This window comes from Dysidea avara, chromosome 2 (genome assembly GCF_963678975.1).
Source record: "Dysidea avara chromosome 2, odDysAvar1.4, whole genome shotgun sequence".
NCBI classification, from domain to species: Eukaryota; Metazoa; Porifera; class Demospongiae; order Dictyoceratida; family Dysideidae; genus Dysidea; species Dysidea avara.
In genome coordinates, this window is record NC_089273.1 from 4539207 (window position 1) to 4678106 (window position 138900).

Here is a 138900-nt window from a genome sequence, read left to right on the forward strand (position 1 = left end):
AGAGTTAGTCACTATGGGATGTCATAGGACTACTAAGGGTGTTACAGAAATACCTCTTGACACCACACACCGAGTGCCATATCACACAGAGTGCCACATGGCACTTAAGTACACTCTTTGCGTATTACCACAACACCTCTACGACATCCCTTGGTGTTACTAGGACACACTAAATCACCCCAGGCTGTTATGGGGTAACGTATGAGCACTCACCGGGTATTATATGAACAGTCAGGGTGTTGTGGTAGCGCTATAGACCTATAGTGCTATTGTGGCACCCCCGCATTGCACTTTAGGGTGTCACCGTCTTTACAGTACACAGTATTCTATTACAATGGTGATCCTAAAATTCCAGTAGCTATACATTAAGAGCAATGCTACTATAATACCAACATGTTGCAGGCATGCATGCATAGCAAAAATGATATTTGCATAAATATTAGGATTTCAACGTGTAAAAAGTTTTGTTATTGTTTCTTTAACAGTTTGAATGTGTATCACATACATCAGATGACACAAGTTGATCAGTAAAAATAGCATAACAGCTACAGCGGTCATGACAGATGGTGCTGTTACTAACGTTTTGTACTTGTTGCATTCTTCCCTGTGACCTCCAGCTGAGCAGTATATGTATTTGGCCATTTTAGCAAATACTTCATCTCTGGTTGTTAAATGTACCAGACTTGCAGTAAAATACAATAGCAAGGTAACCATGTAATAGCAGAACAATAAACCCAATTTAACTTCACCAACTGAGTAGCTGCAGCCCAAGCAGAACACATTGGACACTGTGATATTGCTTGACTTCAGGTGATGTTTCTAAAGAGACAAACATCAACATTATTAACATTAATATACAAAACAATAATATCACTGCATCATCAACAATGCGCTTAGTAGTTTACAAGTAGGCCATTGTGCTTTGTTTACATTTGAATTAATTTTACTGAAACTACAATTGTTATAAACAGTTCAAGAAAATGGCACTAGGAGCATGATGGTGGTATAATGTTATCTGACTGTTGATTTAGATAAGTTGAATTGGATATTGTTGTAAAGCATCATTTTGAATACACACATCTATATACACTTAATCTATATAAATTATATGCATACAGATGCTTTGATATGGCCAATTCTTTTACTGTTCTGGGAGAAATGAAATGCAAGATTCTTGCAAGACTGCAAGTGACTTGCAAGAAACTTGCAAGACTGCAAGTGACTTGTAAGACACTTGCAAGAAAAGGGACATTTTCCATACAAGAATCTTGCTTGCAAACTTGCAATCTGGCACATTATTTCTCCCTTGGTGGTGATATACAGTACTGTAAACGTGCTGATTCTACTACTTCCTACTGTATGTACCATGTAGTACTTTTTTCCAATTGGAAACTATCTCAATCTTTGTGGGTTGGCTGCTATCTGCCAAAAAAAACCTCTAAATTTTCAGCTTATAAAAAATGGCATTAAATTATTGAAAAATCCCCCCTTGAAACTTTGGATGGTGGCAATCCACGAATTATTTCCCCCTCAAAAAACCTATCATACATTGTGGCACCTGATCATGATTTAGCTACAATTACTTCCACATCAAAATTTTGTGCTTAATACATATTTACACTTACTTTTCGAAGAATCCACAATGAAGCGAAAAGAAATACAAGACCAATAGAAAATACAATGAGTCTTGGTAATATACCTCCATAAAACACAATAGAAGCAGATACAGCTGCACAGTACCATCCATTATAATAATACTGTGGCTTTGTTGTACTTATGGTGAGTACTGGATATAGTAATCCAAACAACATCACGATTGTCACTTCAATAAGATGAATCTTATTTCTGAATGATGATGAGTCTAGCCATAGTTTGATTTTAAATGGAAAAGCCAAACTGAGGAATAAGTGAAGAAGATGAAAACACCAGAATCCCACAAAACAGGAATACAAAAGTTGTACCATGAACCCTGCATTGCATAAATGTATCAACAATTATGTATAATGCTACTAATTCACAATGCAGTACATAGCATAATATTATTATGTGCATGTATGTGTGTGTATACTGTAGTGTAGTGTGTGTGTATGTACATATGCATGCATTTATCCGTTGTGCATGTGTGTATATGAAATGTGACTGGGCCTGTAAAAATAGAGTATGTGGGAACATGATTTTTGCCTACCTTTTCAGACTTTCATCACTCGAAACATTTTGTACCATTATGCAATGGCAATGCAAATTTCAGCTCTTAGTAAGCATGTAACTGGCTTTATGATACAAGGTACAGAATGCGAATAATCTGTTGCAATACTGAATTATTTGCATTGCGAATTCTAGAATGCAAATATTCTGTTGCAATACTTGTAGAATTATGGGGAGTAGTTTGTGCCCACATGCCCTGTTTTTGCAGGTCTGGTCACAAATACGCATGTGGTATAGAACACAGCCATTTTAAATTTGAATTGTGTAACTAGCTCTAAAAAACAAAAAACAAAAAAACCATCTTATAGTCTACTGAATCATTTAAATTTATGTTCTATACCACATGTGTATTTGGTACACACAATTTTGATACGTAGAATACATAGTACACAACACAAGTGCATGCAGTGCTGAATAGGGTGTGGTATACAGGTGGGAGAATAAACGCAGTGAACAGAATTTAGTTTATAATAAAACAAAACTGTCAGTGTATACAGTTTTTACATACCTTGTATTTGACAAGAGTAGGTCGGCTCTTTGGTACTTTCTAGAAATTTATGATCTGAGCACATTAACATTTTTTCTGCCACAAGTGGAATCATGTTAAGAAACACTATAAAGATAATAGTACAGAATTGTAATAATAGAAGTGCAATAGGAACTTGTGCAGTGGACCCCTAATTACCAAACCCTCGCTAAACCTACCCTCATTAGAAATTAAAAGTAATTTGAGCAGTGGAAATTCTAGACCTGACCTATGGGGGATGGGGGGGGAGGAGGGGGGTTAAATAGAGCACAGCATGACTATTGTTGTATGGCTGTAACATAAAATAGAATTTCAGGGGGTCTGGGGGTGCAACCCGCAGGAGCTGCAGGATTTTTGCAATTTGAATGCTTGAAAACAGCCTAAAATTTATGCTAAAAAAAGAAAAATACTAAAACATAACAATGCCAATCTACAGTAGCATAACTAAACCCAGGCCTACCTGGGCCCAGGCCCGGGTGTCAGCAATCAAGTCACGCCCACAGAATTAGCAACAGAGTAGTAGAAAAAGACTATTTCATCGAATAATCAATCGAGACCTTGACAACAGCACATATTTTTGGCTGAAAAACAGCTATATTACCTTTTGTTATTGTGAAATCTGCCAGGTTATCGGCATAAGCACCTCTAGAAATAATTATCATTTCGATGATTTGACTACTTTAATAGTTTTGTTTGTGAATATGAATTCAACTTATTGTACTGGGCCCTGGTGTCGGTGCAAGTCTAGTTACGCCACTGCCTATCTATACTGCAACTTTTCCCCGAGATGTTTCAAAACTTATTTGTCAGTTGGGGGGACATGCCCCCCCCCTCCCTGGAATAGTTTATGATTTTGAGTGTGATGTATATTCTAGTAAATTATATTAGCAGAATTTGTTTAATTAATAAATGTACGGGCTACAATTATTTGAGCAAAAACATTTTTGCCATTACCTGCATGATAGCATTTGAGTTTGGATATAACCAAGGGTCAAGTTTTGTGCAGAATTTAGCAGAGGTGGCACCAGCAAGAAATTTAGACCATGCACTATTGTCAGCTGACAAAGACTTCGTTCACAATATAGCACATAGAGGTATCAGGGGCGGATCCCGGGGGGATTCAAAGGGTTCCATTAACCCCCCTTTTGAAAGAGCCTCTCTTACTTGAGATACTCTAATAGAACAGTCAAATCGAGATACTAATAGAGTGTAGCAAGCTATGTATCTAGTTATAAAGAAGGAAATATAGTTGGTGAGGGCATCTAAGGTGAGGGGCAGCTATTGTCAGCAGGTGATGACCGTTTTTATTTATTTTTTTGGTCTTCAAGTTTCAGCTAGGCTGAAGTTCCAATTTCAAAGTGGAACCCCCCTTTATAAAAGTCTGGATCCGCCCCTGGTAGTGCATGTATTATTGTATTTGCTCCTATGCAACCTTACGCTGTAAGTCTAAGAAATAGTCAGATTTCAGACCACAGGGGTCTAAGTAAGTTAGTAACCTGACGGTCCTGTGTCATGAAGTGAATGCACTACTACAAGGCCTGAGGGAGTTTCCACAACAAAATATGGTTACTTTCTGCCCAGCCATTATCAAGCTACGGAAGTGTGAAAGCGGCATTTTCTTGATTCCTGTAAAATACATACTTGTCTGTTGTGGGCCTGCACTGGCTGTACTTGGCCACACAACACATTACAATGTGTCTTGATTTGCATTCTAAGTAATAGGGCCTGAGGGTCTCGTGGTCTGAAGTCTAACTTATTTAGACCATTTACAGGGGCGGATCCAGGAGCTGGGAAGGGGAGGGGAACAAGCAGAGTAAGTTGTAGAGAGCCATGCATGCAGATACTCTAGTTGAATGCTACATTTTTGAAGCAGCAAATAATCACCTCTTAGTAGTATCTCATGGTTGATTTTTGCCACTTAAGGCCTTTTCAGATGGTTGCGAAGTCTTAAAAGCTGTTTTAAAGGCTCTGAATGTCTTAAACAACAGCAACACGATAATTATTTTAGAGGCGCTTAGTACAGACGAAGGTGCTGGGTGCAATTTTGCAATTAGTTTGACTTTCATTCGCTTTGGTTTTAGGTAAATTTGTAGTAAAATGTGCATATTTTCATGAGTTGATAAACTGATCTTGGCCTGGCATAAAGTTTAGTAGCTAGCTATTTTAATCAGAAACGTGGCTGGCTCCTCCACAAGGTGTGTGTGTGTGTGTGTGTGTGTGTGTGTGGGGGGGGGGGGGGGGGGGGTACAGAGAAATGTAGCATTAATTAGTAGAAACAAGCCATCACTCCACCCTTAACAACACTTATCCATTTAAAATTAATCTTCAGGTGGTGATGCATTGCCAGTACTACCAATGCAAAAAAGGGTACTGGTCTAAGTAAGTTATAGACACCTTCAAAATCCACCACGAAAAAGGTCTAAGCCATAGTTTATCACTACTTATAAACATAAACTGGTTAAGTTTGTTTGTGACTTCTGATACATGTACACCCAATTATACATAACTTACAGTATACTTCCCAAATGACTGTGTTGTACACTATGTATATCTGTGGAAACTTTAATCTGGAAAAGAATATACCACACTAAATAGCTATAGTATATATACTATTGTATCAGTAATAACAATGATAAATACTGTATGAAGAGTTCTTGTTCTCTATCTAAAAACTAAACAGTTCTAAAGCAGTTTGTATGCTAGAAGCAACTTAACTGTTATAATAAAAAAGCAACAGAAATCAAATTGTTGATGTCTATAATATGTGTAGCTAATATGGGCCAATATCTATTGTTTACAATCATAGAGCAAAAATAGACATTACCGTACTACACCTTTCATGAAAACATGCATCATAGTTCCTTACTGTTATTGAACATACAAGAAATCATCATAATAATTATGTGACCGGATCTGCAATAAGGGGTCTTATAGCCTTTCTAAATTTCCAAGTTTGATGAGTCATAACTCATCATGTGTTTAACCTATTGTCTTAAAATTACATCCAGGAATAGTGCTATGTTAGGAACGTAAGGTGATCAACTTTCAGGATGGTACCATACCCACAAATCAAGTTATGGATTGACAAATACATGCAATTTGTACTAGTAATAGCATGGGTAGCAGTGAAATTTGGGATAAATATCACGAGTGTTGTATTGGAAATGGGGATAAATTTCACGAGGCGAAGCCGAGTAAAATTTACCATTTCCAATACAACAAGAGTGGTATTTATCCCAAATTTCACTGCTACCCATGCTATTCCCAGTTAATACCATACTCGCTGCATATGCGCATGCTGTGCATTAGCTTTGCTATGTACGCAATTTGTCACTATGTACTAAACATGCGTCGACACTAATTGGCGCTACATTGTTAACATAAATTCTAGCCAATGAAATTGCAATTACAACTTTTTCACTGCTGTCAGTGAAATACGGGATAAATTTCACTGTTACTATTGAGACTTTTGTACGGGCAGTGAAACAGGTACAGTATGGTATTAGAAAGGTTATAAGACCCCTTTTCACAGATCTGACCACAAAAGGGTAGCTACTCGGCATACTCATTAGTTCTTTTTAAGAGTCATGATGCATTGGGCCATATTACATTTAGTAACATGAAAAATGCTGTGCTGTGGTGCCTTCATTTGAATCAGTCATTAGAACTGAGAGAGTGACTAAGGGAATTCGTGTGCATATGCGGTGACTGAAGTTCACAGAACAAGGCTTCCACACACATCCAATTTTCTGACTTTAACCAACTGTACCTTAACTATTCAGTAAGCTATTGACTTTAAGGTTACGGGATAGTGAGTGACTGTTGACTCAATTTTTATGACATAATTAAGGTGGGCTTGGTGTTGTGTTGTGAATCAGCTGGTAACAGGCTTAAATTGTTGGGAGAATGATAGCGTGCTGACTGGACAGTTACAAGGTACAAGAAAACACACGTGACTGTACAAGATAACAGAGAAACAACACACTTAGCAACTGGCGCACCTGTAAGCACATGCGTGGTTTTCCTCAATAATGGTGATATTTCTTGAACCAAAAACCTGGACTGTCAAACAAGTTGTTAACATTTTGTATAAACAAACTACTAGTTCGGCTGTTTGTCTAGGTCCTGACGGAGCCATTTCTAAGAAATAATGTTTCTAGTGCTTGTGATATGAATTTACAAATTAATTTTGTGACCACATTGTCTTGTTTTAGACCACTTTGTTGCAATACACAGTATTTCAGCAACTAGACACATTATTCATAAATCCTCTTGTCAGTCCCTCACAAGCGTTCTTCAAAACTTAGAATTGTTAGTAAGTTCTCATGGTTCTTCATTGGTCTGATTTTTAAATAATTTTCACTATTTGGTATGGGAACAACTCATGTTTCCATAACAACATTTGAATTCCATGTCAATTAATAAGAATTTAAATATTAATTTTAGTAACATGAGATTAAGAAAAATCAAACCCTAAATCATGAAAAAATAATATATACTGTAGTGCACATGTGGGTCTACAGTATCCCACAACCTTAAACTTTCACACAATTCTTCCATAGCAAATACCTGATCAAAATTTGAAACTAATACCATACTGGTACATCTAGTGCATAAAAGTGGATGTGTGTGGAAGCCTTGTTTAGTCAAATGTGATATACATACAGGTACTTGTCCAGGGTACAGTTGAAGAACAGCTTTAGCCAATGTTGTGTCCCTGTTAAATAACAAAACAAGTGTTTGCCATAATATAGCTTGTTTGAAGCAAGTCTGCAAGTGTAGATCTATTAAACTTACAATTTATTCCTTCTGTAGTAGCAAATAATTAGAGTAATTATTCCACCAATCAACCCAATGAAACCAGCTGCAACTGCCAGATAGAGGGAAAAATTACTGGAAGAATCTTGTGTTAACAGTGAATATTCACCACACACTGGTAAGCATGTTGAGTTACAAAAATGATCAAAATTAGCCGGACAAGGTTGATTTGGAGCCTTCTTTAATGTTATATTCGTATCTTTATCATAACTAATACAATCTGGAACAGATATGTTATAAAAATTCTCTATTAATCTCCATTCAGATGAGCAGTTGTTATCACGAACTTTTTCACACTCCTCAGTTAGGCTTACTGAAGAACTATCACCATTACACAATAGAAGTGTTGCATTGCAGAAAAATGATAGTGTGCTGTCTGTGACACATTGTGAATTAGTTTTTAAACCTAAGCCATAAACAGAATGTAAACCTATTATGGCTGTGGTATTAAATTCACAGTCAGCATCAGTGAAGTTGCAGAATTTCATCATATCATCATATACAAGGCTTAGTTCTATCTGTGATTTATTGTCATTAACCTGCACAGTAGTAAATAATGGATACACATTACATGCATAGAAATTATGTGTGTATATGCTTGTGTGTGATGCGTATTTGTGTGTGTGCGTGTGTGTGTGTGTGTGTGTGTGTGTGCAGGGGCAGATCCAGGGGGGGTTCCAAGGGTTCCATGGAAGCAACCAAAGTTCCTATCACTATCATTGTATTTACTCTGTATTGGGCATTACTAAAAGACAACAGTGGGCTGAACATATCGCTTTGGAGACTGTCGGTATATATACTTAGAATGTAGAGAGATGATAAAACTGTTACCATCTAATTGTATGATGCATTGTCTAGAATGGCTTGGTCATTGGATGTCTGAAAATAGAATTCTTAAGAACAACTTATTTGGGTGGCCTCATCAAATTTTTGGGCCGATATGTTGTAAAGACAAACAACATGCTGACATCATTGTGAACATCTGGTGTGATGAAGCACGGTGGAGAGAGAAGCCTGGAATGAGGGTGTTGCAGACCAACATAGCTGTTTCAAATAACAATCGACAATTGCCATCAATAGTTATTGATTTTGTGCGTGAGAGTAAGAAATGGCTTAGAAAAAATATCTTGCCATGGCTACAGGGTACATCACTAAAGGAAGTGAAGTCTACAGATAAGTTAACTTAGTGGTGTGTACTATATGTGGCAAAAACCTGACTTGTTCGCACAAGCATGCGTATTGAGAAAAACGAAATTTAAAAATAATTCGTAAAATTACGCATGCTACAATGAAAAATACGCAAGTTTTTATTGGGCCAGTATTCGAAGACGAAAGACTCAAATCAATTAAAACTATATATCATCTTATTCGCCTACTCATGGAGAGTTCGGAAATCATTGTTTCGTTTTTGTAGCTTCAACGGTATGCGTGTCACGTGCGTTTGTTTACGATTCGGTAAACGTAAACAAGATCGTCATCGTTTCTTCTACCAAACCGCTTTCGTATCCATATGCGCAAGTGTATACAGGACTAACACCGTACCTTGGCTGATGTACTGATCCATGGTGAACATTTTAAGCCACGTTGCAACGCTGTAGACTAATCCAAACAGAAGTTATGACTGCGAATGTAAGCGCCTGTAGTTAGCGATTCCGGGAGAATTTTAAAATTGATGGAAACAATTTCTACTTAGCACAGGCTTGTGCAGCGCTCCCCAAAGATCTTACAAACACTTAGTTTTTAAAAATCAATCAATGGATGATGGAGTTATAAGCAATTTTATCCTTTAAAAATGGTAAAATTTTCTCCGCTTCTTTCCATTGAAAAAGTCCCCAAAAATGGCACAATTGAACAAAATTAATGTTTATAACTCACGTTAGCAAAAACATTTTCAGCTTCTGTTTCCTGATATAAATATCTCAGTACATGGCAACCATCATTATAAGACCCTCTCAGTAAAGGTCACCTCTGTAGAAGGCCACCTAACAGCTGCGTGAACTTAGCATATTACAAATGGCATAACAACTTCCACTTGGTCTGAATGCAAACACTCTGTACTAGTCACCTTCACCCAAAATACAATGTGCATGCAAAACAAGGATTTTTACTGTTCATTTATAGCTGCTTATACAGTTGGTTTTACTGTTACTTTTTAGCTTCTTGATAGCTGAACCAGCCAACTTGGTTATTTATGTTGCAAATTTGCTGACTTTTTCCATACTAATAATGAAAACTACATGGACAAAAATGTTGCACTTGGTGTAACTAACATGTGCTGGGTCGTTTCTTGCAAAGACAACATTACATTGTGGTAAATATATTGAAAAACAATCTTAGAATTGGCATAAAACACCACATAAACACATTTATAGCAGGAAACTAACAGCACCATCGTTTTCCTCGTCCCCAGAAACCCTAGAAATGATCTAATTGTTTGATCAAACACTCGTACGGCAGCGAATCGATTGCGCCATCTTCCCAATGGAGAATTCACGGAGAAAATTTTATGCAAAATTTACGGAATTCCGGAATCGCTACTGTAGTTTATTTTCAGTATAGTCGCTGTACAAATCTTACTCTTCCTACTGGCTAGTGCTATAATTCCAAAACTACACATCACAGAAGGCTGAATGAAACTTTGGTGATCCATTTCTTGGACACTGCTAATAATGCTGAGTGAATAGAAAAAAAATTTTTTTTCTTGCAAACAAGTCGGGTTTTTGCTGAGACGGTCACATATGGTAGTCAGAGAAAAGGCTGTACGGTTATTATAGTTAGTGAGAACCAATCATGTGTAATATTATAAGCATGGTAATATTATAATGTGAATGATACAAAGATTTAAAAGTTGTGATATTAAAGATCACAGCCAGAAGCATTCTGCAGCAATGTTAAAACCAACATAGTTGGATTACCAATTATTTTATTACAGCATTCTTGGGCCAATCTTGGTTGCTACGTACAATTAAATTTCATATCCTGGTTTGATTCAACAGCTGCTATAGTACTCATGCAGCTGTAAATTTATATTGTATGCTTACAGAACAAGTATCAAAATTCAAACGTTGAAATGCATCAACTTCAATGGATTGTATCCCTGCATGAGGTGGGTTCATGGTGTACAATACAACTGGAACAACAGAAAGCACTCCAATGATACAAATGGTGATAATCAGTGTGGCTATTAATTGGCATTTCAATGCTTTAGCAATGCGTTCTGTTGTGAAAACTTCAACTGGAATACTTGTTAGAGAAGGTCCAACTGTTTTATCATTTGCTTCATCGCTTTCACAGGCCTCTTTCCTGAGTGGTTTTGTATTTCTTGATGCTTGCAAATACTGTGCATCAGCTTTCTGGTTCCGGGTGTAGGTTGAAATAACAGTGGTATGATTGTTATCATCATGATCTTGTCCAGCTGGACTTTCTGATACAATATTAATATCACTATTCAAGTCTGATAACTCAGTAACAGATATGCCACTGTCATTTGTTCCACTCATAATGCACCAATTGTTAAATCAGCTTTATCTAAGTATGTATATAATAATATTTATTATCTATGTAACTGCAATATGCATAAAAATATTTACAGACCTCCTTTGATCAGCCCCCTATCCCCTCATAGCAACTACTTCCTCTTTAACTGTACTGCAGTGCGGTGTGTATGAGCATGTGGGCACACACCCACATATTGTAGTATTGAGTAGCTATTGGTGGACTTAGAATTACACACTGGGTTGTGCCACAGCATCAGTGTGGCGAACCAAAATTGAACTGTATACATATATTGGAAAATCACCCATATCAGCATAATATGGTTGATTCACAGAGAAAATAAAATTTACTTTAGAGTACTTATGGTGCTTACTCTCATTATTCCCTCCCATCATTGATAGTAAGTCCCTACAAAAAGGGGTGGTAGGGTGGACAGTGACACCAGCAAGGATACTATTAAATGGACTGCAAGGGTAATAAAAGCACCAAGCCCCAAAGGATGTCATTGTCAGTGATGCTTTATAGTCAGAAATCTCACAAAGCAGAACATAGGGTATAAATGGACAGGGATGAAAAAACAGCCTGGCAAGGGCAGTCATCTCAATAGAAAAATGTAACTAAGGACCCTGGTACCCTGATCATCTGTCCAGACTGCTTGAACCCTCTCCAGCATGTATTTTCCTTCACAGAGCTTTAGAAATATCTCATTGTCTACAGGTAGCATGGTTTGGCACAGGCTGTAAGAAAATCAATTGCCAACTCAGTGAATTGAAGGTGTGTAAATAGTCTGCTTTATAGTTTAGCAACTGATGCTGGTGTTGCTGTACCCTGAGTTTAGTTTTTAAATTACTTCATGCTAGCCCAGTCTTTACCTTAGTTCACTACATAGCACATGTTCACCACATATCACATGTTTACTCTATGTATGTATATTTATTCAGGTTTACTTTCATTAACCATACACTTACCCATGATCACTTTTAGTTTTCTTTATGTGCACACAATGTTTATGATATTTATTCCATTTTTACTGTGTGTTTACTCTTAGCTAAATACCTTATGTACACTCCCTATTACCTGACTATCTTAGTTTAATTTAGCCAAACCTTTGTTTACCACCATGTCTGCAACAGTTTATTTCTATGTGTACAACCTTATATCTATGTTTACTGATGTTTACCACATCTTAGTTTACTTTACGTATATGCTAGAGCATAGCCGCGAGTGCTATATGAATAATAAAGTACGAGGCGCGCGGCCGAGATGCTAATAAAGTACGAGGCGAAGCCGAGTGCTTTATTAGCATCGAGGCCAAGCGCCGAGTACTTTATTTTTCATATAGCACGAGGCAAGGCTATGCTTTAAATGATTTATGGAACTTTCTAGTCGTGTAGCTTCACCATACACTAGGACTCGTAATTAACAAGCGTTGCACGAACTATTAGCAGCCTGAACGTACACAAACTAGTTTAACAAAGTAACTCACGCATATTTCACCATAGTTTGGCATAGTAGACGTTCATTGCGTCTTTTGGCAGGTTTTGCTCGCAACCCACAATCGATTCTATGGTGAGTCACATGGTGAAGTATTTCCGTGATATCTCCAGGAGTTGTCCGTTTACATTAACAAACGTAACAGCAATGTTACCTTCTCTCACCCATCATCGAAGCATTTAGGTATGTCTATAAAAGTAATCCAGTGGTAGAACTCGTATTGGCTGGGGTGATTGATCACTCAGTGCGGCGAGGCTATCAGCCTTCACCGGCTTGGGTGATTAGTCGTACTGGCGTGAGCCCCGTAGGCTATTAGCCTACACTAAGGCACGTGGGCAACTGTGCTTTATTGCCCACAAAGAGTGCTTTATTGCACCGCAAAGAGTGCTTTATTGTGAATAAAGCACTCTTTGTGGTCGATGAAACAGTTGGCCGGCTGAGAGTGTACTTTATGAAATTTAAAGTACACTTTTCCCTTTGATCTCGCCCACGCAAAGTTCTATAATGATATTTTATATGTGACCAGGCCTGCAAAAACAGGGAATGTGGGAACAAACTACACTCCGTGACTCTACAGGTCCTATCTCAGTGCTGGAATAGAATATTTGTATTCTAGAACTTGCATCATAAAGCCAATTAAATGTTTACTAAGAGCTAAAAAATGCATAGCCATAGCATAATAGTACAAAATGTTATGAGTGGTGAAAGTTTGAAAAAGTAGGCAAAAAATTGTGTGCCCACATGCCCTATTTTCGCAGGCCCAGTCACATATACCAATGTATCTGCCACCATGCAAAGTAATCTACTTGATTAATGCTAGGTTTACTTTATTAAGCAAATTACCGTAAAGTTTTCTTAAATGCATGTCCCATATCTTGCCACTTATGTAGAAATATTACGTGTACAGTTAATCCTCTTTAATGACATGGAATAAGCAACCTGACCTCATCATGAACTCAAAAGGGGCCTTTCACGTACATCCTATTCTATGAAATTAAAGCAACAGCTCTACCAGCATACAATACAATAATAATTATTAGTTATTATTGATGTTGAATTTTTATACAAATGAATAAAGCATTGATGAGAAATTCAAATTGGTGAAGTGTTTAATCCTTATCTAGCAATAAAGCTCAAATAAAAAGAAATAGCTATTATACAGCTGGAATGTGATATGCTCTCACAGCTTGCAACATCTATATGTGTGAAAGGTAAAATCAAATGTACAGGAAGCAAGTTGCTCTGTGATAAATGTACAAGACGTAGGTTAGTGGTATAATGTCAACAATTCGTATGATGTCCTTTCTTAAACATAGCTATATACAAGCAAGTAGCTAGTTCATTGAACAAGTAGTCCATTATAACAAAAATAGCTAGCTATATTATATGATCAATAGGCTTGAGCCTATTATGCCAGCATGATTTTTGGCACAATAGGCACACAAAAGCATCCAATGATCAAGCTTAATTCGGAGACGTTTTTCAATAAAACTACTTATTCAATCTATTGAACATTCAAACCTCTATCGATGGTAATTTTTTTTAAAAATACAACAAAAGTTTTGAAACCAAGGTAAAGTCCGCTACAATGCAGTGCTCATTCAAGTTTGATTAGCAAATGTTGTAAAGTAGAAAGTATTCTGATTGAAATTTTGTGATATACTATATAACTAACTAACAGTTGTGTAGCTTTGTCTTAAGTAGTGATTTCCAACCAACCAATTTTTCACATACAGTATATTTTTGCTACTTAAATTACACATCTTCAATAAATGTTTCACATAGTGCCATTCCAAATAATGGTAGTCAGTGTTTCGTATTTTGTAATGCACTTTACTGGATTAAAATCCATGTGGTATTTATTGAGATATGTCAAATCAAAGTTTGAGAAATAAAAACTCCTATAGGGAGCCCATACAAATAATTGCGTATGTAATTCTAATTGGAAGAATACGGCACCGGTGATAGCCAAAGTTTCCAAGTGTTTCTGCGTGAATTTGTGGCTGATGAGGATGAAAAAAGTGGTCCTGGGAAAACCGTATACGCTGAATTCGGATCTGCCGTGTGTTTTTTGATTGGAGGACGACTGAAGTTGGATTACGATGGAAATATGGCGCGTTAAAAGGTAAATCGCCATCTAGCACTGTTCAGAATTGAGCATTACAATCACCTGGGACTTCAAGGCATCCCTCTGCATCGATGCTAGTATAGTTTGAAGGTGAGCAGTTTGTTGTCTTGCATGGAATTGAAATATAAGGTTCAAGGTTAAGCATAATCTTTTCAAAAGTGGAGACTGGCATGTGATACCAGCCTTACATGGCTTCACACTTATCTGTTGCTATATTCTGGTGTATTTACTGCTGTTTTGATCCATTTTATAGCAGCTTCAGTAATTGTAATTTGGTCCGGAACTATTTATAGTTTCTCTTTATAGTATAGTGATGTCATTGTGTTATATAATAATTATCATCCTTAGTGCTTACAATGTGACAAATAAAGCTGAACAGTGTCCAAACAAATCTATCTTAAAAATAATATTGGTCTTACATTTTGTTATCTGATTGTCATGTTTCCAAAGTATTTTTTTAAAATTAATTGTGACTTGTGATGCCAGTACTTACCATGTTATATAATATTGCTGATTTTCTAGTCACCTATCCCTAAAAATACATTGGGTACCTGTGTATACTTAATATTACACAATATACACAGTTTTATTTGTGAATCACTTGTTTTATTCGTGTAATATTCTGAGTGGTCAGTCTACAAAGAAGTGGTCACTCTTGAGGGGTTTTACCTAACTCATATGCTGTTCTCCATGAAATAGATATGTGGTGAAAAGCTCATGTTATTAATAGTTTCCTATCTAGATTTATGACACTTTGAACATTGTGTTTGGTGCCATGCGATATACATAAAAAGCATTGAAACTACTGTATACAAAAATCATCACACTGTCCGAATGTTCATCGGATTGAGGTACAGAGCTAAAATTTTCACCATCGTGTTCGCCATTAACTGGGGAATCAATTGTTGGGTAAGTTTTTCCTTTACTTGCCCTTCTAAACTGCATATAAAGAGCGAAATTTATGAAGAAAAATCAATCGCGTACAATCTCTTAGACATGACGTAAACAAACGCTCATAACTTACGTATCCTTAGGTCTACTGCAACGAAACAAAGATTTTCCAACTCCTCTTGCGCAGGTGAATACGATGATATCCACGTTGTTATTGTTAGTCCCTTCCTTCACTAAGAAAGAGGGGTTAAAAAATTACGGATATTTTTTTTAATAATATGCAAGTATTTCACCTAATGTATTCAATGCTTTATACTGTAGATTTAGGCTTGTGCGATTATGTCCCTTTTTCACAGATCTGGTCACATGTCTTTTGATAGGAATCACCGATTGAGGTAGGGTTTGTACTAAAATGACCCTGAAAAATAGCACAATATTTGTCATACTAATGCAATGCATGGAATGTTAATTATTTAATTTAGTTGGAAATCTCTATCTAAGTTAAGCCTAATAATCCTGCAACATCACCAATATGGTGATGCAGGGTGAACACAGAAGGAAGAGCTTACTAGCGACTAGCCTAGCAATGAAATACCAACAAGTGGTAAAAAGATGAAACTACAGGGTGTAGCTAACACGTCGAAAGAGAAAGAGGGAAACGGCTGCTTTGCTCTCTTCATAACCCGGCGTTTCCACATTCAGGCTTACTTCAATTTGTGATGTAGCTATCGAACTTCTGATCTTAGTCGTCCGCCAACACTGCCCACTAGACCGCCTCGGTCGAGAATCACGGATAACTTCTTGTAGCTAAAAGCGAGTAGGTTTTGCACTACGTAAACAAGTCTTGAACACGTGAGCTTTCCAACCCAGCCTCGTGACAAGGGTCAACTGGCTTTTCTTGAACATTCAGAACTAATTGTGAAGATAGGTAGCTGTTACAAACTCACTTAGGTGGTTTGGCACTAGGTTAAGTGCGGAGTTCATACTAGTGAAGAATATTGGATGCTGTGACCTTTAGTATTAAACAAAATAAAATCGCCACAAACACGTTTCTATTAAAGACGTTTCTACTAAAGACGTTTCTACTAAAGACGTTTCTATTAAAGACGTTTCTATTAAAATCGCCACAAACACGTTTCTATTAAACAAAAATTGATGACAGCAGAGCTCTCAACTCTCACTCATTCTGCGTGAGTCTCACGCATTGAAGCAAAATCTCACTCTCTCACTCACAACACCTCTAAACTCACGCATTAATCTCTCTGACTCACAGTATGAATCTCGAACCAAAACAGCCGTTTCTTAGCATCACGTGATCACTCGTAAGGGTCTTGCATGCTTGTATGCATGAGAGTGATTATATTCACATATGTTAGGGTTGTTCAACCACTAACCATCAACAGAAACCATGTAAACAGAAAGTTTCCCATTGCTCATTGGACACACCATAATATAGCTAGCTAACTATATATTAATTAACTGACTTCACATTATTTTTAACATGCAATTATTAGCTATACTTAGTCATTTTCATGCTGTATAGCTATTGTAGGTATTTTGGTCATTATTTGTTATAATCCAAACAGAGCCTTGTTATAAATCAGAATGTAACAGGGCACACAGCAGCAAACAATAAATTATATAATAGCTACGTATACATTATGCAATATAATCCCTTTCTGTATGTGATTAAAGTCTGTATGATTTTTGTCCAAAATCATGAATTTTGATCAAAATTGCATCTGAGAATGTCTTGAGTTGCAAACTTTTCTCATACTCCAGACCCCCTAGAGGCAAAATCCTTTGTATTTAGGAGTATGATTGACACACTGCAGGTGAGTCTCCTATCCTCTACATAATCTCACTCATTTTCATACCAATCTCACTCATTTTCACTTATGTTCTCACTCAAAGTGATTTCCACCAGTTGAGAGCTCTGTGACAGTGTATTGCTGCAATTACCTCTCACTTTGGGTTAAAAGATGATATTACGCTGAGATAACAGCGCCTTCACTTCCCTTCACGTAAACTGTTCTTAATCGCAGAGATAGTGGCGACCTCTGATATCTTTAGTACACAACGTCTTCGTGTTCGCTGATACAGTGGCAACCTCGGATATCTTTAGTATACAACCTCTCCGTGTTCGCTGAGATAGTGGCGACCTCGAATATCTTTAGTACACAACGTCTTCGTGTTCGCTGATACAGTGGCAACCTCGGATATCTTTACTATACAACCTCTCCTAGTTCGCTAAGATAGTGGCGACCTCGAATATCTTTAGTACACAACATCTTCGTGTTCGCTGAGATAGTGGCGACCTCGGATATCTTTATTATATAGTAATCAAATGCACTGAAATCGCTGGGATCACTGCCACTGCTTTCTCCCGCCCACACAAAATGTACAGAATGGTGTACTTTTATTTTTTACTATACAGGACTGTACAGATCAATAAACAAAATTTAAGAGCTTAAATGATTAAATTACAGAACTGAAGGTCTACCAGTGTCTTGCACTGGTAGCCATAATTAATACTTACAAATTACAATAAGCTATATAACTACAAATAATAATTACAAGGGGTAGCTATAAAGAGTATAACTTAAAGAATAAAATAGTTTGTAGGAGCTGGAACGTTTAAACATTTGGAACAGGGGCAACAGAAATAAAAAGTACATAGATTATTACTGTCAAAATTGCTAACAAAATGATTCCAAAAATAATTCTCAAGTTGAGTTTGAATTTGATAGTCTGGAGGTTTGGGATAGTTCAATTAATGGTAAGCTGTTCCACAATCTGGGTATACGGTACAAGTATAGGAATTCATTACTTATAGTATACATATAGCTAAAATAATGGTAGGCATGATATATACTGCTTATCCCAAAGGGATGGAGCAATGCATTGATAGTTCATCAATGATTATTATGATGACAATTTTGTACAGCTTAATCAATAAACTAATATTCATATGGTTCTACATGGGGTACTTAGAGGTAATAAGTCACTCTCCAGAGTTCCTATACAGAAATTGACAAGGAGGAAACATCTTGACTGCCTGGCAGACTCTTGTAAGCATTCGAACATTAATCGGATGGCACAGGTTCGAGGCTGCCCAGTGTAAAGCCTTAATAAATAAATAAACAAGATCCTCGTGAGAATTTTTGAACATGCGTGTGGCAAATCTCCCTTTTTACTGTATCATAACTGTTTGCTTGTTACAAAGCTAAGTCACAAGACTTATGTATTGAGTACAAGATCAGTACCAACCACATACTAATCTCTTCCCCCAATATTGTGGGGTTATATATCTCATGACCAAATATATAAGTAGAGTGGCTAATTGAGCAAATCGTTCACTTTTTCAATAAAAGCAACAAACTTGGTACAACATTTGCTTAATTCATACTATTCATATTAGATATGGTGCCTTTAAAATTACCAATCATATCATGCTCAAAGAACCTGAAAAGTAAAGTTAGTAGAAAATGTATTGGGGAAGCCATAAAGAGCTCTGAGCTGGCTCAATGGTACATATACCAAGAGTTCTATTATGAACTCTTGCATATACTGAAACTTAGCATTTGAATAGACAAGTGAGGGATGGTAATATCCAAATCTGATCAAGGGAGGTGTCCAACCAGGTCACTAGCTTGCCATGTTAAGATGTACGGAGGGTCATGGCATATGAAGCCATAGATGTACAATACATTATTTCTATTTGGTCGTACCTGTACTTTTAATGCTGAAATATTTGCTCCATTTGAAGTGTTTAAAAACAGGTAATTTTAACACATTTTGAAAATTTTTCTGATTACACCTGAAAATTTGAGATACATTCAATAAATTAAAATGAAGGTTCTTAATGCACTTGTGTGATTTCCTTACCAGCTAGAAGTGCACTTATAATCTACTTTAAAAGTTTCAAAACATGCCCTAATTAGGCAATGATTTTGACATGGCACCGTAGGCAATGATTTTGACATGGCACCGTATCTAAAATGATTTAGTATACCTTACTCAACTTCCACAGAAAATTTAGTGCTTTTATCACAAAGTGAACAATTTCATCAAAATTTGTTACTTAGCCGCTCTACTATATAGGCTTGCATGGAATATGAATTCAGAAGTATAGAAAGTCCATACTGACTTTGCATGGAACATGAATTCATAAGTATAGAAAGTCCATACTGACTGTTTATAGCCACATAGTATACAGAGAAATATAATTTTATATTATTGATATGAATCAAGTTTCCATGCCACTACAATAATTATTACAATTTATAATAATTAATCAACTGCAAAAGCTACAATGAAAATAATCAAACCACACAGTTATTATAAGTTACATGAAACAAAAGTTCTACAATGTTTTATAATTGTTAACAATAATGTACATAATAATAGTAATATCACTCTACAGTGTCATAAAATCAATAACAAGTTTAGATGCCGTGGTGTATTTCTGTAATGATGTAATAGTACTATATTAGTTAAGTATAATAACAATAATTATTACAGCAATCATGAATAAATTATAATTGACGCAAATCTAGACAAGTAGTCGATTACCTAAAACCAGAAAAGTGTTACAGTATTTTTACTTCTGCCTTTTCAATGGATTTTTTAAAGACTTTATAATTTCATTGTCTTCAGGACCACAGTCATCAAATGATATTAGATAGCCCTGTTTATTGTATCTTATAACCGTTCCTTTGTACCATGTTGTGGCACTGTTATCAGGATCATTATAGAACTCCACACTAACATGCGTACCTATAGCCTTCTTTCCTGTTGGGATTTCTTTAGTCTACCTGGACTTTGATTATAATGCAGACCTCTTTTCAGGGGGCTTTAGGGGTCTTCGGGTTCTTCTTCTTGCCTTTACATGGTAAGTAATTGTGATATTGGCTGCTATGGCAACTTCTAAAATAGCTTGCCTTCGATCTTCAAGATATACATGTTCCACTAAAGGCTTTAAAGAAACTAATTTCTGGTTTTCTGGTACACTTTGTCGATTAATAGATTCCACTGGATTGGTGGTTCCTGGTAGATCTTCCCATCCTTCAGCTGAAAGTGAGCTGTATGCTTTACTCAACTTCTGCAAAACTTGAGGTCTTTTCCACCAATCCACCCAGGTTTCTGTTTCTTTCCATCTGCTGGTATCCACTTGAGTGAAATCTGTGGCCCTAAGGTCTGGTGGTAATTGATCTGTAAATTGTTCAGATGACTGCAAACCACATAGCACATCAAAAGCTTCATCTACCCTTTGCTTGGACGGCTCATCTGGGATTCTCCTGGCAATTGACATGAAAATGTGATAGCTAGGTGATGTTGTAGATGGATTTACTAACTTGGAAACACGCATAGCAGACCTCAAAAAATGTACTGCACACCCTCGCAAAACATTTGAAAGTTCTTGTCCAAAGCTAGTAACTAATGCATTTGATTCTGCATCATCAAAATCAACTAGTATCTCTTTGTGAGCAGTTTTGATGTATTCGCTATGATAGAGTTTCACATTTTCAACTAATTTAGACAACACTGTACCAATAGATTCAGCATCTTGACGGTTCAATAATCCTCGTCCACAAGCAATGTACTTTGAAGTAATGGTGTTAAAACAGACGACATTAAGTAGATATGGAAAATGGTGGCACCCAGTGTGGTCAACGTCTACGAAAAGAACTTCTGCCTGTGACCAGTGCTTTGCCTGAAATGGTGACTGAAACAATGCAAATTGTCTGTCTCTGCCAAAGCAGTATGCATCATTTCCATCGATTTGGTATTTTCCTACCAGTTTATCTACGGTTTCACTCTGTTGGCAGTGGTTGCTCTTATCAATACGCTCTTTAATGTTAGGAAAAGAGGCAATGATCTTAAATGGATTAATCCTCTCATTATCAATTTTATCCACCTCTTGCCTGGCTTTCTTTACATGCACTGTAACCCGTTCTATGTTTATAGCAGCTAAAGAACTTTCAATTGGTCTATATTCCATACCTACTCCATTCTGAATCTCCTTAGGAGTGATACGCATGTTCCTTTGTGCTGCATTGGCAATGTCACGTAACACATTTGGAGCTATCTTCCATTCGGGCGGAGAACTATGATTGTGCCTGTTTGCTCAGCACTCAGTACTATAAACCATCTCCTACCATCTTCCAAAGGATTGGGAGGGTACACATATGCAATATAACAGTTACAGGGACCTGTAGATAAAAGGGCAGCATTTTTATGCTCAGTGCGTCGATTTACCCGTTGTTTTGTTGACACCGTATATTTGCACCCCTCTCCAGCACAGACCTTTACGCCTGAACAATAAGATCGGTTGGCCATCAGCTCTGTTTCAACCCCATCTATATTAACTTGAATTGGTTTAATACCAGCTTGCGAACGTGAGAACTGTATCACATTTAATAGATAATGGGGCTTCCTAGTTGCTTCAGGAAGTGAAAAACAATCATGAAAGAAAAAACACATGTCATCATTTACTTCCGGCCCTAATCCAAGAAACTTGATTTTGTCAATAGTTCCTTCTATCGAGCAACCTTCCAATGCAGCAATTATTCTCGGTTTCAACTGCTTACCCCAGTTCTGATGACACTTGCTATATTTCTTGCTTTCAACCACTTCCAACATTACATCAACAATATTTGACTGCGGATCAACTGACATTACAGAAGTCGGATTATTGAGGAATACTTCCCCGGTCAATGCAAGTGAATATTTTCGATGCACTTCATGACGATTTTCATAAGGGTGAAAATCAAATGTTACATTAACGTAACCCAAATGAACAGCAACATAATATGACTTTATGCCATGACGGTTTTGACATTCTAGCATCATTAATGTAAAGACCACTACCCCAACAAGTATCATTATCACTATCAAGCAAGTCAGATAAACTATCAAAACTTCTCACATATGTTTCATTGCACTGCAACAAAACTGAGATCAGCAGGGTCTTGGTGACTCTTGGCAAACTGGCAGCATGTAACTGTTGCATTGTATTAAATAATGTTGATAGAAAAGGCTGTATGTCGATGCTCCAATGACAGATGTGATCAATTTGTGCACATACTGTGCACAATGAGCTGTTTGAAACAAAACATGTTGGCGGATCGGTATCACCAGCACCTCCATACAATGCAGCCAAGGATCTTGAAAGACATTTTTCATGGTATACAGAGTAAACAAATTTCCATGCTGTAACGTAGGTTTCTATGACCTCTGATTTTTTTGTTTATAATGTGCATTTCCTTCATTTGACTTTTCTAATGCCGATTTTAGCCACACTCCTAATCTCTTATCATCTTGCACTTCATTAAACAGTAATAACCCTAAAGCTGTGCTGTTTGGCTTCCTTCCTGCCCTACCCAATTCTTGCAGTAAGACCCCTAGATTACGGGGACAGCCAATCCTTATTACCTGAGTAATGTTGGGGTTGTCCACACCCAGTCCATAAGCTTCAGTGGCTACAAGAACTGAATAATTTCCCTGCAAAATTTTTTTTCTCAATTTCTTCGCGTACAGGAACTTTCATCTGCCCAGTATATTTGCCTACATTAACATCACCTCTTTTAATAACATCTGTGACATCTTCTACATCTTTAACAAAGTCCAAATATAGCACTGTGGATTGGTCTTTCATCAGAGGTAGGACTTTTGAAACAGTTTCTCCCCACATAGATTGACTGCTGGACAGAGTAGACTGATACTCATCATCTTCATCACAATCTTCATCATCACAATTAATACTATTGCTGATGTCTGCAAATGGTCGATGTCTTCGCCGTCGATATCGTTGAAGTAATATCTGCAAATTGCTCCGGCTTACACTGTTGATCAAAACTACGCATTTATCACTTCGCAGAAATTCCTGCTTTAATTCACTGATCTGTTTATCAGTCAAAGTAGCAGACATTGCGACAATAGGGCAAGAAAGCTCTTTTAGCTGTTTCATGCTATCAAATGTAGACCGGTAATCAGGCATGCGGTCAAAAACCTTGTGGGCTTCGTCAATAGTCACCATACAAAACATTTCACTATTATCTACGAATATGTGAAACATTCCACTGGTACCTGAATATGTACAAGAAGAAGGAGTTCCAAAAAGGTATTCAGGAGTACAAAAAACTATCTTAGGCAAATCTGTACGTTCTTTAAACAGACGTCGATAATTGGCTGTTTTTTTAGGAATGCCTGCTGCATTACCCAAAGCAATGGCATCAATTCCTTTGCGTTGTAACATTTCAACTTGGTTTATGATTATAGCTACTATTGGCTCAATAACAAGGCTGACCTTGCCATGTGACAGTAATGCAGGCAATGTAAAACAAACTGACTTTCCCGATCCAGTTGGCTGTACTACTATGACATCATTACCCCTGTTTATAGCAGCCAAGCATTGTGTTTGGAATTCCTTTAATTCTCTGATGTTGAGCTGTGACTTTTGTTATGATGGTGTATATATTGCGCATGCGTAGAGGCTTGAGATTAGAAAGTAATAATAAGAGTTTGTGTTGGTTCGCGTGCTGGAACTTGATCCGTTGTCTCGCCATCGATCCTGTCTTGTAACAAGTGGGGGCTTGTCCGGGAGAGAAAACCAACGACATTGTGATCTTTTGTCGTCGCAGCGGAGAAGTCACTGCGGACCTAAGCTCAAAATCCTTGGTACCGGGTCAAAGGTACCGAAACAGGTGTGACTTTTGTTGTTGAGCCGCTTTGTTTTTGTTTTCTCTTTGTGCTAGGCTAGTTGGTCGTCGCCTGGCATTGTAGACAGTGATCTTAGTGTATGGCATGGTCGCCATATGGTGAGCTACAATTGGAATCGTTTTGTGGATTTTATTTGGTGGTGATTATTATTGTTATTGGACTCTCGTTTCGTGGATTATTGTTTTGTGGACTATCGTTGCGAGTTGTAGATATGTCGTTCAGTGTTGAAACCTTCGTACCTGCTCCTAAGTTAAGTGAATTGGCCGCGCGGAAGAGGTCAGAACTAGTAGCGCTGGCAAACCATTTTAAACTAGAAGTAAGTACTTCGATGAGGAAGGGAGATGTGAAGAAGCTTGTGAGTAATTATTTAATGGATGAGAATATTGTGTCAGATGATGAAGAGGCTATTGAGGAAAGTAACCTTATTGAAATGAAACGGTTAGAGTTACAAGAAAAGGAAAGGGAGCGTGAGGCACAATTCAGAATAAAAGAGCTTGAGATTAAGGAACGTAAGATTGCTGTACAATTGAAGGCAAAGGAATTGGAACTGGCTACAGTTACTGCTAAAACACCTACCAGTGTCTCGGAGAAGTTTGATGTGACAAGGCATATAAGATTTGTTCCTCCTTTTCAGGAGACAGAACCAGACAGGTATTTTCTGCACTTCGAGAAGGTGGCAACAAGTTTGGAGTGGCCCAGAGAAGTCTGGACTTTGTTACTTCAAAGTACCCTAGTTGGGAAAACCCGAGAAGTTTATTCAGCTTTATCTGTCGATCAAAGCTCTGTGTACAACACGATAAAGTCAACCATCCTGAAGGCCTATGAACTGGTGCCGGAGGCATATCGCCAAAAGTTCCGTTGCACCAAGAAAGGGTCGACACAGACATATTTAGAATTCGTCAGAGAGAAACAAATCCTGTTTGATAGGTGGTGTGCCTCAAATGAAGTAAATGGTGACTTTGAGAAACTGAGACATCTCATCCTATTAGAAGATTTTAAAGACTGCCTTCCTATTGAGATAAAGACTTACCTAGATGAGCAGAAAGTGGATAACCTTCATCAAGCGGCAACCAGAGCTGATGACTATGCACTGACTCACAGAAACAGCTTTAACAGGCCAGATGCCCGTTCAGATCCTGTAAATAAAACTTCAGGCACAGGAAAGCGTGACCACAGAAGTGGAACAGGTCCACAGAATCCTTATGATCGGGAAACACCCAGGTTGCCACTGGGCCTGACCTGCTATTACTGTAAGCGCAGAGGACATGTCAAAGCTGAGTGCCCAGCCCTTGAAAGGAAGGATGGTAAAACTCGTAGTAATTCTGTTGTTGCACCCCATAAGTTAGAAGATAGTAGTGTTGAAGCGGAGTCAATGAAGGTCCCAGTTGAATATGAGCCTTTTGTGCCACGGGGAACGATATCCCTTATTGGCTCAGTGGGAGAGAATCCAGTAACAATTTTACGTGATACGGGAGCATCACAATCTCTGGTACTAGCAGATACTTTGCCATTTTCGAATGAGTCAGCTACTGGAACTAGTGTGTTGCTGCAAGGTGTGGAACTAGGTACAATGAAGGTACCATTGCACAAGGTGTTTTTGAGATGTAACCTACTCAGTGGTCCTGTGATAATTGGAGTTAGGCCCTCCTTACCTGTGAGAGGAATCACAGTCCTGTTGGGAAATGATCTAGCTGGAGGAAGTGTAGTGGAGAACGCTCAAGTTTCAGAGGTGCCTCAGATGAGCTGTAATGATGAAGGAACAGGAAAACAGAATTCAGAGTTATTTCCTGCCTGTGCAGTTACACGGGCTATGGCGCGAGCTAGATCATCTTCCCGGGTCTCAGTTGAACAGGATGAACACCAACAATCTACACCAAATTTGAATATGGACAGTCAACAACTGGATTTAGCTGACACATTTTTGAAGCACTCACCTATTGTCTCACCCAGTAATTTGGCAGAGCAGCAGGTAGATGAGTTAGATTTTAACCATGCTTTGTCCCGACAGAATCTAATTAAAGAGCAGGAGAGTGACCCTGAGATGCAGTCACTTAGTCAGTATGCTGTTAGTGAGAAGGAAGCTGCTGTAATACCAAGTTGCTATTACTGGAAAGAGGGAGTGCTTATGAGGAAGTGGCGGTCACCAGACGTCCCTGCTGGTGATGAATGGAAAGTTCTGCATCAGATTGTTCTCCCGGGGAAGTATCGTGGCTCTGTATTGAGTCTGGCACATGAGACTCCTATGGCTGGCCATTTAGGTATCAAGAAGACCTATTGTAAAGTGTTGAATCATTACTATTGGCCTGGAGCTCACAGAGATGTGAAGAGCTTCATTCGTTCATGCCATATTTGCCAGATGGTGGGAAAGCCCAATCAGAAGCCACCAGTGGCTCCTCTGAAGCCCATTCCAGTGTTAGGTGAGCCATTTTCGCATGTTATTATTGATTGTGTGGGGCCACTTCCCAAATGTAAGAGTGGAAACCAATATATCCTAACCATAATGTGTGCGGCTATCCGTTATCCGGAGGCCATTCCGCTCCGAAGTATCCGGACACCACAGATAGTGAAGGCTTTGATCAAATTTTTTACTCTGGTGGGGCTTCCTCAGTCAGTTCAGTCCGACCAGGGTTCAAATTTCATGTCTGGGATATTTCAAGAGGTCATGTTTCAACTGGGTATCAAGCAAGTGAAGTCAACTGCATACCACCCCCAGTCACAGGGTGCATTGGAGAGATTCCATCAGACATTAAAGAACATGTTGAGGGCTTACTGCCTGCAGGAGAAGAGAGAGTGGGATGAAGGCATTCCACTCCTACTGTTTGCTGTACGTGAGTCTGTACAGGAGTCATTGGGATTCAGCCCTTTTGAGTTAGTGTTCGGTCATACCCCACGTGGCCCATTGAAACTCCTCAAGGAGATATGGTTAGCTGAAGACTCATCAGATAATCTTCTCATACATGTATCAGATGTACGGGAAAGATTAACGAGGGCTAATGACCTGGCACGGCAGAAACTTAAGGAGAGTCAGTGTAAGATGAAGACATGGTTCGACAGAAAGGCTAGAACACGGACATTTCGTCCTGGAGACCAGGTATTAGTGTTGCTCCCCATTCATGGTAGCCCCCTCCAAGCCCGGTACTGTGGACCTTATACAGTGGAGAATAGGACAAGTGAAGTTGATTATGTAATTAGCACCCCAGACAGACGGAAGCTGAAGCGACTTTGTCATATCAACATGTTAAAACCTTACCATGGCAAGGATGGTCCCACTTCTTGCAGAACTGTAACTAATTAATATAGCCACTGTAAGTAGTCACATTCCTAATAATGGAATTGATCCTAGTCCTGTGGAGAAGGGTATGAAACTGCACAACTCAGACATCCTTGCCAAGATAAGTGACAAGTTGAACCATCTCCCAGAGAACGAGAGTGCTGTAATCAAGCAGCTTGTTGAGGAATTCTCTGATCTATTTCCTGATGTTCCAGGGAGGACAACGGCTACCTGTCATAACGTAGATGTTGGTGATACTCGCCCTATCAAACAGCACCCTTACCGAGTGAACCCTGCTAAGTTGACTGCTTTAAGACACGAAGTGGAATACATGTTACGTAATGGCATCATTGAGGAGAGTCAGAGCCAGTGGAGCTCCCCCTGTGTCCTGGTTCCCAAACCAGATGGTACATTTAGATTTTGTACTGATTTTAGACGAGTTAATGCTGTGACCAGATCTGATTCTTTCCCGATACCTAGAGTAGACGATTGTATCGACCAAATCGGACATTCTCAGTACATTAGCAAATTTGATTTGTTAAAAGGCTACTGGCAAGTGCCATTAACTGAACAGGCAAAGGAAGTATCAGCATTTGTGACACCAGACGGGCTATACCAATATACTGTAATGCCCTTTGGGATGAAAAACGCTCCAGCTACTTACCAGAGGATGATAAATAAGGTGACTTCAGGTCTGAATGGTTGTGGTGCGTACATAGATGATCTAGTAATATACAGTGACAATTGGGAACAGCACCTTGTTCAGCTCCGTGATCTTTTGTTCAGACTACGTGATGCAGAGTTGATGGTAAACCTAGTGAAAAGTGAATTCTGTCATGCTCATGTAGTGTTCCTAGGCTATGTAGTTGGTCAAGGTCAGGTCGCTCCGGTGACAGCTAAGGTTGAAGCCATTCAGAGGTACCCAGTACCTAAAGATAAACGTGACCTCATGAGATTCCTGGGAATGGCAGGGTACTATCGGAAATTTTGTCACAACTTTGCCACAATTGCTTCTCCGCTCACTGCACTTCTTCAGAAGAAACAGAAATTTGTCTGGACATCAGCTTGTCAGAGTGCATTTGAACGAATTAAGTCAGTGTTGTTATTGGCACCAGTACTTGTTGCACCCAATTTCAGTGCACCATTTAAGTTGTTTGTGGATGCCTGTGACATTGGAGTGGGCGGTGTCCTTCTACAAGAGGACCTACAAGGGATCGATCACCCTGTCTGTTATTTTTCCAAAAAGTTTGATGCTCACCAATGTAACTATTCTACATGTGAGAAAGAGACTTTGGCTTTACTGCTTTCTCTTCAGCATTTTGACATTTATCTACGTCCCACAGTTGCTCCAGTCCAAGTTTTCACGGATCACAATCCATTAGTGTTCATCAATAAGATGAGGAACAGCAATCAGAGATTGCTTCGGTGGAGCTTAGCCCTTCAAGAATATGACTTGGAAATATGTCATGTAAAAGGACGTGATAATGTGCTGGCAGACGCTCTGTCTAGAGCTATGTGAAGTTTGAACGATTGTTTTTTTTTCTCTTCCCTTAGTTGATTTTACTTTTTGGCATATTGTTGTTATGGATTATGTCATTTTGGAACTGTATGCATACTTGGTTTTTTTTTTGTTTTGTTGCTTATATACACCCATGTACTTGTGTCATGTTGTACTTACCACCCACCTCGCTTTTGTAGTGTACCTTCTCTTTGTAGGGGGGATTTTGTGGGGGTGTGTGTGTTATGATGGTGTATATATTGTGCATGCGTAGAGGCTTGAGATTAGAAAGTAATAATAAGAGTTTGTGTTGGTTCGCGTGCTGGACCTTGATCCGTTGTCTCGCCATCTATCTTGTCTTGTAACACTTTGTAGTGGCTATATCACCAAGCAGCCATGGTTCAGATGACAATGCATGTGGTATGTCAGTTTCATGTGAAAGTGATCCATGAGGTACATCAGTGTTCTCTACAAGTGATATTGATCCATGTGGTACATCTGAGTGGTCTGGAAGTGATGCATGTGCTACATCAATGCTGTGTGAAACCTCATAGCCACCTGAAGCTACAGATATACTGGAAACTGGGACTTCTTTTAAAGGAGATGTTTCTATGGCTAGAAAGCTGTTGGCTTCTGTGTCATCATTATTTACTTCTGTGGAATTTGATTCATCTTCATTGCTGTATAAATAATGTTCCAATTCTTTATATACATTAAAAGCTGAGGGACGTAGCAAGTGATCATGCAGCCAACATTTTTCAATTATACTAACTATATGCTCTGGAGTTGTGTCTGGAATAACAGGGCGATACCCATGCCTAACTCGTTCAATAAGATCAAATGAAACATTCTTCCATGGGTCTATACCTAAGATGACCTCATAGGCTAAAAGTCCTAAAGAGTACACATCACTTGATGCTGTAGGCTGTGAGTAAATGCCATCATCACTAAACAACTCTGGGGCCATGTACGCAGGTGTCATCAGTTGCTTTATTGATACTGATTTAGAAGATGACGGAGTGGCAATTTTATTTCCTAAATATGCATAATCCGTAACCTTAAAGCAGAACTGTTCGTTCTCCTCACCACATACTAGCACATTGAGGGGTTTGATGTCCCCATGTACCACACCCTTGTCATGTAAATATTGAATTCCATCTGCAACATCTGCAATTGCAGTAATTCGTAAATCCAATGGTAACAAGCTACCAAAATGCAGCTGCAAGTCAGCCAAGGTTCTAACAGTAATACCATCAACAACCTTTTCACAATACTCCATTATTATGTATCCTTCTTTTGGACAGATTCCTAAGACTTTCACAACATTTCTATGTGACAGCTCAAAAAGACCTTCATAAGCAGCTATCACACTGGATGCAAACCTTGAAGAATAGAATTTCAATTGCTTAACAGCAACCATCTTTTCTCCCAAAAAAGCCCTTGTACACTCTACTTGAACCACCATCTCCCACTTCATCTGATGTTTTGACAATTTGTCCATTTAAATTAAACCTACTCACCCAATTGCTATCAACTGATCTTGGCAATTGTGGCACAGCAAAACTTTGTTTCCTACGTTTCTTTCTCACTGGCTCGTCTGAAAGTTCCACTATTATAAAAGATACAAGTACCAATATTGTACCACTGATGATCAATGCTTACTTTCCGCGAAACTATTAGCCAACACGTGCTCGATTTCCCTGCAGTTCAGTGTGATGCACCCTGGAGTAAGGCACTAAATGTTTCGCTAGCTACACAAAAAAAGATTCACGTAACTATGGTAGACTACCACTGAAAACCAATCTCCTACTTACTTTTCCACAAAACTAATTCAACATGTGTTACCACGTGTTGAATTTTTCCACGATTGTGATGCACGTGATGTTTTAGTACATGGAAACAGGCGCTTGAAAGCACACCAATGACATGCGTAAAGTTGAAACCTCGATTTTATATAGAGTATAATGCATATAAGGCCACTCCAAATAAATTTTCTGTTTTCCGTCCTGAACTCAAGCATATTTGCATGCCGGCGGGCGGGCGGTCCCATTTCCAAAAAAAACAAAGCAAAAAAAAAGGTCCACTCTCATTATTTCATTATAAAATTGGCACAACCATAAAAAGCTGCATAAATGCTTGTTCCTTCCTTTTAAGTTGCAAAAATAACACAAAAGTAAAGATTGTATCGACCTGATATATATAGTGTATCGACCTGATATATATAGCATTGCTGGAACATGAGCTGACACCATTTCAAGATGGCTTTACTGAGTCTGTAAGTATTCAAGAACAACCACAAAATAATGAAAGAATACGGAATAATAGAATATTTAGAGCTGACAGTAACCAAATGTGGGCTGTTGACGGAAAACAGATTTGGAGTGGCCTAATTAATCGTGATCTGATTTTAAACTGTATTACTTAGTGTAGCTATAGGTCTACTAGGTGGGATTTTTTTATTCTTTATATTTTGTAATACATGCTAGTGAGCCTTTAGGTTTTCTCGCTATGTTTTTACCTTGCCATGCCCACAGTATGTTTTCTGCATGGCTCACTTTGTGGTTGCACGTTTTCCGAGGTTTCACATGTTTATTTGCTTGTGCACATTTCAGTTCTTCAACACAAATAATTTTGATGATGGTTCTCTCTCTTGCATATAGCAATTTTTTTTGTATTTCACACTTTGCCTTGCCCACACCAGTGTTTATTTAACACTTCTCTGTGGTCACATGAGACCGAGGACACATTCATGCTTTTATTGCAGATATATACATTCTCTCATTGTTCAATGATGGTATCAATTATTTACAAATTATATATAAAAGTTATACCGGAATTTCTGTGTAAATCTATCAAACCGGCTGAGTCATTGCATGTAGCTATATTCTGGGAATGCCATTCTACTAGGAACCTGTGAGAAGGCTTGTGAATACAGAGAGTCATGCAGAAACATGTTACAGTAGCTGAAATGTGAAGAATACAGAAAAACTCCCAGACCCAGTGGTGTCCCCACAACATGTAGTCTAGTATGTATCTAAGGTAAGGTGGAATCTATTTGCTGAGGGAAATTAATGAATGTCAGTATGATTCACAGGTACATCATGTAAGTGTTGTAGATGGTATTGGTATACCCACAGGTGTTACAAGTGACAGCTGCAGATCTATATTAGGCCAAAGGGGTAGCTATACTCCTGCATGCATGGGTATGCAAATCAGATTCTTTAAAATTTTGCAACTTTAAAGTAGCTATGATCTTCTAGTTTCAATATATCATTGGCCAACCAAGAGAGTTCAGCAAAATAGTAACACTATAATAGTCTAGTGTTGTCCTGATCATATACTTACTATACACAACCTAGCAGCTCTAGATCTTCTCTGGAACATTTTTGAAGAGTCCATATCGTGGAGGCTTATTCTATTATAGGACACATGTAGCACTGATGTCTTAAAGCAATGTTCTTTGATATGACATGAGCAGGGTCACAAATATGATTCAAGATTGCTAGAGCTGCATAAGCTTTTGATTTAATGTGTCCTTTCTGAGTTACAGTAGTTATAGTTAGAATTGCTATTATAGGGTTAACACCTCATAAACTCAATTGTGATAATTGGTTTATGCTTTCCCTGATACATGTTGGTTATCATAAACAATTTTGGCTAAGGATAAATAATTATTAATGCTTGCCGAGAATGCATGAAGAGCCTTACTGCATAATGATATTGACCTATAATTGCTAGAGCTAAAATGAATATTCTAAATGCCTCTGTTGTAAAAAAAACAAATACTGATTCGAATATTCTAAATATGTTTTATTCACAGACACTTGCGATTATGTTTTTGTAGGAAATGAAACTGTACTTCATTTGTGCTGATCTATTGGTACAACTACTATAAGTCCCATATATTTCATCAAAGTTTTAGTCTATTAGCTATGTTGATAAGAATTATTCAAAAGAGCTATTGCTTTAGGGTATAGCTACATCAGACATACTTTTAGGGTATAGTATGTCTTTTAGGGTACAGTATGTCTGTCAGACATACTTTTAGGGTAAAGTATGTCTATAGAATATTGAATCTGCTTACATAGTATCGAATATTTGATTTAGAATTTAGAATGAATAACGAGCTATTTGAATGGTTTGTTTTAGCCCTAATAACTATTATAGGTAATGATCTATCACCTTTTCTGAGCAGCTTTCCAGTCAGAGTCTGTAACATGGACTGGTACATGAAGCTTTGAGCAATTTTGATTAGCGGTTTCTTTTAGTATGGACCAAACTGGAGTTACGTTATACATCATAATTCTCTGATGATAATGACAAAGCAAATGTTTCCTCTATTTTCACTGTTGAAGATACTTCACATTTACCAGTATCATGCAGTGAAGATGAAGTTCCTAGGATGTAACCAATCAAGTTGCAAGATTTCTCTCAGGTTTCAAACCTGCATTATATATTGCTACATATTAACTCTTAATTCATATACCATGTAGGCCACAAATGCTTAAATTTACCAAAATTAATTTAAGGAGGTTCTTAAGACACTTCTAAATTTCTTCTTGCACCATTTCTTCTTTATCTACCTATCCATTATCATAATAACTGTAGTTTTTTTATTTGAGGGCCATTTAATCTCAGCGTTTATCCAAGGTTGACGTCTGTCTGATACTTTAGCTGAACTTGTAAAAGACACTTTCTACTGATAACCTTAAATTCTGATCTGACCATCTATCATTATTGTATTTGTTTTAGAAACCTATACTCTGAAAGGTAGTTATATAGCCACAATTATTATGTTAAGGAAGAATACCAGTTTAGCAGAACAATCAGCTGAAAATCCCTAACCACTACAAAACCTATACCCAGATGAATTGGAATTTTTGGGGACTGAACTAGCTACCGACAATTTTCTGTCAATTGGAATTTTTGATTAAATTTTACTTGTCAGAATTTAATTTCTAAATAGTGTCTTTAAACTTTCGTCACGGCATCCCATATTTATAGCACGGGACTTCAAGGCCAGAATGGCTGTGTCTTACTTAGAACTCACTGAATCTTGTCATTTATAATTTATATGTACATATAGTTATGCTATAATGTTTTTGTACTTCTCATTTCACTCTAGTTTCATTTTAAGAGCCAGTCTTTGGTCATATGTGACTAAGGTTTTCTGTGTGTATACTTAGTGTATTACATCCTCTCATTTCATTCACTGTATATTTTCAATAATGATGGTTGCAAACAAGAAAATATAAGTATACAACAAATGATTAGATGTATTGGGTATACTGAGGGTTAAGTGATAATTATACAGTAATTACACATAGTTAAATAAATCGCAATTATAAAAATGATTGTTAATTAAAGGGGTATAGTACTTCAAACTGTTGCGGCATTGGAGATATGCTTCAAAAATTCCACTAAAATATAGTTGCACTTCATTAAATGTCAGCCAAGTGACTGACCATTTTATAAAGTGATCATTTTGAAGAGCCATAGTCATCACTATACTTCTTTATTAATTTTATTTATTTATTAATTTTATTTATTTATTTATATGTTTATTTATTTATTCATTAAGATTTGCAGCATAAGTTCTGAAGGTCTGTAGACTCCTTCAAGTTTTTACAGAAACTATATGTTTGAAAAGGTACATGAGATTATCATTAGTGTCACTGGCAAACATATGCATGAATACAGGACTTGAAACAATTGATGGTATATAATACCAGTGACAAATTAAACATTGTGAAGAGCATGCACAGGACCTAACACTGATCTCGTACATGGTACACTACTTGTTACTGGGATGTATGACCTATATACAACTTAATAATTGTTCTTGTGTAGTAATTGGGTAGTACAAGATCTTTAAGTAAAAATTCACGAGCAGAGATCTAGACCAGCTAGTGGATAATGTCACATGCACTCTCAATATGCATGTGATCATTAACAATAAATCCCCTAAGCTTGTAAACATTATACATACCTAGAAGTTAAATTAATTGGTCAATAGTTTGACTCTGAAACAAGATTCCATGCACTGTTGTGAATGGGTGGTACTTGGGAAGACTTTCAGTCTACAACTCTATACAACTATTAAACAACTTATTGAATATATATATTAGACGGCAATGAATTCATCAGGCCCAGAATATTTACTTCCTGTGGATACTGCAGTTTTTTAAAGTGTATGTCCCAATGGTTACAGTGTGCTCAGATTCTGAAATGTTCATTCTTTAATTTAATTTGCAATGATTACTTTTTACCATTGAAGATATACTACCATCATTCCTACAGTTCATCCAACAGGCTCTCCCCTTGCTGTTGATTCTATTGACATGACTCTAGAAATTATTTTCAGTAAAGTGATAAATACTGAAGTCACCAAAATGTCCCAATACAGACACCACATGCAATGATGATAATAGAGTGGATATTTTGGTGGCCAGGGGACACTTTAGATTTTACAGTGGTTGCTACCTTAGGAATATATAGGCATGAAAGTCCGCATGATACATATGTAGCTTCTTAGTACTCATACTTATAGCATTTTACATCTGGGGGCCTGGCAGTAGCACGCCTGCAGCAGAGAAATGATTCAAACAATATTAGTAATGAGCTGGCTGCAGGTTCGGCAAGGGTGACCAAAGCTAGTCATGGACTTTTCTCCTTTCTCCACCTTTTCAAACATACTTTATATAACAACTTTAAATAGGTTGTAGGATCGGGTGTCCTACAGACCTTCAACACTTATAGCTGTGAAGCCTTAGCTAATAGATAAAATAAATTAAAATTAGAAACTCAGTAAGCTTTAAGAATAAGAAAGAATGTTCATTATACATGGCTGCTCCTTACCACACCTAGAAATTTAAATAAGCCCCTAAGCATGTTGTTGCCATGGTTGCAAGTGCCTGCTTAGTCCACCAAGTGATAGCCTTTTTGTAAATAGTATTAATTTTGTACAAAGGGGAGGGTGTACCTGGCTCTAGACAAACTACAGAACTGTGGCATATTAGTAACCTAGATTTATTTCAGTCATAGCAATCATACTACACCTGCAAATATAACTTGTTAACTGAAAGCAATAAATTCTTGACAACTCGGAGAAAGCAATTTCTGTTTTAATTTCTATTTCACCCATGATGTGTACATTTTGTGTGGGCGGGAGAAAGGAGTGGCAGTAATCCCAGCGATTTCAATGCATTTGATTAGTATATAATAAAGATATCAGAGGTCGCCACTATCTCAGCAAAGACGGAGACGTTGTATACTAAAGATATCCGAGGTCGCCACTATCTCAGCGAAGACGTTGTGTACTAAAGATATCAGAGGTCGCCACTATCTCAGCGAGCATGGAGACGTTGTGTACTAAAGATATTCGAGGTCGCCACTATCTCAGCGAACACGGAGACGTTGTGTACTAAAGACTGCCTAATAGCCATAATCTTGGCTATCAGACAGTGTTTATATCAAAGGTATACCGTGCTGCTGAAGTCTCCGCGTTTGTGGTGAATTTGATTCAAAGGTTTTTTCAAGTCGCCGTAATCTTAGCTATTAGACAGTCTTCATATCAAAGGTATACCTCAGGATTGGTTGTCAGCTAACATGCACCCCTGTCTTCAAGAAGGGAAATCGAAGTTCTCCTGCAAATTATAGACCAATCTCACTAACATCAGTCCTTTGTAAAGTAATGGAACATGTTATTTTTCACCATATAATGTCCTTTTTTACATCACTAAACACTTTAAATCCTCTACAACATGGATTCAGGCCCAACCACTCCTGCCAAACACAACTAGTTGATTTTATAGATGAGATCCAACGATCTATGAATAGCCAGCAACAGACTGATTTATTGTTTATAGACTTTCTAAGGCTTTTGACACAGTTCCTCACAAAAGACTGTTAAACAAATTAAAATTCTATGGTATACGAGGGCCTCTTCTTCAATGGATCTCTTCCTGGCTAACCAAACGATATCAAAGGGTAATTGTTGATGGAGAATCATCTAGCGCAACAACTGTTAAGTCTGGGGTACCACAGGGTACTGTACTAGGCCCCCTTATGTTTCTTGTATATATTAATGACATAAATGAAAACATTACATCTTCAGTTCGATTGTTTGCTGATGACTGTGTTATTTACAAGACTGTTACAACACCGCAAGATTCAAAGCAGTTACAGGAAGACTTACATAAAATATGTGAATGGACTCACAAATGGCAAATGAAAATAAATGTTGAGAAATGTGCTGTGCTGAGGTGTACTCGTTCCCTGAACCCCATACAATATACGTATACCTTATCAGGTCATAATGTCGATATAAAGAAGTGCCATACATACTTAGGTGTAGTGATTGATAACACTATGTCATGGTCATCACATATACAAACAGTAAGTAACAGAGCAACCAAAGTGCTAAATTTTATTAAACGAAACCTAAACAACTGCCCATCTGATACTAAAAGAACAGCATATTTAACATTGGTTCGACCAATTATGGAATATGCCGCCCCAGTTTGGGATCCGTATTATAACACTGACATTTATAAGTCAGAAAAGGTGCAAAGAAGAGCTGCTTGATGGATTTTATCAGATTACTCCAGAAATAGTGTTACGTCATTATTGTCCTCTCTTAGTATACCTACATTACAACAACGCCGTCAGTCATCAAGATTAACACTATTCTATAAAATAATTAATAATACACTACCGATCTCCATCCCCTCACATTATCAAAGAACTCAATTTTGTACCAGGCAACATCACCCCAATCATTTCATTCTGCCACAAGCAACCCTCAACACCTATAAATATAGTTATTATCCTAGAACTGTTTAAGACTGGAATGAGTTGCCAATTAATATAATAGAATCAAGAAACTTGGATGAATTTATTTACGTACTTAACCTTCACTACTGTAATTAATTATCAAATTGCATGTATGTATGTATGTATTTGATTGTACCATTTGGGGTTTTCACCCCCTGGGCAAACCAGCTGAGCTGACTGCCCAGTACCTAATCTTAAATCTTAAATCTATGCCGTGCGGCTAAAGTCTCCGCGTTTGTGGTGCGTTTTATTCAAAGGTTCATAATCTCAGCTATTACACAGCCTTTATGTCAAACGTCTTTGAAGTTGCTGATATCACAGACGCTACCGTCGCCTTTAATACAAGTATTTTTACCTCCAATATTTATATATTATATAATATATACCCGGTTAAGTGTGGGCGTTATAGGCTCATGATATCGTAAACCCGCCATATTCTCAGTGATCATAGTGAAACGATACCCGGTGATTATTCTAAAGCTGTTGGAGGGCCCGTGGTGGGCTTTCCCTCTAAATTCTCAAACTCACCAAAGCTTGTTAAGAAGCCCTCAGTTTCTCATATCAAAAATATCCATTGGGATTGCGAAATTTAGCTATTGATATTAACGAAATTCCGCCGCCCCCATTGCAAATGACACAGCGTTAAGCGCAAAACCCAGGACTAGGAAATACAATTTGCGTTTATAAAGACCTATATACTGAACTTATACAATCAAGAACCCAACTATTATATATACGTACAAACGAAGTCACTCACGCGGATGCTATTCGAAGTGTATGAACTCGCGGCTAGTTCATCTCAACACTAAAAAGGCTAAGCCAGCCACTCTTGGTCCAATTCCTTCGAAATATCAAAGAATTATTCACATATACGGTATTCCAGACCTAGAATTAGTTTAGGGTTAATTCCCATGGTCTTGGCAACCGGTGAATCCCAGGACAATACATTCCCCTTACATTACGCATTTGGCGAAAAGATAGCTAATAAGCGGCAGAATTTGTTTAAGAAATCAGTAGCAGATCTACGGAATGCTTCAAAGGAATCCAAATTAACACAACTGAGTCAGGTGAACTATTCCACAATCTGACAGTAGCTGGGAAGAAACTGAATTTGTGTATATCAATTCTTGAAAAAGGTGTTTGATATCTTCTATTGTGCCCTCTAGTAACAGTGTCGATGAGAGATATCTCATAGGGTAGTTCTAGTGCGACAGAACCTTGCAATATCTTATAAAACATCATCAGTCTACTTACTTGTCTTCTAACCTCCAAGCTACACCATTTAAGCTCATTCAGGATACTGGTAACACTACTTGAAAAATCATAATCAGACACCACAAATCTGGCAGCACGTCGCTGAACACTTTCAAGCTTCTCAATGTTAGTCTTAGTATATGGTGCCCAAACTATTGATGCATATTCTAGTATTGGTCTCAAATACAAGAAATAGGCTTGGCTTCGTATTTGAGAATAACAATGATATAGATTACGCTTAAGAAGCGCCAATACACTATTAGCTTTCTGCAAATAGTGGTAATATGTTTGTTAAAGTTCATCTTAGAGTCCAATATCACACCAAGGTATTTTGCGTGACTAACCATTCTTAGTTGATTATTGTACAGGAAATAGCTTGTGGGTTTTGGATTACTTAAAGTAACTTGTAATACTTCACATTTATCTGTGTTAAATGTCATCATCCATTTATTAGCCCACTCTTCAATTCGTAACAAATCCTCCTGTAAGAAACGACTATCATCTGTAGTATGTATTGGTCTATAGAGCAGACAATCATCAGCAAACAAGCCACAAGAAGATGATACACAATCAGGTAAGTCATTAATGTAAACTAAGAATAATAAGGGTCCGAGGACGGTGCCCTGGGGCACTCCACTAATAACATCGATGGGTGATGATTGAGAACCATTACAAGTAACATATTGAGTGCGGCTGCTCAAAAAGGATGAAGTCCATTCTAAGATCTCATGACGTATTCCATAATGCTGCAACTTATGTAGGAGATAACGATGTAACACCTTATCAAATGCCTTAGATAGGTCAAGTAAGATGGCATCAGTTTGAATTTTCTGGTTAAGGTTTGACACTAAGTCATGAACTGTGTGTAACAATTGTAGCTCAGTAGAGTGTTTGGCACAAAAACCGTATTGACACTTTGAGAGTATATTCAGACTATTCAGATGTTCCATAATATTAGTGTGTACTATTCGTTCCAGAGTTTTGCAACACACAGATGTTAATGAAACTGGCCTATAGTTTGTCGGGTTACTACGATTGCCCTTCTTAAATATAGGGGTCACAGAGGCTATTTTCCAGTCGTGTGGAATCCCTCCTTGTTTCAATGATGAATTAAACAGCAATGTTAAACTAGGAGATAATTCAAATGCCATCTCTTTCAATAACTTGGGAGGGATACCATCTGGACCTGTAGCCTTGAAAGGATCGACTTGTGTCAATAGGGTATATACTTCTTCAATAGATGTTTCAAGTAATGGAAGATCAGGGTATGGGCTAGGATCCAGGTGTGGAGCTGGTGAATCATTATCATGAGTAAACACTGAGGCAAAATGTTTATTTAATACTTCTGCTTTATCCAAATTATCAGTATATGTAACCCCTTCGTTCTGTAACATAGGTACACCACAATTATCTTTACGGAGAGATTTAATGTAACGGAAAAAATTCTTCTTTGTTCCACTTCTAAATGGGTTAAACAGTGATCGAGTCATGTAAGAATTACGTGCATTTCTGCATTCTCTCTGCATCTCCTTTTTAAATGATTTATAATGTAGCCAGTCTGATGGTGAATTACTTACTTTAGCTCTTTTGTAGCACTTTTTCTTCCGTCTACCAAGTTGCTTAATATGGCGATTAACCCAAGGTTGTCTGTTACTATTCGTCACCATTTTTGATGGGACGTACTTATCTAGCAGGTTTAAGAGCATAGATTTAATATGAAACCATAAGTGTTCAAATGGAGTATCAATACAAAAATGATCGGTGAACCATGCAGTGAACCTTGTCATCTCAATACTCATCTCTTGGAAATCGACCCTGTTCCATAAATAACGCTTACGCTCACTTCCTTTGTAGTAAACTACCTGTGTCATAAAAGAGGTCAAGACAGCTTCATGGTCACTAATGCCAGGTATAACTTTACAATAGTTAATAAGAGATGGTCTATTAGTGAAAACGATATCAAGAATGTTTTCATTTCTAGTGGGAGTACTCACTAGTTGGGTAAAATAACAGTCATCTACCATTTTGAGAGTTTGTTGATTAATATCCAATGGGTATCTGTGCGAAACGATAGAATGACTGGTCCACTCTATGTCTGGTACATTAAAGTCACCAGCACAGAAAATAAACGAGTTGGGTCGTGATGCTGTAATGTCACAAATACTTTTACATAGATTTTGCTGATATTCAACATCTCTGCTAGGGGGTCTATATGCACCAATTATAATAAGTTCCTGACCATGAGACAGCTGCAAACTGACAGCACACACTTCACAAGGTGTACCAATATCAACAGGTTTGCTGGATAAGGTAGTGCTAATACCAATCAGCACTCCACCATACCCATTTTTACAATCTTTTCGGTACAGTTTATAGCTCTTGGGCATAATTTCATTATCAAGGATTGATGAATTGAGCCAGGTCTCGCAACCAATCACAATGTCAGGGGTGTGATCATCTAGCGTCTCCCAAAAACTTTCTTTTTTACTCAAAATACTTTGTAAATTAATCAGCAAAAGATTCAAGGAATTGTTAGAGTTTAAGTTACTTTGATGGTCAGAATCCACTAGGTCAGACAAGTCAAGGTCACTGCTATCTTCTAAAGAAGTATTACTAAGTTCACTATACAATGTATCAGGATTACTAAACTGAGTATCCGAGTCACTAATAATAGTGTCATCATCTGAAAGTAGACAATTATCAGTTTGATTAAAAAAGTTGCTAACAAAAATTTGGCTTAAATTAGGGTTATCAAAAATATCCTCTCTAATTTGACCTCTGTCAGGTACACTCCTCATTAAGATCAAGCATGATTGGGGTTACTGATTGCTGTAGAACTGGTTGTAACATTGGCTGAGTTCCGTGTTTTGGGTTACGAGCTCTTCTAAGCACAATTTCACCATTAAATATTATTAAATATTTCTCACCCCTTTCTCTCCTTTGCTTTAGCTCTTGTACTAGTTTCTTGTGCTTCTCACGCTGAAATTTGGTCATGTCAGTAGAGACATAGATATTCGTATACTGGGAGTGACGTCGGAGGTAGTAGGAGTGGGAAACTATAAATTCTTTGTGAGATAAATTATCCAAAACAATAAGTAGTGGTCTAGCCTTTTCTTCAGCAGACTTGCCCAATTGCAGGATCTTAGTAACTTTTATGCCAATATCAAAGACAGTTTTGCAAAGGTCTACAAACCATTTCTCATCCTGTGATGGACTTGTTTCGGGTAAGCTAACTTGCCAAGCTAGGCCGCAGGCCTTTGAAGGTGCCCATATCTAGATTGCTTCCAAAAATTATCCAAGCACAGCTTGAAGGTTGCAACTGTTGGTGCTGAAATGATAAAGTCAGGTAAGGAGTTCCATAGATTGACTATTCTATTTGTAAAATAGTTCTGCCTAACAAGTAATCTTGATCTTTCTTTAAAAAGCTTAAGAGAGTGGCCCCTGGTGGTAGCAGTATTTAAAGTAAAAAATGTAGATGGGTCCAAGTCATAATGTCGTTTAAGTATCTTATATGTTTCAATCATATCACCCCTTTGACGTCTGCAATACAGAGAATGCGAGTAATAAACAGGCGTTTTTTGTGGGTGCCACCACGTAATGTTGCTGCTTTTTCGAAAGTACACGAAAATCACTGTTTTAATGCCATTTTATGCATTTTTGGGAGTGTCCTTTAGAATTGTAATGTATTGGCGAAGTGTTGAATATATAGTTTAAGTGGGAAGCGCAGGGGTGGATCTAGGATTTATAAAGGGGGGGGCTAGCTCAAGGTACTATAATCTCTTGGGTGGAGGGGGGAAGCATACCTCCCAGCAAAGCATGCAGAAACTAGGGTGGGGGCATGTCCCCCAGGAAACTTTTGAAAAATAGCTGCTAAAATACTGCAATTTGGAGACATTTGACATTTCCACGTAAAATTCATATTTCTGCCTTTAGATATTTTATATACTGCCTTTAGATTATAGGTATGGTTCTCTGAAGGATTTTGTTAATAGCAAAAAAATAGCACATGGTGCACCCTGCACAAAAATAGGTGCATGTTAGAGTATAATAATGTTGAAAGTGGAAAATTTTGAAATTGAATGATACAAGATTGAATCTGAGAGCATTTTCAATGGAAATTGTGTACCTGAATTAAGTATTGCCTTACATTTTAACTACACAAGTAGATGAATCAAGCCTTTTAAAAGACTGATGCACTTCATTGTGTGTATAGGTGAAGGCAGATGTGGAAAAATTCTGTAACAGAACCAACTATGTGACTGGATTTTGCAAAAAGAGGTATTCCACGTACATCTACAGAATACAGAAGAACATAATTAAGTGCCCAAGTAACACATTAACCTAAAAACTTCTCCATCTACTAAACTATGTTGGTGCTCACTACTGACCAAAGTTCAAGTCAATAGCCTTTTCCAATCTGTAGTTATGAGTTGTCACAGTTGGTAAATTGGACGTGTGTGAAAGACCCCTTTCATAAATCCGGTCACCTATATGTTTCCAGTGATTGCTCCATTAGAATAGTTAGGTGACTGCTTTATTAGAGTATCTTGAACTTGTACACCTCCAATGCTCAATTATTTGGGTCCATGTTACATAAACATTAGCATAAATCCACTGATTATACTTTGTAAAGATGTTTATAGGGTGGGTTTATGAGTATTTGTATATTAGTGATCATATAATTATTCTAAGAAAAAATTTCATTGTAATCCTCAGCATATTGATTAAGTAAAGCATAAAAGTGAAGGGGGGCTTCAGCCTCCAAACCCTCCCCCCCATGGATCCACTCCTGGAGCACCCTGAAAATTTAGCACCCCACCCAAAATTCTGCCTTATAAATCATCCTAGAGACATTTTATGCGACGAATATCACCTTTACAGAATAGTACTAGTCCATATCAAGACACATGGTAGTATGTAAGGCAGCTCAAGAAGCCAATGCGCCATACTGTGAGTGTATTGACAGGTAGAAAGAAAACACGATTTTCACACCTACTGTACAGTATGTAGCTCTGTGCGCCCTTTTCAGATTGGAACCAAATTTGCTTCAGAAGTGCCAGCTAGGTAAGGGCCACATTTGAAAAAAATCGCTCCAGAAATTTCTGAGATACGAGCGACCAAAATTTCATTTTAATTTCTTTATTTTCTTCTTCATTTCGCACACTTCACAACATCCACCATAAAACACCAATGCATGCTCTAATCGGGTTGAAATTTGGCTCATTTACAGGGCTCAAAACAGTGGATCTCAGTACAATGTTTGGTAGGAATCTGATGAACATTCACAGAGTTATCACCGATTATTCGCATAAAATAAAGTCTAATTTCACTCATAACCACAGGATAAACCCCTGTAAGGAATGGGCTGAAAATGGCTATTGCATTATACCACTATCCGCTACTTGTACCACCTCCTTCATGTACTACACAGTTGAATGTATTCTTCATTGCTGCTACTTTATCATTGTCCCCCGTGTCTATAGTTGTAAACTTCATACCATTGTTGTATGAGAATGGATCATTTGTGCTTCCATCTAAACCTGATATGATTAATGGATACTGTTCAGTGGTTGGTCCTACTCTAAAGTTACTGTATGATAGATAACACTTTATTCCATTAGTAAAAGTATAGTCAATACATGGCTCCCACGACCATCCTCAATTGTAAAGGCAATGAATGGCACGAAGGCCATACCAAAATTCTCAAGTCAGGCTACCAAATCCATCTTCATAATCTACCACATCTCCGTCAAAGTAAACATCCTCCTCCAGCAGTAATAGTGTCACAATAACCTTTCTGAACTGCTAGACTATTCCTACAAAAATGTCTTGGTAGTGTAAACATTATGTTTGTAAAAAACATCTCCTAACCTTGAATACCGGTATCCCAGGTAACAGCAGTTCTCAATTATGCTGCTATCCTCAACAACGCACCCATCTACAGCTGGTGGTTGATTGTTGTGTGCTGCTGCAGCTGGTACTCCTAATAATGGCAGTAAAGTAAGGCCACAATTTTCCATTTTAACAGCTTATCAACAACAGCATTTGTTTGATGAATTTGAAAACTCATAAATTTATTAAATTTTACAAAGCACAGTGACATTGACAATATGACAATACCATATAGTTAGATAGATAAAGTGTGATGTATAAAATTTAGTTATGAATTTCATACAATCATGCCTCAATAGTTATTCACTATTTTTGTGTAGTCTTTTCAAAGCATGTAAATTTCTAAACTACTACTATAATTATGGTGTACATGTAACTAGATAACTGATTGCTTGTTAACAGTTTGCAAATACATTGAAATTCTGCTCTTGTTTTATTATACGCACTTTATATAAATTGATTTAAATGAGATAAAAATAAAGTGACTTTTATTTCATTCATTTAGTTATTATTGACTGGTGCAAAGCTCTTATGATGAACTGTTATGCTGTAAATCTTTAGTTGAAGCATAGTCTACTTACTACCTTTATGTACCTGCACAAGTAGGATTAAATTGACATGTTTTGAGTAAGTAAAAATGCTCAAACACCAGAAAAGCACCCAATCAATTTCAGCATTATAACAGTTGTATGATTTTGTGTCTATAGACTACGAGAGCAGGGAAATACCCAGGTTTTCCTGGTGGCGATTCTAAATTCATTGCAGTAAGGTTATTATTATAGGTAATACAGAAAATTAATTTTTATACATTTGGTCAGGTTAAGAGTGACAATTATGACTGAAAGGAATTTTGCTACTAATATATGTTTAGCACATGTAATTTCAAATTAAGGGAGTTTACCTGAATATTACACACATTAGTTGGAAACAAGTGTAGAAATCAAATTTAACCATAAAACTTTAGATTTTCAAACTCTTTAATTTTAAGACATTCTGTAGCTAATCTTGCAAATAATCGTACAATTTTGGTCACTCTAGCTGCTTTAAGAAAACATCAATAATTACTGGGTATCCAATACATTAAATAAAAAAGCACCATTTCTGACTACATTTATATTCTGACACAGTGATCCTATTCTTTGAACTGATTTAAAATCACAGCTGACTATTGATAGTATACAGTCAGGGCAGAAGGAAGAGATTCATTATTATTATTTCAATCAACTCTGTGTACTGTATTGAAGAATGAGACACAAAATAGTGCATACAAAATTATGTGCTGGCTGGTTGTATTACATCTCACATAAAACATTTGAAAACAATTACACTATATCAGGCTTTACATTTGTCATATTTTGCATACTATTATAATTTATATTCCTTCAATACACTGATTGTATTTGCATGATCCTATGTATTTTACTCAATCTGTATACAGCTGCCTCTTTGCATATCATTTATTATGGATGTAGCAACATTAATTCATAAAATATTAATACCATAATCATGATGTTAACTTGCTATTTTAATGATTATAATTCTTCACAGAGAGAGAGATAAAAACACTAATGTTATTATGTGCACCGGCTGCAGCGGTATAATTATTATGTCAACATGTACAGTGAACTGTATGCACATGTCTTACAGTAATGCAGTTGCAATAATGCTATTGTAACACCTATAATAATATTCTGTGTTACTATGTTAACAAGTACATGGTGAGCTAGCTAATCACACACATAATTATTGCAAGACATCAATTACCACAATTATTGGGCCTGGCTTTCATTTCAATAAATGGTAGAAGGTGGGCTTCCCCATTGACGTACATAGTATTGCTTTTGTTGTACTCGTTGTTGAGACGTACACTGCATGGTGCAATAATTGTACCACCAACCATCAGAAATTTCAGCCTGGTCAATTACACAGTTTTTATCACTCCAATTATCATTGTCCCTATCCTTTGTTGAAAACTTCATCTGATTCAGAGGGTGATCTTTAAATGGATCAGCAGTAACTCCATCAAATCCTGATATGGTTATATGGATAGTGTTTAGTGGCTGATCCTACTCTAAAGTTACTGTATGCTAGATAACCTTTTGTTCCATTAGTAAATGTGTAGTCAATACGTAGCTCCCACTGTCCTTGATTGGTAACAGAATGCATTACACGCAATCCAAACCAAAATTCCCCTACCAAATCCATCTTCATAATCTATCGAGTCTCTGTTAAAGTCAACGCTTCCATCTTTTCTTCTCTGAATGACAGTCCATCCTCCTCCTCCAATGGTAGTATCGCAGTATACTCTAGTGTTGGACAGTTTACTCTTCCAAAGTTACCAATAATGTAGACTCATGGATGCTTCACATTGAAATGAGTACTGTATTATTGTAGCTAAGACTACAGCAGCTTTTAATAGGTCCACCATTAGTATGACACTCTCCATCAACCAGTACTATTCCTATAGCACTAACCACTAATATTGAAATAGTGATAGTATTGATCATTGTAGACTGATCAACTACAGCTAGCTCACTGTTAGTAGGTGATAATATATATATATAGAAATAGTACTTTTATACTACTGTGTATTTCCTTCAAAAATAACTTACTATATAAATAACATTGTCCTGCTTTGAATGCTTGTGTTCTACTAAAGAACCTAAACATGGTAATTACAATAAATTTGCAATCTTATTATCATAATGGTGCTATAATAAATGTACATAATTATTGCTGACCAAATTCTACACTTCATACCAAACAAAAATATTTGTGACTCGCTTACCAAACCAGTTACTCACACAACCATATTATTAGTTTACTGTTTTGAGGTGCAGGATGTGGTTGTGTAGTTACTACAATAACACTTCACCAACAAGAACAATGAAGTGGAGTATGTGTATTACTGAACAGTTACTATTTATGGCAATTATACATACTATGCCCTTTAGGTACATCTCTACACACAACTGAAAGTGATAAATATTAATCTATTTTTTTATAAAGTAGCAAACTTATTCCATGACTCCCTACCTAATGGTTTTTACTAACTATCAGTATTTAATATTGTGCTTAATTTAACAAAATTATTCACTATAGCTGTATGTCTTATTGCAATGTTACAATAAATCTATAATTGAATCCAACTACCAAAATAGGTCAAATGGTAACAGTTCTTTAGCCTAGTTTTTATTTCTCTAAATGGTAATGAGTAACTGTGTCCATAAAAGCATCCTGCACTCATTAATTGAGAGATATGTAAGAGCAAGCGTTATATCACCATCTGCTACTTCTACCACCTGTAACGGACCACCTCCTTCATGTATTACACAGTTGAATGTATTCTTCATTGCTGCTACTTTATCATTGTCCCTGTCTCTATAGTTGTAAACTTCATATCATTGTTGCATGAGAATGGATCATTTGTCCTTCCATCTACTCTTGATAAGGTTAATGGATACTGTTCAATGGCTGGTCCTACTCTAAAGTTTCTATATGACAGATAACCTTTTGTTCCATTACAAAAAGTATAGTCAATACTTTGCTACCACTGCCATCCTTGATTGGTAAGGCAATAAATGGCATGAATACTGTAGCAAAATTCTCCAGTCAGGCTACTAAATCCATCTTTGTAATCTACTCAGTCTCTGTTAAAGCCATCTTGGTTTCTTTGAGTAACCAGCCATCCTCCTCCAGCAGTAAAATTGTCATAATACCCTTTTTGAATTGCTAGACAATTTCCACAAAAGTTCCTAATAGTGTAGACATCAGGTTTATAATAGACTTCTCCAAACCTTGAATACCGGTATCCCAGGTTACAGCAGTTCACAGTTATGCTGCTATCCTCTACAATACACCCATCGACAGCTGATGGTTGATTATTGTGTGGTAATAATTCACATTGTATTGAAGTACAGTCTGAATAATAATAATATCAAAAATGCTCTCAAATTCAAACCTGCAATAGGTAGTCTAATTAAAAATATTCTTTCTGAAGATATTCAACTAGATTTTTAGATCCTTCATTCATCCAGCTAAACCAACCGAAGTTATTCAAATAAATATAACTTGTTTACTAGAATTCCATTCGTGTCTTCTTCGTGGAATAAAACACTGTTTTATCCTAAACCTTGTTGACCCCTCAGCCCCCCAAACAGTATCTCCTATATCTATCTATTAGAAAGTACAATTGTATACTGCTGAAGGAGACAATTTCCTATGTTGCAGAGTCATCATAATCTTGTTGATCAATTAGTAAAATAATGTACAGTCAGTATGTAGTTACCAAAGGTAAGGTAATTGAGCTGTTTGAAACTCTGCAATACATTTATTGTTTATATGCTTCTATAGTGTTTCATGAACCATAGAAAAAACAATCAAAATAGCTTATCATTTTGCCTATCTGTGGCTTTTATGGCGGTTAATTGTAGATTTAGAACATAACTTATTAAACAATCTTTTTGAGTAGCTGTCCTACTTTACTACAGCACTACATACAAATGTCACAAACAGGTTTAGCTGGAAATTAAACAATACATGAAGTTTGCAAGTGCATTGCAACCATTATCATATTAATAATGATTATTGTGATGTTGAGTACAAGACATGTACACAAATAAATTTAGTCACAAAACTATAGCTTATAGTTAGATAAGTCAAATCATAGTGGAGTATTATTATGTTAAAATTGACAGTCTTTTGGTGTGATCTTTAATTCTATCACAGGAAGAGGATGCCAGTGACCATTTAGATATATTGTGTGACTGTTATTATATTTGTGGTTTGGGTTAATGTAGGAGCACCTCTCATACCACCATCCACTGGCATCAATGAAAGGAGTACAATCCTATACAAAATTCTCCTGTGCGATCAGTAGAATCAACTGGTAGTTTATCAAAACCCCTTTTATACTCAGTCCAGTTTCTGTTAAATTCAACACTTCCATCTATTCTTCTCTGAACAACTAGCATCAGTGACAGTATCAGTATCAAAATATATATACTTTAGTAATAGACTTTGATTGATTGTTACCACAGAAATTCTTCATTTTGTATTGTTTAGGGTTGTTAGTAAATGTGACACTGAATACAGAAGGTCTAAATCCAGCAGTTCTCAATGGGGACATCATTGCTAGTATCTTGAGCCACAATACCAACTAGTTTTACTAGTGGCAGCATGAAAGTTTCAGGAGTAGTCATTGTAGACCTATCAACACTGATCTAACCATAGCTATGGATGATTATAGCACATCATAACTGTGTTTTATACAACTTGATATTTCCTTAACTGGTCATCTTATTGTCCCTGTAACAAGATCTTACTCAGGTTTCTTCAAATGAACCCAAATATAGCAATTGAAAAAGAAATGAAGTCCTATAAATAATGCACAATAATTATTACTGATCATTGTACTTCTACTAGACAACCACATTCTCCACTTCATACCAAACATGGAGATTTTTTTTCGTAGTGTATTAAAAGTGTTATTGTTGCTGGGATAAGATGTGGTTGTGTAGTTAATGTAATAACAGTTCACTGCTGGTGACAATAACACTTCTGTCACCACTGATGACAATAAACTGTAGTATGCATATTCCGTGTGTATAACAGTGACTACAATGCCTTTTAGGGTACAGTAATGTTACAGAAAAAGAAAAGCTTAGTGATCAAACCAAAACATGGCTACAATAAATGAAATTTTCTAGTTATCTATGGTCATTATGAATGATATACAATTAATACTGAGTTTTACAACCTATAGTAGTAGAGATAAAATGGAGATCATTAACTGAAATGCAAATGTAATTCCTGTATAAAAAGAATGGCTAAAGTAAGGATTAAATTTGTGCTTCAGGTATTCATGATCCACCTAGCCTGTCAAGATCATTAATGTAATCCCTGCTACATATCTTAATTTTCCCTTTACTGGTTTGTTAATTAAATAATATTAATGAACTTCCATCCTAAACCTGGCCAACTACATGCCAACATTCCAGCTAGTATTGTATGTGTGATAGCAAATATTGCTCCTCAACATTGTTTAACAATTGAATGCTACCATTATTTTAATGGCTTTCAGGCAACACTTTAAGCCAATGCTTAAACTTTTCAAATAATTAATTTTGGTTTGCATTTCAACCTAACTCACATCACAGTTATAGCTAAAGCTCACAATATCCACTAATATTTAGCCATAAGTAGTAAAGAATTGATTTTAAAATAATTTGGTATAGCATAATTATTCAGGTCTTTTTAAAGATGAAGGAAATGGATGTTGACACAATGAAGAAGTAACAATGCAGAGATAATGAAGACAAGTTTCAATGGCAACTCAAAAGCTCATTTTCATTCTAACTTTGAACCATTTTAATAAAATCATTTGGAAGTTAAGTGTTCTATTAGAATATTGCAAACATCAGCTGTTAAACCCTTACTCCTACAAATGGCGTGAAATTCAATGTGCTAATTGATTTTTTTTAATTTTGTCTATTCTTTACATGTAACTGCACTTGTAGCTGTATTACCTTCCGTAGTGGTTTGAGTTGGGGCAGTACTTCAGCACCCAAATCCGCCTCCCCCCACCTAATTAAGCTGCCCTAGGGATTTGATATCCCAAGCTTGCCTCCCCTGTTGCTATAACTATGTAATGTTTGTTAAAATTGAAGTGCATAGTTTGTCACCTGTAACATAAAGCTGGGGCACATTTTAATAACGTGCATTCAATTGTGTAATGTGTAACCAAGCTATGTGGCTTTTGCTAGTTGCTATGTAACATCCATTTTATTGATATTGGTATCAAGATGTATACTTGGATGTACTTTTCTAGATAAGTGTGTAGTAGCTTCAAATAAGGTAAATTAAATATGTTGCTGGTGATAACTAGAGTTACATTACACAACAATAGAGTTATGTGTTGCTATGGTTACCAATAAGTACACACAACTACTACACTAATAGTGCTTCTTTCAAGTTTAGCTATATTGTTGCCATGGTGTTAAGTACTTTGTGATGAGGAATTTGGAGGGGGAACACAGAAGGCAGAGTCTGTAAATGTCTTTTAATTAAAATGTGAAGGAAACGACTCTACAATTTAACCATTTGTTCGTGGAATACTCAATCTTTGACTGAAAATTACAACTGCTTCCATGGTCGACAGTTCCGTTGTCAGGGGTGATTAGACATGACATTGTCGCTATTGTGGTCTGTGTGGAGACAACAGTCTTTTGTCTTTATCCAAACTTTATCAAGGTACTACAATTAATGGACATCCTTTGGAAATGAAGGACTTGCAACATCACTGTGACTCACTAGGCCACTGATTAAAAACCTGAACAGAAATCAAATGACAGATTGCACCAGAGTACCAGTCATGTTAGCCAGTAACAAACTGTTACTGCCTGCTAGGCACTGCAAGGAGGCACCACCACACACACACACACACACACACACACACACACACACACACACACACACACACACACACACACACACACACACACACACACACACACACACACACACACATACACATGCACACACCAAGATTTGTGTGCAAGCATGGAACAAGTGATGGCGGTGGATTGTGTGCTCTCCTTTCAGCTAGAGTGTCTTCTGATAGTCCACCACAAATAGCCAAAATTTCTCCTTTACTATTTCCTTCACCATGATTATGTTGTGGATCCTTTGAAAGAATCCCAACAAAGTCTACCACATCTGTAACATGAAATTGTCTGAATAACTATACACACTTGACATGAACTGGTAGACAATTCTCATGAACAAAATCTGTTCTATTTTGCACGTTAAATGAGGCACAAGGTAACTATAACTGCAGATCTCAATGTATAAGTAACATGACTCACACACTTGTAGCTTTAATGAGTATTTCTCACTTTCCCGAAACAGCATGATTGTGTGAAAAAATTATTAATAATAAGAATACTACAGTTTTTTTCCATGCACAGCAATCATTAACTAAATAAATGTACGTATGTAGAGATCATAATATTTAGTACACATATTTTCAGTACTTGTAGTACAGTAACTGAGTAGAACTGCATACACTTAACATTGTTATTGTATGGTTGTACACTTTTGAGATAAACAGAATAGAACCACAACTGATGTGTTAAAATTCAAAGTGCATCAATTACTTTATGGCTTTAAACTATAAAATTAATTTTCTAAGATTGCTCTTTAATTGTCTTAAGAATACCATGAAGAGAGAAAACTGAAAAGAGCAGAACCATGACAACCAGCACTACTATACTTGTGTTCTTCAAAGTGTTTTGTGTTTACTTCAATTTGTTATTGAACACAGCTCAGTTGGAGTATCATAGTTTAGTAAACAGCTGAGAGGTGTTGCCTATTACTTTAAGTAAACATCAATGTGTTGAACAATAGCTACTATATTAATCAAGCAAGCATTTGTACAAGTGATGTGTAATTTAATCCTGGAGACATAGTTCAAAGAGAACTTATGACTAACTGCATGTGTATGAATTAAAGACCATAGACTATTTAAAACTAAGTTCATTGTCACTTGAGGCAGTTGTTACTTTATTGTGTGTGTTGTACAGTGCTTGTACTCATGACAGTCATGGTCAGAATTATATGTTTTGTTCTATTGCTCATTAGTGTTGAGGCTCAGAGTATGGAGAAAAGCAGCTCTGCTATTAAGAATTGCTGTGATCTGGGATTTAGACCATCTGCATTTAGTGAAGACATTGCTTATAATTCTGGACAGTATCAAATGAAGAATTTCTGTTCAAATGATTTGTCAACTATTACTAAAGTTTATTGTGATACAGAAACCGATGGAGGAGGATGGCTAGTTATCCAGAGAAGAATTGATGGAAGTGTTGACTTTAACAGAGACTGGACTGAATATGAAGAGGGATTTGGTACACTACCAGTTGATGATAAAGATACCACAAGAGAGTTTTGGATAGGACTGTATCCACTTCATTGTCTTACGGGTAATGGTAGACGATGGGAGTTACGCATTGATTACATATTGACCAATGGAACAAGAGGTCATTTATCATATAGTCTCTTCAAGGTGGGATCGGCTGATGAACAATATCCATTAACCATATTAGGATATGAAGGGAGCACTACCGATCCTTTTGCTGGTGATTATTCCCTAACCACAATGCCATTTACCACCAAGGACAGGGACAATGATAAATCAAGAAGGAATTGTGCAGCTACTAGCCAACATGGCCGTACTGCTGGTGGCTGGTGGTACAAGAGTTGTTCTTACATACACCTCAACCATCAGTACAATAATAAGCATAACATTTTTCTTAATGGACGATGGTATGCTCTGCCGCATGTTGAAATGAAAATACGACCCCTCAATTGTGTCATCTGATCTAAGACTTTAAGTTACTAAGTTACAAATTCAACTGAACTGAATATTGATAGTACCTGAAAAACATTTACTTTCTTTTTGTTATACATTAACTTTAAAAACACATTTTCAAGGTACATTAATGCATAGCATTTGTATAGCTGCTTATGTACAGATAATAGGTAGATGTGCTTAGCTATCTGTACACTGATACACAGCCTGAGCATGTTGTAATAATGTACATTATCCTGAATACAATTATAATGTGTTAATACATACACTGAAGCTTGCATGCAGATACACTATATGTGAGAGTGTAGCTGTTAGTATACATACTGTATGTTTATAGTATGGTATAGGCAACAAGAAAACTAAAAGATTTGGTACACAACATCAAGTGCATTAATTTAAAGCTTAAGACACTAACTAACTAACAACTTGTCTAATATAGTATACCATATAATATTCATAATAACACTAACATGTGAAGTGTACATGCACTGCATATCAGTTACACAGATAGTAGTACAAGAGTATTATTACCTGTAAGGGTCTGTAAGAAAGCTAAACCATGAAAGTAAAGAATCTTGAAACTGAAACTATACAAAATGAAGAAAGAAGCCTAGTGGTCACTTAACTGTTTTCTAATTTTTTGTGTAGCTACATATAATCATTCATGTTCACATATAGTCACACATGTGGGAGTTAACTTATGTATTGATAAATTACTTGGTTAATGAGTGAACACATTTTTGACGTCATCATGATTCCCTGGTAGAATATATACTATGACATGTTCATATGATCATATGGATTATTAGCAGTGTTGAATCCTATGAGCTGTCCAAAGTTAAGAAATACATTCCCTGTGTAATTACTGTAATATTCATATATTCTATTTGGAAGTATGAATGACACTATACCGTATTGTGAGATTACCACCACAGTAAGACTGTCTATAAACTGCCTGTAACAGTACACACATGCACTACATTGATACATGCATTCACGCAAACACACACACACATCGACTCTCTGTGTGTCTCTCTCTATCTCTCTTACCCATTCACTCACCCATGCATTATGCACACATGCACACTTAGTTGATAGATTGCTTATGATTGGTTGCATTTTAACAGAGAAACTGTCATAATGATTCCCTGATATAATACATACTATGTACAACACATCTACTAGTATTCATTTGTGATTATTAACCATATGTAATCCCATGAGCTGTCCACAATAAAGAAAATTCTCTGTATCATCCTTATCATGAGTTAATGAACATGCTGTGTACACAGAATAGAACGGCACGTGCATACACATGCACATACATACCTGTACTCTACTTTAACACATATGAAAACCACTGTAACACACATACCGTAAATGTTATTACAAGATAATACAATAATATTGCAGCATAACATTTTATATTCTACAATTATTTATTTAAGTATGCTGAAGGTCCACTAGAATGAATTAGGCATGTAAGCAATCCAGGTTTCATGTATTGTTTGTATAATATGCTTAAGGAATATATGTGCATCTGCTTGTAAGTGTGCATGTAGTTGCAACCTCATTATGACATACATGAAAATTGATGTATAGTTATAGAACATTGCATATCAAGACACACGATAGTGTGTCGTTCGGGCCCAAGAAGCCGGCACGCCACACCTGAGTATATTGACAGGAAGAAAGAAAACGTCATTTTCACACCTTTGTATCTCGGTGATCCCTTATCTGATTAGAACCAAATTTGCTATAGAGTTGTCCGACAGCCAGGGGAGTCTACATTCCAAATTTAAAGGAAGTCGCTCCAGCTATTTCCGAGATACGAGCTGCCAAAGTTTCGATTTTTTTTTCTTGGTTTTTTTTTCTTCGTGTTTTCGCACACTTGCAAAATTTGCTATAAAACGCAAACGCGTTCTCCGATCGCCTTGAAATTTGGCACACAGAAAGGGAGTCCAAAGGCGAATCCTAGTATCAAATTTGGTGCAAATACGATGACTGGTTCAGGAATTATGACCGATTATTCGCGTAAAACAAGATAGATTTGTTGTCATGCCTACAGGGTAAACCGCTTCATAGAATGAGTTGAAAATTGCTATGTAGATGGAGTAACCATCGTAGGAGTGCCTTTTGGTGGTTTGAAAGGAATCGAGATACAAACCACGGAGAAATGATACAAAACCCAACCTGTGTCACAATTACGCGAACGATTTTTATGAATAAAAGAGTATTAGTTTTTACGCCTACTAGGCAAACCGCTTAGAGCAATGAGCTGAAAATCGGTGTATAGCTGGAATAATCTTCCTAGAAAGTCCTTGCAGTAGTATAGAAGAATTGGATTACAAACCACTGAGTTATGATTCGAAAACCAACTCCGTGTAGCAAATGCGAGAGCGAGATATTCTAATAGAACAGTCACCCTAATAGAGCATTCAGCTAATTTATTTACTTCATTATAGAATTCTATTACATTGCAAGTTATTCTGTAGGGAGTTCAGCTGCAAACAGTTAATCTTATAGACAGTTCAGCAAGAAGCAAGTCACCCTGTGGAGAGTTAAGCTACAAATATATCACTGTAGAGATTCAGAACATTACAAGTCACACTGAAGAGAGTTCAGCTATAAACAAGTCATACACCCTGTAGAGAGTTCCCCTACAATTAAGTCACTCTCTAGAGATTTCAGCTACACACCACTGCTTGAAGGTTCTTAGTTTACTAATTTGTTAAGCTGCTTTACTGTAGTTGTATCCATTTATACTGATAGTAAAATGTCAGTAACTTTAAGTATATGGAACATAATTGTTTTACTAAATTTTAAACTCTCAGTAAACATCAGTGAATGCAGGTTTACTGAAAAGCTACTAAAATTCCTAACAATTAACTGTTCCATATACTGTTGATATACCACTCTAGTAAACTAAGAAACTTCAAGCAGTGACACAAGTCACTGTGGAGAGAGTTCAGCTACAAACAAATTACCCTGTAGAGAGATCAGCTACAAACATAACACTTTGCAGAGAGTTCAGCTTCAAACAAATCAACCTTTAGAGCAATCAGCAACAAACAAATCAACGTGTAGAGAGATCAGCTACAAACAAATCAACCTGCAGAGAGATCAGCTACAAACAAATCAGCTTGTAGAGAGACCAGTTACACACAAATCAACCTGTAGAGAGATAAGCTAGAAACAAATCACCCTGTAGAGAGTTCAGCTACAAAAATCACCCTGTAGAGACATCAGCTAGAAACTAGACACAATGTAAGGAGTTCAGCTACAAGTAAATCACCTTGTAGAGAGTTCAGCTAAAACAAATCAACCTGCAGAGAGATCAGCTACAAACAAATCACCTTATAGAGAGTTCAGCTACAAACAAATTACCCTGTAGAGAGATCGGCTACAAACACATCAACCTGCAGAGAGATCAGCTACACACAAATCAACTTGTACTGTGTTTGTAGCCGATCTTTCTACAGGGTAATTTGTTTGTAGCTGAACTCTCTATAAGGTGATTTGTTTGTAGCTAATCTCTCTGCAGGTTGATGTGCTTGTAGCTGATCTCTCCTGTAGAGAGATAAGCTACAAACAAATCAACCTGTAGAGAGTTCAGCTACAAACAAATCACCTTATATAGAGTTCAGCTACAAAAAATCACTCAGTAGAGACATCAGCTAGAAACTAGGCACAATGTAAGGAGTTCAGCTAAAACAAATTAGCTGACCTCTCTTCAGGGTGATTTGTTTGTAGCTGAACTCTCTACAGGTTGATTTGTTTGTAGCTGATCTCTCTACAGGGTGATTTGTTTGTAGCTGGATCAGCTAGAAACTAGACACAATGTAAGAAGTTCAACTACAAGCAAATCACTCTGTAGAGTGATCAGCTATATAGAAACAAATCACCCTGAAGATGAGGTCAGCTACAAACAAATCACCCTGTAGAGAGATCAGCTACAAACAAATCGCCCTGAAGAGAGGTCAGCTACAAAGAAATCAACCTGTAGAGAGATAAGCTAGAAACAAATCACCCTGTAGATACATCAGCTAGAAACTAGTCACAATGTAAGGAGTTCAGCTACAAGCAAATCACCCTGTAGAGAGTTCAGCTAAAACAAATCAACCTGCAGAGAGATCAGCTACAAACAAATCACCTTATAGAGAGTTCGGCTACTAACAAATTATCCTGTAGAGAGATCAGCTACAAACAAATCACCCTGAAGAGAGGTCAGCTACAAACAAATTATCCTGTAGAGAGATTGTCTACAAACAAATCACCCTGTAGAGAGTTCAGCTACAAACAAATCAACGTGTAGAAAGATCAGCTACAAACAAATTACCTTATAGAGAGTTCAGCTACAAACAAATTACCCTGTAGAGAGATCGGCTACAAACAAATCTCCCTGTAGAGAGTTCAGCTACAAACAAAACAAATCAACCAGTAGAGAGATCAGCTACAAACAAATCACCTTATAAAGAGTTCAGTTACAAAAAATCACCCCGTAGAGACATCAGCTAGAAATTAGACACAATGTAAGGAGTTCAGCTAAAACAAATCAACCTGCAGAGAGATCAGCTACAAACAAATCAACTTATAGAGAGTTCAGCTACAAACAAATCACCCTGTAGAGAGATCAGCAACAAACAAATCACCCTGAAGAGAGGTCAGCTACAAACAAATCAACCTGTAGAGAGATAAGCTAGAAAAAAATCATTCTGTAGAGAGTTCAGCTACAAAAAATCACCCTGTAGAGACATCAGCTAGAAGCTAGTCACAATGTAAGGAGTTCAGCAAAAAGCAAATCACCCTGTAGAGAGTTCAGCTAAAACAAATCAACCTGCAGAGAGATCAGCTACAAACAAATCACCTTATAGAGAGTTCAGCTACAAACAAATTATCCTGTAGAGAGATCGGCTACAAACAAATCACCCTGTAGAGAGTTCGGCTACAAACAAATCAACCTGCAGAGAAATCAGCTACAAACAAATCACCTTATAGAGAGTTCAGCCAAAAACAAATCACCCTGTAGAGAGATCAGCTAGAAACAAATCACCCTGTAGAGAGTTCAGCTACAAACAAATCAACCTGCAGAGAGATCAGCTACAAACAAATCACCTTGTAGAGAGATCAGCTACAAACAAATCACCCTGTAGAGAGATCAGCTAGTAGCTAGAATAGACATAATGTAAGGGGTTCAGCTACAAGCAAATCACCCTTTAGTGAGTTCAGATACAAACAAATCAACCTGCAGTGAGATCACCTACAAAAACGCACCTTGTACAGACTTCACCAAATTACCCCATAGAGAAATCAGCTAGAAGATTTCACCTTCTAGAGAGTTCAGCAACAAAGAAACTACCATGTAGAGGGTTCAGCTGCAAACAAATCAGCCTGTAGAAAATTCAGTTACAAACAAATCGCCCAGTAGAAAGATCAGCTAGAAGAAATTACCTTGTAGAGAGTTCAGCTACAAAGAAACCATTCTGTAAAGAGTTCAGCTGCAAACAAATCACCTGTACAGAATTCAGCTACAAACAAATCACCTTGTAGAGAGATCAGCTAGAAGAAGTTACCTTGTAGACGGTTCAGCTACAAACAATTCACCCTGTACAGAGATCAGTTAGAAGAAGTTTCCTTGTAGAGAGTTCAGCTACAAACAAATCACCCAGTAGATCAGCTAGAATAATTCGCCTTGTAGAGATTTCAGCTACAAAAACCACCATGTAGAGAGTTCAGCTGCAAACAAGTAACCCTGTAGAAAATTCAGCTACAAGCAAATCACCCAGTAGAAAGATTAGCTAGAAGAAGTTACCTTGTAGAGAATTCAGCTACAAAGAAACCATTCTAGAAAGAGCTCAGCTGCAAACAAATCACCTGTACAGAATTCAGCTACAAGCAAATCACCCTGTAGAGAGATCAGCTAGAAGAAGTTACCTTGTAGACAGCTCAGCTACAAACAATTCACCCTGTAGAAAGATCAGCTAGAAGAATTCACCTTGTAGAGATTTCAGCTACAAAGAAACCACCATGTAGAGAGTTCAGCTGCAAACAAGTTACTCTGTAGAAAATTCAGCTACAAACAAAGTTTAATTGCCCTGTAGAAAGATCAGCTAGAAGATGTTACCTTGTAGAGAGTTCAGCTACAAAGAAATCATTCTGTAAAGAGCTCAGCTGCAAACAAATCACCTGTACAGAATTCAGCTACAAACAAATCACCCTGTAGAGAGATCAACTAGAAGAAGTTACCTTGTAGATAGTTCAGCTACAAACAAATCACCCTGTAGAGAGATCAGCTAGAAGAAGAGTTACCTTGTAGATAGTTCTGCTGCGAACAATTCACCCTGTACAGAGATCAGCTAGAAGAAGTCACCTTGTAGAGTGTTACGTTACAAAGAAACCACCATGCAGAGAGTTCTGTAATAAATATATGTATTATATACATAATTTGTACATTTACTGATAAATTCAGAAATATTTAAAGTATTTAACATCTGTTTCATCTTTTCTTCTTCCTGTCGTAAAGAAAAAAGATAGGTTAAAAAAGCCCCAAAGCCGGCCTATGGCAGGTTTTGGGGTATACAAATACAAAAAGAAGTGAAATGTAATCCAAAACAGCCAAGCTGTATAAAAAGTGTGTGGCCCTCAAAAAGGCTATGGTGAAATAAGATGTGTAATCCAAGGTGGTGGCCAAGAAATGGCTGTGGTAGTAGGTTAATGGTAAAAATTTTAATAACGAAAATTCAGGTGAATTTTGCGCCAAGACCAAGCGGCACCAAATTCACCTGAATTGTCGTTATTAAAATTTTTACCATTGACCTACCATCACAGCCATTTCTTGGCTGCCATCTTGGATTTCACATCTTTTTTCACCACAGCCTTTTTGAGGGCCGCACACTTTTTTTACAGCTTGGCTGTTTTGGATTAGATGAATAGTTACAGTAAACAACATGATTATATAACTGTTACAAAAACTATGGCAATTTGTATATTTTCATTGCAACAGACACCTCTCTGCGCATTATTATGTTGCGGTGTAGTACAGCACAGTACAGTTACTTGTTGTATACAGTAACTCATTATCTACAACTATTATTACTTAATTTCATCACAGCAATAGTTATAGTTAGCTATAGTTATATGTGACTGAATTTGACAAAACAAGGCTTCAACGCACAAAGCTTTGTTAGGAGATATGGCGATTTTAAGGAATCATTGTGTAATAACGTCCCAGTGCCTATAGCTGTGCAAACAAAATTTGCACTAATTATTCACCTATTTACTAGCTATCACTGAGTTAGTGTATACATTTCTGATACCCAAAATTTGCCCTGTTTTGGGCAGCTTTTGTTCGAGCGGGTAATAATATCACAAGTGGCAGTAATAGGGTGGGAGGCTGGGTGGTGGTGGGTGGGCATAATATAGGGGTATAAAATGAAGTAAGAAGACGATTGGAATCCAGAGGCCAAGTTTGGGCTCTCTATGGCCCTCCATGGCCCTCACATCACTCCAAATTGACTGAGAACACTATTGGCGAGCTCTCTGTGAAGTCCCAGTTCACTACACACCATTATTACAACAAAGTGGATATAGTACCGGCACCGGTTACGAACATGAACAGCTATTTTACCGGCACAAGTCCATCATTTGCTAGACTATCAAACAAACCAGTTGTGTCTAGGCGAGCTAGAGTTGGTGCACGTCCAATATGCCCCGAGCATTCGACTTTAGGACACGCGTCTAGTAGTTTTCCCGAGCATTCAACTTTAGGGCTCGCATCTAGTAGGTTGCCCCGAGCATTCAACTTTAGGGGACGCGAAAAGTAGTTCCTTAGCATTAGGGGTAGGCTAGGGTTCAGTTTTGATTTCTTCTTCACTCTTGTTATATATAGAAGTCACTTCAGTCGGATGTTTATAAGGTAGAAACTAAAGAAGATGAGGAGCTGTCGCACCGGTGGTATAATTGTTACAAACATTACTTATGAGTACGGATTCCCGGGTTCGAGCCCTCGCTTAGACAACTTCTGTTTTTTTCACTTTCTTAGGTTTTTTGTACAAGTTTTTTTTGAAATGCACGTAACATTCTATGTATTATACCCTCTACTGCCAGCAAAATAGCTGGCAAAACAGTGTAACCGGTGCCGGCTCTATATAACCTGCCTTATTACAAAGCCATGGCCATTTAATGGTGCCAATCTCCCACTCGTGGCTTTGACAGGGTCGGAAGAAAGCTGCTATGGAAACCAGACTTGCCAGTCCTGAAGGAAGTACAGTGTGGAATATGATAGTGTATTAGACCAGCAATCCATTTCTAGTAAAAATGTAAGTTTGATTTTGTGTGTGTGGAAGCCTTGTTATATGAAATCCGGTCACATATACATACAAATACATTGCTGGTATACAAAACAACCTGACTCTAACCAAGAGTGTAGGTTAATGTAAAAGTTGTCAGCTAGCTATGAGACACACAAAGTACAATAAATAAGGCATCAATCAATTTGTTAAACAACGCTGTAACAGTGATGCGATAAAATATAACACAGTCTTTGGAAATGTCCGTATTATAGATGATGGTAAGTTTGCCTTCTCTAAATAATGATAGTTCTTTTGGTATGGAACCTAACACCTCAACAATTATAGGAATGATGACTACTTTTATACATACAAATTCAGAGCTGAAAAAAGCATTAGAGATACATGCGGTTACATTAATTAACTAAGCAAGTATCAATCACTGTGAAAAAAGAGGGATATAAGATGGTATTTCCAGTGGCTTATTGAATACAAAAAAGCTTGGTATAACCTGTATTATACTAACAATCCCAATAAGGCTTTAGTTAATGTGTTAAACATACTGAAACCATATATGTGATGGTATAGTGTGGGAATTATATCAGATATAAGCTATTTCAAGTATTGTGGTAATTAAACTGAAACTATACATGCAATAGTATAGTATGCATTATACTAAAGTATAAGATGAGTATAATTCAGGATTTGTATTAAGGCTTATTTGTATTCAATAAGCCACTGGAAATACCATATTATATCCCACCTTTTTCACAGTGAATGTTAATTGTAGATGTTAATTGTAGCGGTAGAAGGCTAGTTAGTCTCTTAGTAGAACACTTCTCATGATCCTGCACGAGCCCAAAAGTGCCGCTTTCTGTAATTTACAAATGATGTTCATAATATCACCACCTTCAACTATACTCTGAAGGGTAGCTTTTAATTCTGATGAGATCAGGCCAGTGATTGATATGACTATTGGTAGTATGACAACACGTTCAAGATGGTAAATATGTTTCATCTGCATGGCCAAGTCACTGTGCTTTGCAATCTTTTTACAAAACTTTGAGTGAAGGTTGCTGTCACTTGGAGTACTTACATCAATAAGGTAAGCAGAGTTATCTTGTTTGTTCCATAGTACAATATCTGGGTGGTTACTCGGACAATAGCAAACCACTTGAACAGATTGATCCCAATAGAGCTTAATTGAGTTATTCTCATAAACTACCTCAGGGTCACGCCAATAATCCCTAGTATATATGGGATCCAACAAGTAGGCCTGCGCCTATTATGCTGGCATAATCTTGAGAATAATTGGTCACCAATTTCTTGAAAATAATTCTGGAATTATAGGATGGTTACAGGCATAACCACGTGAAATTAGGAGGCGTGTCTTTTCTTGATTACCTAGAAGAAAGAGTTAAACTACTATAAACTGACAGGAGTGCTGGCTGAAAGGATCTGAAAAGCCTCTGAAAGATTGATATACCCTAATAGAACGCTCAAACACTCTAATAGAGCAGTCAGATCGTTCCATGTTAACAATCTGCAGCCAGCGTCAGGGATTTAACTGCATGATATCTGCAATTCAGATACTTGTACATCTTACACGAGTAGATCTTTTTCAAATCTTTGAGCATTATTATCTACCTAACTTAGTAGCTATACAGTAGTTGCAGCATATTATTATAATACACTAATAATTAAATACACTTGAATTATTACTGTAGATAACTATCTAATCCAAAACAGCCAAGCTGTAAAAAAAGTGTGCGGCCCTCAGAAAGGCTATGGTGAAAAAAGATGTGAAATCCAAGGTGGCGGCCAAGAAATGGCTGTGATGGTAGGTTAATGGTAAAAATTTTAATAACGACAATTCAGGTGAATTGTGCTGCTTCACAAAATTTGCCTAAATTGTCATTATTAAAATTTTTACCATTAACCTACCATCACAGCCATTTCTTGGCCGCCACCTTGGATTTCACATCTTTTTTCACCATAGCCTTTCTGAGGGCCGCACACTTTTTTTACAGCTTGGCTGTTTTGGATTAGATTTCATTTCTTTTTGTATTTGTATACCCCAAAGCCGGCCTATGGCCAGCTTTGGGACTTTTTTAACCTATGTTTTTTCTTTACTACAGGAAGAAGAAAAGATGAAGTAGATGTACTTTAAATATTTTATCAGTAAATGTACAAATTATATATATAATACATAATAATAATATTTTGTGAACGAATTTGCGAAAAGGGGTCTTCCACACACATCCAATTTGCCAACTTTGACAATTGATAACTTCTGATTGGAAAGAGCTATTGCCTTGAAATTTGGGCAGTGGTGAGCACCACTATAGCTGAATACATGGTGAACTGTTTAGGTTAATATGTTATTTGAACACTGAGTTATGGTCTCCAACGTTTATGAAATTGGATGTGTGTGGAAGACCCCTTTTCGCAAATCCGGTCACATATATTGATTACAGAAATCTCCATGATGGTTTCTTTGTAACTGAACACTCTACAATGTGACTTCTTCTAATTGCTCTCTCTACAGGGTGAATTGTTTGTAGCTGAACGATCTACAAGGTAACTTCTTCTAGCTGATCTCTCTACAGGGTGATGTGTTTGTAGCTGAATTCTGTATAGGTGATTTGTTTGCAGCTGAGCTCTTTACAGAATGGTTTCTTAGTAGCTGAACTCTCTAAAAGGTAACTTCTTCTAACTGATCTTTCTACAGGGCAATTTGTTTCTGGCAGAATTTTCTACAGGGTGATTTCTTTGCAGCTGAATTCTCTACATGGTGGTTTCTTTGTAGCTGAACTCTCTACAAGGTAACTTCTTCTAACTGATCTTTCTACAGGTTGATTTGTTTGTAGCTGAACTATCTACAAGGTAATTTCTTCTAGCTGATCTCTCTACAGGGTGATTTGTTTGTAGCTGAATTCTGTACAAGTGATTTGTTTGCAGCTGAGCTCTTTACAGAATGGTTTCTTTGTAGCTGAACTCTCTACAGGGTGATTTTTTTATAGCTGAAATCCCTACAAGGTAACTTCTTCTAGCTGATCTTTCTACAGGGCGATTTGTTTGTAGCTGAGTTCTCTACAGGGTGTTTGTTTGCAGCTGAATTGTCTACATGGTGGTTTCTTTATAGCTGAACTCTCTACAAGGTGACTTCTTCTAGGTGATCTCTCTACAGGGTGATTTGTTTGTAGCTGAACTCTCTACAGGTGATTTGTTTGTAGCTGAACTCTCTACAAGGCGATACTTCTAGGTGATCTCTCAACAGGGTGATCTGTTCATAGCTGAACTTTCTACTGGGTGATTTGTTTGCAGCTGAACTCTCTAAATGGTGGTTTCTTTGTAGCTGAACTCTCTACAATGTGACTTGTTTCTAGCTGATCTCTCCACAGGGTGACTTGTTTCTAGCTGAACTCTCTACAGGTGATTTGTTTGTAGCTGAACTCTCTACATGGTGGTTTTGTTGTAGCTGAACTCTCTACAAGGTAACTTCTTCTAGCTGATCTTTTTACACTGCATATTTGTTTGTAGCTGAGTTCTCTACAGGGTGATTTGTTTGCAGCTGAACTCTCTACATGGGAGTTTCACTGTAGCTGAACTCTCTACAATGTGACTTCTTCTAGCTGAACTCTCTACAGGGTGACTTGTTTCTAGCTGAACTCTCTACAGGTGATTTGTTTGCAGCTGAACTCTCTACATGGTGGTTTCTTTGTAGCTGAACTCTCTACAAGGTAACTTCTTCTAGCCGATCTTTCTACAAGGTGATTGAGTTTTTTGCAGCTGAACGTTTTACATGGTGGTTGCTTTGTAGCTGAACTCTCTAAAAGGTGACTTCTTCTAGCTGAACTCTCTACAGGATGATTTGTTTACAGCTGAACTCTCTACGTGGTAGTTTCTTTGTAGCTGAACTCTCTACAATGTGACTTCTTCTAGCTGAACTCTCTACAGGGTGACTTGTTTTTAGCTGATCTCTCTACAGGGTGACTTGTTTCTAGCTGAACTCTCTACAGGTGATTTGTTTGCAGCTGAACTCTCTACATGGTGGTTTCTTTGTAGCTGAACTCTCTACAAGGTAACTTCTTCTAGCTGATCTTTCTACAGGGTGATTTGTTTGTAGCTGAATTCTCTACAGGGTGATTTATTTGCACCTTATCTCTCTACAAGGTGACTTCTTCTAGCTGAACTCTCAACAGAGTGATTGATTTTTTTTGCAGCTGAACTCTCTACATGGTGGTTTCTTTGTAACTGAACTCTCTACAGGGTGATTTGTTTGTAGCTGAACTCTCTACAGGGTGATCTGTTCATAGCTGAACTCCCTATAAGGTAATTTCTTCTAGCTAATCTTTCTACAGGGCGATTTGTTTGTAGCTGAGTTCTCTACAGGGTGATTTGTTTGCAGCTGAACTCTACATGGTAGTTTCTTTGTAGCTCTACAATGTGACTTCTTCTAGCTGAACTCTCTACAAGGTGACTTGTTTCTAGCTGATCTCTCTACAGGGTGACTTGTTTCTAGCTGAACTCTCTACAGGTGATTTGTTTGCAGCTGAACTCTCTACATGGTTTATTTCTTTGTAACTGAACTCCCTGCAAGGTGACTTCCTCTAGCTGATCTCTCTACAGGGAGATTTGTTTGTAGCTTAACTCTCTACAGGTGATTTGTTTACAGCTGAACTCTCTACATGATGGTTTCTTTGTAGCTGAACTCTCTACAAGGTAATTTCTTCTAGCTGATCTCTCTACAGGCCGATTTGTTTGTAGCTGAACTCTCTACATGATGGTTTCTTTGTAGCTGAACTCTCTACAAGGTGATTTCTTCTATAGCTTATCTTTCTACAGGGTGATTTCTTTGAAGCTGAACTCTCTACAAGGTGATTTCTTCTATAGCTTATCTTTCTACAGGGTGATTTCTTTGTAGCTGAACTCTCTACAAGGTGATTTCTTCTATAGCTGATCTTTCTACAGGGTGATTTGTTTGTACCTGAACTATCTACATGATGGTTTCTTTGTAGCTGAACTCTCTACAAGGTAACTTCTTTTAGCTGATCTCTCTACAGGACAATTTGTTTGTACCTGAACTCTCACATGATTGTTTCTTTGAAGCTGAACTCTCTACAAGGTGATTTCTTCTAGCTGATCTTTCTACAGGGTGATTTGTTTGTAGCAGAACTCTCTACAAGGAAACTTCTTCTAGCTGATCTCTCTACAGGGAGATTTGTTTGTAGCTGAACTCTCTATACATGATTTGTTTGCGGCTGAATTCTCTACATGATGGTTTCTTTGTAGCTGAACTCTCTACAAGGTAACTTGTTCTAGCTGATCTCTTTACAGGGTGAATTGTTTGTAGCTGAACGATCTACAAGGTAACTTCTTCTAACTGATCTCTCTACAGGGTGATTTGTCTGTATCTGAACTCTCTACAAGGAAACCTCTTTTAACTGAGCTCTGTACAGGGTGAATTGTTTGTAGCTGAACTATCTACAAGGTAACTTCTTCTAGCTGATCTCTCTACAGGGTGATTTGTTTGTAGCTGAATTCTGTATAGGTGATTTGTTTGCAGCTGAGCTCTTTACAGAATGGTTTCTTTGTAGCTGAACTCTCTACAAGGTAACTTCTTCTAGCTGATGTATCTACAGGGTCACTAGTTTGTAGCTGAATTCTCTACATGGTGGTTTCTTTGTAACTGAACTATCTACAAGGTGACATCTTCTAGCTGATCTTTCAACAGGGTGATTTGTTTGTAACTGAACTCTCTACAAGAAAACTTCTTCTAACTGATGTCTGAACAGGGTGAATTGTTTGCAGCTGATCTCTATACAGGTTACTTATTTCTAACTGATCTCTTGAATTCTGTTCAGGGTGACTGCTCTATTAGGATGACTGCTCTATTAGAGTATCTCGATCTCGCACTTGCTACACCAAGTTGGATTTCGTGTTATAACTCCGTGGCTTTAAGTCTGATTCTTCTACACCATTGAAGAGCCTTTCTAAGATGATAACTCCATCTGTACAGCGATTTTCAAAGCATTACCCCAAGTGGTTTATCTGGTAGGCGTGGCAAGCATAATAATAATAATAATAATAATAAAATAAAAAATAAACTAATCTTGATTGCGTAATTGTTACACACTGTTGATTTTTTCGCTGTATCTTCCTGGTTTTTAGCTCGATTTTTTTCAAACCACAAAAGGTTTGAGGTTCAATAGTTAACCTATTCACCCACCGATTTTCAGCTTCTTCCCATACGCGGTTTACCCTGTAGGCGTGACAACATATTGGTGTTATTTTTCGTGCATAATCGCTCATACCTCTTTGCCTGTTTATGGTATTCCAGCCAAAGTTGGTACCGAGATGCGCCTTTATACCCCCCTTCTGTGTGCCAAATTTCAAGGCAATCGGATAACGCGTTCGCGTTTTATAGCAGTTTTTGTAAGTGTGCGAAAAGAGGAAGAAAAATAAGAAGAAAAAAAACGAAGAAACTAAGCCAATATTTGAAGTCGCATATCTCAGGAATGCCTGAAGCGATTTCGCTCAAATTTGGAATGTGGAGTACTGAAGGTGGAGGGAATCTACACAGCAAAAATCGTCTTGTTTCATCAAGGCAGCACAGAGCTACGGAGGTGCGAAAATTGCGTTTTCTTTCTTCCTGTCAATATACTCACGGGGTTGCGCGTCGGATTCTTGGGCCGCACGACACACTACCGTGTGTCTTGATTCTAAGTATTATTACTGTAGATAACTATTCTAAGTATGCTGTAACTGATAGAAAAATGATGTGTAAGGTGGAATGCTTCATATATGGCTATTAATAATTTGGACAAAACTACTTATAGCAGCATCTTGAAAACTAAGCGACTAGCCACAGATATAATACTGAATGAGCTGAATGAGAATAATTATTTAATAATAGGCTGGATACAAGAATAATACAAAGAATAATAGGAGAATCTTTTTGGGAAATTCTGGAAAGAATAATAGGTAAAATTTTGAGCATAATAGGCTCAGGCCTACCAACAAGGTAGTGATATAGTACCTACACAGCGGCGGATCTAGGATTTATAAAAGGGGGGGCTAAATCAAGGTACTAATCTCTTGGATAGCGGTGTGCACTTCCCAGCATGCGACGCATGCTGGAACTAGAGGGGCCTGGGGCATGCCTCCCAGGAAATTTTTGAAAAATAGATGCTAAAATACTGCAATTTGGAAACATTACCACATAAAATTTATAATATTTTCTGTCGGTAGATATTTCATATACTGCCTTTAGATTATAGGTATGGCTCTTTAAAGCATTTTGCTAATGGAAAAGTTTGGGTAGGTACAGACAATCAAGTACATGATGCACCCCTCTCACAATTGCACAACACTGAATAGGTGCATGTTAGTTTAATAATGTTGAACGTGGAAAATTTTGAAATTTGAACAATACAAGATTGAATCTGAGAGCATTTTCAATGGAAATTGTGCACCTGAATTAAGTGTTGCCATATATGTTAACTACACAAGTGGATGAATGAAGCCCTTTAAACAGACCAATGCACTTCATTGTATGTATAGGTGTAGGCAGATCTGGAAAAATTCCATAACAAAACCAACTACATGTTTCCAGTGAATGTTCTATTAGAGTAGTTAGCTGGCTGCTCTATTAGAGTATCTCCATCTTGTACACCTCCAATGCTGATCCGGGTCCTTTTTGCATAAAATTTAGCATAAATCCACTGATAATACCTTGGAAAGATGTTTATAAGGTGGTTTTATGAGTATTTGTATTATTAGTGATCATATAATCATGCTAAGACAAAATTTCATTATAATACTCAGCATATCGATCAAGTAAAGCCTAAATATGAAGGGGGGCTTCAGCCCCCAAGGTAGGCACCGGCCTATTATGCCCAAAATTTTACCTATTATGCTTTTGAGCACTGCTCAAAAATTAAGCCTATTATGCTCAAAATTATGCTTTCAAAATCAAGATTATGCTCTAGAACTGGCTGTTTTATTAGAGTACATCAGCCTTTCCTGACTGCTCTATTAGAGTAAGTGACTGCTCTATTAGAGTAAGTGACTGCTCTATTAGAGCATCTCGATCTTATTTCTGCAAAGTGTAAATAACCAACAAAGAAACGGTTTAATAAGTTATAGCTATTACGTATTTTTAAATATGAAATGCACTAATAATACTATTGGCAGTGAATGTTTGCTTTCTTTCAGGCGCGCGTATTACGCATTTAATAAATTTTTCAAACATCGTGCCTATTATGCTGGCATTATGCTTGATGCTTTTGGTCACCTATTATGCTTTAAATTATGCTGGCATAATCGGCCGGTGCCTACCCCAAGGCCCCCCCCCCCCCCCCCCTGGATCCGCCGCTGCTACAGCTACTAGGTGTACAGCTACTTAAAAGATGTTCCACACTCTCCACACTTCGTCTGCAAACGCAACAGCTGCAGTTGCATACATCAAGGCCAAAAATATGGTTTTGCTTCCATCTAGTTGCTACTACACCATCTTGAATAGCTAAAATCATTGATTCATTGTCACTGGTTATGTTACAATCATGTAACCACAAAAAGGAGAGATTCATATCAAATGTTCCTAAAGTCCTTTTGAGGAAGCCACTATGAAACACATGTGACTGATTATCTTTTTCTAAGAGCAAATGTTGTTGAGAGGATAAACACTGCTTTACTAGTTTAAGCAACTTATGCAACTGACTAGTTCCAGTGGCGTAACTAGACCTGCACCGACACCAGGGCCCAGTGCAATAAGTTGAAGTTGCATTCACAAGTAACGCTATTGAAGTAGTTGAATTATCGAAACTATAATTATTTCTAGAGGCGCTTATGCAGCTAACCTGTCATTTTGGAGCGATTTCACAATAACGAAAGGAAATATAGCTGTTTCACTGCCAAAAATGTGTGCTGTTTTCAAGGTCTCAATCGCTTGTTTGGTGAAGTTGTCTTTTTCTACTACTCTATTGCTAATTCTGTGGGCGTGGCTTGATTGCTGACACCTGGGCCCAGGCCCGGGTTTAGTTACGCCACTGACTGGTTCCATAACAAACACCATTAAACTTGACTGTGTGGTCATGAGGTGAAAACATAATTGAGTTACAATGAGCATCAACAATTTCTGTTGCCCAGTGAAAAATATTTGAATAACTCCTCTCAAACTCATGTTTTGTGACACACTGGATATAAATGCCTGTGGAGAGGGTAAGATAGCAGCAAAGATCAACTAGTAGATGCTCATTCTAATGCTAAAGAGAAAAATGATGTTTGGCTATGCACAGGTAGGGCAGTGTTGTTGTATAAGAAAGGAGATTCTCTAAACCCTGGTGATTATCTTCTGATTACATATCTTGACAACTTATACAAAATACTAACATCTTGTTTATTGAAGCATTTTAATCTCCATGTAGAGAGGTATGGTTTGTACAATCTCCAGCAGCGGGAGTCCACAGAAATCAATGTGGTTGTCATGAGAATCTGCTAATTGATAGAATGATTATGGATGAAGTACACTTGTACAAAAGGAATTTATCATACTCTTGGATGGACTACCATAAGGCATTTGACTCCATTTCTCATGGATACATGTTAGAGGTTGTATCTATTTTGCACTTTGCTATGCCTTTCCAATCATTGCTTGCCAGCTTTGTTCAGAACTGGTGCACTCAACTAGAACTGGGATTTGGTGTTAACCAGACATGTATACCAATTGATATAAGAAAGGGAATTTACCAGGGTGATTCCCTCAGTCCTGCTTTGTTTTGTTTGTGTCTATTCCCTATTGGTCTTGCATTGAAGAGATTTCAAGGGTATTCCCCTGGGAAGCCATACTATAGACAGGGGCGGATCCAGGGGGTGGCCAGTGCCCTCCCTTCAAATTTTTTTATAGTGTTGCTCATTGAATATAGCTAGGTACTTTAGACATAATTCAAACATTTGTTATGCAGTTTATAATGACTATGTGTAATATATAGAATAAATCTGTCCCTAGCAAATTGTTACCCGTATTGACATAGCACAAGGAGAACCAGGTGGGATAAAGCACCCTCTACATTTAGAAATCGAGATACTCTAATAGAACAGTCATTTACTCTAATAAAACTCCTTATGCTAATTCTAAAATTTTCAACTTAATTTCAACCAAAACTTAGCACCAAAATCATTCTCAAAAAGTCAATTTTCAAAATTTCTTTATAGACTTTATAACTACTAACAACTCAGTAGCTTCCAGCATTGAATTTTCATAAACATTTACAAATTGTAGTCAAAATTGCCACCAAATTCAATCTCAGAATGCTATTTTTCAAAAATGTCTTAGGGAGCAACCTAGGCCTTTACACTAATTCTGGTTTTAAGCTTCTAGTGTTTGAACTGTCAACATATTTCAGTTATAATTGCCCCTAAATTCAATCTCAGAGCATTAAATTTTCAAAATTTCTGTATGAGCAGCTTATTCCTTTGCATTATTTGTGGTTTTTAACTCAGTATCTTCCAGTGCTTGAACTATCAACTAATTTCAGGTAAAATTTCAACCTTAATTCAATCTCAGAATGCTAATTTTTCAAAATTTCCTTAGGGAGCAGCCTAGGCCTTTACACTAATTCTGGTTAGTTCGGCATCTTCCAGTGTTCATCAACAAACTTCAGTCAAAATTGTCACCAAATTCAATCTCAGAAGGTTAAATTTTCAAGTTTTCCTGGGGGGGGTGGCATGCCCCCAGACCCTCCTAGAAAGCTCATGATTCACATTTTGCGGAGTGTGCTTTGCACACTGTGGAGTGACTTCAACCCCCCCCCCTTAGCAAAATCCTGGATCCGCCCCTGGTAGAGATTCTCAGTGTGCTATCACTCATTTATACTACATTGATGATTTAAAGATGTACTCTTCTTCTAGAAAGGAACTAGAGAGGATGATTACTGTTTTGTCTGATGTGAGCAATGAAGCTGGGCTACAATTTTGTGTTGAAAAGAGCAACATTTGTATTATTGAACGTGGAAAGATTGTGGATCCTAGTGATGGGACTTTTATACATTATTTATTTTATTTTATCATTTTTTATTTTAATTTATTTTATTATTTTTTATCATTATTTTTTTTATTAGCACCATATATATACTTTAAAGCATACATACAGGAGATTCAAATCAATGTCACTCGAGTTCAACTCGAACTTTAGAGTGAGAGATGTTCCCTCAGCATTATATCAGTCTTAAGCAGCACTGTCTTCTGTAATTGGTGAACACTATCTTCTGTTAACTGGAACAGTTCGAAATTTTTGACTGTCTTTTCATGTAGAGCACCCAGAGCACCAAAAACTAATGGTACTACCTCAACATTGGAGTTCCACAATACCTGCAGCTCAATTGCCAAGTCTGAATACTTTTCAATTTTCTCCTTATGTCACATGGCGATCCATCATACAAGCAATATCAATAATTTTGGTACACCTGGCCATCTTATCCACCAAAACTAAATCAGGTCGTCTAGCAGCAATACCATGATCAGTATAAATGTTAAAATCATAAAGCAGTTTATAACTACACTGTAGTATTGTCCAAGACAGCTTCTGGGTGGTGGCACCACCACTGAGCTGAGCGTTCAAAACCACACATACCACACAAGCACCAATGCACAGCAGAAGCCACCGCATTGTGCCTGTCTAGGTAAACAGTATGTGCTACTGATGGGCAACCAGCTACTATATGTTCAATTGTTTCAGGATACTGGTGACTAGCCCAGTCACCACTGTCTCAAATACTTAGTATCCTGGGATACTAGGTATGTACTGAGGATCCCCAAATGACCCACTAGCCCAGTCACCACTGTCTCAAATACTTAGTATCCTGGGATACTAGGTATGCACTGAGGATCCCCAAATGACCCACTAGCCCAGTCACCACTGTCTCAAATACTTAGTATCCTGGGATACTAGGTATGCACTGAGGATCCCCAAATGACCCACTAGCCAGTCACCACTGTCTCAAATACTTAGTATCCTGGGATACTAGGTATGCACTGAGGATCCCCAAATGACCCACTAGCCAGTCACCACTGTCTCGAATACTTAGTATCCTGGGATACTAGGTATGTACTGAGTATCCCCAAATGACCCACTAGCCCAGTCACCACTGTCTTGAATACTTAGTATCCTGGGATACTAGGTATGTACTGAGTATCCCCAAATGACCCAGCTGCCCAGTCACCACTGCCTTGAATACTTAGTATCCTGGGATACTAGGTATGTACTGAGGATCCCCAAATGACCCACTAGCCCAGTCACCACTGTCTCAAATACTTAGTATCCTGGGATACTAGGTATGTACTGAGTATCCCCAAATGACCCAGCAGCCCAGTCACCACTCTCTCGAATACTTAGTATCCTGGGATACTTGGTATGTACTGAGGATCCTCAAATGACACAGCTGACCAGTCATCATTGTCTCAAATACTTAGTATCCTGGGATACTAGGTATGTACTGAGGATCCTCAAATGACACAGCTGCCCAGTCACCACTGTCTCAAATACTTAGTATCCTGGGATACTTGGTATGTACTGAGGATCCTCAAATGACACAGCTGACCAGTCATCATTGTCTCAAATACTTAGTATCCTGGGATACTAGGTATGTACTGAGGATCCTCAAATGACACAGCTGCCCAGTCACCACTGTCTCAAATACTTAGTATCCTGGGATACTTGGTATGTACAGAGGATCCTCAAATGACACAGCTGACCAGTCATCATTGTCTCAAATACTTAGTATCCTGGGATACTAGGTATGTACTGAGGATCCCCAAATGACACAGTAGCACAGTCACCACTGTCTCAAATACTTATCAATAAGTCCCTCTATTAGAACGTTCAGCTAAAATCAAGTCATCGCTCAGCTAACAACACAGGAATTTCAAGTCATCCTTCAACTAGTATCAAAAACAAATAGCTATGTAGAGAGTTCAGTTACAAACAAGTCACCCTGTAGAGAGTTCCACTACAAACAAGTCACCCTGAAGACAGTTCAGCAGCAAACAAATCACTCGGTAGAGAGTTCAGCTACACTTCAAGTCACCCCATTAAGAGCTCAGTAGAGATCTGCTAGAAACATATCATCCTGTAGAAAAATTAGTTAGAAACAAGTCACCCTGTAGAGAATCCAGCTGGAAAAATTCCACCCATAGAGAGATCAGCTAGAAACAAGTCACCCTATACAGAATTCAGCTTCATTTACTAAGTATTTGAGACAGTGGTGACTGGGCAGCTGTGTCATTTGAGGATCCTCAGTACATACCTAGTATCCCAGGATACTAAGTATTTGAGACAATGATGACTGGTCAGCTGTGTCATTTGAGGATCCTCAGTACATACCTAGTATCCCAGGATACTAAGTATTCAAGACAGTGGTGACTGGGCAGCTGGGTCATTTGGGGATCCTCAGTACATACCTAGTATCCCAGGATACTAAGTATTTGAGACAGTGGTGACTGGGCTGCTGTGTCATTTGGGGATTCTTGGTACATACCTAGTATCCCAGGATACTAAGTATTTGAGACAGTGGTGACTGGGCTACTGTGTCATTTGGGGATTCTTGGTACATACCTAGTATCCCAGGATACTAAGTATTCAAGACAGTGGTGACTGGGCTACTGTGTCATTTGGGGATCCTCAGTACATACCTAGTATCCCAGGATACTAAGTATTCAAGACAGTGGTGACTGGGCTAGTGGGTCATTTGGGGATGCTCAGTACATACCTAGTATCCCAGGATACTAAGTATTCGAGACAGTGGTGACTGGGCTACTGTGTCATTTGGGGATCCTCAGTACATACCTAGTATCCCAGGATACTAAGTATTCGAGACAGTGGTGACTGGGCTACTGTGTCATTTGGGGATCCTCAGTACATACCTAGTATCCCAGGATACTAAGTATTCAAGACAGTGGTGACTGGGCTACTGTGTCATTTGGGGATTCTTGGTACATACCTAGTATCCCAGGATACTAAGTATTCGAGACAGTGGTGACTGGGCTACTATGTCATTTGGGGATCCTCTGTACATACCTAGTATCCCAGGATACTAAATATTTGAGACAGTGGTGACTGGGCTACTATGTCATTTGGGATCCTCTGTACATACCTAGTATCCCAGGATACTAAGTATTCTGAGACAGTGGTGACTGGGCTACTATGTCATTTGAGGATCCTCTGTACATACCTAGTATCCCAGGATACTAAGTATTCGAGACAGTGGTGACTGGGCTACTATGTCATTTGGGGATCCTCTGTACATACCTAGTATCCCAGGATACTAAGTATTCGAGACAGTGGTGACTGGGCTACTATGTCATTTGAGGATCCTCTGTACATACCTAGTATCCCAGGATACTAAGTATTCAAGACAGTGGTGACTGGGCTACTGTGGCATTTGGGGATCCTCAGTACATACCTAGTATCCCAGGATAATAAGTATTCGAGACAGTGGTGACTGGGCTAGTGGGTCATTTGGGGATCCTCTGTACATACCTAGTATCCCAGAATAATAAGTATTCGAGACAGTGGTGACTGGGCTACTATGTCATTTGGGGATCCTCTGTACATACCTAGTATCCCAGGATACTAAGTATTCGAGACAGTGGTGACTGGGCTACTATGTCATTTGAGGATCCTCTGTACATACCTAGTATCCCAGGATACTAAGTATTCAAGACAGTGGTGACTGGGCTACTGTGTCATTTGGGGATTCTTGGTACATACCTAGTATCCCAGGATACTAAGTATTCGAGACAGTGGTGACTGGGCTACTATGTCATTTGGGGATCCTCTGTACATACCTAGTATCCCAGGATACTAAGTATTTGAGACAGTGGTGACTGGGCTACTATGTCATTTGGGGATCCTCTGTACATACCTAGTATCCCAGGATACTAAGTATTTGAGACAGTGGTGACTGGGCTACTATGTCATTTGGGGATCCTCTGTACATACCTAGTATCCCAGGATACTAAGTATTCAAGACAGTGGTGACTGGGCTACTGTGTCATTTGGGGATCCTCAGTACATACCTAGTATCCCAGGATAATAAGTATTCGAGACAGTGGTGACTGGGCTACTATGTCATTTGGGGATCCTCTGTACATACCTAGTATCCCAGGATACTAAGTATTCGAGACAGTGGTGACTGGGCTACTATGTCATTTGAGGATCCTCTGTACATACCTAGTATCCCAGGATACTAAGTATTTGAGACAGTGGTGACTGGGCTACTATGTCATTTGAGGATCCTCTGTACATACCTAGTATCCCAGGATACTAAGTATTCGAGACAGTGGTGACTGGGCTACTATGTCATTTGGGGATCCTCTGTACATACCTAGTATCCCAGGATACTAAGTATTCGAGACAGTGGTGACTGGGCTACTATGTCATTTGAGGATCCTCTGTACATACCTAGTATCCCAGGATACTAAGTATTCAAGACAGTGGTGACTGGGCTACTGTGGCATTTGGGGATCCTCAGTACATACCTAGTATCCCAGGATAATAAGTATTCGAGACAGTGGTGACTGGGCTAGTGGGTCATTTGGGGATCCTCTGTACATACCTAGTATCCCAGAATAATAAGTATTCGAGACAGTGGTGACTGGGCTACTATGTCATTTGGGGATCCTCTGTACATACCTAGTATCCCAGGATACTAAGTATTCGAGACAGTGGTGACTGGGCTACTATGTCATTTGAGGATCCTCTGTACATACCTAGTATCCCAGGATACTAAGTATTCAAGACAGTGGTGACTGGGCTACTGTGTCATTTGGGGATTCTTGGTACATACCTAGTATCCCAGGATACTAAGTATTCGAGACAGTGGTGACTGGGCTACTATGTCATTTGGGGATCCTCTGTACATACCTAGTATCCCAGGATACTAAGTATTTGAGACAGTGGTGACTGGGCTACTATGTCATTTGGGGATCCTCTGTACATACCTAGTATCCCAGGATACTAAGTATTCAAGACAGTGGTGACTGGGCTACTGTGTCATTTGGGGATCCTCAGTACATACCTAGTATCCCAGGATAATAAGTATTCGAGACAGTGGTGACTGGGCTACTATGTCATTTGGGGATCCTCAGTACATACCTAGTATCCCAGGATACTAAGTATTCGAGACAGTGGTGACTGGGCTACTATGTCATTTGGGGATCCTCAGTACATACCTAGTATCCCAGGATAATAAGTATTTGAGACAGTGGTGACTGGGCTACTATGTCATTTGGGGATCCTCTGTACATACCTAGTATCCCAGGATACTAAGTATTCGAGACAGTGGTGACTGGGCTACTGTGTCATTTGGGGATCCTCAGTACATACCTAGTATCCCAGGATAATAAGTATTCGAGTCAGTGGTGACTGGGCTGCTGGGTCATTTGGGGATCCTCAGTACATACCTAGTATCCCAGGATACTAAGTATTCAAGACAGTGGTGACTGGGCTACTGTGTCATTGGGGATTCTTGGTACATACCTAGTATCCCAGGATACTAAGTATTTGAGACAGTGGTGACTGGGCTAGTGGGTCATTTGGGGATGCTCAGTACATACCTAGTATCCCAGGATACTAAGTATTTGAGACAGTGGTGACTGGGCTGCTGGGTCATTTGGGGATCCTCAGTACATACCTAGTATCCCAGGATACTAAGTATTCGAGACAGTGGTGACTGGGCTACTGTGTCATTTGGGGATCCTCAGTACATACCTAGTATCCCAGGATACTAAGTATTCGAGACAGTGGTGACTGGGCTACTGTGTCATTTGGGGATCCTCAGTACATACCTAGTATCCCAGGATACTAAGTATTCGAGACAGTGGTGACTGGGCTACTCGAGATCCTTGGTACATACTGAGTATCCCGGGATACTCAGTATTCAAGAGAGTGGTAACTGGACTGCTGGGTCATTTGGAGATCCTTGGTATGTACCCTGTGTCCCTGGATATTAAGTACCAACATAGGATAGCATGGTATATCCTGGGATGCTGTGTGGCAGTACTGGACTAACCTGGATCACCTAGAAACAAATCACCCTGTAGAAAGATCAGCTTGAAACAAACCACACTGTTGAAAGATTAATCAGAAACAAGTGATCCTGTAGAAAGATCAGATAGAATGAAGTCTCACCGTGTAGCACTACCAGAGAACAGTGCCATGAAACACCTCTGAATTATCCATGACCAGTAAAATAATCTCCATTAAGTGCCATGAAAGTCATTTCATTGATATTTCATTGTAATATCCATGCCATGAAATACTCATGCTTAAAATTTTCATGGTAATTTTATAGCACTGACAAATTATTTCATGGCACAAGAATATTTCATGATTGCAGTGGCCATGATTTATCAAATTTTCATAGGCAGTGTCCATGAAATTTTATAGGCAGTGTCCTTGAAAACTACCTGAATTTTCATGTTTTACTGATACATTTTCATAGGCTTTTCTCTGGGTGTTCAGCTAGAAATAAATCAGATCGGCTAGAAAAAATCACACTGTATATAGAGATATCAACTAGAAAAAATCACTCTATTGACAGATCAGCTGGAAACAAGGCACCCTGTAGAGTGAGGCTGTGGGAGGTCAGCGTGATCGAACCCAACTAATTTTCAAGTCACTCAATGGAGAGTCCAGCTATGAACAAATCTCTCAGTAGACAGATCAGCTATAAATAAACCACCCTGCACAGTATTCAGTTAGAAACAAACCCCCCTGCAGAGAGATCAGTTAGGCAAGTTACCCTGTTACCTTCAAAGAGGTCAACTATTTTTCAAGTCACCCTGCAGAGAGCTCAATAGAAACAAGCAGCCCTGTAGAGAGATCAGCTAGAAACAAACAACCCTGTAGAGAGATCAGCCAGAAACAATCACCCTGTAGAGAAATCAGCTGGATCAAATCACCCAGTAGGGTGTTCATCTACATTTCAAGTCACCCTGTAGAAGTGTAGCTAGAAACAAGTCACCCTATAGAAAGATTAGCTAGAAACAAGTCACCCCGTAGAGAGTTCAGTTGGAAACAAGTGACCCTGTAGAAATATCAGTTAGAAACAATTCACCCTGTAGAGGTCGGCTAGAAACAAATCATCCTGCAGAGAGATCAGCTAGAAACAAGTCACCTTGTAAAGAGATCATCTGGAAACTGGAGAGAATTCAGCTAGATTTTGTAGAGTGTTTCAGCTATAAATAAGCCACCATGTTAATGTTGCTATTGTTGTAGTGAGTTAAACTACAAACCATTCACCATGTAGTCAAAGAGTACAGCTACATTATGAGACTCCCTGTAGAAACGAACTACATACACATTATCCTGTAGTTGCAAACAGTTTAACCTGTGTGGCTTACTTTTATGATCAATCAACGAAGTTAAAAAAATATTGCTTGAAGTACATGTAGCTAAACAAATCATTAAAATATTCTTCATAATAATCATCTCTCTAGATTTGTGGTAAAGAAAAAGACAAGTTAAAAGAAATACCTAAAGCTGGCCATAGGCTGGCTTTAGGTATGAAATTGCAAAAAGAAGTGATATCTAATCAAAAACAGCCAAGCTGTAAAAAGGGTGTGGCCTCCAAAAAAGCCAGTGTGAAAAAAGATGTAAAATCAAAGGTGGTGGACAAGAAATGGCTGTGATGGTAGGTTAATGGCGAAAATTTTAATAACAACAATTCTTGTGAATTTGGTGCCGAATCCTAGTGGAGGAGGCAACACAAATTCACTTGAATTGTTGTTATTAATTTTTTGCAATTAACTTACCATCACAACTATTTCTTGGCCGCCACCTTTGATTTCACATCTTTTTTCACCCTGGCTTTTTTGGAGGCCACACCCTTTTTTTACAGCTTGGCTGTTTTGATTAGATTTGTAATTTACAGGACTCAGAATTGATCATGAGTATATGGTACATGTAAACATGAAAGTGATTAGTTAAATAAGTATTAATACTTGAGTGGCATATTGGAGGATTGGTTGCACAAGTGATATATATGTATCTGCTTTTACCTTTTTTGCATAGAAATCAGAGCATGTATGTCCTCCGCTCTACTACCCCTCATCACTACACCCTGGATTTGTCCCTTAAAACAAAGCACAAACATATAGACCAGTGATTCATAAATGAAATGGTGCAGAGGTGAGCAGCAAGATGTGTCCAATCAGGAAATAGTTTCCAGAGTAGTGTAAGCGATGTTGAATAACCATTGGATCACACTGAAACAGGTGTAAAAACTTGTAAACAGATACACTGTAACTTGTAAATTATATTGTCAGGAGCTTGTGAAGTTGATGCTTAATGAAAGCTACTCAGTCATGTTTGGGTGGATATGATGCTGCTTGTCATTTACATGTCATCCTAATCATTTGTGGCAGCTGTTCATAAAGTGGACAACCAGTGTTGGAGAAAGATGTGTCCCTTGTTGTGGCTGAAGGAGAGCTGTAGTTTATAATTGTTGAATTATTGTAATTGTGTGAAATATTTTATAATTCTTGTATTGCATGATTTGCAGTATTAAAAGCCAGTGAATACTGATAACACTATTATGGTTTATTTTTTACTGAGCATTACCAAAAATACATGATCATGGGACATGTGGAGAGACACTTTGAGAATATACTACAATCATATGGGATAAAAACTTGAACGTAACACTCCTGACAAGTATAGAGATCTTTTGTTTTACTTTAGGGTAAAAATTGTCTGCTACATAGTAATTTTTAAGGCTTTGCAATAAAAATTAGTTAATGTCAGTCCTTTAATTTGGTTTTTCTCAATTTAATAGACTTTGCTTTTTCTATGTAGTTTTACATTGGCACGACTTCGTGATTGCGTCCTACACTTACGAAAGTAGTTAGCAAATTTCTATAGATATCAATCAAAGGAGAGCCATTTCAGTAGTGTGTAACAGTAATAGTTTGTTTGAGTTTGCAATGGTTTAAAGCGGTTTTTAATTAATTGTTGTATTTTTATAGCATACATGGATGAACTGGTTTTGTATACATCCTCATAAGTACATACATTATTAAGCTGTATGCATTACAGTATCTCACCATGAATTATCTTCATTACACAAAGCTGCTTCACGATCGAAACGCCCTAAAATATTAGACTACAAATGTAAATAGATTAAATCACACTAAAGTAAAAACAGAACACAACGAAATATAAATATAATAAGGGGGAAAAGGTAATAAATAGCCATGCTAACCAGTTGTAGGCCCACTGTACCAAGAAACGTGGCAATTAAAGTGCGTGGGCGGGCGGAGAATTAATCTTACATTCCGCGAATCACCAATGCTGGCTGATTGGACAATAAATACACGAACCATTACTTGAGCTATTTCATAAAGCTTCAATGCTGCTTAAATTAACAACGTGGGCGTTCGGCCCTCCCATCCCACCCCCACCGCCCCACCCCACCCCACCATCTCACCCACCCACCCACCCCCATGGTCAACACTCCCTATATTGAGAAGTAAAAACAAAAGTATAAAATAAAGGATTTTTAGATTAACTGTTATTATAAACAAAATAGTATGGTTGCAAACACTCACACACACAATCTCTCTCACACACACACACACACTCACACACACTCACTCACTCACACACACTGTATAACACAGTGGTTGCTACTTATATTGGTTTAATAGTGTTAATAGCCTGTGGTTAATTAACGTGGTTAGCCACAAAGTTTTAGCTATGCTATGGAATGTAACTTACATTGGATATGCAAAGTTAAAGATAATGGCAGAGTACAAACAAATCAGACTGTAATGGTGTGCGCTATATTAGGGCGTTTCGCGTACAAATGCACATGTCCATATTTATACAGAGTTGTTTGGTAATGGCATGCAAAATTTAATTTAAATATTATGGAACCCATGGACCCAAACACACTGCCCTTGCTTGCAGAATCACTGTTTGCCATATGTTTGATGGCCTCCGGATATCAAGACTCACGGTAGTGAGTCGTGCGTGCAAGAAACTACAAAGCGCACGCCCAATTAAAAGACGAGCGGCCACCACTGTGAGATATTTACGTGTAGGGCCGGTTTCGCAATATTCGTCCTAGATTACGTAACATCTCTCAATAGATTTGTATTGCGTTACGTGATAAAAAGATCTTTAGGAGTTGTCATCATCATAGTTAGGGTCCGCAACGCGAAAAATCGATATCCTCCAATCAACTACCTAACTATTGTCATGCGTTAGGCTAAGTGTAACTTGAATAACACCAGCGTGGCAGCCAAGTTTGTTACTTTCTTATGGTAGTTAGGTAGTTGATTGGAGGATATCGAAAACGATACAAATGTCTTAAAATCACGTGATTTTTCGTTGCAGCAGCTCGTAGGGTTCTTCGTATTCCACGATATTCACTCTCAACATTGTTCAAGTAGTCTATCATCAACTCAAAGTATTGGTGGTTTGATTTTATTGGTCAGTTTCCGGTGGCAGCACGATTTGTGCAGCTTTTTGGCGACAGACAAAATGTTTCTTGCTCTGGAACACAGGAAAAGCAGAGCAGCAACTGCGCCGTGGGTCAGCAATGACCAGTACTAGGTAAAGTACCTGCATGCGGAGTATGGTTATAATTGAAGCTTGTTAGCCATCTGGCTGAGCCATCTATATGCTGAAATTCGGCCAAAATGACGCGATTTTTGCAAACAAATACCAGAATGGTTGATGCATCAGTGAGACAGTCTCCAACAACAAGGATACGAAGCTTATAAACACCTAACAATACGGCTATCTCGCCCAGTAAACGTATAGAGCAATCCAATGCATGAAATAGGCACTCACGTGATCGATATTCAAAATCTCGAAAAATACAACCATAATCTATTCCAATGATACCATCCTCAAGTATAAGTGATCCAGCATAGGCTGGTGATTTCCGTCATGTTGCTATAGTTGTTTGTCATAATCAACACTAACAGGCTGGATGAAAGATTCAACCAAACACTGCAGAGCCGATGATGCTTGTGAAGTTTATTGAGCATGTAAAAATATACTTGGGAAGAATATCTTGATGCCTGTGTTTTTGCATACAACATTACACACCAAGAGTCCAGTATTGACCATGCATTTGAGTTGATGTATGCCAGAAGAAAACCTCTACTTTCCACTCGGACAGCTAGCTACTGACATGGAAAAGAAGAATGCAGGACTTTTATCATCTCACACTGCTTTAAATTAAAACAGCATTAATTTTGCGACTATGTTCATCGCTGCATATAGCTATGACATGGAATTTAGTTTCTAGCTACTAACCCGTATATCAACTCGGGAAACGAACCATCTAGTTATGACAAACTCCTGGACCAACATTTATAAGTAAATTTATATTATTGGATGTATATCAGCACATTGCTGTCTTTCCAATATAATATAATCATATTCATAAACTATACGCTACTCATTTATATAGTTTCCAAGCTAAGTCGGCTGCAGTGATCCGTCACAAAAAACTTAGCATGGACCGACCTGTCCACACACCCGCGGACCAACCAAAATCGATCCAAGTGGTGAGGGGGTGCATGAGGCAAACCAAGTTTTGGCCGGACCAATTTTAGTCAGGCCGGACGAATTTTGGATGCCAAAAAAGGTCCGGCCGGACTAAACTTGGTCAACCAAATTTTGTCCGGCCGGACCAGTTTTGGTATCCAAAATCGGTCCAGCCGGACCGATTTTACCCGGACCGATATTTCTGTGACAGATCACTTATACTTGAGGATGGTAGAGACAATTATAAAATCTATCATTAAAACATGTCTTATCTTCAACTTCTGCATATAGCTAGCTCAGAATTTAATTTGTTAATTCTGACCCTTGGTCAGTTCTTTATTAATCTGGGAATACCCATGCATGCATTGTCATAAACAGCTACACATATCATCTCAGGACTGATCCAGAGGGGGTGGATGGGGTGGCTAGCCACTCACCATGCATAGCCTTGCAGCCACTCAGACATGCATTATTTAATAATGCTGAATATTACTGATCATGAACATGCACTCTTTCGTTATATCAACATGAACTAAATGCCTGCATTGCATCAGATTCCAATGCTAGCTGGCTATAACCTTACAGTAGATGGTAGCAATATACATGAACTTATCTATGATCATGGGCAGTATATTAACTATCACCAGGTAGTGGACTTTTTGAAGGAAAATATGGGGTCTGCTTTTAGGATTGAGTCAATTTTACTTTTATGTCTGCAGCAATTCACCCTAAGGCCATGAAATAATGCGACTGCCTCAAAATTTTAAGTTGGCTAAGTAGTGAAAAGCATACTGAGAATATTATAGCTACAACCTTTATGGTGATGTTTCTTCACTGTTAAAACGAGGTGTTACAGGTACACCCATCGTAAAGGTGTTCATGTACACCCATGGTATTTACAACACCCTAGGGGAGTATTGTAGCACTAGGGGTGTTGTTGAACACCACAAATGTCATTTTACTCCCCAATAATAACTAAGCCACTGTAAGGGTGTTTGCCTACACCTAGGTATATTGAAACCCACAATTGGATGCTTCTATTGAAAATTAGGTTATAAGTACAGTTTGCTAACTTCTATAAGAGTGACTTGGAAACAACTATGTGGTAAGTATAAGGTGTTGCAAATATATTATTGCGTACTGCTAATGTGCTTTGTTGTTGGTAGTCATTGAGTATAAATTGAAATCAACATGAAGGTTACTGGAATGCTATAGCAAGCCTACATTTCTTTTCAACAAAATGCCACCATGGAGAGCACTAGAACATCTTTAAAGTGTACCGTGACACCTTTATAGCTATTCCTAGAACACCCTTAGGGAGTGTTGCAATGCCCTTGTAACACCTTTTAGTTGCTCCTAGAGCACCCCTGGGGAGTACTACAACTCCCTTCAAAGGAGTTTAATTTACACAGCAGTTAGAACTCCCCAAAGGTGATTGGATTACACCCTATTTTTAACAGAGTTCTTGTGGGGCATGTCATGAGTAGGAGATGATAGTTCACATTTAGTTATTCAATGGAGTAAACCTAAACTATCATCTCCTACATATCACATATGACAGAGAGGAATGTGCAGTATGTGCACAGGTGTTACAGGTGTATTACAGTTTGTTTTAACCACTGGTGTTAACTCATGATCAACCTGTACTGGGATTACAAAATACATTAGGCCAGGAAAACTTGATTACTAGTTTCTCATCCACAAAAACTCAGATTTCCATGTAGGCGGGAGGTTATTTATTATTATTCATTAGTAAAGAAATACTCCAAATCAAGCTGTCTGTTATAAAGGTTAACTAAAACCTTTTAAGAACTATTACTGACGTATTAGCTACCTTTTCTGAGGTGCAAGTGACATTTGCTGTGCTGTAAAATGATAACCAGCCTTCCTAACATCAAAATACATGTGCACGTGATTGATCATGTGCAGTATATTAACTATCACTCTACCTGGTGATAGTTAATATACTGCCCATGATCATAGATAAGTTCATGTATATTGCTACCATCTACTGTAGGGTTATAGCCAGCTAGCATTGGAATCTGATGCAATGCAGGCATTTAGTTCATGTTGATATAACGAAAGAGTGCATGTTCATGATCAGTAATATTCAGCATTATTAAATAATGCATGTCTGAGTGGCTGCAAGGCTATGCATGGTGGGTGGCTAGCCACCCCATCCACCCCCTCTGGATCAGTCCTGAGATGATATGTGTAGCTGTTTATGACAATGCATGCATGGGTATTCCCAGATTAATAAAGAACTGACCAAGGGTCAGAATTAACAAATTAAATTCTGAGCTAGCTATATGCAGAAGTTGAAGATAAGACATGTTTTAATGATAGATTTTATAATTGTCTACCATCCTCAAGTATAAGTGATCCAGCATAGGCTGGTGATTTCCGTCATGTTGCTATAGTTGTTTGTCATAATCAACACTAACAGGCTGGATGAAAGATTCAACCAAACACTGCAGAGCCGATGATGCTTGTGAAGTTTATTGAGCATGTAAAAATATACTTGGGAAGAATATCTTGATGCCTGTGTTTTTGCATACAACATTACACACCAAGAGTCCAGTATTGACCATGCATTTGAGTTGATGTATGCCAGAAGAAAACCTCTACTTCCCACTCGGACAGCTAGCTACTGACATGGAAAAGAAGAATGCAGGACTTTTATCATCTCACACTGCTTTAAATTAAAACAGCATTAATTTTGCGACTATGTTCATCGCTGCATATAGCTATGACATGGAATTTAGTTTCTAGCTACTAACCCGTATATCAACTCGGGAAACGAACCATCTAGTTATGACAAACTCCTGGACCAACATTTATAAGTAAATTTATATTATTGGATGTATATCAGCACATTGCTGTCTTTCCAATATAATATAATCATAATCATAAACTATACGCTACTCATTTATATAGTTTCCAGGCCAAGTCGGCTGCAGTGATCCGTCACAAAAAACTTAGCATGGACCGACCTGTCCACACACCCGCGGACGTACCAAAATCGATCCAAGTGGTCAGGGGGTGCATGAGGCCAACCAAGTTTTGGCCGGACCAATTTTAGTCTGGCCGGACGAATTTTGGATGCCAAAAATGGTCCGGCAGGACTATACTTGGTCAACCAAATTTTGTCCGGCAGGACCAGTTTTGGTATCCAAAATCGGTCCGGCCGGACCGATTTTACCCGGACCAATATTTCTGTGACAGAGCCTGGGCAAACTTATAACAATGAAAGTCACATATGCTAGATCAAGTAATCATTTAAAGTCTGTATAGTTCTTGTTAGGTTAGGTAATTCTAAGGCTGCAGCACATGTTACTGTCAGACCTTCAGTGCTGGTCACTGTAAAGTGCTAATAATAGTAATAATATGGAGTTTGAAGCATGCAACTACAAAAGGCAGACAGTGATGGGTGACTTTCTGGGAGCATATAATTCCCACCCAGTATGATTGACCTTTTTTTTAATTTGAAAGCCTTAAGACTATACTTTTTTACTTATTACAAATAAATTAACAAGCTACTTCCCGTTAAGAGACAGAATATGAGACTGTTCTATTAGGGTGACCGACTGCTTTATTAGAGTATCTCGATCTTTTGTAAAAAGTTTTGTAATTCCCTAACCTAGCTATAGCTAGTTCGTAAAATATCTCATGTTTGGAAGGAAGGGAGACTACTTGCATGAGTGATGAGTCCTCTTCTGCATCAACAAACCATCTTTAGTGCAAAAATAACAGTTGCTTGCAGTATCTCCTGGTCCCGGTTTTACCAAGAAATCTCCCGCTCCCGCTACCCTCCCGGTTTTACCAATACCCCTGAGTGCGACCGTATTTGCTTCTCAGTGAACTTCAGTAGCAGAGGTTTTCACGCATATCAAAGTATTTCGCCATATACATCACGAGACGACGAACTAACTGACGTGCGAATGGGAAGCCGGTTGAAAATGCTATCCTAAGCAGTGCTTACAACTGTGGGACACATTCCTAGGAAGATCAAGATCTCCAGTCAGCTCGATATTTATTGCGTAGTGGTACGAGCTGACCTCCATCTTAAGTCCTAGATACTCAACATGAGACTCAATGTGCTCTTGTGATCATCTAAAATAATTGGCGAAAAAACTTTGGCGAATTGAACGCTATTCGCCAAATTCGTCAAAGTTTCTTACCGCCAAAGTTTTTTACTATACGGTATTTAACATATACTTTTACTGGTTCCTTTTGACTTCATATTTTTCAGTGGACCTATACTTCTTCCAAATTCACTTCTAAGGCTTCTTATGTGGTTGGGGTAACTTCCAAAGGTGGTGTTAGGTGTGTGTTCTATTAAGCTTTGGTAACAACATAGGCAATTATAGTAGTAGTTCATGATATAATTATGCATAGAAGCCACACAACAGGTGCCTTTCAAGATTGTAGTGGTTGCATGCCATGAGTGCACTGCATGTACGTCTATGGATTTAAATTTACTGCATGCAAATAGCTTTATATATTAGTCATAAAAACTACTGCTTAGTCCATTGGTTTTTCACTCTAAAGAGTGTAGTTCTCTAATCATATAACTGCGTCCAGTTTATCTGTGATCATCATCTACCAAGCAGCTACCGATAGTATAGCCAAAGTCTCTTTGGAAATAGCAGAAAGGTATACAGCATACATAATAATGGAGCAGTTGGTTCTATAGAGTTTGCAGCAGCTGCAAAATACTTACCAGCTGTATAACTACATGCTGTTAAAAAAGGTGTTCAGCTACTTTATTTTGTATTTGCATATCTCAAATTCAGCCTACATATATGGCTGGTTTTTATATTACAGGAGTGAGGAAGAGTGATTGTTGTTTTACACCAGTTTTACATCTATTTGATTTAAAATTTTCAAGTGTTAACTATATCTAATCCAAAATAGCCGTACTGTAAAAAAGTGTGCGGCCCTTAAAAAGGCTATGGTGAAAAGGGATGTGAAATCCAATGTGGCAGCCAAGAAATGGCTGTGATGGTAGCGTTAATGGTAAAAATTTTAATAACGACAATTCAGGTACCAAAATTTACCTGAATTGTCATAAATTTTTACCATTAATCTACTATCACAGCCGTTTCTTGGCCACCACCTTGGATTTCACATCATTTTTCACCATAGCCTTTTTAAGGGCCGCACTCATTTTATACAGTTTGGCAGTTTTGGATTAGATTTCACTTCCTTTTGTTTTTGTATACCCCAAATCCGGCCTATGGCTGGCTTTGGGACTTTTTAACCTATATTTTTTCCTTACCACAGGAAGCAGAAAAGATGAAGCAGATGTTAAATACTTTATATATTACTGATTTTATCAGTAAATTTCCAAATTATATATATATATATATATATGTATATAATACGTATATTTATTACAGAACTCTCTGCATGGTGGTTTCTTTGTAACTTAACACTATACAAGGTGACTTCTTCTGCTGATCTCTCTACAGGGTGAATTGTTTGTAGCTGAACTATCTACAAGGTAACTTCATCTAGCTGATCTGTCTACAGGGTCATTTGTTTGTAGTTGAATTCTGTACAGGTGATTTGTTTGCAGCGGAGCACTTTACAGAATGGTATTTTTTCAGCTGAACTCTCTACAAGGTAACTTCTTCTAGCTAATCTTTCTACAGGGTGACATGTTTGCAGCTGAAGTCTCTACAAGATAACTTCTTCTAGCTAATGTATCTACAGGGCGATTTATGTGTAGCTGAATTCTCTACAGGGTGAAGTTGAAGTCTTTACATGATGTTTTCTTTGTAGCTGAACTCACTACAAGGTGATTTGTTCTAGCTTAATTCTCTACAGAGTGAAGTATTCATAGCAGAGCTCTCTACAACAGGGGCGTATCTAGCCCAAACATGATGCCCCGGGCAAGCTCATCTACTTGTACACCTACTCCAGTGAACAACCTGTGTGGGTTCATACATGCATTCATTAAATTGTGGTTTTCAAGTGCATGGCATGGCTAGCTATAGTTATTAACTCTTATCTGTATGCATATAAAATAGCTCATCAGTCTACAATCACTCCATACTAGCCTCTAGCTACGATTCATGTATCGATTTTGGGACAGCAGCATCACGTGCCACACAAAAGGATACTTCCAACTCATAATGAACAATACTAGGTACTGAACCGATAGATTTCTTACACTGACTCGTACATGTGCGGATCACAAAACGCATGACACCGGTTCATCCACGTACTCAGCCATGGTAGGGGAATCCATTCCCTGCAACCACCCACCAACTCTACCACACCCTGCTGAGTGGTCCTACGAAGTATCGTCAGCAGTTCTCTCACGTTATTCCCTCGTCATAGTTGTATAAATCCGGGCACAGATTATTCAGCACTAGACCTCTACCTGCTGAAATGAAGTAGCCAAACAGCTAGTCGCCGAGTCATCTTGAGTATTTTCCACTACACGGGGTCTATATACAGGCAAACTCCAAACTATCACTTCGATACTCGTTTCGATGAGACTACACTCTCTGACTCTTCATTTTGGGCGGGCGCATCTCCGTTTTTCAGATTTAAATATAGTATCTCGTAATCTACGGGGCTATTATTAGAAGTCAGACTTTTAATTAAACGCGCAGCGCTTATTTTCCATGCAAGAATTCGCTGCAAGCGTTCGCTACAGTCAGTGGTTCCCTAATGGATAGAATTGTAATCGTGAACAGTGTATTCATGCGGGGCCCTTGTGCGTGGCTGTCACGCACGAAGATTTTCTGATGCCAGGGCAAGGTGAGCTGATGCCTGGGAAAATGCCAAGATATGCCCGGGTGTAGATACGCCACTGCTCTACAAGGTGATTTGTTTGCAGCTGAACTCTATACATGATGGTTCTTTGTAGCTGAACTCTCTACAAGGTAACTGATCTCTCCACAGGGTGAATTGGTTGTATATAGCTGAACTCTCTACAAGATAACTTCTTCTAACTGATCTCTCTACAGGATCACTTGTTTATAGCTGATATCTCTACTGGGTGATTTGTTTGTAGCTAAACTCTCTACATGGTGGTTTCTTCGTAACTGAACTCGACGATCTTTTTGTAGCTGAAATCTCTACAATTGATTTGTTTGCAGCTGAACTCTCTACATGGTGGTTTCTTTGTAACTGACCTCTCTACAAAGTGACTTCTTCTAGCTGATCTCTCCACAGGGTGATTTTTGTTTGTAGCTGAACTCGCCACAAGGTAATTTCTTCCAGCTGATCTCTTTACAGGGCAAATTTTTTGTAGCTGAACTCTCTATAAGGTAACTTCTTCTTACTGATATCTCTAAAGGTTGAATTGTTTGTAGCTGAACTATGTACAGGGTGATTTGTTTGCAGCTGAACTCTCTACATGATGGGTTCTTTGTAGCTGAACTGTCTATAAAGTGACTTCTTCTATATAGCTGATCTTTCTACAAGGTGATTTGTTTGTAGCTGAACTCTCTACAAGGTAATTACTTCTAGCTGATCACTGTACAGGATGAAATTCTTATAGCTGAACTCTCTACAAGGTAACTTCTTCTAGCTGATCTATTTACAGGGTGATCTGTGTGTAGCTGAACTCTCTACCGGTGTTTATTTGCAGCTGAACCCCCTACATAATGGTTTCTTTGTAGCTGAGCTCTCTACATGGTGGTTGCTTTGTAGCTGAACTCTCTACAATGTGTCTTCTTCTAACATAACTTTTTCCGCAGTTGAACTCCCTACAAGGTAACTTTTTCTAGCTGATCTATCTACTGGGTGAATTGTTTGTTACTGAACTCTCTACAGCGTGATTTGTTTGCAGCTGATCTCTATGCATGTTAGTTGTTTCTAGCTGATCTCTTAAATTCTTTTCAGGTTGACTGCTCTATTAGGAAGACTGCTCTATTAGAGTATCTCGAGCTCGCACTTGATAAACCAAGTTGGATTTCGTGCTATAACTCCGTTGCTTTAAGTCAAAAATAAAAAATAAAAAACCACAAATATTCTATACAAACTTCTAACTAGCTTAACTACCAAACTAAGTACTTTAACTACAAAACTAGCTACCTTAACTACAAAACAACCTTAATTAATAACTTAGTTCAACAAATCTATGCCATCTTCTGGGTATAAGCCATAATGCTTCAGGATCATTTTGGCATTATATCGCCAAAGAGTAACTGACAAGCGCTGAAGCAATTGTTTCCTTGCTAACTGTCTGGGAATACCACTTTTAACAGTGGTACGGTCGGCAATCGTGGATAAGGTTGATAAAGCAAAGGGTGTCCAAACACCAAACGACTCGCAAACCAAGGGAAAAAATTCACCACCATGGTTGTTAACAGTTTCCAAATAATAGTCATCCTTAGCCTCCTCACCGGCAGCAGCAGCTACCCCAGCCTTAGATGCAGCAGCGGAAATAAAGGAAGGCTGAGTTGTGCACCTGACAGAGAGGTCAAAGTAAGCAGGACGGTCTAGAGTAAAATCAGGATGGTAAATGTCCCCAGGACGAGATTGATCAGAGGCAATGCTTTGCTCACTGAGAACACCAGGGTGATCTTGCAGTAGAGCATGATGTACTATAGAAACAAGAGCATCATGGCGTTGGATACGTAGTGGGCCATGAGAGCAACCAAGAAGATGGTCACCAAACTGATCTATGACAGACAAACATGTACAAAGTGGTAACAATGGGAAAAGAGTAACACCAAACCATAAACGGACAGCGATAACAAACTCATGTGGAGAAAAGGCCAAACCCAATGTTGGTTGAGGGATGGCCTTCAGCCAGCCACTGCTAACACCAGAGGAGTGAGCAACAGTACGTAAACGAGCCTGGTCACGGATTGTGGACTCGGAGGTGTTGAAAATGCTTGCAAATAATTGATCATCAAGGGAAGCCTGTAAGTCATTTTGGGAAGATAAGTTAGAAGGCAAGATGGATAGACTTTGGAAATAGGAGATAGCACAATTTTCATCTGGAAAAAAGGAAGTCACATAAAAATTTGGTGCAAAACGGGACACCAAAATCCAGGCTGAGTTACAGGAACCCAAAAAGGCTGGATGTGAAGAGCATTGGGACTCATGCAAACCCAAGCTTCCTAAACGGAATGGCAAAGTAGCTTGAGACCAAACATTATCAGAGATGCTACAGCACAAAAGACAGTTGCGTAGGTTAGAGTCAAACACAGATGGAAAGCAGCCTAATGATGAAGAAGGGACACAGCGCAATATGTCAATGATCTTACAAACACTGAGACAGCTCCTAAGCAAATGCAATTCAATTTGAGGATCTCTTATTTTGCTTTAAGTCTGATTCTTCTACACCATTGAAGAGCCTTTCTATGATGATTACTGTATCTGTACAGCGATTTTCAAAGCGATTTTCAAAGCATTACCCCCAAGAGGTTTTTCTGGTAGGCTTAACAAGTAGTCGCTTTTTATTAGCTAATCTCGATTGCGTAATTGTTACACACCTTTGGTTTTTTCATTGTATCTTCCTGGCTTTTATAATAATAATAATTTTTAGCTCGATTTCTTTCAAACAACAGAAGATTTGAGGTTCAGTAGTTAACCTATTCACCCACCAATTTCCAGCTTCTTCCAATAAGCGGTTTACCCTGTAGGCGCGACAACATATTGGTGTTATTTTTCGTGAGTAATCGGTAATAACTCTTTACCTGTTTATCGTATTGCAGCCAACGTTGGTACCGAGATGCGCAGTTATACCTACCTTCAATGTGCTAAAATTTCAAGGTAATCGGATATGGTGCTCGTGTTTTATACCAGTTTTTGTAAGTGTCCGAACAGATGAAGAAGAAACTAAGCCAATTTTTGTAGTCGAATATCTCGGGAACGCCTGAAGCGATTTCGCTCAAATTAGGTATGTGGAGTACTGACGTTGGTGGGCGTGTCCACAGCAAGAATCGTCTTCCAAGGCAGCATAGAGGTACTTGCGAAACTTTTTGTTTTCGTTCTTCCTGTCAATATACTCATAGGTGTTGCTCGCCGGCTTCTTGGGCCGCACGACACACTACCGTGTGTCTTGATAACTTATACTATAAAATTTAAGTTATTGACACTGAGGCTGTTTTAGGGTGATATTGTTGGCCAGAAAAGCCAAACTTTCATGATCCCTAATATACAAACCAGGAGCGCATCGAATGCTATGGACAAGGATGCGCGGTGTTACTCCGAACACTACCGATGGCTAATACGGAGAAATTCAAACATGGTGCCCAATGTTGTAATTGGTTACATCATTCTTACTCGCAACATGGATATACTGAATGGGCTGCTATTTTATCGTCTAGTGTGAAGATAGACTAGCCATTACGTACAGTATGTTACCATTTCGGTTTTTATCGTAATTTCGCATAATTTTGCTCTTACTGTCGCTCTTACTGTGTTCCTAGGATTAGTAACAACACCCCTAGTGTTAGAAAACGCCTTTAAGATTACGAACAGCGCCCTTAGGATTAGGAACAGCGCCCTTGGGATTAGAAACAGCGCCTTTGGGATTAGGAACAGCGACCTTGGGACTAGGAAAAGAACCCTTAGGATTAGGAAGAAGCGCTAGTAGGATTAGGACAACGTTTTAAAACATTAGGTTAGGGTTAGGGTATGGGTTAGATATATAGTGATATATATTGATTAACATTTGTGACATTTAAATATGGCAAAATAAGAAGAGGTTTCAGCTAGCATCGGTGGTACAGTGGTTAGAAACACTGCTCTTCAGGCTGTAGGTATGTGGTTCGAGTGCCCCTTGTGACAAGTTTTTTTTCCATTTTCTGTACCTTTTGCTGTCATATTTTTTCTAAGTTATAATGGTAACATACTGTACCTAACTGCTTTTGTGAAGATAGCAAAGCTGCTTTGATAGTAAGATCGTCGAGTGGAAGGTAAAGCTTGGAATAGTCAAGCGGAGTAATTTTACGTGATTATCGACTGTATACAGACTGTCCTGCTAAGCCTGTGCTACTATTCCTCCGTCGTGCTATTGTACTTCGTTTCCATAGCTTCGCTTTGTCGCAGCGGAAACGTGATATATTGGAGTGTGCGCCTCTGCATAATATCCTAATTAGAAACTTTCAATAGTTTGTAGTACACGGCAGCCTTGTTTGAATTTCGCTCTTTACCTAGTTACATGCTCTCTTGTCCATAGTATTCGATGCGCTCCTGACAGTATTATTGTACCGTATGATAAAAACACTGAACACTGAAACTTTAAAGGCTTGTGTCTTCAGATTGCATAGAGTCCAAATTTGGTATGTGGTGTATCGTCTCATTTTGTAAAGGTAGGAGGCAGCGGCAAATGCATGAAAATCCTGCACAGACTGGTGTGGCACACCGGCTTCGGCCACACAACACACTACTATGTGTATTGATAGTTGCATATGTTAATATTCCTGTTGTAGTATTAGTAAGCCTTTTTACTTATAGCTAGTATGTGCTTATCATGAAACACAAAATGGACGTTATCTGAAATGACGTCATAATCGACAAAATGGCCGTGTTTAGTGTGGTCACTTCGTATGTAATCACTAAAATGAGCTTTGTTTTTCTGATTTCACGACATGGAACTATTGGATAATAAAGGTAAAAGTCTAGTTATCGTGATGCGTTGCCACAATTCCTAATTGATTTAAATAACTCTGACTCTTTCTCAGTTAATATTTCTAATTATTGTAGTAATATACATGTGTGATTTTTTTTGTTCCTGAGCGCATCAGCAGTGCTGGCTGCTCAGTAATAATAAATAAACAGATGTGGCGATGCGAAATAGTCCAACTAGGTCAAACCAGACTTAAGTTAGTCTCGTGCCCAGGCCGGTTTTTTTCTTTTTGTGTTGGGGTAGAGAAAAAAGGGTCTGATGGATCTCCAATACCTTTTTGTGCAGCCGGATCTACATCTTTTGGGGATCGTTGATTAGTAGTGATGAATAACAAAGGCTTGTTAACGAAACAACAATAGGAAATACGGCGCGCGTTTGCTTGGCAAGGCTGCATCCTTGGGCACGCGCCGTATTTCCTATTGTTGCTTCGTTAACAAGCCTTTACTATTCATCACTACTAATCAACGATCACCAAAAGTTGTATATCCGGCTGCACAAAAAAAGGTATTGGAGATCCACCAGGCCCTTTTTTCTCCGCCCCCACACAAAAAGAAAATAAGCGGTCTGGGCACGAGACTAGACTTAAGTTTGCTATCGACGAAAAGCCACGCGCATTTCCCTTGTAATTTAGTATTTATACCTCACCTTGACCCTTGCTGCAGTGTGTAAACGTTAACAGAGCGAATCGCCATCTCTCCCAATAGCCTCTGTACAAAAGTGTCCACACTATCGGCCGCCATTTTGTGCTTTGACGTCATTGCGGATAAGGTCCATTATGTATTGGAAGGTGTCATGTTAGCTATACATATATATTATAGAGTCACTACTGATGTTTTTACAGATGTTAAAGCTCATACTATTGGCAGTGTGGGCAGCTACTGTGAGTTGTAAGCAGAACAACTTACCTAGCTTTAGCACCAGCAAGACACTTGATTGTACAGAAAACATGCATCCCACTGATCCCTGCAAGCTAACGCTGGTAGTACAGCCATTGACATCAATGACCTACTATGATCATGGCAGAAGTATGAAAGGAATTAGAGCAGCTTTTGATTCTAAACAACAACTGGTGATTCTCGACCCAAAGGACAAAATTAATGATAAAATGCAGCACCCAATCGTTACTGATGGCTATTTCAGGCCTATCATAACTATCAATGGACAAATGCCTGGTCCTACTATTATTGCTTATAAAAACCAAAGGATGAAAATAACCGTCTACAATCTACTTATGAATGCTGAAGGCATAACAGTTCACTGGCATGGCATGCACCAAATAGGAACACAGAGGGCAGATGGGGTGCCATATGTTACACAATTACTTATCATGGCTGGACAAAACTATCGTTATGATTTTTTAGCTAGTCCATCAGGGACACATTGGTATCATGCACACAGTGGCGCACAAAGAACAGATGGCCTGTACGGAGCATTGATAATAAAGGATGATTTACTGGGTAAATTGTATGACTATGACTTACCTAATGAGCACACATTAATGTTAATGGATTGGCAAAAGGACGCATCGATTGATTTGTTTTATAATGTAGCAAGAAATTTGGGTTATTATAAAGATGATCCATCCAAAGATCCACCATTTACTAAATATGGTTTCACCAAGACATATGATGAGACTGCAGTTGGTGGTATACCATTTTGGTCAGGCATCATTAATGATAGAGGGAGACACTATGATGAAAAGGGTACACCAAACATGCCTGTTACAAGCTTAAACCATTTTAAGTGTAAAAAAGGAAATAAATATCGATTTAGGTTAATTGGGGTTCAACTGTTATATGCATTTGCATTTCGAATTGATCAACATAAATTGACAGTGATTGCAAGTGACGGTGTTCAAATCAAAAGCATTGACCAGGTTGACTATGTCATAGTAAACACTGGCGAGCGATATGATGTAGTTGTAAATTGTGACCAAGAAGTTGGAGACTACATGATTTATGCTGAAACATTGGAAAACATAAACGATAAACGTGTCTTTTATAATCCAATTTCTAAACATCGAGCTGAAGCTGTGTTACGTTATGATGGTTCAACAACTCCTCCCAGTGACAATGAAAGGAAATCCTGTGACAGTACTAAGACAAGCAAAAGCAATGACGATGCTAAAGGTGATGGCAATGCTAGAAATGATGACCATGCTAAAAGTGATAACTATGATAAAGGTGATGACCATGGTAGGGGTAATGATGACAATGGAAAAACTGGATTAGGTTTCAAGAATAATAAATACTGTGATAGTACTAGACTGAAAGTCGTAAATTGTCCATTTGGAGAGCTTTCATCATTAAACTTCAATTGCATAAATGTTGACAAGTTTGAACCTTATGACGCAAGCAGTATTCCACCATCTATCAAAAACACCCCAAAGAAAACCCTATTTTACAGTATTGGGTTTGATGGTGAAGAATCTACACATGCAGCCTCCATAGATGGCATAAATTTTCGGTTTCCATCTCAACCTCCGCTTGATGATATCACCACTTTTGAAAAGGCAACATGTCCTATAAGGGGTTGCGATCACGATGAATACAAGAACTGTGCCTGCACTCATATTATAGACTTAAATGATTTAAACAGAGGCGATGTCATCGAAATAGTTCTGGTCAACAGACTTGTTTTTGATTTACCCCGTGGGATGTCACATCCCATACATCTACATGGACACTATTTCTATGTCAGTGATGTAGAATATCCAAAATACGATGATAAAACTGGTCATTTCTTGTCTTCTACTGGTAAAGTTGAATGCAAAACATCAGATAACAATGATTGTAAAAGGTTCTTCATCACCTCAGAGAACAGCAAGACAGATTTTTCACAGAAAGTTCAATGGAAAGATAATAAATCCCCAAACCCACAAGGAAATTATGTTCAAAAGGACACAGTGATAGTGCCCTTTGGAGGATACACTGCAATAAGATTTGTGGTAGATAATCCAGGATGGTGGCTCTTCCATTGCCACGTTGAAGAGCACGCTCTACATGGAATGACTGCTCTCATCAAAGAACTACAGTAGTGCCTTGATATACAGACACAACTGGCTTCTATAGAATTTCTGTTAGCTACATTTTAGATTTTAGTTTAGCCTATTGCCAATACTTTAGTTTCATTTTTTGTATCATTTATAAGCCAGTTATAGCTATACAGTTTGCACCATTATAATTGAATAATGACCAAGACATGAAAGCATGTTGCTGTAATCATAAATATCTACTGCACATGCATGATTAGGTACCTGCCGATTATGCTGGCATAATTTTGAGCATAATAGGTACCTAAAACATTGAGCATAATGCCAGCATAATAGGTTAAATATTTGTACGATAGTATAAATTCTTGCTGGAAAAATGACAATTGCAAAATAAGATCGATATACACTAATAGAACAGTCAGTAACTCTAATAGAACAATCATCAAACTGACTGTTCTATTAGAGTATATCGATCTTTTCTCTTACATGCAGCAAGAATTTATTATTTATGTTCCAGCCACTCATTTTTTTTCTTTCTATACAGTATTAAACTAGTAGCAAAGCATATGAACTAAGGATGCACCTATCAATGTATTGCCCCACCCCCCCCCCCCCCCTCGGGCGTAAGTGGGGCTTTACAGGGGGAATTGACACGAAACTGCTGCCCCACTATGGGGCATTTGACGATCGTTCAGTAAGTGCCCAAATATTTTTTGTTGTAACTTCCTTCGCTATGTCAAATCCCGAGTTAATCCCGCGTTGCAACTGGGGCCAACGGTGGGGATTTGACACGATAGGTTTGCCCTACTATGGGGCATTTGACATTCGGCTGTGTCAAATCCCCACTATAGCCCCATATATGCCCGAGGGGGGGGTAGTGGGGCAATACATTGATAGGTGCATAAGGCATGAACATTGAGCATAATCGCGAGCATAATAGGTAAATATTGAGCATTAATTTAAGCATAATAGGTGAATTTTTTAGCAGTGCAGCATAGCATAATAGGTAAAATTATGAGCATAATCGGCGGGTCCCTATGCATGATGCAGAATCGTACATTACACATGCATGTAAGAACACTCTACATACACACACTTACCATTTGTTGAGCTGATACCTTTCCCTTGAGTGCCCTGGACTTGGTATACTATGTACTTACGTAACTTCAAATGACGGTATAAAGGTGTGTGGCTATCGGGGTGGCTATGGTATTACTTGTGAATCTAGTGTGTGTGTGTTTGTATCATGCATTTGTGTGCTGTTTATGTTTGCGTATTTAACAGTGTGTGCGACTGTACTTCAAATCCAGTTTGTATTTTGAAGCAATATGTATTAGATCACCAGAGGAGTAAATGTACCTCAGTTAGAGTAGAGTTTATTTAGGCATAAACACAGTCGTAATTATATAAGTTGGTAAATGACAGATAAGCTCAATTTATTTGTTGTGGTGGAAGGCCTGGAGACTTGAAGCAACCTAAATGTTTAATCTCCAAGCAGCGTGGAGCTGTTTAGAGCCAAGATTGTCAATGATGGATGAAGGGTGCTGGAGTTCGAAAGTCCATCTGAAGAATTAGTACAATCCACCAGGTTGACCACAGGTTCTTGCTTCCTCTCTTGCAGTGTAGGACCACGTCACCCAAACAAGGCAATTGTGTATATGTGGGAGGATGTGCATGTGAGAGATAATGGCTAGGCCAATGCAGTTACAAAATAGGTGGCATGCAGAGTAGTATCATCTGCAAAGTGTCATTGATTTTAGTGAATATCAAGTAGTACATAATTGGGACTTAGGCAGAAGCATGGTCACTTGTCTCACATTTATGTACAACTAGTCTTCCTCTTGCTCCTGAAATAGCACTTACATCTCTGACTCTGAACTCCACCAAACTGTTCCTCAATGGGCTGTTGCCTATCTGCAGTGTGTGTGTGTATGTATGTGTGTGTGTGTGTGTGTTGTGTGTGTGTGTGTGTGTGTGTGTGTGCGTAAGTGAGAGAAAGAAGTACCATAGGCAAGTGGTTAGGGCATCAGCCTGGTAATTGAAAGGTCCAAGGTTCAATTCCTGGTTGAGCTACTTTGGTGTTGTTGTTGTTTCCTTGAGCAAGAAAATATAACTACTCACATTGCTCCAGTCTACCCAGCTGTTTAAACAGGGGCCTGGTGTCAACTGGGGAAGCAGCCCACCCAGCTGTATAACATCAATGGGTACCTGGTGTAAACTAGGGAAGCAAATGCCATATCTCACTTAGTGGTGTTCGGGTCATTGTGGAACTTTAGGTTCTTCTACCTCTCTCCATGAGACCTGGACAGTCTTCCTGAGGGTTACTAGTGCCGTCCCAGGAGGATTTGTCTGCACAAGGCTCAAGTGCCTGAGTGGTGCACAGGCATCCCAGTGCTGATTCACTTATTGGCAATAGCTAAGTTTCGCATCGCTTCCGTATGCTTTGCTTAGTGTATGCACAAGCTCGCGCGTTTGTGTGGTGTGTGCCTGTATGCATACACACATAACCAGCCAAAAACAGATTCAAAATGTAAAAATTATAGTTATATAACTATCTGATCCAAAACAGCCAAGCTGTAAAAAAGAGAGTGTGGCCCTCAAATAGACAATGGTGAAAAAAGATGTGAAATCCAAGGTGGCGGTCAAGAAATGGCTGTGATGGTAGGAACAGAATCCGATTTGAGATGGGAAAATCTATTCTATTTTTGCATATGCAAAAATAGGGTGAAATGCCAGAATTTTGCCAGACCAAGATATTGCACTACAAATAAGTACATATTTTGCAACTAACACTATTATTTCACCAGCACAAATAGTTACTAACACAAAAAAAGAAATAGGACAGTATATACAAAATGATTAATAACGTAGCAGTGATGGCATTAATCAATTTGCTCTCTCTGTAAACAGCTCTTCATCAGCTATCCTACTAGAGTGTCCATCTTTGCAGCTTTCGGCTGTCATACTTTGTCAATGTTCCTGAAATGAAAAAAAGACAATAGTGATAAAACTACAAAAACAAGACACAATTTCGCAAAAACATTTCTGAAAATTCAGAACAAATCATGTTTCTGAAATTTCAGAGCTCTGAAATCTTGGACAACAAAAATGGCACTGAAATTTCAGAACAATAAGATTTCTGAAATTTCAGAAGAAAAAAGCTGGAAGTTCTGAACTTTGTGGGCAAAAAAAGCTTCTGAAATTTAACAAAAAGTTTCTGAAATTTCAGATAAAAAGAGCTCTGAAATCTTAAGACAACAAAAAGGGCTCTGAAATTTCAGAACATTAAGATTTCTGAAATTTCAAAAGAAAATGATCTGGGCTCTAAAAATTTCACAGCACAATATGTGAATTTTGAAGTTTCTGAAATTTCAGATTAAAAAAGATTTCTGAAATATCAGAAGTAAAAGAGCTCTGAAATCTTGGGACTAAAGAGCCTTGAATTTCAGAGCAAAATGATTCCGAAAATACAATGCCATGAATGTCTTTTTCAGTAGGACTCAAAGGCTGACAACACTTTGCAAAACCGAGCCTTGTCTTGACAGCATCAGGCAGTCAAGTTAGTAGAAAATTTAGTTAAGTGGAAAACTTTAATGTGTTGGAATGGTTTGGAGTCAGGCTGAAGACAGATTTAGGCTTGGTTATGCCTAATCAATACTGCCAAGCTATCATGAAGGAAAGTGAAGCCAGTTTCTGGATAATATTCGTGGCCTGAACTAAACTTTCATGATCACTAACATACGATACTACTGTACTGTATGATAAAAAGCAGTAAAACAAGGGAGGTCAAGCTATACTAGTGCTCATTTAAGTTTTACTTGGATAGCATACAGCCTGTTAATAGTGTACTGTAACCATGACTGAAGTAGTTCACTAGTATAGCTATACAAGTGTAAATGACCTCCTTTGTTTCACTGTCTTTTATTTCTATATGATTCCTAATTCAATCACTTTGTCCAACCTTTATTTTCAGCAACCTGACTGATGGCTGGTGAACTGACACAGTCATACTGGACCAAAGGAAAGAATGAAGCACTGGCAAGACACATTATAAAAATCAAGGCTGGCTATTAGGTGATAATTTTCAGAAAAATCCAAACCTTCATGATCCTTTTTTACAGCACTATCATACTGTATGCATGATAGTTTAACACTGGGAAGTTGAAACCCTCCTGCAGTTGTCACTGTATATGTAAAAAGCCTGTATAGCTTACCTTGTAGAGACTTGTGCTATGCACACAGGTTCGTAAATACAAAACTATACATACACTATCTATGCATCTAATCATACTTCATGCAACAGCCATCTCATTGAGGTACGTTCATACATTTAAGTGTGCAGCAAGATGGTATTCTATTCACAAATGTGCAACCACATAGAGAGAAAATTTTGCAGCTTCTGAACTGAGCAGACTGTTGTGAAACTCAGACATCGCTCTAATGACTACCAAATCTGGCAAAATTTAAAGCCGAAAACACGTGTGAGGTATCTGCTTTATAATGTAATTTATTGTAACGTCCATTGCACTGCTGACTCACTAGTGTGGGGCTTGCTCAAGCTCACTCCAACAACAACATTGTAGTGCAGTAAAATGAAACTTGATACATGTGTAAACATCATGAGCGCATATTTCTAAATGCACACAATAATAATTATATGTATCTGCATGCTGCCTTTTTTCATTGTGGTGCCGATCCGATATCGATATACCAAAAAAAAACAACTGATGTATGATTGTCGGTTCAGCATTATTGTATACTAGATAATTCAATATACGTCTTCCTTCACTGTTTACTGAAATGATTAAAAGATACATGAAATGATTTACGTAGCATACAGTTTTTACCTGATGTACTTCAATGGAATTTATCACAAAAACAGATTTATGCAAACAAGTCAGGTTTCACTCAGTGGGTCACAATTCAAAATGGCTTAGACCACAAAGTGGTTGTAAGCTATTTAAAATTTGTACGAAGTGGGTGAAGTTGAACTAATCATTGTTCCTACCCTTCTACCCAAACTAATGCATTGGTTCTCAAGCTACTCATAGACCGAGGTGGGATCGATGGTTCTTTCTATATTACTGTACCAGAGTGTGCAATAATAAGAGCTGTGAAAATTAGCTGTTTGAGAATGGAACTGGCCATACACCATTGATATGCTTCACCCTCTTCATACAATTCTAAATAGCTTGCAACCACTTCATGGTCTCAGCCATTTATAAGCTAAACAGCACAGCAGCATGTATATACAGCTGCCAGCTAAACGAATAAGTACCATCATTGAGTTAAGACATGTGCAGCCTATGCGGTGCTAATAGTACCTGTCCTATCATGCTAGAACTGAAACATGGTCAACAAAGAGAAATGAATCAGTACAACTGCCATATAGTACTATATACAGCAGTCCATATGCTGTGAAGCAATATCAGCATGCTGACTTACTATGAGCAAACGTAGATGCAATGGCACCTATCTATGTGCAGAACCATTTCAGATTACACAGAGCTTGTTATGGTCAGACATCTGCCATTTTCCAACCATTTTTGGCTAATGTCTAAACAATTTTTGTACAGTACTATTAAGTATGTCTGACCACATAACAGGATTGGTTAGATCATTTCCAAAACGTAATTTCAGGCCCTGAATCAATGTATTGGAAATGAAGCATTACAGATCATTATACTAAAGTGTAGCATGTATGGTCATAGTTTTATTGCTTTAAATTTTTTTATTCTATCAGCCTAATAATAAAATGATGGACAACTAAACAGCAGAATGAATCATGTGTGATCTAAAGCAAAAATTATGATCAATGATCAACACATGTCCAAACTATGTGGCTGTTGTAGTACATACAAAACTGTAGAATGGTCAATTGCTATATTACAAGCAAAGATTGACTTAACATACTTCCTGACACCCAGGTTACGTAACTTTAAACCTGCGCACCTGGTTTACTGAAATTCTTTTCATAAAAGTGTGTGTGTGTATGTATGTATGTGTGTGTGTGTGTGTGTGTATCTACCTACCTATCTATCTACCTATCTATGTTAGTCCATATTCACCCACATGAGCAAAATCGTTAAATGGTAAAAAGCAACCAGGATGTAAGAATTAAAAGCTAAATTAAGTTTCTATTAACCTTCCACACCCATAACTTTGTTCCGCAGTGGTTTCAACTCGGAGGTCTGAAATACAGGAATGGTGACTCTTCGTGAACAGTCTTCCCTTTTGGTTTTATAGACATTTAATAACTTCAACATTGAAGGCCTCTTAGGCTACCAGACATAGTGTTTCCTTGGAGTTGAAAGGAGGGAGTTACGTACCCTTACTCACACAAATGAAAATGAAAGGTAGCCTCAAGGCTTTTTCTAAATAATTAGCATAAGAAAGCATAAGACCGGCACACTATAAAACAGTTGAAAAGATACTTCTGTGCATGAGTTGTGGTTTAACATGCGTTAGTAATGTATAGCAATGCAATTACAGAATTACAAAATAATGTACAACTTACAAATGTACTGAATTATAGTATTTACAAATCCAATTATCTAGCTGAATTAATAATAGCAATAGCATGAATAAAATCTACATGATTGATTCCTTGCCTATTTAGCTAGAATTGGAAAGTATTAATTGCATGGCCACCTGGCTTTTACAAGTAGCATAACATCACCTTGTTATAATTTAGGTAAGCAGTTCATGTCATCACCTTTTAACTTGTGATGGAGCCAAACGGCATGTGTCTGTTATTGACACCTTGGCTGTCACTATTAATTATCTAGTTGACTGAAATGTTTACTCTCTTGAGAAAAAATCCACCTTTAATTTTTAGTTATTTTTTAGGATCCAGCTTACCTTGTACATACTATAGGTACTCATCAATGTGATGTAATGTTAAAAGGTAAAGCTATGCCTGTGATATAAACCTGCAGCCTATACACTGCCAGTAACCACAACAACTTCAGGGAAGTGCTATATCAGCCCATCCAGCTGAGCTCCTGTGGTTTGCATGGAATGCAGCTGAATTTTCCATTACGTCATGGCCTTCAACATGCTATAGTGGACTAAGGAAAGCATGTAAAAGCTTGCATTAAACTTTGTGACATAGTGTAATGATGAGCATTTTATTTCATGTTGATATGTGTACATATTAATGAGTAAGCATCATCAACAGCTGACATAATTACAAGTGAAGGTAAACAAAATGGGAGGGCAATTAATAGAAAAAGATGACGGAAAGCCAGTTGTAAAATATAATGTTATCAGTGTAAATAATGTTCACATCGCACAACATCAAATTTTCAACATATTGATTGATAAAACATGGCCAATAGGTGATAATTTAGCATCTGTAAAACTTAATTGTTAGTTCACAAATACTGCACAGGAGCAACATGTAAGTGACCACATAATCTTTCTACTACCAACACATACAAACTGATGTTGATCCACAAGTTCATAATCAATTGAGAAATGATTGTGGACTCTATAGGTTTCATCACTTTAGTAATTCCCATAAGTATTTATACATTTTTAACCTTGCTATTGACAGATATGTGAAAAAACTGAAAATGCTGGTGGGCTAGATATATATATATATGCGCCAACGTTAATAATAGTGGGACCAGCTAGTGAGAAATATAATATGTTAAATAAATTATAATGTACAGTATACGGGGAAGGTAGATAAAAAGTGAAAGTCTAATGTGCAGTTGGTGTAGTTCAGAACAGTAATGTATCCTTGGCCCTTTGGGGCTATTTAGTTCTTTGTCTGATGCATACATATAATGGCACAATATAGTGTTGCACCGATAATCGGATCGGCTATCGGTTAAACCATATATCGGCTTAAATTATACTTATTGGTATCGGTATTGGATCAAAAGACACAACACTAGCCGATACGATATAAGTACACATGATTTATGCAAGCGCCGCAACCGATTAATTGTCTATTTTTAATGCTCGAAAATGGCGGTAAGCACGAGGTCGAGTGCAAGCAACCCTAGCAATGCAGTAAATCCTAGCCATGATTTGGGAAGAAAAACATCAGTTATTTGGGAATTCTTTACTGTTGATGAGGACAGCAAGTTTGCTATTTGTGATGAGTGTGAAGCGAAAGTTCCCAGAGGTGGCTCTACGACGAAGTCTTATACTACTACTAACCTTGTAAACCATTTAGTAAAAAGACACCCGGAAATCCACTCAAAATACCTGAAAGGAAAACGGAAAAGGAGCCAAAGCAGCCAATGGAAACAAGAAAATGGGAACTACAACGACAACTTTCTTTAAGCGAAGTGCAAGACCGAAGTAAGGGCTGGGATATCAACGACCAGAGGGCACAACGAGTACACCGAAAAATAGGTGAGATGGTAGCGATTGACTGCCAGCCAATTTCAATGGTAGAAGATGTGGGATTCAGGCAAGTCTTGAAGTTGCTAGAACCACGCTACCAGTGCCCCAGTAGAAAATATTTTACTGAAACGATTATTCCAAAAATATACTCTGGAATGAAAGAGGAAGTTGCGAGGCTGATCAACAGTTGTGATGATGAAAGTTACTTGAGCTTTACAATTGATGCGTGGAGTTCAAGTGTGAATGATACGGCATTGCTTAGCCTTACAGCCCATTGGATTGATAGCCAGTTCAAGTGAGTTTCGGCTGTTTTGAATGCCCAATGCCTTACTGAAGCCCACACTGGAGAGTACATCGCTGCTCAGGTACTCAGCATGCTGGAAAAATGGGAAATAGCATTGCAGAGGGTGCATTTAGTGATCACTGACAATGCCAGTAATATGGCTAAGGCCATGCGTGATGCTTCTCTACCACATTTTGGGTGTTTTGGTCATTCTCTTCAGTTAGCAATCAATGATGGCTTACTATCTCAGAAAATAGTGAAATATATCATTGCAATATGCAAGAGTATAGTTGGGAATTTTCACTGCTCGTCTGTTGCTTCTCACAATTTAAAAAGAATTCAAGAAAGCCTCAATATTCCACAACATAAATTGAAGCAGAATGTCCAAACAAGATGGAATTCCACATTTTACATGTTGATATCAGTCCAAGAGCAAAAGATGGCGCTAGCAGCATATGCTGCTGAAAATAGCAGTGTTCAACAGCTTTCATCTCACCAGTTGGATGTCATGAAGAGTTATTGAAATTTTATCTCCTGTGGAAGAGATCACTAGGTCTATATCTGCAGGCCTTGCAGCTATTTCCATCGTCATACCGTACATACGTATACTTACCAGAGCACTTGAAAAAATCACTGATGACAGTGGCATTCACACTATGAAAAGAGAACTACTTCATTCGCTTAAACTATGTTTTAACAGAATTGAAGAAAACAAGCAGTTATCTCTTGCTACTTTCCTTGACCCTAGGTTTAAGGACAAATTCTTTTCAAGTAATATTGTTAAAGCAACAATTAAAGAAATTTTATTGGAAGAAATGTCCAAGCTTGACACTGGTTTGCAAGGTAACACTGAAATGGAGGGACCAACAAGGCCTAAGAGAGTTTGCCCACTATAAGTAGCATTCTGTTAGATGTATTTTCTGAAATTGTTGCTGATAGCAGTGAAGACCCGCCCACATCTATTAGTGAAGTAGATAGGTACTTAAGTGTGCCTTTAATAGATTTCAAAACAGGCGACCCTTTTATGTGGTGGTCACAGCATTGTTAAGAATTTCCAATTCTTTCAAAACTAGCCCGACAATTCCTGTCTGCACCTGCCACTTCAGTGCCGTCCGAGCGACTGTTCTCTGCTGCAGGAGATCTACATGATGAAAAACGAAACAGGATTATGCCAGAATTATCAGAGGAGCTAGTGTTCATATAAAACAACTTTGTTCTAGTTGGTACTACTTACAGACAACTTACCCTGTAGTTTACATTGTGTAAAGAACTATCAGTGATTCAGTCTAATACTTTTCTACCAGAGTAACTGTAACAACACATATTGTTTGTGAGTTTGTAATGTTTATGAAAAGTTATTAAAGTGTTTTTTTATTATTTATGTATCATATCGGATCGGCTAGTAATATCGGCATCAATGCATTCTTATAAATCGGTTATCGGAATATCGGCTAAAATTCCATATCGGTGCAACACTAGCACAATATAATTGATAAAGCACATAAGATGTGTAATATCTACTGAACAAAAACTAAATCACATAGACCACTCTATCTCACTAGTAACAAGGATTGATAATATATTTTACCATTTTGGTGGAGGTTTCAGCTGTTACAAAGAGTAACAATACTTGTGCAACTAGTTAACACATCGGTATCCATGGTAATGAAACTTTGAAAGGATAAAGCAGTAGTTGAATGTGAATAAAGCTTCAAAGCCTAGAACCACTGTTACAGGTCATGCTTCTGTTTAAAAAGAACAGACGACAGCAAAGGTGGATATACCATTGTTACAGGTCATGCTGATGGGACCTTCTTTTTAAAAAGAACAGACAAACAGTAAAGGTGGACTAGTATGCATCAGTGCACACCTGCCTTTTGTAAAGCAACAAAAGTTCATGTACAGCTAGATTTGATTTAGTTTTACATCATACAGTATCTACTTGAAACACAGTAATAACTTGTGTATAGAAGCCTACCAGAGATAGTTAGTAGTCTTATTCTGCTCTTGTGCTGGTTAAAGGGACTGTAAACAAACAGTAGTGTCTCAGTTTATTTCTTGGATAGGTTTAGTAGCCCAGTACAACAAATAGAGGTATAGAAAAATGAGGAAAAACAAATGCGATGGTGCAACTGGTATGCACAAGATATTATCTCTGTTAGGTGGAGAAGTGACTCAGGGAAAATGTAACAGCTATACCATTGTTTGTTTCATGGTACTGCTAAACCAGCTTTTGTAAACAAACTTAGCTAGTCTTACTTCAGAGAAGCTTTGATAGCGGAAAGCATGCACTACAGGCTGAGCTACAGACAGCAATTCAACTATTGTTCTATTGTCTTGCAGCAGAAATTTCCAGCAATCTTGGAACACTACGACATTGAAAGGAGAACAGCTTGGTATTTATGAGCATGATGGCTACTAAACTGTTTAGTTTCCATTGTTCTTGGCATCTAAACACACTACAATATTTTCAAAGTACACTGAGATCAACAGCCATGACAAGATTATGGCAAAAGAGTATTAAAGAGTTTCTTAGTTTCTGGTGTTGAAGTTCATACTGTACCGACAAAAAATAAGTATTTAGCAGCTGGGCAACCAGTATAATACTATAGGTTATCAGAAGTTTGCTAAATGCCTATCTCATTTTAAACATTTAACAATTCAAGTGATTACCTATTTTGCAGAATGCAGTAAGTGTACCAGCAGTGGTACGTTAAGACCAATGAACTTGTTCATGCACAAAATGCTGGAGTGTCGAATATAAGACATAGATAGGCATGAAGTATTGTAGTGGCTCTTTTTGTACTGTAATTTTTACTCACACATCCACTGAGGGAACACAGGTCATGTGTAAATGAATAAGTGACTTATGCAGTCAACCCCTAAACGACCTGTACTATAATCTAAACTTTATTTGCTAGCAAATCTAAATACTATACATAAATATTATTTAACTTATCAACATACCTGCATATATTAAAAGTGACACTTGCATCCATTGTCGACAACTTTCCAATGTTGGGTCAATGAGGAGAAGTTCTACATAATTACATACGTATATGTATAGTAGTGAAACATACACTTACATACATGCACAGAAAGTATAGCATATTAATTGTGTATATAAAAGTAGCCCTTTGAACATGATATCAGATTATTGGATACAACAATCTGTACTACTTAGGTCCTTCAAGTCCATTGTAAACTAATCCTTTTTGGCAAGCACATGTTTGGAACTTTCTTACCACCTATTTGTAGTTGTATTACACACTACATGCAGGATTTTGAAAACTAAAAGCAAAGCAAAAACATTATACTGATACCCTTCCATTCAAAACTTAAACTGAAACCTGTCTTAGTTGCCATTTGTTCTCACTTTAAAGGCCAACTTAAAAGAATATGCTTAGTACAGATGCCAATCCACCTGTCTAAAACAGCAAAGGCAAAAATTAGCCTGTTTACATACAAACAGGTTCCATTGCTAGGCTTGGGGTGAAGTACATTGGTACTTGTCTTGAGTGCACTTAAGCACACCCTTTAGAGTACAATGAAGCCCTTTCATATATGTGCATATACATGTGAAATGCAGAAGCTGAAATTGGAATTAATGGTCAAAGTGCAATAAGGTCTGACCTTAGTCCCTTTACTTCTGAGGCAAGTACACAAAAAATTAGGAATTTTCAACTAGAGTAGGGACCATAGCACATCGATAAAAAGTAGCACAGTAGGGCTATAGGCTTTAATATTGTGCACTATTTCAGCTTGTTTCAGTACTATTTATTGATGTGCGATGGTCCCTACTCTATTGCAAAGCAATGTCGAACAGTGAAAAAATCCAGCCCGTAGCTTTAGCCATTATCAAGTTACATTTGTCTGAAGGTATCAATCAGTCAGTTACTCAGTGAAAATTCTGTTAATAATTTTAAAATTCCGTAGCAACTTGTTGAAAGTGTTTCGGGTTGATCTGAAGAATTGTTTGGGCCTAACCAATACTACTTCATCGTCATTATCAGTTGCTACATGCTTATGGTGAACATAATATTCCTGGTTATGCAGTCAGGGAAACCTCAGTATGCTATGTCAATGCAAATATTTTATCATACCAGCACAACCACTCTCAATCTACTAACTTCTTTGTACATAATGAGCCAAAGGTACACAAAAGTACAATGAATAGTTGCATTCTTTACAAGGATCAAAGCATGCTACGAATGTCAAGGATATTCCATTGAATAGACAATAAAATTGGCTTCCTGCATGTACAGTGTTTGCTGATTAAGCTACCTGTATTTAACACTCGCTTTTTATCTCATATCAACACCTTCCCCAGACTGAACTCTTGCTATATACTATCCAAGGAATTTCAACAATGGGGATGTATTCTGTGTCCAGCATGAATGCAATAAAAAAATAAGATAGGTCCTTGATCCCATACCAGCATACCCATGGTCTAAGTCTTCAGACTCTTGTCTGAAAGACCACTTCATACCAGAGGATCTTCAAGTTCTCTTCTATCAGTCTAACCCATTAATAGTGTAGGTCTTGCTAGGGCTCCTATACTGTGCATCCAGTGCATAGTACCCCTGAGTCGAGAGGGGCGCTTACACGCCCCTCTATACTGAATCTATGCTATTACGCTACTAAAATACTGAGTGAGATGCTATCATTTCATTTACAGTAGTTAGCTTATCGTGAAGCAGATAAAAACAACAACAAAACAAAACAACATACCTTCAGCCGGTTCAGCACCACTACGCGACTTATCCACGGCTTCCACGCCAACAACCTCTACATCATTACATCTTTGTCCCTCACCTCGCCGAGCTAAACCCAACGAGATGTCAACCAAGGTTTAGTCTTTATTTCAAAGTTCTGCAGCTTAATAAAGCCACTCACTCACTCACTTTCACTCACTCACTCACTCTCTCTCTCACTCATTCATCGAGTCTCACTCACACACACTCACTTTTATTTATTTTTAAATTTCACATTAATTTTTGTTTAGCTACAGTCACCCCTTACTGTTGATAGATTACAGTTCTACTGTAAGCTCTAAAAAAAATTACAGTTTCACAAGTTTACCATTTGCTATGCTAGCAATATTCATGAACAAAAGCCCCTCAGATGTGTTGCTACCGGTTAGCCCACTCCAAATAAATTCTCTGTTTCACGTACTGGACTCAAACATATTTGCATGTGGGTGGGCAGTCCATTTCCATTATAAGATTGGCAGCTTTTCAAGCTATTAGTTACCTGGCACAATCATAGAAAAAAAACTGCATTAAAGCATGTTTAAGCTTGTTCCTTCCTTTTTTAGGCTGCAAAAATAGCAGAAATGTGAAGTTTGTACCAACTTGATAGTACTGCTGACACGTGAGCCGACATGGTTTCAAGTGAGCCTGTCAGTATGCAATAATAACCGGATAATAATGGAAGAATACGGAATAATGGATTATTTAGAGCTGACAGTAACTAGATGCAAATTTATTTGGAGTCACCTTACAGTGTTACCACCAACTCAAAAATTTTACAACTTCATGTTTGCTACTTGGTACAGTAGTAATGATCATGTACACAAATGTGTAGCTACAGGCAACAGTTGTATAGCTGCAAACTTACAACTTCACATTTATTTATCGTTCACTACGCTAGCAACGGTTATACACATACACCCTCTCAAATGTGTTACAGTGCTATCATCAACTCAACAATTTCTTTACATTCTATATTAAATTTGCTATGCTAACAATGGTTACATACGCACCTCCCTCACATGTGCAGCTTTTGGCTACTGTGTTACCACTAACTCAAAGAATTTATAATTAAATTTTAATATTTTCCATTTGCTAAACTGACAATGGTGCACCCTATAATCTGTTGCTTTAGGCAACAGTGTTATTGCTTACTTACAGTTGCACATTTTCCAATTGCTACACTAGCAATCATTATACCTCCATTAAATGTGTTGCAGCTATGAGGTGTGCTGCTTTTACTACTGTATTACTGCTAACTCAAAGAATTTACAATTTAAAATTTGCCATTTGCTAAACTAATAACGGTCACATACATAATATGCACCTTAATGTTGCTATGGGCAATAGTGTTACTCACACCTCCCTCACATGTACTACTTTTAACTTAATTAATACCACTAACTCATGATGAACAAGAATTTTAATTTGCCATTTGCTAAACTAACAGTGGTCACATACATATGCACCCTAAAATCTGTTGCTATGGCAACAGTGTTATTGCTAACTTGAAAATCTTGCAATTTCATATTTGTCATTTGCTGCGCACTCTAGCAATGTTCACATACACATTCCCCCTCAAATGTGTTGCTATAGGCTACAGTGTTACTGGTAACTAAAAAAAGCCCTCACTATTTCACATTTGCTATTTGCCACACTAACAATGGTCACGCACACATTTCCCTCACATATGTTGCTTTGGCTACATTGTTACTGCTAAATTTTATTTGTGATTTGCTAAGCTAACAATGATCACATACATTCATTGTTAGTTCAGCAGATGACAAAAAATAATATTAAATTGAAAAACTCTTTGATCATGTGTTAGTGGTAACAATGTAGCCAAAAACAACACATGTGAGGGAGGTGTGTACACGACTATGTGACTATTGACAATAATGTGAAATTGTAAAAGCTTTGTTGATTTGGAGGTAATAGATCATAGCCAACACATTTGAGGGGGCATGTGTGCATTACTAGTGTAGCAAATGGAAAAGGTGAAATTGTGTAACACTGTAGCACATTTGAGGGGGCATGTGTATGTATCCATTGCTAGAGGTGCATATACATGACCACTGTGCCAAAAGCAACACATGTGAGGGAGGTGTATATGTGACCATTGCTATGGCAAATATAAACACATGCGAAAAATATTTATTTTATTATTATTATTATTATTAATGCTTTACAGTGACCAGCACTGAAGGTCTGACAGCAACTTGTGCTGCAAAATGCAGCCTCAGATTACCTAACCTAGTTACAAGGACTCAGACTTAAACAATAACTTATAGCAAATTGTAAGGTTTTTGAGTTAGAAATAACATTGTAGCCTATAGCAACACAAATAAGGGGACATGTGTAATGGAACGGTTCTCCACCTTTTAAACACACTTCATGTAACAACTTTAAACAGGCTATAGGACTAGGTGACCTACAGACCTTCAGCACTTGTGCGTTATAAATTAAAGTAACCATTGTTATGTTAGCAACTGCATGGCAAATGTGAAATCATATTTTTTAATTAGCAGTCATATTTGAGGGGGCATGTGTAAGTGAACATCGCTAGTACTGCAAATTTTCATTAGCAGTAACACTGTTGTCATAGCATCAGATTTTAGGGTACATATGTATGTCACCATTGTTAATCATGACAAAATATCAAATTGATAATTCGTTGATCATGAGTTAGTGGTAACACCGTATTTAAAAATAGCAATTGTGAGGGAGGTGTGTATGTGACCATTAAAATCAATGTGAAATTGTAAAAATTTTATTGAGCTGGAACACATTTGAGGGGGTTACATGTATACATAACCATTGCTAGTGTGTATAGTAAATAATGAAATTGTGTAACACTGTAGCACATTTCAGAAGGAGTGTGTGCATAACCATTACCAGTGAAAAAAGTTACAAATGTGAAATAATCAAGTTATCAGTAACACTGTTGTCTGTAGCAACAGTATTTAGAGTGCATACATGCTGTTTAGCTAATCACAAATAGTAATTCGTGATTTCTTTAATTTAGCGGTAACATTTAATGTAGCCAAAGCAACATATGTGAGGGAGGAGTGTACATGACCATTGTTAGTGTGGTAAATACATAGAAAATGTGAAAATGTAAGATTTTTGAGTTAGCAGTAACACTGTATCCTATAGCTACACATTTGAAGGGGCATGAGTGCGTAACCATTGTTTTGTTATTGAAACTGTAAAATTTTAATTAGCAGTCACATTTGAGAGAGCATGTGTACATCAACATTGCTAGTGTAGTAAATGGCAAATGCAAAATTGCAAGTTAGCAGTAGCATTATTGCCATAGCAACAGATTTTAGAGCACATAATATGTATGTGATCATTGTTAGTATAGCAAATAGCAAACTAGCATAATTAATCTGAAATTGTAAAAATTTTGTTCAGTTGGAGGTAACACTGTAATGCATTTGAGAGGTATAATAATTATGTGCATAACCATTGCTAGTGAGTAGTAACTGGCAAATGCCAAATTTGTGTAACATTGTAACACATTTCAAGGGATGTGTGTGCATGATGCAAATGTGAAATTGTAATTTTTTAAAGTTAGCAGTAAAACTGTTGCTATAGTAACAGTACTTAGTAGGGCCAAAACAATTATTCAGTTATTTGACTATTCGGTCGGAATGACACTATTCGATTCATTAACACTCTATTCAAATAATTGTTAGCACTTCGTACACTGTATTCAGATGGAAAACCCACTTAAGATTGTGAATGAAGAGATGTTTCTATATATGCTTTAAAAATTCTATTTTAGAAAAGACACTGTTAGAAATAGTGCTTAGGCTTTAGCTACCTTGCTCCATAATAAAAGGTTTCAGTACTTATTCAATAGAAGTATAAGCTTAAAGAATAATCGAATATTTGGTCATTTGTTCACAACTATTCGAATAGTAAAAATTGCTATTCGTTTCAGCACTAGTATTTAGGGTGCATATAATATATGACGTATGCACACTAAAATCTATTGCTATTGGCAACAGTGTTACTGCTAACTTGAAAAAATTTACAACTTCATGTTTGCCACCTGCTCAAATGTGCTACAGTGTTACTGCTAATTCAAAAAAATTGCAATTAAATATTTGTCATTTGCTACCATAACAATGGTTACATACACATGCCCCATACATGTGTTGCTATAGGCTACAGTGTAACACACCCACCCTCAAATATTTAATGTGTTGCTATAAGTTATAGTGTAACACACCCACCCTCAAATATTTAATGTGTTGCTATAGGTTACAGTGTAACACACCCACCCTCAAATATTTAATGTGTTGCTATAGGCTGCAGTATTACTGCTACTACCATAACAATGATTGCATAATCACGCCCCCTCAAATATACCATAACAATGGTTATGTACACATGCCTCCCTCATTTTTGAGGGGGCATGTTTATGTAACCATTGTTATAGTAAATAGCAACATTTTTTACACTAACAATGGTCACATACGTACCTCTCTCGCATGTGTTGCTGTGCACGTGGCTACAGCTCAACGGTCCATTTAACATGGGTGACTGATGTGACCAATGTATCACACTATCTGTTGGTCAGGCCATTATGTGTGTGTGTATGTTGGTCAGGCCATTTCTGTTGTTCAGGCCATTATATCCCTGTCTAGATCTGGTACAAGGGAAGGCTAGGATTAAAAAACAAAGATACAATAGTGATCTGACTCAAGTGTAAGCACTGAGCAGAATACGTCTGCTGGTACTGGGGATGCATCATCAGGAAGTGAAATTAGTTGGACTAGCTAGTTATCATTCCAGCACTGTCCCTTATAGGGTTTTGGAGTATTATTATATACTAATTTAATATTTGCCATTTGCCAAACTAACAATGGTCACATATCATATATCTGTTGCATAAGAAACAGTGTTACTGCTAACTAGCAAAAAGTTGTAATTACATATTTGCAACTTGCTCCACTAGCAATGGCTATGTATACGCCCCCTCTACAGTGTTACACAATTAATTTTCACATTTTGCCATTTACTACACTAACAACAGTTATGTACATATGTTCCCTCAAATGTGCTGCTATAATAGTGTTACCTCAACTCAATAGCTTTTTTTTACAATTCACATTAGTTTTGCTATTTGCCATGCTAGCTAACAATGGCCACATACACAATGGCCATGTACACAATGGCCACATACACAATGGCCGCGTACACAATTCCCTCACATATGCTGCTTTTAAGTACAGTGTTAATTCGTGATCAAAACTTATATTTGCCATTGGCTAAGAGCGATCACATGCATTTGTGCTCTAAACTCTGTTGCTATGGGCAACAGTGTTACTGCTATGTAACTCAACATGCAACAATGGTGACTTACACATGTCCATTGTTATAACGGGTGTGCTATTCTACGCTATAGCTAGCATCTCTCTCTCTCTCACGCACACACACACTCACACACACGTACGCACGCATGCACGTACGTACGCACGCACACACAGAGCACCTGTGTAGTGCACAGGTGTCCCAGTATTGGTTCACTGCTAGTATGGCAGCAGTGAAAGTTTTGCTTGCTTTGTGCTTTTGCTCGAGGGTGCATAGGAGTCAGCTCAGGAAAATCCTCCTGGGGCAGGACTAGGAGGCTGTACCATGTCCCTCATGGACTCTGTGTCACACACACACACACACACACACACACACACACACACACACACACACGCGCGCGCGCACGCCCTCTCCAATGTGTTGCTATAGTAATAAAATAATTATCATGAGTTGACACCTCCTTTGACGCTAGTATGGCTGCACTCTGTATTATAGAAATATACGGGCGCCGCCAGATTATATTGTAATCTGGCACCATAGCACAATCTATGCTGGCACATGAGAATTTGCGAGGCGAACAAAAGAGCTGGGCGAAAGGACCAACGTTCCTACCAGATGTAGTGGAGCACAGTGGTATATTCTCAGCGTGATCAACCAACTGGAAAGAAGCGCGCGTAGTCACTGCCCACAAATCGCCAGGGACGCCGACTCGAGATTCGCCAAAGTTGCCGGGACCGGCTTGTTGTGAACTACTGTAAGGTATGTGACTCGATAAGGTAACTACTGCATTATGTAAGCGAAATTATATCGCCTCAGTTTGTAATAGCTTATTAAGTTTATACGTTTCACTTTGTGAAGACCATTAATTTTGAAATGGTCATGTTGTAATGGGAACTGACGCCAGATGATGACACCTCTTATTATGAATTGCATCCATTCTGGCTACATAAATCCTAATGTTGGGTAGCAGCATGAAATCAGTCTAAAGAACAGTCCATCCAGCTCTGGTAGCTATAGCTAGGTGTCAATTTGAGCTGAAAAGATAGTGTTAAATATCAGTATAGCTTAATCAGCAAACATAGGAAGCCAATTTTATTGCCTGTCAGTAGTTAGAGGATACAATCCTTGACATTCTAGCATGCTGTGATCCTTGCAAGGATGACCATTCAGTGCTTGAAATAGTGGTCAGACATCTGACATTTTCTGACCAAAATTGGTGTATGTCTGAACATGTTCTATTTTGGTTGGACATCATGCCGGTCCAACAAAAAGTTTACTCAGACAAATCATGGTAAAAGTATTCAATGTCTGAACAAGTTTTACAGATGTCTGATCAAAAATAGTTTAGTTTAGGTGCTATGTCCTAGCATTTTTGTCTGCTTATTTCAAGCACTGCTATTCACTTGACTGTTGTATACCATTTGGCTGCTTGTATATGCACAAAGAAGTTAGTATTGGAAACACCGAGTAGTAGTATATTTTCCTGACTGTGTTATTGGAGAATAGGCAATCAGGAATTTGACCAGCATGATACTGTATATTTCTTGTTATGCACAACAAACAGTTTATAAAATATGTTACTTAACTTTTGATATCAATAGTGTGTATTTAATGTTTAGTCCCCACTATATACAGTACAGTCAGTAGCAAATGGGATATTTTGAATTACCGTACCTGCTAGATTTGTGCATAAAGATTGTACATATCCACAGAGCTTGCATGAGTATAGTTGTTGGACAGACTAATATGTAATTGTAGTAATAAACAGAGGCATCAGAATAAAGTTAACACAGTATTATCAAGAGTTTATAATGTGTTAGGAAGAGTATCGAACTTTGCTATACGCAATGAAAAATGAGCCTGCAAAGTAGTCTGCATACCTTTGTGTCCTCTCTAAATCTGACCGCTGTTGATTGCCCAGATTTAACACCTTTGTTTGGTCGGGTAGTCCACATTGAATCCCTATGGCTAAAGCCCCATCTAGACGTGTCACTTTCACTATCAGAACTGTTGAGGCATGGACATGGAATGTGCATGCATTGCCAACCATGCTCGAATTAAGACTGTCTCACACACACACACATGTGAAGTCAATATCTATGGCTTTCAAGGTTAGTTGGCTGCGCCTTTCTCTTTGTACTGAGTTCATCAGCGCATTGTGTCATACTTTTACAATGTTCTTTCACTCTAGCTTCAGTCTCTCAACGTGTATGCGCACGCCCATGTACTTATAATTAGTCACCAATCAATGCAAATCACCGAGTTGTTTGAACGATGCCATAGGACTTTACAAAAATAGGCGCTTGTCAAATTCCGTCCCATCCATGATGAAACCTTCAACTGAGCTGTCACACTTTGAACACATGGACGTTGAGCCAATACCACCAGTGGTAGAAGCTTCGGCTGTACAGTAGCTTCCACTTCAAGGCAATCATGTAGCTTACGGGCTCATATTTCACAGGGTATAGCTTAGTTCGATACTCTCCCTACACCATTATAAATTCTTGGTATTATGGAGATGCTTTTTAGCAGCGTTCAGCTATATCATTAAACCAACACTTGTCAGGTTACTGACTAGCGCCTTGTACATATGTACAATGTCATGGCCCAAAATGACCTCCAAATAGCATGGTAGCATGCTCCTAGACTGAGCCTTGCCACTTTCACTTATACTCTGATAAACATGTAACTATGTTAACTACTGCATAGCCATAGGTTATGCTGAGTAACAAGCTGTACTACTAAGTATTCACTGTAAAATAAAATTGTCGTGAATTTCACTACTTATTTCACTGATTTCTGCCACAATGCTCACTATTTTTGTGTAGTAACGTTCACTACTTTTTGTAGTGACCCTCACTACATAGTAGTGAACGTCACTACATGGTAGTGATGGTCACTATAAAGGAGTATTTAAGCAGATCATGCATGCTGTGGTATTATCACATATTCTGTCACTGCAATTATTAAAAATTATCCAGGTTGCTTTGCCATTTTAAGTTACTCTTATGTTAAAATATTTGTGTTTTTAAACAGTTACTCTTCTTCATGTTATGCAAGATCCTGTGGTGTGCAATATACCTAGGTACAGAAGTTCTATACATGTAAATATATATAAATAAGCTTGGAGCTCTGATGTCATAATCTAAGGGTTATAGTGCATGCTATCATAAGTAAATTAATAAGTTGTAACAACTGACTCTTACACTACGTTTGATGGGAATCGTCCGGGTTTACCATTGTGACTTAAGAGATCCTTTTCCTAGTAGGCTATCAGCCTGCAAAACAGACCTGCTGCTGTTTGTATTAAAATATAGCCGGATAGTGTAGCTTTACTGATGGAAAATTTCATACAGTTATACACAATGACAGAAAAATTGTGAAATTTCAAAGGTCAAAATTGGGTCAAAGTTTGTCTGTGAAAAGGTACTTTTTTTATAAATCCAGTCTCATATGTGACCAAAACAGATAATTTTGCACAACGTTTGAATTGCTTTTCTGTTATCTATAGTAACAGGGAGTGGACAGCTACAATAAGACTTTAATCATCAATAGTCTTGAGTTTAAAGCACTAGACAGTTGAAATAGCAATAAACTTGATTTATATATATAGCAATGATATGGGAAATAAATTACAGGTGTTAAAATAATTCACCATGCACAAATAAGCATAGAATGCATATGACTGACTGAGCAAAAACTATTGCTTTTGCAAAAACAAATGTTCAAGAAATGTAATGAAATAAGCTGGGTAATAAATTTATGAATAATATGTGACTGAATTTGACAAAACAAGGCTTCGACGCACAAAGCTTTGTTAGGAGATATGGCGATTTTAAGGAATCATTGTGTAATAGCTTACAGCTGTGCTAAAAAAATTTGCACCAACTGTTCATCTGTTCACTAGCTATCACTGAGTGGGTGTATACATTTCTGATACCCAAAATTCGCCCTGTTTTGAGCAGCTTTTTTCGAGCGGGTAATAATATCACAGGCGGTAGCCGTAAGTTTGATTTTGTGTGTGTGGAAGCCTTGTTATATGAAATCCGGTCACATATTATCTTGCTGTACAATTGCTTTGACGCATGATCAAATCAACAAAAACTATGTCATTACGGATTTTCCTAGTAGAAATAAAGTTTACCCATAGTCATAGGATTTTCTTTGTCCTCTTCTTTTTCCATAGAGGAGCTTCTTTGTCTACAAAGAGGAGTACAGGGAAAGCACCATACCTTGGTGGATTGGACAGTTCATGGTGAGCAAATTAAGTTAATCCCATTATCGTAGCATGTTTTAGCCGTGAGTCATCTATTCTAATACTGTGGCATGAATGTACATGTAGTAGGCTGTAAGTTACTGTGATGTTGGTCACTGACATCTTCATGACACACTACAGAAAAAAATAAAATAAAATTATGAAAATATCATTTAGATGTCTATAGTACAGTGTGGTCTACTGTAGTGTGTGTGTGTGCGTGTGTGTGTAGTTTGTGAATAAACAGTAATGATTGGAGCCCAGCCCACCTGTATGATTAGTAGCTTTGACTTGACAGTCTACGTATAGCATGGGAATTTGTTAGTATTAATAAGGATTAGTGGAATAATGGAATAAGCAAATCTTATTCTTTTCAAATTTTACAGATAGTCATACACTCTATACCAAATAAATTTTGTTTAAAGTGGCAGTTACCTCACAATTTCTGGTTTGAAGGATAGTTTCATAATTCAGTTGTAAAAACATTTGGAGAGCTATGCTAAAACAATCATCATTACATTATAGACCAGCTCTTCCTCTATCTACATGCTCCTTTGTATGGCCAGTGACTTTATAGAGTCAATTGTAAGAGCATGCGAAAGTACTTTCGGTGTCAGTTTATGCAAAATGTGTTGCATACTATTGTGAAATAAATCTGGAATCTATTCTTTAGCAGCATAAGCAGGGTGAAATCAACACAACTTTAGCCTATGCCAGCCTGAAACACAGCTGGATTTTGAAGTCCTTTTGGCCACCGCGAAGGGACCTAAAACCTGCTGTGACATCAATAGGCAATGCAAAAAATTCTTTTTTCTTGACATGCAGCCCTGCTACAAATACCACTCACTTGTTTTACACAACTACAGAGATCTCCCTCACTAGTGTACAAGACAAAATTGATGCAGAAAGTTGTACTAACACTTTAGCATACCATACTACATCCACAAAGAACGTATGCTGCCAAAGTTATGTGTGAAGTACTGGAATCCTGTAAACAAAGGTTCTAAACTACTCTATTTACTTTAGTGAATGTCTTCTGGAATAATACTTACACAACAGTAACAAATTACTTCTTGTTACAACTTACAAGGCAATGGCCTTAGTATGAGCAACTGCTACTTTAATCATGTTTTTACTAATCACATGATGCACTAAACGAATTTTTGTAGTGGGACATATGGCTTAGTTTGCAAGGCTTCAAAACCATGACTTCGAGGTAACTGCCACCTTTAACAGCTCTGCATGGCATGCAATTGCAATGGACAAACAGCAGGTAGGTGAGCATTATTAAGAAAAGCCACAATAACCAACCATGCTTGGCCTAGTTAACTTGGCTGATTCTGAGCCTCTTTTAATATAATACATTTTAGCATTAATATTGTTACAAAACTAAGACCTAATTTTTGTAAACTAGATGGCCTTCACGTGCATCTGACTGAATCAAAATGTATGGTAGTAGCGTTTAAATAGGGATTGCCTTGAAAATTTTGTGTGCTGCCCAAAATTCCACCTTTAAAAATCGCCCTAGAGACATTTTACACAATAAAAACCACCTTTACGGAATAGTACAGTACCGCCCAGCTGCAACTTGACATCGGCACGCGATTTCACTACCAGCCTCACGCGTACTCAACGTAACATGAGCTACTGTGCTCACGCAGACCACACGCGTTTATCTGCATAGCTTCACTGTGCGAGTACGCCAGTGCAACGCAGTGGACACGCCATCACCGTATCCGGAACGCTTTTATCCTTGCGTGTAAACTACAATACTGACTTGGCGTGTATTCGCGTTTAACTGCAACCATTCACACTTTAACACTGACTTGGCATGCATTCGCGTTTAACTGCTACCCAGCATTTACACAGTGGTTGTAGGCGTGCTCACTCGTTTCGGTTGGTCATAATTAAGTAACTCTAGCATTTTCACGAGATCTCACGCACAAGGACAGGAAGATAAGCCGTTTCGAAGATTCCCCTTTTCCCGCTCCCCCACTCGAGAACTCGGAAGAAAAGAGGATGTCGAAACTAACAAGTTATTTTGATGTAACATGGGCACTCTCTCCGGTAAGCATTAAATAGAGTAAATATTTATCAAAACTACTGTAGCTGTGCACTGTATTGATATTTTATCTTAACAACTACAGTACTGAGCTAGCTAATTTATTAAGTGTCTACAAGCGAAAGACAGCGCTTAAGCCTTACCATGCGAAAGCAACTTCAGATCGGCATTTATAACAATTGTTTAATGTAATGTACATTACAATCTACCATTAAAACAAGAGTACTTACCTCTGATAGAATTCTTTTTGTTGTTTTCTATTTTTTCTTCCTATTTAATACCCATCGCTTGTGTGTTATTTAATGCCTATCGCGTAATTGTGAGAATGGAATCTCTCTAGTTATGTGCTACAATATTTTGTCTATGCTTTTGACAAGCAAAAAGTTGGCTTTTACTACTAAAATGGGTAAGCCCTTGATATGAAATACTGTATGGACTCATTCTACAACCATGCCTACTTTTCGGTCACCATTTTGAATGAGGCTAAGTGTTGATGGGTTGTCTCTCAACAATGCAAGCTACTACCAATACCGGATTTGAATGGAGTGCAATCAGCATTATTTGTGGTTGTATACAATCACTGGACTGGACTGGTGGACTGGACTGGTGGACTGGACTGGTGGACTCAGGTTTTTTTTGTTTGTTTTTCATTTTAGCACATATTTGGGCAACTGGTCGTAGCTATTGCTACATTGAATGTAAAATATGCAGGTAAATCTGCCTACTTGGCACTGTCTGTTATCTTAGAATTGTGTGTAATTCTCTCTCTCTCTCTTGGCATAATCTGTATTGTACGACTACCATTTGTCTTATCATGAAGTACAAACCATACAGTACATGTGTATGTAGTGTTGTAGTATCCATGTAAGTCATAGTCATGGAGTCAGCTAAATTAAGTGGCGACAGTTAACTGTCTTGCTATTCAATAGCTGATAAAAAGGTTCTATAGTTTTTGCACAACGGCAATAACAAGTGAAATCACATGCACAAGATTTCAACCCATCAAATTGATCCATTTTGAACTTTAAACTATAATTACCGCATGTGACTTCTGTTTTAGATTTGTTGACATGCAAGAACTATTAGAACCTCTGTACATAGCTGAAGCTGGGCAATGTTGACAAGTCTGGCATGATCACACCTTTCTTTGGTTTGTGTGTGGGTTTCTTTATGTGTGGGGGAGTGGTCTAACTACATGAGACTAACATACTTTCAACCAGTTGCCCAAATATTTGGTTAAAAAAGGGAAAATACCTGAGTCCAGTCCACTAGTCCAGTCCAGTGATTGTATACAACCATTATTTGCCGTGGCCCCATATGGCATTGTACGTGTGCCTTTCGTATATACTGCTATACAATGTTGGAATGATCTGTGGTTGTCATATACCATATTTTATCTGGTGATGCATGTTACTGTGTCCTTACAGGTGGTGTAGAGGAGCAGTAACTTTGCAGAAAAAAATTGTGATGGAGTCAGAATATAGGTGAGTAAATGTATTGTATTGTATTGAACTGTATGGTATTGTACATGTCTTTTGTATGCACTGTTGTGTAATGCTGGAAGGATTTGTGGTTGTGATATTTGGTTTGGTAATACAATAAGTGTTATATCCCTACTGTGCATTTCCGTTATGGTATCTTGAGCACAGTAGGAATATAACACTTGTTATTGTTTTTAGAGGTGTACCAATGTAAGAAAATTAAACCGATCCGATATAACTAAGTGTAGCTATTTATACTTGAGGAACCACATATGCTACTGTATGTTCAACTTTATTTTAACTACTGAAGAAACTACTGAAGAAACTACCGAAGAAACTACCGAAGAAACTACCGAAGACAATCTTAAGATTATTGGCTATGCTGGTTACCCATGGTGGTGTGGCCTCTATTGACAGCTCAGACTATAAGGCATCCACAAATATTTTAATACATGCCCCTGCCAAGATTAGTCCAGATTACTCTGCATTTTAATGGCTTGTACAGATGGCTGGTTGTTTTATGCTGTGCTCTTTGTTCATCTTTTTGCTGTTTCCCCAGGCTCATCACTAAGAGTGTTTGTTGTATGATTGGTAAGCTTTGTGACAACAAGACAGTTATTATTCACACGCTTTAACTTTGTCTTAGATTAGATGGCTTTGTGTAGTGTGCTGCTTTTAGACATGAAAGATAACTACTGTCTCCTGCCCTTGTTAGCTAAATAATAGGGTTTATAATGTGGCTTGAAAAATATATTTCAATAAACGAAGTATCAATATAGTAGAACTTGTATTGATTCTCCTCTATACTTGAAATGTCGAAGTCACGTGAGTATTAAAATATTTTGGTGCAATGACACGTATTCCAATATGTTGGAGCATAATGATTGTAGATAGAAACCCTACAGATGAGTAATGGCAATGATAAAGAAAGATCAAAGGGGAAACAGTAAGACAATAGTACTTAACTACATTGTATATGTGACCTGGTCTGACAAAAACCGGGCTTATTGCCTATTTACTAGTGTTGAAGTATGCCAATTTAAAATTTTCTAAGTGTTGTAACTTGTCGATGGCTTTAGTTATGTATACAAAATTTTCACACACTTTTTTACCAATTCCTTACCTTTAACACCATCCAGTGAACAAGTAGCCAACAGCCAAGTTTCCCACCATTTTTTTACCAAGGTTGACCATGGCTTGACTGTCTCAGGTAAACATTACAATGGGTGGTGGCAGGGGCGCTGGGAGGGCAAGGGGTAATGAAAAAAATGGAAGAGGAAGTGGAAGGGATGAATAAGACCAAGTTATAGGGCTTTCAGAGCTAAAAGCTTGCTAAAATGAACAGTACTGGTGTTTATCCAACACCACGGAGATGTTCAGCCACACACAGCCATCTACTTGTTGGCCAGAACTCCATTTAGGCCTAAGACCACTCATACAGCTTGCCACTGGGCTTGGAAAAAGCAGCCAGCATAAGCAGACCAGTTAACCTAGGCTGGTTGTTACAGTGAAATCTGATAATTTGTTCATGTAGCTTTGTGTTTGTGACAAAAAAATCAAACCTGCTGTTGTGGGCAATAAGGCTGGTATTGCCAGACCAAGTCACATGTACATGTAGGTTAGTCATTATGTCAAAGGTTTCTTCTCCACAAAATTCAAAGTGTTTCCGTGAAAGAAGTGAGGTTGTAGCTGTAGCCAGTTTTCCGCTGTATCAGATGTCACTGTAACAACCAGCCTGGGTTAACTGGATGTATCAGACAGGCAGGCAGGCATTAGAAAATTTGGTTAAATAATGTTTTTAAAAATTTCATGGCACCTTGTCGGAAACGTTTAGGGTTATTCTGCAGGCACATTTGGGCTTGATTAAATCTGAAAAATGATTTTTAGTTGCATTTTTGGTGGACCACACTTGCACCTCCATTGTCCCTACTGTACAGTGTGTATTCATGGAAAATTTCAACCTACTTTACTTTAGTGTTGAGCTTTGTTATGACCAAACGGGTTAAATTAACATGGGTTGAATGTAGTTATTTGGAAATCAGATAATCTGGACACTCAAGGTACCAGCACATTCCAGTGTATGCAGACAAAACAACGTAGCCTTGTCAAGTTCTTATAGCCAATTCTTCCAGATATGTCCTTTTGTTGTACAATTCTTGGCGGTCTTCGTAAAAAAATATCTTGCAAGGATTTCATACAGTCTTACATATTTTTAACCTGGGCCATGCCAGCTGACAGCCACTGTGTTGTAGAGGCTAATACTTGCTGTATATTTCTTTGTTCTCTCACTCTACAGATGGAGAAGAATAGCTGGAACTGATATGTCCAAGTGTTGGAGGTACAGGCCAACTCTAGTGTGGTGAGAGAACAAAATAAGACTACTTTAATGCTTCTATTTGTGGTAGAAAAGAGTATGTATTATGTACCAGGATACATTTTATAACTGTTGGTTGTTGCCTAAATTTTATTGGGCACAAATGGCATGCATGGAATGTTATGTGTTTACCATATATGTGATACATTATAATAATTATGTGACCAGGCCTATTATAAATTCTCAACACAGTGTGGCTTTCACCTGGTGCCAGATAATCCCAAGGAGGACAGAAGCTGTTGTGTCTTGCAGAACCAATGTTAATTAAATAAGGAAATTTTGTTAGCTCGAAAACAGTAAAATACTTTTATCATCATATATAATGTGAATCATGAATAGGTTGAACCAAGCTGAGTTTGACCCTAGGAACAAACAGTTTAATTGACAATCATGGTCAAAACTGCATGTGTACGATTGTGAAGTTCCAACATGATATACAAGACAAGGATTGCTAAAGGTTTGCCTATTTTTAATAGCACAAGGTGTGAAATTTCACGTGGTATATGGCCGATACTAACACGTATTTCACTATGCTTAATAGATGAAATAGTCTTTCATAGTGAGATTCACACAAAAGATTGCGCCGAACTAGACTCCAAATATCGGTGCACGTTGTGACTATACAGCTTGCACTACCCCCAAGAGGTAAATCCATCATCATCATGACGTTTATTTATTAGGTACATTTGTTTAAGTTTATAAATCGTATGTACCTGACAACCAGGCTCTACCATAGCTCTTTAAGAAAACATCACTGGATTTTGACACCTCAGGATTTGAGATTGTTGACCTAGAGCTGGTCCAAATTTTTAGGGTTTTTTTGTTTTGTTTTTAAACCCTGGGACCTGGAGGTTAGACTTGAGGCCTAATTTTGGGTGTCACTATTCAGTGGACTGGAACACTGGACTGGACTACTGGACTGACATATTTTTGGTTTTTGCACATTCTATGGTTGGATTTATGGGATCTCGCTAGTAAACACCCTTTGGGCACCTGCAGCCCACTTCTAAACACTGAAGACAAACAGTGGAATATGCGAAAACTGTCTCTTAATAATTTCGTTACTGTTCATTATGCTACTATACAGCACTTATTCCTTACCTGGTGTCCGTGTGTAGTAATGCTGCAGGCAGTGCAGGGAATTCCGCCAGTGAATGTGACAGCAATAGTTAACCAGCAATCAACTAGCCAGTAGGCAATATCCTTCAAGATATATCCTTAGAGCAAGCTTGAGGAACAAGCTAGTCTCATTAGTCTTGCTCTCACTAGTCTTGCTGTTTCAGTGTAGGGGCTTATCAAATAAAGATTATAAGCGCCCATGCTGAAAAATCTCTAATTGGTAAGCCCCTGCACTGACTAGAGAGGTCTGGCCATGCTGGCGAGACTAGCTTGCTCCTCAAGGATATCTCAAAAGATTGTCTACTGGCTGGCTAGTTGATCGCTGGTTAACTATTGCTGTCATATTCAGTTCCCTGCACGCCTGCAGCATTACTACACACCAGGTAAGGAATAAGTGTTGTATAGTGGCATAATGAACAGTAGCGAAATTATTAAGAGACCGTTTTCGCATATTCCACTGTTTGTCTTCAGTGTTTAGAAGTGGGCTGCAGGTACCCAAAGGGTTCTTACTAGCAAGATCCAACCTCAGAATGTGTAAAAACCAAAAATATGTCAGTCCAGTCCAGTGTTCCAGTCCAGTGTTCCAGTCCAGTAGTCCAGTCCACTGAATAGTAACCCCCCTAATTTTTGGTTTAAATATGGGAAGCGTTTTGTGGAATTTGTAAATGATTGCAGAGTTTCACTTAGTAACATTTGTAATCAGTTCATATACCTTATTTTAGGAAGCTCAAAACATTAGCAAATTCGGTCAATCATCATTTATTTAGCCAAAATTTTTCTCACCAAATCAATTTTCTAGCTGCTATGAGCTATATGCATTGTGTAGTGTCATGTAATAAAATCTAGCTATTTACCAAAGTTTTTTTTGCAAATTCTAATATTTTCAGATTTGCTTAAGTTTTATACCACCAAATACAGTAATAGTGATCAGAGGATGTACGACATACGATAAGCGCTATCAAAAAGAATTCATGTTAATTGCATGTTTTGACTTCTAAATTGATGCTTATCTAACTTATGCCTAAGTCACAGGCAGTGTTGCAGGGCTCGAAATAATGTTCGGCAATCAGCCAATTTCTGGTCAATATTGCACAATGACTGGTTAATTTTATTGTTGTCTGGACATTGTAGCTGAATAATTCAGGCAGAATGCTACACTACTGCTGGAGAACAGCCTTACAAAGGCAGCAATAGTTAATTAAGCTGTTTGTTTATGGTTTGTGGCTGCAAGCTTTACCTCAAGCCAAAACAGTGATGTTTGAACACCAGCCTACTTGTACTTGTCAGCTATATATGAATGTGCAAAACTAATGAGATTAGTAACTTCGTTATTTGTAGTGATAATATTACGTATTGTTAGATTTGCTACAGTAACTATATTACTTAGGTAACCTGTTACATTTGTAAGTAAAGTAACTTGAGTTATATTACCTGTTTTTATAGCGTATTTAGTTATATTACTTAGTTACCACAAAAGTAGTAATATTATGTAACGTGTTACCCCAACACTGGTCACGGGGTTATAGATACCTTAAATACAATTTCCAGTGCTGTTCTTTTCTAATGTTGGTGTTTGCCCTCCATTCATGTGGTAAACTCTGTCACATGTCGACGTCTTTAATTACCCTGTATATTAATATCAAACCACTGGGGTTCAGTGGGGTTCACCATGCCATTACATTACAGATAAGAAAAGCTTTTGATTGTCACCTAATTTTCAATGAAACTCTCCTAAAGTTGATTTTTAATTGCTCAGTATAATTTTTATGAGCTAACATGAGTGTATCATACCTCCACTGAATAGTGATGTCTCCAGCTGCCCATGTACTCAATCATGCAATTGCAAGAACATCATATAATCGGGCAAGTGGGTGGTAATATTTACCAGGCCATTGCAAGTCTACAGTACTTCGTGTACGAATAACAGGTAATAAGTGCAATTGGTTTGGTTGGAGTTAAAAGGAAAAACTTAACAGTGCCACGTAAAGCAATTTATTAGAAGAAAAAAAAATGGTGATTCTAATTTCTGTTGAGAGCTATGCCTTAAACAGAGTTGTGAGCAGTGATACTGTACCTTTTTAGTTATGCTAAAATGTAGAATCTTTAAATCATCTCTTTATTTTGAGGTATTTTCCCAGACAGTAATATTGCCTGTTGTTCAGCAAAGTTGCTGACAGGTGCCCATGGCCTGGATCACTTGTAATAGTGTAACGTTGTGGAGAAGTTTTCTACTGTTACCATGCATGTGAAGGTTTAACTCATTCTCAAAGTAGCTTTTTACATTTTGTACATGTAGGTGATGTTGGCCTACAGTATTCCAAGAAGACACATGTAGGTGAGTTTGTAAAAATACCTCCCACCAAAGTGATAATTGTATGTTCTCTTTCTCTCTTTTAGAATGGTGATCTTCATTTCTCAAAAGGCCTGCAGCATCAATTATTATGGTGGCATTAAGAGAAAAGGTAGAGCCACATACAACGAAAAATGTTTTGCACTTCTCATCTTTATCTAACTCACTAGATATGGGACTTATTAAAAAGGAACAAGTCACATACCACATGAGGTAGGTTCTCTATGCGGATATAGCTTGTATAGGGCTGACGTATGTATATGTTAAAGCATAGCCGCGAGTGCTATATGAAAAATAAAGTACGAGGCGCACGGCCGAGATGCTAATAAAGCACGAAGTGAAGCCGAGTGCTTTATTAGTATTGAGGCCAAGCGCCGAGTACTTTATTTTTCATATAGCACGAGCAAGGCTATGCTTTAAACGATTTATGGAACTTTCTAGTCGTGTAGCTTCACCATACACTAGGACTCGTACTTAACAAGAATTGCACGAAACTATTAGCAGCCTGAACGCACACAAACTAGTTTAACAAAGTAACTTGCACGTATTTCACCATAGTTTGGCATAGTAGACATTCATCGCATCTTTTGGCAGGTTTTGCTCGCAACCCACAATCGATTCTATTGTGAGTCACATGGTGAAGTATTTCCGTGATATCTCCAGGACTTGTCCGTTTGCATTAACAAATGTAACAGCAACGTTACTTTCTCCCACCCATCATCAAAGCATTTAGGTATGTCTATAAAAGCAATCCAGTAGTAGAACTCGTATTGGCTGGGGTGATTGATCACTCAGCGCAGCGAGGCTATCAGCCTTCACCGGCTTGGGTGATTAGTCGTACTGGCGCGAGCCCATAGGCAATTAGCCTACACTAAGGCACGTGGGTAACTGTGCTTTATTGCCCACAAAGAGTGCTTTATTGCACCGCAAAGAGTGCTTTATTAAACAAATAAAGCACTCTTTCCAGTGCAATAAAGCACTCTTTGTGGTCGATGAAGCAGTTGGCCGACTGAGAGTGTACTTTATGAAATTTAAAGTACACTTTTCCCTTTGATCTCGCCCAAGCAAAGTTCTATAAACTACTGTAATTAATGTTTTAGTAATGTACCGTGATTTTCAATCAAAACTTGAGAGTGAGCATCATAGTGCTGAACACTCAGACGATTTCTTGATATGAGAATGCATGTGCAAAGAGTAGGGTCATACCGTTTGCAGAATACCATAGTCCATGTGACATTGCTATACAGTAGACTGGACTACTAAACTGGCGCAATTTTGGTTTTTACACTTGCTGTGGTTAGATTTGATCATTACATGTACATTGTAAGTCTTGTTGGCTAATGGTCATCGAGAAAGTTAAAATAATTCTAAACATGAATACTGTCCTCTGAGGTTTTTAAATAATCTTTACCAAACTCTTACCTATGTAGTGTATTTTCTGTGTTGACATCTACTTTCTCATCCATGTGGACAGCAACTGGAAGTATTGTAGCTTAGGCACTTACATTTGCAGCCATAACGTCCGTTGGCATTAGCTTGCAGTGTTGTTATTTGGCTTAAAATATTCACCATGGATCAGCCAATCACGCAACGCATGGTTTTAGCCCTGCAGGTTAATGTTGGTTTTTCCAAGACCCATGCTTGTGTGAACAAGGCAGCTTTTGCCAAGATGTCACAAAATATTAAAGTTGCCTACGAAATTTAAAGTTTAGGCAACTTTAATATTATGTGTGTGTGCACGAGTGCGTGCACGTGTAATCACTTTATACACCATCTGGTGTTTTTGAAACATTGAATCACAGAATTATGACTTCTTATGTTATATTGCTATAGGTCAATGATGATTCTAGCAGTAAATTAGAAGAATATCTTCAGGAAGAATGAAGCAGTTTAAGGGTGCTGAAATGTTCAGCTACAATGGAGTTTTAACCATGTAGTCACTTGTACATACAACTGTTTACTTTTAAAACTTAACATACACTACATATTAAGTAAATAATTTATCACATATAACACACAAACTGTAGTACTGGGGTTGCAAAATCAAACCGAAGATACAGTAACTGACTGGAGCTCAGCCTGAGTATTGGTATGATTACAACTTGTGTACACTGTATGCATTATTCCTGTGCGATTACTAAATATGCTGTAATCAGCTTGCCAACACAGTGATAGAATATTTACATTTTGTAACATACGTAACATAAAGCCAATTAAATATTTTATATACATGTAGTCTGAAAAATTGCATGGCCATAGCATGTAGTATAAAAAGTTACAAGACATGAAATTTTGAAAGTAGGTAGATTTTACATGCCCTGTTTTTACAGGCTCAGTCACATATCTTGATGTGCATGTGTTGATGCCTTTGAATAACTTGGCTGGCTTTCTTTTTATTTATTAAGGCTTTACAGCACAAGTGCTGAAGGTCTGTAGGACACCTGGTCCTACAGCCTGTTTAAAGTTGTTACATAAAGCATGTTTGAAAAGGTAGAGAAAAAAAAAGTCATGACTGGACCTGGGATGCATCGAACCTGCAGCCATCAGCTTATATGCTGCCTGTCATGAAAAATTTGGAGCCCCCTATTTTGGTTTCTCCTGGTCCAAATATGTGACCAGATTTGCGAAAAGGGGTCTTCCACACACATCCAATTCTATGAACTTGGTAGACTATAACTTAGTGTTCAGCTAACATATAAACCTGCAATTTTCTGCATCCATTAAGCGATGTCGGTGCTCACTACTGACCAACTTTCAAGTCAATAGCTTTTTCCTCTTTAAAGTTATTAATCGTCAAAGTTGGTAAATTGGATGTGTGTGGAAGACCCCTTTTTGCAAATTCGGTCACATATATTGAAATGTTTGGAGCCCCCAAAACAAAATGTTTGAAATGTATGGACCCCCTCTGAAATATTTTATCTCCCCTACAAAAGTTATTAGTAACATCATACAAAGGGGTCCAGATATTTCAGCTGAAATATTTGATTCTCCTGTCTACTATCCTTGCCCTTCATTCAGCTAACTACCACAGTCTCTATTATACAGAAAAGTGACAATTGTACATGTAGTACCGTATAAAGTGTCTAACTATACTTAGGCAAGCTAGTGTTCACCACAGAGTAGAGGCTCAACCGCAGAGAAGCAGGAGAACATTTATTCTCCTTACAAAAAGAGAAATCTATAACAATTAAGCAATGCCTGCTTACAACAGATGGTAAGTGAATGTGATCTGCCTGGTAGGGACAGAAGACAGAGTAAAATATGTTTCATAATTTAAGTGGTTCAAAATGTTATGGATAGATAGGATGGTAAAAACAATTGCGATGAGATAAGGAGGGAAGGTGAATGTAAATCTGGTGTCCAATGAAAGTAAGGGTAGAACAATTAAATTGATTACCACATAATTGAACTGATTCTAATTACTTGATACTCTGTTGAGTGTGAGGATTCCGTGTTTGACAGGTATGCTCCTACAAAAAAAAAAAATTTTTTTAATGGCAAGTATAATTCCTTGGACACATGTGACCACTTAAACTTTAGCATACATCAGTAAAATATAGTTATTATAATAAGTATGGTTGGCTGAGTCCACCTACTCTGTATAACAGAGCTACGAAAATTCTTTCAGAAGATGAAATCTATTGCTCTATTGCAGGCAGTATCATTCAACATCTTCCTAACAAACAAGGAAGATACTGTTAATTCAGCAGATTGTTCATTGAGACTGGCTGGTAGTGGCCAAGCAATGTACAGTAATTTCAATTGTCTCAATAAACTCTCTCCAGCTATTGGAGGTACTCTGCTTTGGATTGTTTCCTGGAAAGGGTTGGTTTTACAATTATGATGAGTCCAGTCATTTCTATACATCACATTTTCATAGTGAATAATATCTGGGTGATGGCACATTGTTAGTATGTATATTACTGAAAGTGCTTACATCACATTGCATGGATTGATGTTGGTAGTGGGCAAAGTGTCAGCAGAGGCAGCCCTTAAGAGAAGTACAATATTATCTGAATGCAACAGGCAAGGTTTATAGAATAGCATACACAGCTAGGGAATATCAATTATTTCAGCTGAAATATCTGCCTCTTTGAATGCATGTATGCAAATGGTGTTAACAATGGATTTTGTAGGGAGATAAAATAGTCCAGATGGGTCCAAATATATCATTACACCATCAGATGTGTTGATGTGCACGTGTTGATACCATTGAATAGCTTGGTTGACTTCATACCAATAGATATCATCCATAACTTGGTTTACTTGATATGCCATCAGATTTCTTGGTTGATTTAATACCATTAGCCTGGATGCCATTAGATCCCGTTGAATGATTTAGTTGACTTGATGCTGACCATCAGGTGTCTTGATATACTTGGTTGCCTCAAAGCCATTAGATAAATTGATACATGTGTTGATGCTTCATATGCCTAGTTGATACCTGTAGATCTCTTTGAAATGTCACATGACATGGCTGACTTGATGTACGCTACTTGACACTACAGTATGTACATACTACATGTATATACACTCAATAGTCTTACATAATTATAAGATGTCTTAATACCATTGTACCATCACATGTATGACTTGGCTGACTTGCATTGACTCCAGCAGATTGATTGGGTGTTTGCATGGTACTATCACATGACTTAATTGACTTGGTGCCATCAGATGTCTTGATGCCATTAATGTCATAAGATGATCAGATATCTTTGTACTGTATCTACTGTACCTTCACATGTATAAAATGACTATAGCTATAGGTTGACTTGGTACCATAAGGTATCTGATACGATTAGATGAGTAATCAGTGTTTTTTGATCACATCAGATGTCTTGATACCATAGATGACTAGGTTGACTTGATGACATTAAATGTGACGTGTACGTGTTGACTCCATTGAATAAATTGGTTGATATATATAATATAATGTCATCAGATATCTTGATGTACATGTGTTGATACCATAGTATTATATTGAATAACTCTGTTGACTTGGTGTCAACAGATAATAAAATCTTGATGATATCAGATGTACATTATTTGTTTATGCATGCCATTGAATAACTTTAATTGGTTGACTTAATGCCATCAGATATGTGACTGGAACAGGGCACGTAAACGCAAACTACATCAACTAGTCATATCTCAGTACTGGAATAGAATATTTGTGACCGGATCTGCTTAAAAAGGTGTCTTATAACGTTTACAAATTTCCAAGTTTGACAAGTCATAACTCATCATGTGTTTAACCTACTGTATTATCTTAAAATTACATCCAGAATAGTGCTCCTTTAGGAGTGTACTGTAACTGGTACATACTCACAAGTCACATTATGGATTTCCAAGTACATGCAATCTATGGACAGAACTACTTGACATGTTTGCTCAATCCTATAGTAAAGAGGTGGCCATGACGTGAAATTTTTCTTCTAGAACATAATTATTAAGGTTGACCATTTCCTTTCATTTCAGTTTGCATTCCATTTCTACTGTTTCCAATTACCTAGTAAATGTGTTTAATTCCAAATCAATATAGCTATCATCTACCTCAACATATGGTCTCTGATATTATACATAACTGCTTTAGGCTCTATTTCACATTACACTCAGATTTCTTACCTCATCCATGGCTGTTTCTACTGTAGGCTAAGCAAAAGCGGCTGGTTTTCTTGCAATAATACTAATGCCATGGCAACTATGCATGCTCACATGACAAAATAAATTCACTCATTACATCACTGCACATAAAAAATGCATACTGATTGGATAAATCTAGTTTTGAACATATGTTATATTGTGCCTGAAAGCGTGGAGTGTATTGGAAAACAAGTTGGAGTATATGAGATTTATTTCCCACCCAAAACAGCCTTAATAGAGTCTAAGAAATGTTAAAAGAAAGAACAATTTATAATATAAACTGGTGAAATGAACAATACCTTGTGTAGTTAATTTTATTAACATGGACATGCACACTTGTAATTATTTTGTATTTAAACAGACCTGATCGTGATAGTCCAGATAGCCCAGAGTCTATTGATGAAAGGTACATTGATTACCGTGAATCTTTCATAGAAGCAATGAATGAAATTGAGGACTGATCATATGTACATACAGTAGTGAGTGGTATGAACACACTGTAACTTATTGTAGCCATTTATATTATGTACATGCACTACATGTAGCTGTTACTGAGTCTGTAGTATTGTAGCATTATATTGCTTAGTATACTCTTCCTACTGAACATACTGTACATAAACTGCTGTACACATGTATAGCATCACTGTAGGTTTCATTTTTTTCATACTTACAGACAATGTTTCTAATAGTGAGTGGTGGTTCTAAGGGTTTGCCTGCAGGCGTATGAACTAATCAACTTTAAACATCAAAAAGTTTTTTTTAAGTAAACTCAAATGTTCTAATGGGAGAATGGTCAAAACATGTCAACACTTCATTAGATTTAAATGTGTAGTACTACCATGTATCCACAACACTTTAGAAGAGAGATGTCAAATTATAATAATGGTATATACACACGTGCAGATATTTCACAATTGTACCACTGAATCCTGACAGAGAATTGTATGAAATAAATTATAGTGAGCATTGTTTTGATGCTGCGCTCAACACTATTTTCCAATAATGAAAAACCATAGTAAATCCGATCCAACACTGACAAGGAA

At 37.9% G+C, this 138900-nt stretch overlaps 5 protein-coding genes and 1 long non-coding RNA gene across 10 annotated transcripts; 3 read left to right on the forward strand and 3 right to left on the reverse strand.

Annotated features, from left to right (window-relative positions):
• Positions 1-330: 330 nt before the first annotated feature.
• Positions 331-38728, reverse strand: LOC136246468 (uncharacterized). 4 transcript variants are annotated; one of them, XM_066037941.1, is made up of 9 exons: positions 16266-16387; positions 15851-15975; positions 15691-15790; positions 10591-11077; positions 7529-8088; positions 5243-5298; positions 2714-2818; positions 1626-1969; positions 331-819 (listed from the first exon to the last, which is right to left on the reverse strand). In XM_066037941.1, the coding sequence occupies exons 4-9, from the start codon at positions 11047-11049 to the stop codon at positions 448-450; spliced, it is 1896 nt and encodes a 631-aa protein (XP_065894013.1). In that variant the 5' UTR covers positions 11050-11077; positions 15691-15790; positions 15851-15975; positions 16266-16387; the 3' UTR covers positions 331-447. The 4 variants fall into 4 exon arrangements, with proteins under 4 accessions (XP_065894013.1, XP_065894015.1, XP_065894016.1 ...); XM_066037943.1 differs by lacking the exon at positions 15851-15975 and having other exon boundaries at positions 16266-16399; XM_066037944.1 differs by lacking the exons at positions 15691-15790; positions 15851-15975; positions 16266-16387 and adding an exon at positions 38643-38728.
• Positions 22788-23817, reverse strand: LOC136246360 (uncharacterized). Its single transcript, XM_066037751.1, has 2 exons — positions 23098-23817; positions 22788-22994 (listed from the first exon to the last, which is right to left on the reverse strand). The coding sequence occupies exons 1-2, from the start codon at positions 23815-23817 to the stop codon at positions 22788-22790; spliced, it is 927 nt and encodes a 308-aa protein (XP_065893823.1).
• On the forward strand, positions 24493-27576 carry LOC136246361 (uncharacterized). The gene has a single exon (XM_066037752.1). It carries the CDS (start codon positions 24493-24495, stop codon positions 27574-27576), a length of 3084 nt encoding a protein of 1027 aa, XP_065893824.1.
• Positions 38729-53633: 14905 nt separating the features above from the next.
• Positions 53634-54410, forward strand: LOC136246362 (fibrinogen-like protein A). The gene has a single exon (XM_066037754.1). It carries the CDS (start codon positions 53634-53636, stop codon positions 54408-54410), a length of 777 nt encoding a protein of 258 aa, XP_065893826.1.
• A 35363-nt stretch (positions 54411-89773) lies between these two features.
• Positions 89774-100068, forward strand: LOC136246469 (uncharacterized). 2 transcript variants are annotated; one of them, XM_066037947.1, is made up of 2 exons: positions 89774-89909; positions 97700-100068. In XM_066037947.1, the coding sequence occupies exon 2, from the start codon at positions 97700-97702 to the stop codon at positions 99893-99895; it is 2196 nt and encodes a 731-aa protein (XP_065894019.1). In that variant the 5' UTR covers positions 89774-89909; the 3' UTR covers positions 99896-100068. The 2 variants fall into 2 exon arrangements, with proteins under 2 accessions (XP_065894019.1, XP_065894018.1); XM_066037946.1 differs by having other exon boundaries at positions 89782-89909; positions 97677-100068.
• A 2530-nt stretch (positions 100069-102598) lies between these two features.
• Positions 102599-113388, reverse strand: LOC136242529 (uncharacterized). Its single transcript, XR_010694559.1, has 3 exons — positions 113226-113388; positions 111462-111533; positions 102599-102829 (listed from the first exon to the last, which is right to left on the reverse strand). It is a non-coding gene; the product is annotated as an uncharacterized lncRNA (long non-coding RNA).
• Positions 113389-138900: the final 25512 nt, after the last annotated feature.

What these genes read in the sequence shown, in the direction of transcription:
- LOC136246361 (XM_066037752.1), top strand. Translation starts at nt 24,493, where the DNA reads ATGTCGTTCAGTGTTGAAACCTTCGTACCTGCTCCTAAGTTAAGTGAA.
- LOC136246362 (XM_066037754.1), top strand. Translation starts at nt 53,634, where the DNA reads ATGGTCAGAATTATATGTTTTGTTCTATTGCTCATTAGTGTTGAGGCT.
- LOC136246469 (XM_066037946.1), top strand. Translation starts at nt 97,688, where the DNA reads ATGTTTTTACAGATGTTAAAGCTCATACTATTGGCAGTGTGGGCAGCT.
- LOC136246468 (XM_066037944.1), bottom strand. Translation starts at nt 11,049, where the DNA reads ATGAGTGGAACAAATGACAGTGGCATATCTGTTACTGAGTTATCAGAC. An exon ending in TACTACAGAAGGAATAAATT is followed by an intron (nt 5,299 to 7,528) that starts GTAAGTTTAATA and finishes ATTCTTTTCCAG; the next exon opens with ATTAAAGTTTCCACAGATAT. An exon ending in AGTCATTTGGGAAGTATACT is followed by an intron (nt 2,819 to 5,242) that starts GTAAGTTATGTA and finishes TTATCTTTATAG; the next exon opens with TGTTTCTTAACATGATTCCA.
- LOC136246360 (XM_066037751.1), bottom strand. Translation starts at nt 23,817, where the DNA reads ATGTTACAACGCAAAGGAATTGATGCCATTGCTTTGGGTAATGCAGCA. An exon ending in CTGGGCAGATGAAAGTTCCT is followed by an intron (nt 22,995 to 23,097) that starts GTACGCGAAGAA and finishes AACATTACTCAG; the next exon opens with GTAATAAGGATTGGCTGTCC.